This window comes from Heterodontus francisci, chromosome 43 (genome assembly GCF_036365525.1).
Source record: "Heterodontus francisci isolate sHetFra1 chromosome 43, sHetFra1.hap1, whole genome shotgun sequence".
Taxonomy (NCBI): domain Eukaryota; kingdom Metazoa; phylum Chordata; class Chondrichthyes; order Heterodontiformes; family Heterodontidae; genus Heterodontus; species Heterodontus francisci.
The window spans coordinates 26,624,601-26,745,889 of record NC_090413.1 but is presented as its reverse complement, the minus strand read 5'-3'; the positions used below and the strand labels follow the sequence as shown (position 1 = coordinate 26,745,889).

Sequence of the window (121,289 nt, the reverse complement as noted above, 5' to 3'; positions counted from 1 at the left end):
GAACATTCGAATTAGGGGCAGAAGTAGGCCATTTGACCTTCGAGCCTGCTCCGCCACGCGATAAGATCATGGCTAATCTGATTGCGGCCTCAACTCCACTTTCCTGTCTGTCTCCCATAACACTTGACTCCCTTGTCTATCAAGAATCTAACTCAGCCTTGAATAAATTCAATGACCCAGCCTCTACTGCTCTCTGGGGAGGACAATTCCACAGACTAACGACCCTTTGAGAAACAATTCCTCCTCATCTCAGTCTTAAATGGGAGATCCTTTATTTTTAAACTGTGTCCCCTAGTTCTAGTCCCTCCCATAAGGGGAAACATCCTCTCAGCATCCACCCTGTCAAGTTCCCTCAGGATCTTATATGTTTCAATAAGATCACCTCTCATTCTTCTAATCTCCAATGGATACAGACCCAACTGAAGAACATTTCTCATAAGATGACCCCTTTATCCCAGGAATCAGTCAAGTGGACCTTCTCTGCACTGCTTCGAATGCTATGGTAACTTTTCTTAAGTAAGGAGACCATAACAGTACACAGTACTCCAGATGTGGTCTCACTAAGGCCCTGTACAGCTGTAGCAAAACTTCCCTAATTTTATCTTCTGTTCCTTTTGCAATAAATGACACAATAAGTTCCATTTGCTTTCCTAATCACTTGCTGTACCTGCACACTAACTTTTTGTGATTCATGTTATTATGTGATTCATTTAGGGTGGCGCAGTGGTAAGCACCTCAGCCTCACAGCTCCAGCAACCTGGGCCCAGCTCTAGGTACTACCTGTGCGGAGTTTGCAAGTTCTCCCTGTGACCGCATGGGTTTCTGCCGGGTGCTCCGGTTTCCTCCCACAGCCAAAGACTTGCAGGTTGATAGGTAAATTGGCCATTGTAAATTGCCCCTAGTGTAGGTAGGTGGTAGGAGAATGGTGGGGATGTGGTAGGGAATATGGGATTAATGTAGGATTAGTATAAATGGGTGGTTGTTCAGCACAGACTCAGTGGGCCGAAGGGCTTGTTTCAGTGCTGTATGTCTCTATGACTCTATGTACCAGGACACCCAGATCCTTCTGAACTGCAGAGTTCTGCAGTCTCTCTCCATTTAAATAATATTCTGCTTTTTTATTCTTCCTGCCAAAGTGGACAAGTTCACATTTTCCCACATTATATTCCATCTGCCAAATTTTTGCCCACTCACTTAATCTATCTATATCCCTTTGTAGACTCTATGTCCTCTTGACAACTTACCTTCCTGCCTATCTTTGGGTCATCGATAAATTTAGCTACCTTACATTCGGTCCCTTCATTCAAGTCATTGATATAGATTGTAAATTGTTGAGGCTCCAGCACTGATCCCTCTGGCACTCCACTAGTTACAGCTTGCTAACTCGAAAATGACCCATTTATCCCTACTCTCTGCTTCCTGTTAGCTACTCAATCCTCTATCCATGCTAATATGTTATCCCCCTACACCATGAACTCTTATTTTTTGCGGTAATCTTTGATGTGGCACCTTATCAAATGCCTTTGGAAATCCAAGTACACCACATCGACAGGTTCCCCATTATCCACATTGCTTGTCACTTCCTCAATGAACTCTAATAAATTAGTCAAACACGATTTCCCTTTCACAAAACCTGACTCTGCCTGATCGCATTATGATTTTCTAAATGTCCTGCTATAACCTCTTTAATAATGGATTCTAGCATTTGCCCTATGACAGATGTTAAGCTAACTGGCCTATAGTTTTCTGCTTTCTGTCTCCCTCCTTATTTGGACAGGGGTGTTACATTTGCTATTTTCCAATCTGCTGGGATCTTTCCAGAATCTAGGGAATTTTGGAAGATGACAACTAATGCATCTGCTATCTCTGCAGCCACTTCTTTTAAGACCCTAGGATGCAGGCTATCAGGTCCTGGGGACTTGTCAGCCTTTGGCTCCAATAGTTTCGCAGTACCTTTTCCTTGGTGATTGTGATTGGTTAGGGAGAGAAACATAGCCAAATTATCTGGTCATTATCATATTGTGGGAGCTTGCTGTGTGCAAATTGGCTGCTGTGTTCCCTACATTACAGACAGTGATTACACTTCAAAGGTACTTCATTGGCTGTAAAGCACTTTGGGACGTCCTGAGATCATGAAAGGCGTTATCGAAATGCAAGTCTTTCTTTGCCTGGAAAGCGGATGTTCCCCATTTGGACAGCTTGTGAGAGCAGTAATTGTTCCATCGGGCTGATGACTGATTACCAGATTACTCAGGTCATAATCTCCGTTCCCATTTTTACAGATGGCAACTATTGGTGATGAATCTACTATTCTACATCTTCTCTAGACCCATCTTTTGTTTCTTTACTTGTCCCTTTACCATCTCCTTTTGCCTTGCATCATCATCCCTTTTGCCCTTTAATCTCTCCTGCCTTTCACCCTATCAGAGACCTTCCCTTTTTCTCTTGTCCCCTCCCCCAACTTTCCTTGCTTCTGTAGTTGCTTAAAACCTGTTGCATCTCTAACTTTTTCCAGTTGTGATGAAAGTCACACAGGCTTGAAAAGTTACCTCTGTTTCTCTCTCCACAGTTGCTGCCTGACCTGTTGAGTATTTCCAGCATTTTCTGTCTTTATTTTATAACTGATTACCTCCCTGATTTCTGCCAGCATTGATTTATCAAACAAGGAGTATGTGCAGCCAATGATAAAACCAACCCTGACTTGATTATCAGCTACAGACGGGGACAGTTACTTGGAAGGACTATTTATGGCTTTAGCATCATGTGCTTCACAAACTCCTACATCCTTCGGAAAGGATGATGAAATCACTTTCCGCAGGAACATTGATGTGTCACCCCTAATGCTCACAGCACTCTTCCTTTGTATTCTGAGACTTCTCACTCCCCACACTCTGTCCCTGCTGATAATTCTAACACCTTCCTTGCCAGTAAATTAGAAGTGACAGCTCTACATGACCAATTTATTTTCAGTTCGAGGTCTGATTTGTCTTTCCTTTGCACCAGCTCCACAGGCCTGCCTTTCTGCACAATAGGACCGGGTGCACTGGGACAGCTGACGAGGCAAATGGCTGCCCGCGAGCTGCTCGCTCTGCACAGTTTAGCAGTTGGAAGAGGGTTGTTCAGGATACTTGCCTCGAATGGAATTGGATGACCCTAATGTGTTATGAAGAATCTGGCTGGGCTGGGCAGGTTACAGCAATTGGATGGGTTAAACGAGCTGAATGTTCTGTGAGATGAGAGGAACTGAGTCCTTGTGGGGTACGATTGCATAATATTTATGTTACTGGACTAGTAATCCAGATACCTTAACTACGGATCCAGAGATATGAGTTCAAATCCAACCACAGCAGCTGGGGAATTTAAATTCAGTTAATTCAATAAAACTTGGAATAAAAAGCTAGTATCAGTAATGGTGACCATGAAACTACTGTTATGACTGACCGCTCAAGTCAAAGCCCACAATCAAAATATACGATTCTGATTGTGGTGGGAGAAACACACCGTTGATTCAGTCCCATCCCTCCACAGATCGCCTAATATATCATTTTAAACTTTCCAAATTAAAGAAAGACCCAGCAAAATTGAACCATCTATTAACCCCCGAATGAGGCTAACCAAACCAGGTGTCTTTAGATCAACAAATTAACTGTTTAATTAGAAAAACTAAATTCTGAAACACTACTAAGATATAAACAACATTTAAAATAGAAAAAACTAGTGTCCTTGCATATTTACACTCCTGCCGAGGTGAACTCTTCCAATGTGGAGTAGTCCAAGGTTGCTTGATGTCCTCACAGCCATCCGATGGGGGGGCACAAAAAAGGTTCTTCAACAGTACAACAGTCCATAGTCTAGTTCAACAATTGAATTGATGCTCTTCTTCTCCAGCGATGAATTTCAACTATTACAGTTCGGTAGTTAAAGGAATTGGTTATTTTCTTTTAAGAAATCAATCTGGTTTGACATCAGAATTCTGAGAGTATAATAAATAGGGCTTAAATAAACCAAGAGGGAGCTCTCTTTTCCTTCAGTATATGCTGGCTGACAGTTTGTGCCTGTCTCTGTTAACTGTATCTCAAAAGTCAGTTTTTTAACTAGTTTCAAATGTCAATCGGCAACAATGTATCTCTCGATCCTCAGTCTCTGAGTGGCTGTATCCTGGAGCAACAAGAATGCATTCTTTGACTCAGTCTCTGGAGCTTGTTGCCTTAAAGCAGGACTGCTCCTTTTCCAGCCTTAAAGGCACACCGCATTCTTCCCGGGAAAAAAAAACTACAAGATCATAACATCGTGAGATTGTTGTAAAAACCTATCTAATTCACTAATATCCTTCAAAGAAGGAAATTTGTGATCCTTATCTGGTCATATCATACCCACAGCAATGTGGTTGACTCTTAACTACCCTCTGAAATGGCTTAGCAAGTCACAGTATTCAAGAAGGTGGCTCACCACCACTTTCTCAAGAACAATTAGGAATGAACAATAAATGCTGGTCTTGCCCACATCCTGTGAATTAAACAAAAGAGGTATACAAACTATGATCCATGTGAGTTCATGCCCCTCACCAGCTCATGGGGAGGTCTGGCTTATGATGCACAAACAATTTTGATCTACCTGCACCCATATTTGCCCATACGAATTAGGAACAGGAGTAGGCCACTCGGCCATTTGAGCCTGCTCTGCCATTCAACAAGATCATGGTTGATCTGATTGTAACCTCAACTCCACATTCCTGTCTACCTCCAATAACTTTTCACCCCCTTGCTTATCAAGAATCTGTCTATCTCTGCCTTAAAAATATTCAAAGACTCTGCTTCCATCATTTTCTGAGGAAGAGAATTCCAAACAGTCACGACCCTCAGGGAAGAAAACTCTCCTCATCTCTGTTTTAAGTGAACGATCCCTTATTTTTAAACAGTGACCCCTAGTTCTAGATTCTCCGACAAGGGGAAGCATCTTTTCCACATCCATCCTTGTCAAGACCCCTCAGGATCTTATATGTTTCAATCAAGTCGCCTCTTACTCTTCTAAACTCCAACGGATACAAGCATAGCCTGTCCAACCTTTTCTCATAAGACAACCTGCCCATTCCAGGTGTTAGTCTAGTAAATCTTCTCTGAACTGCTTCCAATGCATTTATATCCTTCTTTAAATAAGGAGACCAATACTGTACACAGTATTCCAGATGTAGTCTCACCAATGCCCTGTATAGCTGAAGCTTAACCTCTCTACTTTTGTATTCAATTCCCCTCGCGATAAACAATAACATTCCATTAGCTTTCCTAATTACTTGATGTACCTGCATACTAATCATTTGCAATTCATGCCCTAGGATACCCAGATCCCTCTGCATCTCAGAGCTCTGCAATCTCTCACCATTTAGATAATATGCTTCTTTTTTTATTCTTCCTGCCAAAGTGGACAATTTCACATTTTCCCACATTATACTCTATTTGCCAGGTCTTTGCCCAATCACTTAGCCTATCTATATCCCTTTGTAGCCCCCTTATGTCCTCTTCACAACTTACTGTCCTACCTATTTTTGTGACATCAGCAATTTTAGCAACCATACCTTCAGTCTCTTCATCCAAGTCATTTATATAAATTGTAAAAAGTTGAAGCCCCAGCACAGATCCCTATGGCCCATTTATGCCTACTCTCTGTTTCCTGTGAGCTAGCCAATTTTCTATCCATGCCAATATGTTACCCCATACACCATGAGCTTTTATTTTCCCAATGACCTTTGATGTGGCGCCTTATCAAATGCCTTCTGGAAATCTAAGTACAGTACATCCACTGGCTCCCCTTTATCCACAACACATGTTACTACTTCAAAGAACTCCAATAAATTTGTTAAACATGTTTTCCCTTTCACAAAACCATGTTGACTCTGCTCTGTCTGTGACTCTGGAGGTTTGGAATTCACTATTCTTAGAGCTGTTAACCTTATTGATGGATAAATCCTAAATCAGAATGCCAAGATCTAGTTTCCACAAGGTGAGATATAAAATAAGACTTACAAGTAAGTTCTAAATTGGGGGAAGGCTAATTTTGATGGCATCAGACAGGAACTCTCAAAAGTTGAATGGGAGAGGCTGTTTACAGGTAAAGGGACATCTGGCAAGTGGGAGGCTTTTAAAAGTGAGATCGAGCGAGTCCCTCGAGGAGTATAGGGGATGTAGGACTACATTTAAGAAGGAAATTAGGAGAGTGGAAAGGGGCCATGAGATTTCCCTGGCAGATAAGATAAAGGAGAATCCTAAAAGATTCTATAAGTATATTAAGAGTAAAAGGGTAGCTAGGGAGAGAGTAGGTCCCCTTAGGGATCAGTGTGGTAATCTATGTGAGGAGCCACAGGAAATGGGCGAGGTCTTAAATGAATATTTCTCGTCCGTATTTACCGTGGAGAAGGTCATGGAAGCTAGTGAGTTCAAGGGAGGGAACAGCGATATCCTGGAGCATATCAACATTACAAAGGAGGAGGTGTTGGAGGTTTTGAAGCACATTAAGGTGGATAAATCCCCAGGGCCTGACCAGGTGTATCCTAGGATGCTATGGCAAGCAAGGGAGGAGATTGCTAGGGCCCTGGTAGATTTTTGTATCATCGTCAGCCACGGGTGAGGTACTGGAAGACTGGAGGATAGCTAATGTTATGCCTTTATTTAAGAAGGGCAGCAGGGATAAGCCAGGGAACTACAGGCTGGTGAGCCTTACATCAGTGGTGGGAAAGTTATTGGAAGGGATTCTGAGAGATAGGATTTATATGCATCTGGAAAGGCATGGTCTGATTAGGGATAGTCAGCATGGCTTTGTGCGTGGGAAATCATGTCTCACGAATTTAATTGAGGTTTTCGAGGAGGTGACCAAGAGGATTGACGATGGCAGGGCGATGGACGTTGTCTACATGGACTTTAGCAAGGCCTTTGACAAGGTCCTGCATGGTAGGCTGGTCCAGAAGGTTTGAACACATGGGATCCAGGGTGAGCTAGCAAATTGGATACAAAATTGGCTTGGTGATAGGAGGCAGAGGGTGGTAGTGGAGGGTTGTTTTTCAGATTGGAGGCCGGTGACCAGTGGTGTGCCGCAGAGATCGGTGCTGGGCCCTCTGTTGTTTGTCATATATATTAATGACTTGGATGTGAATGTAAGGGGCATGATTAGTAAGTTTGAAAATGACACCAAAATTGGTGATATAGTGGACAGTGAAGAAGGTTGTCTAAGGTTACAGGATATAGATCAACTGGGAAAGTGGGCAAGGGATTGGCAAATGGAATTTAATGCAGACAAGTGTGAAGTGATGCATTTTGGGAAGTTAAACCAGGGCAGGACATATACAGTGAATGGCAGGGCCCTGGGGAGTGTTCTTGAGCAGAGAGACCTTGGGGTGCAAGTACATAGTTCCCTGAAAGTGGCAACACAGGTAGTTTTAGTTTAGTTTAGAGATACAGCTCTGAAACAGGCCCTTTGGCCCACCGAGTCTGTGCCGACCATCAACCACCCATTTATACTAATCCTACACTAATCCCATATTCCTACCACATCCCCACCTGTCCCTACATTTCCCTACCACCTACCTATACTAGTGGCAATTTATAATGGCCAATTTACCTACCAACCTGCAAGTCTTTTGGCTTGTGGGAGGAAACCGGAGCACCCACCCGGAGAAAACCCACGCAGACACAGGGAGAACTTGCAAACTCCACACAGGCAGTACCCAGGATTGAACCCGGGTCGCTGGAGCTGTGAGGCTGCGGTGCTAACCACTGCGCCACTATGCCGCCCTAGGTAGACAAGGTGGTGAAGAAGGCATACGGTATGCTTGCCTTCATCGGCCGAGGCATTGAGTACAAGAGTTGGGACGTCATGTTACAGTTGTGCAAAACGTTGGTTAGGCCGCATTTGGAGTACTGTGTGCAGTTCTGGTCGCCACACTACAGGAAAGATGTGATTAAGCTAGAGAGGGTGCAGAAAAGATTGGCAAAGATGTTGCCTGATTTGGAGGGCTTGAGTTATAAAGAGAGATTGGATAGGCTGGGTCTGTTTTCCCTGGAGCGAAGGAGGCTGAGAGGGGACACGATAGAGGTATATAAAATTATGAGAGGGGTAGATAGCCAGAGTCTGTTTCCCATGGTAGGGGTGACTAAAACTAGAGGGCATAGATTTAAGGTGAGAGGGAGGAGGTTTAAAGGGGATCAAAGGGGTAAATTTTTCACCCAAAGAATAGTGGGTATCTGAAATGAACTGCCAGAGGAGGTGGTGGAGGCAGGAACAGTAGCGACATTTAAGAGGCATCTGGACAGGTACTTGAATGAGCAAGGCCTAGAGAGATATGGAATTAATGCAGGCAGGTGGGATTAGTATAGATAGGTATTATGGTCGGCATGGATGCGGTGGGCCGAAGAGCCTGTTTCTATGCTGTACGACTCTATGACTTTATTTATAGAGCGCCTGTCATGACCTTAAGACATCCCAAGGTGCTTTACATTTGTTGGGAAAATTGCAGCAAGTTTAAATGTGCTCACCATTACTAATGAGTAAATCAGATAGCAATCTGTGGCTAGGAAGAGGTACCCTGTCAATCGTCACAAGTTACAGGACGCTTTGCATCACTTTGCTGTTAGCCATGCAAAAATGGCAGCTTGCCCTCAACCTTCCTGTAAGTTTTATAAAGTTGCTACATTTGTGCGTTAATTTGCCGTTAAACACATCATAGAAAGTTCAGGCTGGAATTTAATGCTGTACATACCTTTGTAATGAGGAAATTTATGTTCCTGCAATGTGGCCCAGAAAGGGAACAACTTAAACTGTGGAATCTCACTCCTACAGGTAGTAAATTATTGTTTGAGATTTTTTAAATTAAAATTTAATTTTTTTTTTCTTAGTTTTCCTTATGGTTTTCTCTCATTTAATTCTAATCTTTCTTTTCCTTGATTTCTTTTTTTGTACCTGATTTGACTCAAATTCATCCTATTTCCTTTGCCATTGTTCCCCTGTTTCTTTTTCAATCTTAAAGTCTCATTTGTTAAGAGGATAGACTGTGATCCTATCATTTACTGAGGTCCAAGAAGCTCCATTGCCCCTGCTGCACTGTTATCAGCTCACACCTCTAGCAAGTTACAGGGCAAAAGAGTTCCTTCACTGAAAGGTAGAGGAAAAAGTTTAACTAATGGAACTAGCCACGAGATGTCCCACCAGTACAAAATCTGGTCAATGTTTACATCTAATGGTTATATCATAGTCTTGTTAAAAAATGGTATAGAAATATTGCATAATTATAGAAATATTGCATTCTCTCTTTAAATCTGTTTCTTGCTCAATCACTCTCTCCTTCAACCTGTCTCTCGCTGTCTCTATCTCTTTCAATCTCTCTCTCTCTCAATATGTTTTTTGCTGTCTCTCTTAATCTATCTCTCTTAATCTGTTTCTAGGTCTCTCTCAATCTCTCTCTCTCTCTCTCTCTCTCTCTCTCTCCCCATCTGTCTCTCTCTCTCTCTCCATCTGTTTCTTCCTCTCTCTCAATCTGTCTCTTTCTCTCTCTCAATCTGTCTCTTTCTATCCCTCAATCTATTCCTCTCTCTCAATCTGTTTTGCGCTCTCTCTCTCTTGCTCCTTCCCACCCGGCTTCCCACATGAGTGAATTTACTGAAGAAGGATTTCCCAGGCTCTCACATTTCCTATTCTCTGCTCCCATTGATCATTGCAAATGTAGAGAAGACTTGGTGTTCCACGGGAGAGCGAATGCTGAGTACTTGGGTTAGTGTTTAGCTATGTGTGTCCTTCTAATATTTCCCCCTCTTCATACTCATAGAACCATAGAAAAAGTACAGCACAGAAGGAGACCATTCAGCCCATCATGTCCGCACCAGCCAAATAAACTAGCCACCCAAACTAATCCCATCTTCCATACCTGGTCCATAGCCCTGCAGGTTACAGCACCTCAGGTACATGTCCAGGTACCTTTAAGAATTGAGGGTTTCTGCCTCCACCACTGATCCTGGCAGTGAATTCCAGACACCCACCACCCTCTGGGTGAAAGAGTTTCCCCTCATGTCCCTTCTAATCCTTCTACCAATCACCTTAAATCTGTGCCCCCTGATAACTGCCCTCCCCACCAGGGGAAACAGGTCCTTTCTCTCCTCTCTATCTTGGCCCCTCATAATGTTGTACACCTCAATCAAGTCGCCCCTCAACCTCCTCTGTTCCAAAGAAAACAACCCTAGCCTATCCAATCTTTCCTCATAGCTGCAACCTTCAAGCCCCGGCAACATTCTTGTAAATCTCCTCTGTACTCTCTCCAGAGCAATTATGTCTTTCCTGAAATGTGGTGACCAAAACTGTATGTAATATTCCAGCTGTGGCCTAACCTGCATTTTATACAGTTCCAGCATTATATCCCTGCTTTTGTACTCTATACCTCGGCCAATAAAGGAAAGCATTCCATATGCCTTCTTCACCACTCTATCTACCTGTCCTGCCACCTTCAGGGACCTGTGGACATGCACTCCAAGGTCTCTCACTTCTTCTGCCCCTCTCCATATCCTCCTGTTTATTGTATATTCCTCACTTTATTTTCCCTCCCCAAATGCAAGACCCCACACTTCTCTGGATTGAATTCCATTTGCCACTTTTCCGCCCACTCAACCAAACCATTGATATCATTCTGGAGTCCAAGGCTTTCCTCCTCACTATCAACTACACGGCCAATTTTTGAGTCATCAGCAAATTTCTCAATCAGGCCTCCCACATTTAAGTCCAAATCATTAATATATACCACAAATAGCAAGGGACCCAACACTGAGCCCTGTGGAACCCCTGTGGAAACTGCTTTCCATTCGCAAAAACATCCTTCGACTACTACCCTTTGTTTCCTGTCTGAGCCAATTCTGGATCCAACCTTCCACATTCCCCTGTATCCCATGGGCTTTCATTTTAGTGACCAGTCTGCCATGTGGGACCTCCTTAGATAATTGCAGAAGTAAAGCATGGTGTACACAACTGATCTCTTTTATTGCTGATTTCCGACTTTTGAGCTGTTTTTTTCCCTTTCCAATTGTCACCCCCACCTCCCAAGGTTCTGACTCCTGAAGAGGTACCCTACTCCGGGCATTTCCCATCTTATTACTTGCTCCCTAGCTGTGGTTGCTGCTGGTATTTACTGCCCATTCTAATTGCCCTGAGAGGTTGGTGGGCCACAACTGTTTGTCCAATTGAGTGGCTTTCTTAGCAACTTCTGAGGGTTCCAAGCATCAATGACCTCAGGATACTCCAAAGCGCTTTACAGCCAATGAAGTGCAGCCACTGTAGGAAACGAGGCAGCCAATTTGCTCACAGCAAAATCCCACAAACATCGATGTGATTGACCAGATCATAGTGATATTGATTGAGAAGTAAATACTGGCCGGAGAACTCCCATGCTCTTCTTTGAAACAGTGCCGCGGGATCTTTTACAACCACCTGAGAGGGCAGAAGGGGCCTCAGTTTAACATCTTGTCTGAAAGACGGCACCTCCGACAGTGCAGCACTCCCTCAGTACTGCATTGGGAATGTCAGCCTGGATTATGTGCTCAAATCTCTGGAGTGGGACTTAAACACCAACCTTCTGACTTGGAATGACAGTGTTCAGTGAGTTTATAAAGATCTAAAATAAAAGCAAAATACTGTGGATGCTGGAAATCTGAAATAAAAACAAGAAATGCTGGAAATACTCAGCAAGTCTGGCAGCATCTGTGGAGAGAGAAGCAGAGTTAACGTTTCAGGTCAGTGACCCTTCTTCAGAACTGGCAAATATTAGAAATGTGAAAGGTTTTAAGCAAGTAAAGCAGGGGCGGGGAAAGAGATAACAAAGGAGAAGGTGTCGATAGGGCAAGGTCACAGAATAGCTGACCAGAAGGTCATGGAGCAAAGGCAAACAATATGTTACTGGTGTGTTGAAAGACAAAGCATTAGTACAGATAGGGTGTTAACGGACTGAAAACTGAACAGCCGCAAGTACAAACATGAGAAAAACAGAGGGTAAGCAAACTGAACAAACTAAGATGAAATAAAATAACAGTTATTTTTTTCTTTTTTCTTTTCTAATATATATATTTTTTTGTGTTTATTTTATTTTATTTCATCTTAGTTTGTTCAGTTTGCTTACCCACTTTTTTCATGTTTGTGGATCTGAGCAGAGGTTGTTCAGGCCATGGAGAGTTGACGGCAGAGATTCAGGCTATGTTACAGAGAGACCATTGGGCTGTAGTTTGGCAATTACCCAGGGTGAGTGACGCTTTTCTTTTTCTGTCTGCTTGTCCATTCATGCATAACAAATATTAACAGTCCAGATCACCAATGGAGACAGCTAGTCATTCTCCATTACCGTGCACTAGATTCTAATCACGCTGCACACTAGATTTCACTTCTAAGGCTATGTTGTTCTTTTGAGAGTACCATTTTGGATGTAACACTTCAGATGCTGTTAGTGTCACTGAGAGGATAAAATCATCAGTTTAATTTTCTGCCCTTGTCTGCTGAAGCTGTTGTCGCTCACTGGTTCCACTTTCATCCCCCTGTCCCCTTCCCACACCCCCCCACCCCCAAGTCAGTTGGTAATTTTCAATGTATCAGCCCAGACAGTGCATGCCAGTAAGGCTGCTTGGCCATGGGAATAGGGTTGCCAACTCTGGCTAGACGTAGCCCCGGAGGTCTCATCACATGACCTTTCACCTCGCACTGCCCCACCCAGTCAAACAGCCTCTTATCCCTATCTCCAGTATTCTTATACATAACTATAAACAAAAGTGTTTGAAAATTTTTTGAAAAGCAAATCCCAATGATTTTTCTCCTGGGTTTTCTCTCAGCGGTCTCCTGGAGATTAATCTTCAGTCCTGGAGACTCCAGGGTAATCCTGGAGGGTTGGCAAAGAAGCCGTCAGAGCTAAACCCAATCCAACATTTGAAAATGTGCACTCTCCGCCGGGAACCATTGGGATCAGGAGTAGGAGGCCTGACTCTTGATCCCCTTCTACAGAATAAAATCACTGAATGCAACATTCTGACCATAGCACCAGCCCAGCTCAACTGCCTCACCACCAGCCAGCATGAACCCGGTGTCTATTCATCAGAACCACAGGAATATGCATTAACCTCCCACACTGTTCGATGAAGCTCAATGTAAGCTCGAGGAACAGCCCCTCACCTTTCGATTAGGCGCTTTACAACCTCAACAGTAAATTCAACAACTTCAGATTAATCGCTGCTTTCATTTATTCGCACAGCGGCTGTTGTTGATGGTTTTGCTGTTCCCGTTTACTGCTCCTCTTGTCCCATCTTTTGCTTCTTTACCTGTCCCATTACCATCCACTTTCACCTTGCACCATCATCCTTTTTGTTACTTAATCACTGCTGCCCTCCCTCCATCCTCCTACCCCGCTCAACACGCCTTCACTATTTATTCTGCCTCCATCCCCTTCTCTTTTCCATGCCTCTGCACTTGCTTACAAATAACATTGTCCAGTTCTGGTGAAAAATCATCTCCCGGCAACGTTAACTCTGTTATTCTCTCCACAGATGCTGTCTGACCCACTGGGTGCTTTCCAGTATTGTCTGTTTTTATTCCTGTTCTGTTCTCTACAGCTCAGGGCACTGTGTTAACCTACAATATTGTTTTAATACTATTGCACTGTTCTTCATCCTCCATTCGGCCCATCATGCTTTTGCCAGCTCTGTGGGAGAACTATCCAATTAGTCCCACTCCCCCTGCACTTTCTCCATAACCTTACAATTATTTCCCCTTCAAGTATTTATCCAATTCTGTTTTGAAAGCTACAATTGAATCTATTTCCATCGCCCTGTCAGGCAGCATATTCCAGATCACAACAACTCACTGCCTAATGTTATTTTCCTCATCTCACCTCTGCTTCCTTTCCAATTACCTTAAATCTGTGTCCTCTGGTGACCGACACTCCTGCCTTCACCATGGGCTTACCAGACAACCAGCTCCCAGGGTTGTGTTGAGGGTGGCTGCGTGGTCTCCTTGAGAAAGGTTAACGCATGTATTTCTCTTTCAGATGCTGACAGACCCTGCTGTGTGTTTCCACTTGTGTTTAATGTCGACATTTCTCTGAATCTTTTGACTGTTCCAGTGTTACTGTTGGTAGAAATATTGAATGATTCAGCTTTTGTGCAGCGATGTCTCATCTATCGGAGTACAAATAAAAATAGTTCTGCTGCTACCTTGCTTTCATTTTCACCTCCAGATCACCACTGCCATGACAGTGTGGTGTTGATACGAAGTCCCAACAGATTGAAGAACGCGTTCACACCTCATAATAGCACACTCATACGATCTGCTGCAGCCTGCTCCTGTTAAATCACCAGCTATTACAAACTCAAACTTCAAGAAGAACTATCACCTACACAAAATAAAAGCAAAATACTGCGGATGCTGGAAATATCACCTACACAAACCCATTCTGCAGAGGATGACTGGCAATCAAGACCTCCCTTTCAAAGGCTCTTGTCTACAAGAGCTCTTCTGACCACAATTATGTAGCACATTTAACATAATAAAACATAATAATAAGGTGCTTCACAGGAAAAAGTATCAGAAAAAAATTGGCACCTAGCCACATGAGGAAGTATTGGGACAGGTGACTTAGTAGGTTTTCAGGGAGCGCATTGAGAAAGGCAGAGAGGCGGAGAGGTTTAGGGAGGGAATTCTAGAGCTTGGGCCCAGGCAGCTGAAGGCACAGCCACCAATGGTGGAGCGATGGAAATCAGGGATGCACAAGAGGCCAGAATTGAAGGAGTGCAGATTCAAGGAGTTTTGTGTAAAGGACCTTCTCTAATGAGGCCGATTAACAATTGGGCCCACCTTGTAAAATGCAATTTAACCCATGGAACTCTGAAGAGGGAGCCTCGCATTGGTTACCCAACAGAATTGACAATGCAAATATCAATCATTTGACCAATCCTGCCCAGGTTAACTCTTTAACTGCAGTTATCTCCGATCATCCTATTTCCAAAGCCTTTCCTGTTTACAAATCCCTTTCAGTCATCATTCGTGGTAAAACATTTCATGTTCTTGTAATTCTCTGTAAAACTTCGAACCGTCCCCTGCACTCTTTTCGTGATAATCCCATGATTATGTCCCTTCATTATTGATTCACCCACAATTTTCAATCTCTCAAATCTTTTTTTATATTTTGAAAATGTCTATTGGATCACAACTTAATTTAAAAGCCCCAACTTTTAAACCATTTTTCATAACAAACTCTCTGCATTCGCCCTCACAGCTTGTCATGGCTCCCAGTTTGCTATCAGCAAATTGCAATATAGGAACAGAGGGAGGCCATTCAGCCCCTCGAGCCTGTCCCACTATTCAATTAGATCATGGCTGATCTGTATCTTAACTCCAACTACCTGCCATAACCCTGAATGCCCGAAACTAAAATCTATCAACTCCGGTTTTGAAGTTTTGAGTTGACCTGTAACTTCGACTGTGTTTTGCGGAACAGAGTTCCAGATTCCCACTCCTCTTTGAGTGACGAAGTGCTTCCTGACATCACCCCTGAACAGCCGAGCATTAATTTTAAGGTTCTGCCCCCTTGTTCTGGGCTCCCCCCCCCACCCACCACCAGAGGAAATAGTTTCTCTCTATCGACCCTATCAACTCCTTTAATTATCTTAAACACCTCAATTACGTCACCCCTTAATCTTCCATATTCAGGGGAATACAAACCCAGTCTATGCAACCTTTCTTTCTAATTGAACCCTCTTGGTCCCTGTATCATTCTGGTGAATCTATGCTGTACCCCATCCAAGGCCGGTTCATCCTTCCTAAAGTGTGTTGTCCAAAACTGAATGCAGCACTCCAGATGAGGTCTAACCATCTGCAACATATCGCACCCCCCCCCCCCACCCCCACCTTGTATTCCAGCTGCCTTGAGATAAAGGGCCTTTCATTCCTCTTGTGTGCATGTCCAGACCATTTAGATTGATGGAAAACACAAAACTTCCCACCATTGTAATATATACAGTCAGACGTGGCTTGAGCTTTCAAAGGCTAGACTTGTACAAATGGACTATTCCATGCTTTTCCCAAGTCTGAGTTACAAAAACCTGGTTGCTGGGAGAATTGAAGGCTGCTGGGAGATTCTAGGTTGCTGGGTGATGCGAGGCTGCTGGGAGGTTGGAAGTGTGGGATGTCACTTGCCAACTGCTGGCTTCTTTCGCTCACCTCGACAGGACAGAGTTAACGAGGGAGCCTCTGAAATCAGCTTAGTTCCTCCCCAATTTCTTTTATTCTGTTCAGCTGCATAAGACCTTGGCATCCATGGAAACAGTGACAAAGTGATTGTGCGAGCATCAATGGTCCTGTCACAAGGCAATTAAGAATTCCGCATTGTGCGTTGAGAGAATCTGAGGCTGAGGAGATTTATTTGTGTAAAATCATTACGCTGGAAAATGTAGCAAAGCTTTGGAGTGGGTGTTGCTGAAGATAAAAACAGTGTCCGCTGATCTGTCTTCTGTAAGGTGGATTAGGGTCTCAGATGGACAAACTCTCGTGGTAGAAACCCGGTTTAACCCCTGCACACATGGTGGGTTTTAAAGAAAAAGGGCAACTTTAGATCTTGGTGCTACATTGCTGCACTTTATCAAGGAGCGGTAAGGAAAGAAAGAACTTGCATTTCTATAGCGCCTTTCACGACCCCAGGATGTCCCAAAGCGCTTTACAGCCAATGGCGTACTTTTGAAATGTAATCACTGTTGTGACGTGGGAAACACGACAGCCAATTTGCGCACAGCAAGCTCCCACAAACAGCAATGTAACAACGACCAGATCATCTGTTTTAGTGTTGTTGGCTCTGCCCTCCCCCAGCCCTACAACCCCCCCATCTCCTCCAACTCTGGCCTCTCGTGCAACATGCCTCCAACACAGGCGGCTGCGCCTTCAGCTGCCTGGGCCCTAATTAGGCAATTCCCTGCCTAAACCTCTCCGCCTCTACCTCCTCCTCCTCCTTTGACATGCTCCTGCTTTTTTGACCAGATTTTTGGTCACCTGATATCTCTTTATGTGGCTCAGTGTCACATTTTGTCTGATAACACTGCTGTGAAGCACCTTGGGGTGTTTTATATAAATACAGGTTAATGTTATTTATGAATCAATATTGTTTAGGACACCAGGGATAACTCCCCTGCATTTCTTCCAAATAGTGTCATGGGATCTTTTCCATCCACCTGAGAGGGCAGAGGGGGTCTAGGTTTAATGCCTCATTTGAAAAACAGCACCTCTGACAGTGCAGCACTCCCTTGGTGTGACACTGGAGCTTCACTCTGGATTACGTGGTCAAGCGTCTGGAATGGGGTCTTGAACCCGGCGCCTTCTGATTCGGAGGCGAAGGCTGGTCACTTCCACGTTTTGTACATAGAATCATAGAATGGTTAAAGCGCAGAAGGAGGCCATTCGGCCTGCCTTGTCCATGCTGGCTCTCTGTAAGGGTAACTCCCTAGTCCCATTTCCCCGCCTTTTCCCTGTTAGCCCTGAAAATGTCGTTATTCTGTAGTTAAAGCAGGCCTTCAAAAATGTCTTTTAATATTTGCATTCCTTTCCCCTTTGTTAAGAGGGAAATGTAAACTTCTAAAAATGACTGTGAGTGATATTAGCAGAGGAATGTTATATCAAAGCAGACTGTGACCTGATTATTATAGAGGGGTTAACCTCTGTGCTGTAATAGTGGGTGGTGAAATGCATTAAGCTTTGAACATTCTCTCACTCATCAACAATATAAATATCTTACGGTTAGGTACCTCATCAAGCTCTGTGAAAGTGCTTTGCACGCAGATCACTGTTGGAGTGCTGCGCTGTTGTTAATCAAGTAAACAGCCTACATTAGCTTATCAAACAACTCCTGAGGTATAGGTTAAAGGTCAAAGGGCCCAGCAGCAAGACTATTGATCCATTGGAGCTGTCTATATCTTTTTTTTATATTAGGTTTCTCTTCCCAATTTGCTCTCCCCGACGACGCTGGCTCTCGCAATATCTCCACAGTAAACCGGACAGATTATAAAATATTCCCACCCTTCACCCATTCTGCTTCTATTAGCAACGTTCGGGAAGCCTCTCACTCACTGGGATTTCCACTCCCTCCTCTGTGGGGGGTGGGGGGGGAATCAGCCTGACCACAGGCTCGGAGTATCTGTAAAAAGCCCTGGTTGAGATTGAGAGCTCAGCGTGGTGGGGGAAGGGAGAGATGGCAGTGTGGGGCGGTACAAAGGGGGCGAAGCTCCAGCTCCCTGCCTGCCACAGTTCTACCCTCACTACACACCGGGAGAGTTTATAAACTGGGGAGCAAGCTGCGACACATGGGCTCTAATTCTGCTGCTGGCTTAAGGAACAACGGAAGCCCTGGGCCCCGGGCACGCTAAACACAAAGGAAAAGAAGAAAAGAAAGACAAAGACTCAACCCCTAGTCCCAAACTATTATAACATCTTCTACCTTATATCAATGATGGTTCAGTGGGTAGCACTCTGGCCTCTGAGTCAGAAGGCCGTGGGTTTAGGCCCCACTCCAGAGACCCAAGGGCAGGATCCAGGCTGACAGTCCCAGTATAGTACTGAAGAGTGCCGCACTGGCAGAGGTGCTAATTTTCAGATGAGATGTTAAACCGAAGCCCTGTCTGCCCTCCGAGGTGGTTGTAAAAGATCCCATGGCACTATTTCGAAGAAAAGCAGAGGACGGATCTCTGGTGTCCTGGTAAATATTTACCCCTCAACCAACATCACTGAAACAGATTAACTGGTCATGATCACATTGCTGGCTATGGGGTCTTGCTGTGCACATATTGGCTGTTGTGTTTCCCACATTATAACAGTGACTACACTTCAAAGGTACCTCGTTAGCTGTGAGGTGCTTTGGGACAGTCCTGCGGACGTGAAAGGAGCTATATAAATGCAAGTTCTTTATTTATTGCACACATCAGTTGAGGTAGGGCCCCTAGAATTTGTCCTCAGCACCTCTGAACAAGGAAGGGGAAAGTCAGTCGGAACCCCGGGCTCCTCACCGCCCATCCCAGGACCCCTGCTGAAAAATGGGCACTTTCTGATTGGAACGGGAGCACAAGATCAGTCTTGTCTGCGAGGCTCCCCATTGCGAATAGCTCAGTACTGGAAGGGGCGGCTGGGTGGTCTTGGAACTCTGTCCCAGCTTCATAAGGAGGGGAGGAAAAACCGGAGAACACAGAAAGGGGGTAGGGCATTCACACAGACCGAGGAAGCGGCAAATGCTTCACACACATTCAGTGACCCTCTTTCCTCTGTGTAATTACTGGAGTGTCCTTTGCCCCTCCACCTCAGATAGCAGGCTACCTGACCAGAATAGGTTGGGAAGAAGTCGCTGTTGCCATGACGATGGGGCCCAGCAGGACCTCGGGACAATCAATAGCATTAACCCTCCCCAATAGAGTGCCATCAGACACAAAGGACGACAGTGTTTAATGGCACTGGGACCTGAGCTAGTCTCCCTGGGCTGCTGCAATCTACTGGAGCCAATGAAGTTGTTCATTACCCAGTATCGGCCCAGTGAGGGTCTCTGTGATGGCCTCAAACTTTATTTTGTTAATTATCTACCGTCTGTCACCACAATTAAATCACCTCAACAAAGGGCAATGGAACATAAATAAAGCAAATTCTCACACTGACATCCAGAGATGCACTCTTTGGCAAAGATGTTTCCTAAACTGAATACAGAGTGAATTTTCTGCCTTGCTCCTCTCTCCAGCTACTTTTATTTTTGCCTCACACTCCAGCCAAGAGGGGAAGAAAATATAATACAGCTTGTGTAAACTCCTTTGTCACTATTTCCATTCCCATTCTTCCGTGAGCTGGTGCTCATGTGTTGTAGCAGAGAGTAGTTTTTCTGAGAGCAGAGGACGTTAAGGGGAGATTTTAATAGGGGTGTTCAAATAAATCATAAAGGGTTTTGATGGAGTGAATAAGCAGAAATTTGTCCACTGGCGGGAGGGTGGGTAACCAGAGGACACGGATTATTGGCAGAGGGGGATGAGGAGAATTTGGTTTATGTGGTGAGTTATTATGATCTGGAACGCGCTGTCTGAAGGGGCAGGGGAAGCAGATTCAATAGTAACTTTCAAAAGGGGAATTGGCTAAATATTTGGAAAGGGGAAAGTTCTCAGGGATATGGGGGGAAGAGCAGGGGCGCAGGAGTAATTTGATAGCTCTTTCAAAGAGCCAGCACAGGCACGATGGGCTGAGTGGCCTGCTTCTGTGTTGTGACATTCTGATTCTATGAGAGGTGTTTGCCTGGGTGACTATAGAGAGGTAAATTGTTTTGTGTTTATCTTCTTTGGCCTCCTTGTCTCGAGAGACAATGGGTAAGCGCCTGGAGGTGGTCAGTTGTTTGTGAAGCAGCGTCTGGAGTGGCTATAAAGGCCAATTCTAGAGTGACAGACTCTTCCACAGGTGCTGCAGAAAAAATTGGTTGTCGGGGCTGTTACACAGTTGGCTCTCCCCTTGCACTTCTGTCTTTTTTCCTGCCAACTACTAAGTCTCTTCGACTCGCCACAATTTAGCCCTGTCTTTATGGCTGCCCGCCAGCTCTGGCGATCGCTGGCAACTGACTCCCACGACTTGTGATCAATGTCACAGGACTTCATGTCGCGTTTGCAGACGTCTTTAAAGCGGAGACATGGACGGCCGGTGGGTCTGATACCAGTGGCGAGCTCGCTGTACAATGTGTCTTTGGAGATCCTGCCATCTTCCATGCGGCTCACATGGCCAAGCCATCTCAAGCGCTGCTGGCTCAGTAGGGTGTATATGCTGGGGATGTTGGCCGCCTCGAGGACTTCTGTGTTGGAGATACGGTCCTGCCACCTGATGCCAAGGATTCTGCGGAGGCAGCGAAGATGGAATGAATTGAGATGTCGCTCTTGGCTGACATACGTTATCCAGGCCTCCCTGCCGTAGAGCAAGGTACTGAGGACACAGGCTTGATACACTCGGACTTTTGTGTTCCGTGTCAGTGCGCCATTTTCCCACACTCTCTTGGCCAGTCTGGACATAGCAGTGGAAGCCTTTCCCATGCGCTTGTTGATTTCTGCATCGAGAGACAGGTTACTGGTGATAGTTGAGCCTAGGTAGGTGAACTCTTGAACCACTTCCAGAGCGTGGTCGCCGATATTGATGGATGGAGCATTTCTGACGTCCTGTCCCATGATGTTCGTTTTCTTGAGGCTGATGGTTAGACCAAATTCGTTGCAGGCAGCCGCAAACCTGTCGATGAGTCTCTGCAGACACTCTTCAGTGTGAGATGTTAAAGCAGCATCATCGGCAAAGAGGAGTTCCCTGATCGACACTTTCCGTACTTTGGTCTTCGTTCTTAGACGGACAAGGTTGAACAACCTGCCTCCTGATCTCGTGTGGAGGAAAATTCCTTCTTCTGAAGACTTGAACGCATGTGAGAGCAGCAGGGAGAAGAAAATCCCAAACAGTGTGGGTGCGAGAACACAGCCCTGTTTCACGCCACTCAGGATAGGAAAGGGGTCTGATGATGTGCCGCTATGCTGAATTGTGCCTTTCATATTGTCATGGAATGAGGTGATGATACTTAGTAGCTTTGGTGGACATCCGATCTTTTCTAGTGGTCTGAAGAGAACACGTCTGCTGACGAGGTCAAAGGCTTTGTTGATACTGGTGATAAATTCGACATCACCTATCAAACACCCTGTACTGAAGTTAGGATTAGCCCAGTGCATGAAGTCTAATGGGTGACAAGGAGATATTGCAAGTCAGATCTACCACTATTATAGAAATGTATATGTGTACAGACAAAATATACAGGATGTTTATACAGTCCTTGTGCATCTTTAAACTTGAATACCTTGGGATGTGCACATGCTGAAAACAAACTCCAAATGGCATTTGAAAGCATAATTCATAAAGTTTTAACACAATACAGTACACATTTCTAAGGCCAGGCTCACAAATGCAATCATTGAGCACCAACTGGAGAATATTTTCCATTCGTTGGAAAATCGGATGGAAGGATGTATCAAAAAGATGGCAGTTTGCTGAGATCTAGAAATTTGAACTGTATTGTGTTCGAACTTTATGAATTATGCTTTCATCTGTTTTTACAGTTTGCTTCTATCACATGCAGAATCAAAGTTATTAAAGTTTGAAGTTGCACTCGGACTTTATAAACATTCTGTACAGGATTAGGCAGCAAATCCTTGGACAGCACCTCCCAAACCCATGACCTCTACCACCTAGAAGGACAAGGGCAGCAGATGCATGGGAACACCACCACCTGCAAGTTCCCCTCCAAGTCACACACCATCCTGACTCGGAACTATATCGCTATCCCTTCACTGTCGCTGGGTCAAAATCTTGGAACTCCCTTCGTAACAGCACTGTGGGTGTATCTACCCTACAAGGACTGCAGCGGTTCAAACAGGCAGCTCACCACCACCTTCTTAAGGGAAATTAGGGATGGGCAACAAATGCTGGCCTTGTCAGCGATGTCCACATCCCATGAATGAATTTTTAAAAATACCTGTTTTAGTGAAGTTGATTGAGTGATAAATATTGGCCAGGATATCGGGGAGTGCTCCCCCGCTCTTCTTCGAAATAGTGCCATGGGATCTTTTACAACCACCTGAGAGGGCCGATGGGGCCTTGGATAACGTCTCCTTCAAAAGATGGCACCTCTGACAGTGCAACACTCCCTCAGTACCGCACTGAGAGTGTCAGCCTTGATTGCCTGCTCAAGTCTCAGGATTGGTGTCTCAGTAAAGCCAGGGAGGTGGTGCTTTTAATGGAATGGTGTTCTGTGAAATTTGAACAGCAGGTGATTGTTTCCATTCCAGTGAATTATTCAACTCCTGCACACTGCTATCTGATTTTAGTGGAAGTGGGTTCGTTCATTTTTTTTGGAGCAGTGATATGATTTATTCAGTGAAAGCATCTTCCATCCTCTGTATACTGGAGCACATCTAAACCTCCGCTGCTGTAACCTAACCCGCATCATCACCCTCCATGCTCGATGACCTACATTGGCTCTCGGTCTGGCAACACCTCAAGTTTAAGATTCTCATCCTTGTGTTCAAATCCCTCCATGGCCTCACCCTCCCTATCTCTATCGTCTCCTCCAGCCCTACACCCTCTGAGATCGCACACTTCTAAAAATCTGGCCACTTACTCATCCCCAATTTTCACCGCTCCACCATTGGCGGCTGTGCCTTCAGCTGCCTGGGCCCTAAGCTCTGGAATTCCCTCCCTAAATCTCTCTCTCTCTCTCTCGCTCCTCCTTTAAGTCACTCTTTAAAACCTACCTCTTTGACCAAGCATTTGCTCACCTGTCCTAATATCTCCTAATGTAGCTCAGTATCAAATCTTTAATTATGATCCTGTGAAGAGTCTTGGGACATTTTACGACATTATAGGTGCTATATAAATGCAAGTTTTATGTTCTAGATTTTAACTAGTTGTCATCTTTATCTAAAAATTTAGCTTCTCTCCCAATGGCTGAGTCAATAAATACCGAGCTGATGGAGCAATAAGACATATAGACCATGAGTGTTGCAGGTTCTGTCTCTGCTTACTGCTGTGTAACTGATCCCAGTCGGCAGCTAGTGCCAGTGCTACAATTGGCTGCCAGCGGCAATGGTGATTCTATTTTAAGACCCACTCTAGAGATTTGAGCATATAATCCAGGCTGACACTCCCCAGTGCAGTACTGAGGGAGTGCTGCACTGTCAGTGCTGCCGTCCTGAGGATGAGACGTTAAACCAAAGCTTGTGAAGTGGCTTGGGACATCTCACTGCTCTATTCAAATTGCTGTGAGGAGATGAATGGGTGGGTTCAGGTGTGATTTTTTTATTTATTTCCAAAATATACTTTATTCATAAAAATCTGCAAAAATCACATTGCCAAACAGTTTCAAACAGCACCAAAAAATACAAACATTGCAAGGGAGATCAGTTTCCTTCTATACTAACATGAGTTTCTTCTCAACCCTTCCATTTCACAATTGTCATGCCAAAAACCGTTTTACATTTACAGCAAATGAAAATATTAACGATACAGTTCGAGGGGTTTCCCATGGATCCAGCCCCTCAGTTCAGCTTGGTGGGGGGACCTTACACTGTGGTCTTTCCCCATTGAGCCTTTGCTGCGGCTGCCCCAAGCTTTAGTGCGTCCCTCAGCACGTAGTCCTGGACCTTGGAATGTGCCAGGCTGCAACTGATGTCTATTATGGTGAACTGGTTTATCAATAACTGATCATTGAGGCTGTTGCCTGCAGGACTGTATTTCAGTGAGGGAATGAACAGTGGCTGTGGTGCGGGGGTGTTGGGGGAGGTATGGGGGGGGGGGAATAATAAGGGTCAGGAGAAAAAAAACTTTTCAGACTACTGACCCCCACTCCCACCCACCCCATCCCTACTCTACTCCCCACCCCCTCCTCATCTCTCCCTCTCCCTTCCTGCTCCAGTGGGTTTATTTGATGAAACCTTTCATTGTGTTTGGGAACCATTGAATTGAGACAATCGCTCTCACACAAACCATTGTCATTGCCCCGGGTCTTTATCACACCTATTGTCTGGCTCAAACTTTGTCTCTGCTGCTTGTGTGTACAAATCCCCTCTACCCTTGTTCTTTCTTATCTCATCCTGGATTGCAGGTTGAAACCACACATTTGAAATGGAAACCAGCAGGAGCCCCTTTACATTTTAATGAATCCTTGTGTCCGTGGGCTAACGGCAATGTGTAATGTTCCAGTGTTCATTTGAAACAAAAAGAGTTTATGCGCCAAAGTCATATTGTCTCATGAAAAATTCAGCATTGCACTCACTCATAGGTCTGAGCAATGTTGCACAAATCCTTAATAAGCTAGTGTTAAATTCCTTATTGATTAATGCCTCTGGTTAATGCCTGGGCCCTACACTCTACACAGGGAATTCCCTCTCTAAACCTCTCCCCCTCGCTCTCTTCTCCTTTAAATTCACTCCTTAAAACCTACCTCTTTGACCAAGCTTTTAGTCGCCTGTCCTAATATCTCCTTGTGTGGCTCAGTGTCAAAATTTTGTCTAATAATTGCTCCTGTGAAGTGCCTTGGGGTGTTTTACTACATTAAAGTGCTACATAAATGCAGATTGTTGTTGATGTTGGTTAAAGTTCAATTTGATACAAGCACATTAAGTCTTTATATGGTTTGCAAGTTTCCTTTCCAATCTTCAATCTCTTGTACTTGCCCTGAAGCTATCTGAAGTATTGGATGTGTCTCAGTAGGTGACATTGGAAGGCAGACGGTTGTGGATTCAAGTCCCACTCCAGAGATTTGAGCACAAAATCTTGCCTGAGACTCCATTGCTGCACTCAGGGAGTGCTGCACTGTCAGAGGTGCCATCTTTCTGATGAGACGTTAAGCCAAGACCCCGTCCACTCTCTCAGGTGGAGGTAAAAGATCGCACGGCACTATCTTGAAAAAGAGCGGGGGAGGTGTCCTGGCCAATATTTATTCCTCAGTCAACAAAAACAAAAATCATCTGGTCGTTTATTGCATTGTTGTTCGTGGGAGCATGCTGTGCACAAATTGGCGACTGCATTTTCTATATTACAACAGTGACTACACTGTAAAAAGAAGTACTTCATTGGCTGTGAAGTACTTTGGGATGTTCTGCAGTTATGAAAGGTGCTATATAAATGCAAGTTTTCGCAGTGTTCAGCCCCAGGCCTATGCTCCCAGCTGACTGCTTAATCTTAGCGGAGGCTGATTGAGTTAATAACAATGAACTGTCAGAAGCAAAATGGCCCCTTGACCCCCAGATGCTCTGATTGGATTTCTACCACCTGAAAATATGATTTAATTTAGAGAACAAGGCAAAGAAAAGAATGATTCCACAAATCAATACTCGGGGGTTTCTGTGTTCTTTGACTGGGAGGGTGGGATCAGTGACCTGTCATGAACGGGTAGTCTCCGAGCCTGTGGAAAACGCATGTCTCTTGATTTGTGCTGGGTTGGCTGTGTTGGTGTAATCCAGCAATGGGAGGACAACTCATGAGCATAGAGAGATGTCAGACCTCTCCAGACAGTGGCTGGAACCAAGACAGATAAACGTCACTGAGGTTGGAACTGGGAGAGAGAGAGAGAGAGAAATCTCAAGAATTGCATAATCATCTTATCTCTTAATTATCAATGTGTTTTTATAATATATAAGTATTTTATACATGCATTCACACATCCAGTCCTATCGTTGGTCTACATCCAGGTGTGATGAAAAATGTAAGATATTGAAAGGGTAGGGCGGCACAGTGGCGCAGTGGTTAGCACCACCGCCTCACAGCTCCAGGGACCCGGGTTCGATTCTGGGTACTGCTGTGCGGAGTTTGCAAGTTCTCCCTGTGACCATGCGGGTTTTTGCCGGGTGCTCTGGTTTCCTCCCACAGCCAAAGACCTGCAGGTGATAGGTAAATTGGCCATTGTAAATTGCCCCTAGTGTCGGTAGGTGGTAGGGAATATGGGATTACTGTAGGGTTAGTATAAATGGGTGGTTGTTGGTCGGCACAGACTCAGTGGGCCGAAGGGCCTGTTTCAGTGCTGTATCTCTAAATAAATAAAATAAAGTGCCTTGCGTGGCTTCATGTTGTGTGGCTTCATGATGCCCTGAAGTGCTTTACAACCTATGCAGTACTTTATTAAAATATAATTTTTGAAATTCTGATGAAAGGTCACAGACATAAAACGTTAACTCTGCTTCTCTCTCCACAGATGCTTCCTGACCTGCTGAATATTTCCAGCACTTTCTGTATTTATTTCAGTACTTTTTCAAAGTGTAATCGCAATTGTAATGTAGGAAACGTGGCAGCCAATTTGTGCACAGCAAGCTCCCGCAAACAGAAACGTGATAATGATAATATTTCCATGATGGTAGTGGTGGATAGGATTAATGCAGGGGTTGATAGAGGTTGCGGGGTATGCAGGGGTTAATGGATACTGGGAGATGCGCAGTGTTAATGGAAAGATAGGGAAGGGGTTAATGAAGACTGTGGGCTACACAGTGTAGGTGCAGATTGTGGGACATGCAGGGGTTAATGGATACTGTGATACACACGTTGATTATTACAGACAGTGGCATGCACAGGGTTAATGGAGGCTGTGAGTGAATTCCCAGGCTGGTATGTAACTGGCGACCTTCAGGTGATGTCATGATGCTTTGTGTCTGGCTCCCTGACTATGAGATTGGATCGTGCCTTCGGGCAACATGTAAATGAGCTGTGGAGACTTGAGCTGCTTTCACACTGCGCGGGCCCACTGTTGGTCCCACCAGTCCCTCAAGTGGGGGGTGGAGTGGAAAGGTTGTCATGCAGCAAGCTGCTCCATAAACTCGGTCCTGAGTAACACCGGCTCTGGCTCAGGTCTGGGCAAGGCAACAGAGGCACCGGGTTTGATTCCTGCCCTGTGCACAGTGAACTGGGCTGGGGAGAGTGTAACCGTCTCTCTCTCTCCTCCTTCAGCTGCCTGGACCCTAAACTCTGGAATTCCCTCTCTAAACCCCTCCGCCTCTCTCTCCTCCTTTAAGACACTCCTTAAAACCTACCTTATTGACTAAGGTTTCTGTCATTTACTCTAATATCTTCTCATGTGGCTCATAGTCAAAATTTTGTTTGATAACACTCCTGTGAATGCATTACTACCTTAAAGGTGTTATATAAATACAAGTTGTTGTTGTTACTATCGCCCTAAGCAGCCGAGGTAGGGGAAATAATCCACAAGAACTCGCATTTAGACCATGCAGTTATCTGATCAGTGATATGCAGAAAATAATGATATTGGAAACCAATGCAAATGCGCAATCTTATTATCAGGGAACAATCCCCTTTAAGCAATCTCCTCTCAGGGTGAGAGCAAGCAAAAGAAGAGCAGAGATCCCAGCATAGAGGCTGGTTAATGCATCATGTCTTTTGGTCCTCTCCGGGGGAGCTGTGTGTCTGATTAGAAGGCTGTAGTTGCTGATAGACTAGGAGTTACTGAGAGTAGAGGCAGTGCCTCACTGACTGAGTCTGTTTCATCCTGAAAGAGTAGAGGGTCATTCAGCCCATTAAGCGTGTTCTGCCCCTAATTGACAACAAGACTGATCTGTATCATTACTCCATTTTACCCATCTTCGTTCCATACCCTTACCTGACAAAAATCTATCAATCTCAATTTTGACATTTTCAATTGATCTCCAGCCTCAACAGCTTTTTGGGGGACAGAGTTCCAGATTCCCACTCCTCTTTGTGTGAAGAAGTGCTTCCCGACATCACCCCTAAACGGCCAGACTCTAATTTTAAGTTTTGGACTCCCCCCCCTCCAGAGGAAATAGTTTCTCTCTATCTACCCTTTTGAAGAGCTTAAACACCTATGTCTGAAACACAGGAAACCAAAGTTATCTAGATTAAAAAAGAGGAAAGAAACCCCCAAAATGATAACAGTCTAACAGGATTACCAATGAACATTTAGTCCCTCTTTGGGTGGGCTCAGTGTTCACCACTCCGGCTTGTACCATCAAGAGAAGTTGTCGACTGTAACTTATGTTTAACAATGTTCTACATTACAACAGTGACTACACTTCCAAAGTATTTCGTTGGCTGGAAAGCGCGTTGGGGCTCCCCGAGGTCATGAAAGGTGTTGCAGAAATGTGAGTTCTTTCTTTACACCTCGGGTGGAATATTGAAAACAGGTGTTTGGTGCGACGGTAGAGAGATGAGTTCTGACTCACATATAAAACAGCACTGCCTCTGACAAAGGGACAGAGCTGTACTGTAACACAGTGTTAGTGAATGTGCTTGGAGCTAAATATGTTAACAGTGTAGCCCTTTAACAGATGGAATCTGATCTCAAGGATTTCAAGTCTAGCCCTTTTAAAAGAAAAGAAAGAGACTTGCATTTATAAAGTGCTTTTCATGACCACTGAACATCTCAAAGTGCCTTAGAACCAATGAAGTACTTTCTGAAGTGTAGTCACTGTTGTAATGTCAGAAATGCAGCAGCGTGTTTGTGCACAGCAAGCTCCCACAAACAGCCATGTGATAATGAGCAGAGAATCTGCTTTAGTGATGCTGGCTGAGGGATAAATATTGACCAAGACACTCAAGAGAACTCACGTGCTCGACCTCAAAATATTGCCATGGGACCTTTCACATCCACTCAAAAATACAGGAGCCTCAGTTTAATGTCACATCTGAAAGGCAACACTTCTGACACTCCCCCAGTGCTATAACCGGGAATGTCAGGCTGGGTGTACTCAAAGTCTCTGGAACGAGATATGAATCCACAACATTCTAACCCAGAGGCCTGAGTGCTAACAAATGAGCTACGGATGAGTTAAAACCTGATTCGCTAGTCCCAGTAGAGCAAGGCAGCTTCTGCTGAGAGCTGGAGGTGATGTATGAAACAGCTGCTTTTAAATGATTGGAAATGAATCGATGGGAAACAGCAGATGGGTAGAGTGTGTGTCATTTCTGTTGGATGGGGGGAGGTGAAGATATACTTGGCTGTTTGGGTCCAATCCCATTGGCCAACTCTAATCCAGAGTATTGTCCACATCAAAAGATTACCTCATTGGTTAAGATTTGAGGTGCAATCTGATTGGCTGTTATGGCAGCAGGTTTTGCGAGGCTGCTGATTTGTTTAGTGCTGCACACATCTCACCCTGTCTAGCAGAAAACTCTGCTTGCTACTCAGCTGTGTGTGGTGTTTCTCATTGTGTTCCCTCCCCTTTCTGTGCTATGTTTTAAGCACACAGCCTAGCTTTTGTGACACAGGGCTAGAGGCAGGTAAGTTTGTTCTTGTTTGGTGTGGTGTTAAGCTGCTTTTATCTCTCCAGGGACTGACTTGGTGGGGGGAGAAGAAAGAATGAGTAATGCTGTTGAGTGGGAGAGATTCTGACTGCAGCTACTGCAAGTGTACAGGCACTGAATTGTAAAATGTGATTTGTTTTTTATTCTAGCTTTTAAAGCTGTGTAGTTGATAGTGTACCTCAAACTGGAGTGCTGTCTCAATGCAGTGAAAATATTCCAAGTGTTTTTTTTAAAAAAAACCTCATTAAACTATAGTACCTTTTGGTATATGAGTTTTTGGGGAGTGGAGCTAAAAGATTTGTGTACTGTGCACACATCCATTTTGTGGTAACTGTTTTCTGCTGCAAGAATTCTTGCAGTTTTTATGATTGGGTTAAAATCTGCTGTTTCCTACCCAATTTAGAGGTATCCCTTGTAGATCTGGATGCCTTTTGAGTGTGTAACTGAGATAGTTCTGAAATGGATTTTCAATATTAGAAACATTTAAGTTGGACCTCTTGTGAATCTGATTTTACTTTTGAGTATTTATGTAAAAATATTTGGGAGTTTTAGTTAAGCTCTTGTAATTCCTGGTTTTGTGCTGCATTGCATTGGGAAAACTCAATTATATGGAAATTGGGGACCTGCCCACTGTTTTCCCCATATCCCATTTTGTAACTGATGCAATTGTTCAATTAAAACCTCTTTTTGGTGAGGGGTAGAGAGCCCAGTGTAGGGTGAGAGTCTTTCAGTTCTATTATTTGGTGTGTATTTGCTGCAGTTATTAGATCATGTGATTAAGTAACCTGCTATTGGATTTTTTTTCTTTGAACCAATTTCAGTTGCTTACAAAAAGCAATGAATAACATACTTTCTGGGGCTGGCACAGTTAAATCTGGAGGTTGTCTCCCAACTGCAATGATCGGTCTGGTCTGTGAAATTTAAAATGTCTAATTGGGTTTTTTATTTATTGCTAATCAGCCGTAGGTTAAGTAGAAGTGTTTTAAGAGCTTGTACTTCACTGGTTGCTGGTTTAAGAGGTTCTATTGTTAATCCCATCTGGCATTGGTACTGAAAGGCAAGGAGAGTCGGGAGTTTGTGGTATAAGTTTACTATTGAACATTATTAAGTGTGTTTTTAGTGTCTTAAAAGATTGTTACCTTTTGGGGAATATATAGGCAATCATTACAAATGAATATTGTAGACATGAATGTGACTCTGACCTCTCCAGCCCCTTTGAACAAGGGGAAACTATAAAGAATCAATGCTGCTTGTTAAGCTGAGCTGATTCTCCCAAGTGGAGGATGGTTGTAGGGTTACCAACTCTAGCCTGTACGTTTTATTACCTCATCTCCTACTGTTTTTCCCTTTTCTCTTGAATCTTATAACAAGTATTTAAGGAAATTGGATGGCAGGAGGAGGGTAAACTGTTTTTTAAGCCTCCATGATTTTACTCCTGCAAGTGCTCTAATCACTTGTTCCTTTTTTGCAACTGATTGCTTAATGCTGATGAATATAGAATTTTTTTCTCCTATCAAAGTGTAAGGACAGTGACTTTTGTCCCCCTGACTCTATTATATCTCCTCTCTTCCTTGAACCACTGGCTGTGTTGAATCTTAGTCCCTCCCAAGAGTACAATCTCTCTGAGAAGAGCCTTATCTTGGTTCTGACTTGGGGTTATCAAGAAATTTATGGAATCTATGGTTTCCCCCCCTGCCCTGCCCAAATCAGGACTGCAGAAGGATTTCTGCATGGGAAGATGGTGTGACCTGTACTGTAACCTATTTGTATCTGTAATGCAGAGTTAAATATTTAGCTTCATGTTTAAAATGTTCAAAAGTGGAGGGTTTAATCCTACTTCTAATTTTAAAAGAATTCTAGGTGGGACTCCCTTGATGCTGAAACTAATCACAAATTTAATTACCCTAGTTAAAGTCAGTGACTTCAATCTATTGGATGACTTTGTAATTTCCTTGGCCAGCACTCCCTCGTATTTTGTCCTTTTTTTTCCCCTATAGTTTTGTAAACTAGTGCTGATAAGGAAGGTACCTGGGATGAAATGAGACTTGCATTTATGTGGCACATTTCATGTCCCCAGGATTTCTGATGTGCTTTTTGAAGTATAGTCACTTTTTAAAAATAAAAACAGTGCTGGAAATACTGAGTAGGTCTGACAGCATCTGTGGAGAGTGTGTTAATGTTTCAGGTCTCTGACCTTTCATCAGAACTATTGTATGTAGGAAAGGCAGCAAGCTCTCACAAACAGTAATGTGATCATTAACAGAATCTCTCTTGTAATTGAGGATAAATATTGGCCAGGACACTGGGGATAACTCCCTTGCTATCTTGGGGGGGTTGGGGAGGTGTTGCAGAAGGAGGAAGGGAGAGGGGATCTAATATAGCCACTGGACTGAGTTTCATCTGAAACTGCCATTGGTACAGTGCTCCAAAGGACTTGCTGAAGAGATTGTTTTCTGGCACCTAGGGAGGAGAATTAACCAGATAGATTGGGGAATGACTTGCCAATCTAATGGGGCAGAAAATCCTGAAGCAGAAGAGATAACCTTCATTAGAACTGAGGGAGTCCCAAACAGATGCAAATCAAATGTAAATGGGGCTAATGAGGCAATATCAAGATCAATCAACTACCATTTTTCTAAGATTAAATACTTGGAAAATAAGGCACATGAAAGGGCAAGACATTGAGCTAAAAATCCCCATGCATAATTTTTTTCCATGCACTGGGGGCACTTTTTTGTGCACTTGCAGTATGAGTGTCTCTTCCCAAACATCACAGCCTTGGACTGTTAGTTTGCAATATCTGGCATTGAGATCTGCTACAGCAAACCAAATATTGGTTCAATGTTGGTTATTTTTGGCTGAATTGAATTACTGATTTCTGTTTAGGATTTCTAATTGTGGTTTAGAATCTCTACCAGCTGAGATCCTTTGTATTGTGTTGGTCAGTGCTGCTTTGTTCCAACTTTGCCTAAGAAAGGAAAACCTTCTGAGTAACTTTTCATTTAACAGTCTGTCAATGATAAAAATTTCTCATCCTGGTTTCCAAATCCACAGTAGCCTCACACTCCAATTCTGATCTCTTGGACTTCCCTTACATTAATCTCTCCACCACTGGCCAGGCCTTCAACCTGCAAGGCCCCACACTTTCCAGTTCCTTCTATTTCTTTCTCTAAGTTATGCTTTTAAAACCTGGCTCCTTGCCAAGTTTCTGGTCCCACCTGTCATATCTCCAATGGTGTCAAATTTTACTGGCATATCTTTGGACCTCTTACCAAGTTTGACTGGTGCCCACAGCCTCACTGGACCCTTAAGTTGATTAGAATGGCAGTAAGCTGTATTCACCTGCCCCTCGCCCTAGCTTTGGGATTCTAGCCCATTCCTGTGAAGTTGAACAGATGGTGTTTCTTCTCTAACCCACCAATAAGTTGATCAGAACCAACATTCACAAATGCAGTACAACCAAGGAGGTGGTTGTGTGTGTGCTGCATCAGTGTTTTTTTTTCCAAAATATACTTTATTCATAAAAATTACATTGTCAAACAGTTTCCAAACAGCACCAAAAAATACAAACATTGCAAGGGAGATCAGTTTCCTTCAATACTGTCATGAGTTTCTTCCCAACCCTTTCATTTCACAATTGTCATGTCAATTACAGTTTTACATTTACAGCAATTGAGAATATTAACAATACAGTTCGAGGGGTTTCCCATGGATCCAGCCCCTCAGTTCAGCTTGGTGGGGGAACCTTACACTGTGGTCTTTCCCCATTGAGCCTTTGCTGCGGCTACCTCAAGCTTTAGTGCGTCCCTCAGCACGTAGTCCTGGACCTTGGAATGTGCCAGTCTGCAACATTCGGTGGTGGACAACTCTTTGCGCTGGAAGACCAGCAAGTTTCGGGCAGACCAAAGGGCGTTTTTCACCGAATTGATAGCCCTCCAGCAGCAGTTGATGTTTGTCTCGGTGTGCGTCCCTGGGAACATCAGTGTTAAGTGTTGCTTTTGATCAGCTGGGTTGGAGATGGGAGACTGAGGCTGGAGCTTGAACTACATATCTAAACAAAGACTGTGAAGGATTAATATGGAAGAGATCCCTCCCACTGCATAAGCAATGATGTAACAGTTGCTTGAGAAGGTATAGCAGCACAAAGGATGATTACTTGTGGAGAGTGTATATAGTAACTGTAAATAGAGCTGTTAGTTAATCTAGAGTGCTCTACGACACTAATACAAACCCAGCATCGGTGAAAGCAACAGGAGAATTTGAAGATCCAGCCTTTGGAAGAAAGGTTGGGGAACAACAGAGAATAGTAAAGATAAATACTGGCTCAGTAGAGTAAGAAAGTGACTTACTGGCAGAAGCTGTAAAGAATTCTGAAGCCTCTCCGACCACACCATAGCAGCATGGGGCCCTGTGTCAGTGCTTCTAACACATCCAGCAGTCGGGTCTGAGTCTTCATGCCAGGTGACAATCCAGAATTGGTGAAAGTGAAACTGGCCATTTATTTAAATGGTGCACTGGGGGAGAAACAGGTGCAGAACACCGTCAACTCAGTGACTAGGGAGGAAAGTACAGTCAGCAGCCATTGCTCACATCGCCTGAGGAGAAAGTGTCGGAGCATGGGGAAAACCCCTGAACAGGATGTGAATGTGCCAAGCCAGCCTTAAAAAGTTTTTAAATTAAAAGGGAACACCCTCGCAAACAAAAGGAAGCAATATAGATCCAAAGTTGGGAATGCCTGAGTTTCCAGTATCAAGAAGGTCCCAATCAGATCCAAAATTAACTAGTACGGAGAAAAAGGCTCTTGAGGTTCATAATTGCTTTCCAACTTGATACAAAATCTGAAGTGGAGCAAGTGAACATGCTCCTGAATTCCATAAGATGACATTGTCTGACAAGGGATCAATGAGGTTATTAATAAGTTGAGGTACTCCAAGACTTTAAATATTTTAATCTCTATCAATAAAATCTCAAAGAGCCAAATCTGTAGACTCCTATATTAATGACCTCTTATAGATTGGCAGAAGGTTGTAAATACAGCAAATTTTAAGGCAGAGCTAATCAGAGGATAGTCACCAGCATAGCAGATGAATCCTTTTCAGGCCTGTTGCAATCCAAGGAATACCTTACATTGGAAAAGGCTATTCAAATTGTAAGACTGGCTGAAGTTCACAAACCCAATAGGAACATCCCACAGCTGTAGATGAGTCTGATGTCCATTCAAGTGGTTAAACCAAAGCCAGGGAAACTGGAACAGAAAACACAGGTGAGAAGGTGTATGATCTTGTGGAGCCAAGACAACCCACCGATGACAGCAGTGCCCAGCAAGTAGTGTGGAAAAACTGTACACTGTGGGAAGATATGCCACAGCAAAATTTTTACACTTAAAGGTGCAAAGCAGAAGACCTTCCTGCAAAGAGCAGTAAATAAAGTACAGCAGTAACCAGGAGCGTTCTTGAAAGAAGTCAGTAATCCAACCAAGATTTCTGGACAGCAGACCTCCTAAGTGAATGGACACCTCACCTAAGATTGGCAGGCTAGAGTGAAGAGACATTACCTGCAACTGACAGATATAGTTGCATGGTCCAAATGGGACTGCAAGTAAAAAGGCAAACTCCAAGCAACACTCTGCATAGAGGCAGACAACTGGTAGAGATCTTGTGTCTTACATAATTGCCACTACTTTTTTACTGAGCAGGAATGCATGCTTGGAATTGCAGTTGATTGAGAAGGTAGCTGAAATCAAGCAAGCAAAGGTAAACAATTCCAATAGTCAGCCAGTATTTATCAAGGGGTAACTATAGATTATCCATCAAAGATGCAAATTTCATAGTGACAGTCATACTTGCAACGCAGTGTAAAGTTGGCCAGCAACTGCACAAGCTGCAAGAAATACAAGCGCAGAAGTATGTTTTCATTGTACAATATTGTACACATGGGTGTCCAGGAGGGAGAACAATGAAGACATTGAGTATAGGAAATACTTTACCATAATTAGCAACTGATTTAGTTACAGCAGAATTGTTCCTACTTCAATGAGATCTGACATCTTAAATCGATTTTTACACAAAGGTCATTTGGGTATAACAAAGTGCAGAGCAAGGGCACCATCTTTAGTATGGTAGCCTGGGATATCTAAGGATATGGAGACAATGATCAACTGTCACATGAATGATAGAGGCCAGAACAGTACAAACCACTTGACTACGCAATCCCCAACTAGACCTTGGCAAAGGCTAGGCATGAATTTACTCATGTTTTGGGAAGTTGTAATCACTGACTTCTATCCACCTGGATAGGCAAATCATTATATTCTACAACCACTAAGGTAGTTTATTGTAATCCTTAAAGACATCTTCATGTGGAATTCCAGAGAAATATCAGACAATGGATCACAGTTTGTGAACTAATTTACCCAGTTTGCCTTAAAGATGGGCTTTTGTATCTTACCAGCTCACCAAGATACCCACAGTCCTAGGCTAGGCAGAACAAGATGAGAAACAATCTTTCAAGAAAAATGAAGATCTTGTCTCTCTATCCTTTTCAGATATCCCAGGCTACCATACTAAAGATGGTGCCCTCGCTCTCAGGTTATACCCAAATGACTTTTGTGTAAAATCAATTTAAGATGTCAGATCTCAATGAAGATCTTATCTCCCAGTTTATCTGCACAGAAGTGGTGTTGAATGATCACCTGAATTACCAATGGGAAGTTAAGAGCACAGTTTGCAGTATTGTCTCAACAATTAATGCTAGGATTGAAGACTCCAGACTACAAGAGTTCAAAAGAGAACTCATACAGAACAAAACAACCCTGAATTGCAGTAGATGGGTTAGGTTCTCAATCAATGACCAAAAAGTTGAGATATGCCCTGGAATGAGAAGGTAGAGTAATCAATGAACATGAGGACTATTAGCGATTGTATGTGATGCAAATGAATGAAGGAACTGATGATGGAATCAAGAATATCATTCCTATTCTGCACAAGCAGCAGCCAATAATCCATTTGCAGATGAAAATGAACAAACCCAAACTGAACAGAACACTATAACCCGTAGAAGTGCAAAACCAAGTCAGCAACCAAGACTTCCTACCAAGACCACTGACCGTTCCAGACAGATTACAACTAGATAAGGAAGAGTTGTCAAATCTCTGATGAAACCATCTGTAAAGTCAGACTTGATGGGCTGGTGGGGGAAGAATAGTGAAGTCAAATGTATGTACATTTGACAATGTTTAAAGACTTGGAGATGTAGTATAAGGATGTGAAGGGTTAATATTGAAGACGGAGACCCCTCCTACTGAGCAATGATGTAACAGTCCCATGAGGCTTGAAGGTGTAGAAGCTAGCATCCTTCATGCCTCTAGAGAGTATATATTGACTCTCTAATGGACTCCAGTAAAAATTAACTCCTAGAAAACCCTACAATGCCACTGATGCAAATCCAATCACGAACTTTGTGCATCTCTTGCACAGGTTCAGATATAAAGACTCAGTAACTGCTTCCTGTCTGCAGTTGATTGGTGTATTGAGCCAGTCGTTCAGCAAGATTCATTAGAATCCTTTTCCTTTAGGCTCGGTACATACTCAAAACTAGGTGTCTGCCTAATCTGTTGTATTGAGCTACATGAGGTGGGAGTACTGTCTAAGGAAGGTTAAATATTGAATTTTAGATGGCATGAGCTTTGGTCTCTAGTGAAATGAATTCATTGAGGGTGGAGTGTAATGGATGTTCTGAAGGAGCCTGGGTTGGTACTTAATCTCCATCTTGAACTGTTTAATGAGTATCTGTTATAATTCCCTAATATCTGGCCTACATTGTCCACTAAACCAGATCCAAGACTGGGAAAGCAATCTCTATCTTTTACAAAGACAGTTTCCAATGTTGTAGCTTTTTGGGGTGGCTGCAGAGAAAGCTGCATACACAAAAGCAGTCTTTCGAGTTGGTGCCCCTCTAAATTGCATTGCTTCTATTTCTGAGCATAGAGCAACCTGCCTAAACCAAGGATAATGTAGTGGTTGTTGGGGTGAGGGGGTTGTGTACATAACTCTTTAGCTAAATGTGAATAGTTAACTAGCTTTCAACCCTGAAGCAATGATCAGTGTCTTTGTGAACTGATGGTTTAATGAGCTGGCAGAATAGTCTTGAAGCTAGAACAGCTCCTTCCCATTTAATACTGTAAACGCTTTAGTTGTCTCTCAATGAATGGATTAGTCTGTAGGACATGACATAATTTCATTTTATCTGAAGTCAACATCTGAATGTTTGCTTCCTGATTAATGCCTTGTGTACAGTCTAATAACTGACCCCAGGCTGAGGCTACTGTTCTCTGCAGTGCTATGATGCATTGAGATGGGTTTTTTTTTTGCTGTGGGTTTAAAGTTTGCCTTTAATTTGATCACTCAGTGACACAGTCCAGATTTTTGGATGTTTTGGGGAAGGAGGAATGCCAGAATATTCTTGTCAATAGGTTTTTTTCCCCCCACTGCTACTGGTTGCAAAATGTCAACTTAAGGGAGGATTTGGAATGAAAACACAACACTGCTGGAAATACTTTAAGTTAAGCAGCTTCTCTACTTCTGTGTAGAGAGAAAGTTGTTCAGGTGGATGACCTTTTGTCATTGGAAGAGATTTAAAGTTTATAAGCAGTTTACTGAATCTAGGAGAGAGAACAGTTGCTGCCCTGTGTTCCCAGCATCCTGTTTTTTCACATTTCCAGTATTGCTTTTGTTCTTATAGCCTAAATTTGGCAGCAGAAAACTGACAATGGCCACTTAAGAATTGTTCACATTTTTTCCAGTATGAAGTTTCTTTCCTCTTGGAATCTCTCTACCATTTGGTTTAGTAGAGAAGTGAGGGAAGGTCTAGAACTATCGCAGAAATTAATGAAATCAGATGACTGAATTTTCAAAAAGCTGACACTGCTTGGCTGCAATTCTATTGTCATTCCCCCCCTTCCCGCCCTGCCATGGTTGAAGCCTGTCATCACCTCCCTGTTGGACTGGTCCATAAGGATGAGGCAGGATTATGGAAACAAATCTTCGCCAAGTTCAGCACCTTCAAATTGAAGGGGAAAAAATCCTTAACTTTTCCAAATCTCAAATTTAAAAAAAAAAATTCTAGGACACTGCTGGGAGCAACCCAGGAGAAAGAAAAACCATTAGAAATGGCTTGCTTCTAACTTAAGATCATGTTATGGGTATTGGACATGGTGTGGGGAGAGGCTGTTTGACTATCAAGAATCATCCAATCAGATAATGAGTCCATTCACTTTCCAATTGGTCACCAGGTTGGTCATGTTGAGCAACCAATGGTGAGTGTGGGGGGCAGGTCACATGGACTATCTAGGACTATGTCCAATCAGAGTTGGTAACCCTGTTCTTGATTAACAAAATTCAGTTGTGTACATAAAGGCTAGTTCATTCTACAACGATCACATGAAATTGTACGAAACGTTGATGTATTTCAACTTGGCATTGTGTGCTTTGGATTGATGCCAGGCCACTGTTCTGACCTGGAACAAGGACTAGGAACTGAGGTCAGTGACTCCCTTTGTCCCTTTTTTAATGTAGAAAAATGCTTATCTTGGATTCCAACTCTTAGCACATTGGTCTTGAAGGGGCACAGAAATAAGTTCTGTTTTAAAAATGTAGAAGTTTTGAGTGGGACATGAATTCAGGTGTTAGTAGCATGTGGTCTGTGCTAGGAATGCAAAGAGCTGATCGGGGTTGGTGGGGGCGTGGGGAGAGGCAGTGAGATAACCAGAGCTGGTTTGATGTGACTGGCATAGTGGCCTGATTTTTAAAAAATCTGTTTTAACTACAGTTAATAGAAGCCTTGCAATTCTCAATGTATATTAGATTGTCTGACCTCATCCTAATTTCTACAGCAGTGTAGTTGAGCATTCCCATGTCTGGATTAGTTATTAATTAGCATGAATCAGATGAATTAGCCCTTCCAGTAATTTGTGGTTCAAAAACTGGCTTCTTCAGGCCTGTGTTCTATTAAAAATCAGTTGCTGTCTGTTCCATATGAATACAAACTGTTCCTGAGCCCGAAGTCTAATTGGATTTCAAAGGGACATGATGAATGCTGGGATATATTCTGCCATATCTCTGCAGGGACTCGTGATAGTGCCATCAAATTACTTGTGAATTAAGGGCATCGCCTCAATTTTCTCATTGCCCAGTTTTCATTGCTCTACCATTTAGCCATGCCTTCAGCTGCCTAGGCCCAAAAATTGGAATTCCCTCCTACCAAGACTTTTTAACAAACCTACCTCTTTGGTCACTGTCCTGAAATTTCCTTGTGTGGCTCAATGCTGCATTTTTGTTAACTTCCAAGGAGGGTTAACTTTAAAAGTGCTGTTGTAATGACCGACAATGCAGTTAATGCATTCAGTGTACATTACTTCAAATTTCAATTGGTTTTTAAATATTGCAAGTGTTCATTATGGGAGCAGAATTTTTCATAGTGTACATGGCACACAAATCAAATGTTAGCATTGTCAAAATTTAACTGGCCCCAGTACAGGTTGGATGAGTTTGAAAATGCATTGGCCCAGACCAGTCTTGCAGTGACGAATATTTTGGACTTGCAATGTAGAATTTTTTTATTTTTTATTTCCAAAATATACTTTATAAAAATCTGTATTTAAAAAATACATTCCCAAACAGTTTAAAATAGCATCAAGTCAAAAAAATACAAACATTGCAAGGCAGATCAGTTTCCTTCAATACAATCATGAGTTTCTTCACAACCCTTCCATTTCACTATTGTCATGCCAATTACAGTTTTACATTTACAGCAAATGAAAATTTTTCCCGATACAGTTCGAGGGGTTTCCCATGGATCCAGCCCCTCCGTTCAGCTTGGTGGGGGGACCTTACACTGTGGTCTTTCCCCATTGAGCCTTTGCTGCGGCTGCCCCAAGCTTTAGTGCGTCCCTCAGCACGTAGTCCTGGACCTTGGAATGTGCCAGTCTGCAACATTCGGTGGTGGACAACTCTTTTCACTGGAAGACCAGCAAGTTTCGGGCAGACCAAAGAACGTCTTTCACTGAATTGATAGTCCTCCAGCAGCAGTTGATGTTTGTCTCGGTGTGCGTCCCTGGGAACAGCCCGTAGAGCACAGACTCCTGTGTTACAGAGCTGCTTGGGATGAACCTCGACAAAAACCACTGCATCTCTTTCCACACCTGCTTTGCAAAGACACATTCCAGAAGGAGGTGGGCGACCGTCTCTTCCCCACCACAGCCAACGCGGGGGCATTGTGCGGAGGGGGCGAGACTTCGGGCGTGCATGAAGGATCTGACTGGGAGGGCCCTTCTCACCACCAGCCAAGCTACATCTTGGTGCTTGTTTGAAAATTCCGGTGATGAGGCATTCTGCCAAATGACTTTGACGGTCTGCTCGGCGAACCATCCGACAGGATCCACCGTCTCCTTTTCCTGTAGGCCCTTGAGGACATTCCGTGCAGACCACTGCCTGATGGATCGGTGGTCAAAGGTATTTTCCTGCAGAAACTGCTCCACGAAGTTCTCTCCTGTGTCCTGGCCAATAATTTATTGTACATGGCACACAAATCAAATGTTTCTTCTGAATTCCTATTGAATCTATTGCTTACTAACTTGCATTTGACTCATTTTTGGATTTCCCCCCACATGTGGAAAATCAACGTGTCCGGTCACCCTTCTCAAAGAAATGAGCCGTGTCTGCTGAGTCTTTTCCTGATCAAGTTGCAGCTCTACAGAAAGTCGTCCATTTTTTTTTTTGTTTTCTGTCCTCTGCCTCTCTCCAACCCTCAAAATATTGCTACTAATCTTGGAGTGACCCAACTCCCAGGTGGCAGCAAAAGATCCCATGACAATATTAGGAGCAGGGGAGTTCTCTCCTGTGTCCTGGCCAATAATTTATTGTGGGACCTTGCTGTCTGCTGCATTTCTCTTGGTGACTAGACCTCAAAGTATTTAGTTAGTTGTAAAGCACTTTAGGACATTCTGAGGTTGTGATCGTCTTCGTCTTATTTCTGCACTCAAAGTCCTGCTGACAGTAATGGGGTTTAAACCTGAGCAGCATTCCTCAGACTCCTGCATTCTGGGCTGTCAGCTGCATTTGATGGAAGGTTTGAGTACTTGCAGCAAGCAACCAATCATGCTCTGTCTGATGCAATGGCAGGCTAGTGTGCTGGTCTACCAATCTGTTCAGACTCCTGCTGCCTGGCTCCATTTGTAACTTCTGCTATTGGACGTGGAGATCGCCATCCAAATGGTTACAGCACAGGAGGCCATTTGGCCTGTTAAGTCTATGCTGGCTCTGAGTAACTCGACTAATCCCGATCTTTTTCCTGTAGCCCTGAAGTTTCTCTGTGCTTATCCAATTCCCTGTTTGAAAGCCATAATTTTGAATCTGCCTCAATCTGACCTTAGTAGTACATTCCAGATCCAAACCACTCACTGTTAATTTTTTAGTTTTTGGTTCATTTTGCTATTCATAAATCAGTGTCCTGATTCTTAATCCTTCTGCCAATGGGAACAGTTTGTCTACTGTCCAGACATTCTCTTCCTCTTCTCCCCCCCCACCCCCCACCTTTTTCTCTAAGGAAAACAACCCCAGCTTCTTGATTCTGTTTACCTGAAGTCTCTCATTCCCAGGACCATTCTCCATTAGCTCTTGTCTGCACCCTCTTCCTAAAGCCCTCACATCCTTCCTAAACTGGTGTCCAGACCTGGATACAATACTCCAGTTGAGGCTGAGCTAGTGATTTTTTAAATATAAATTATCATAACTTCCTTTTTGGGTTTGTACGCTATGCCTCTTTATAAAGACCAGGATCCCACATGCCTTAACCTTTCTCGACCTGCCTTGCCACATTCAACAATTTTTGTGCATGCACCCTTGGATCCCTCTGCTCTTGCACTCCCTTTATTGTAGCCTTGAATTTATATTTCCCCTCCTTGTTCCTATTAAAATATATCACTTCATAAATTTTCAGCTGCTTTGCATCCACCCATTCCACCAGCCTGTCTGTCCTCTCGAAGTCTAATTATTCAGTGAACAATACTTCCACCCAAGTCTAGTCATTAATATAGATGAAGTGGCTGTACTGATACCTGGGGAACTAAACTGTATACCTCCTAGTCTTGGGGGGGAAAAAACAACTGTTCATGACTGTCACTCGGCCAATTTCATATCCATGCTGCCATTGTCTTTTTTATTCCATTGATTTTAACTTTGGTGACTAGCCTGTTATGTGGCATTTTATCAAATGCTTTTTGGAAGTCCATGTACACCACATTAACAGCATTGCCCCTCATCAACCTGCTTGTTACCTCATTAACTTGCATATTTTTGAACAGTTTACCCTTGCTTTCCTTAATCAACATTTGTCCAAGTGACCTAATTTTCTCCTGGATTCTCCTTTCTAAGAACCTTTTTTCCACCAGATGTCTCAGACTATATTCTTGCACCTTTTTTTTTTCTTTTTTTGAACACACTACATTTGCAATTCTCTAGTCCTCTGGCACCACCCCTGAGCTAAAAGGGTTAGAAGGTTACCAGCAACTCCACCCTTAACTTCCCTCCCATCCTGAGATGCATCTCATCTGGTCCTGGTGACCTATCAACTTTTTAAGTACAACCAGCCTTTCTAATACCATGTCTTTATCATGGTCTTTGGCTGGAGTCTTTTTTTTTTGTCTGACAATTTGTGGTCTTAAAAGCAATTGAGTGATCACTTTGAACATCTCACTCTAATTGTGTCACTCACCTCTGCCTTCAAGGAACTGTGCCTTTCGATTTGGGCACTTTACAACCTTCTGGGTTCAACACCAACTTAAACAACTTCTGATCATAACCACTGCTCTTTTTTTCAGGCAGCAGGTGCTGGTAATGGTTCTGTTTACTTAATCGCTCCTGCCTTCCACCCTATCTCGGACTTTTTTTTCTTCCCCATCCCCCTTTGTCTGTACTTGGTCAGCCTTCTGCTTAAATACAGTTTAAGGATCAAGAGATTGTTTCAAATTTTTTTTGTCTATAAATGACCACAACAAAAACGGTTTGCTTGGACATTTGTTGTGCACAAAAAGCTTTGTTTTTGCCCAAGTTCAGTCACTGCATTTTACAGTAATTCACTGAAGCACGTGGGAATGTTTTGAGGTATGATGAGGTGCTTGTATAAATGGTCAGAAATTCAGTTGCAAATTGGAGCAGGTCATTCCAGGCTGTGTAATTTAAAAGTATTAGTTTTGGTTATATCTACTTGCTAAGGCCTCCTATTCAGACTAAAACTGTTTGCCACTTATCTGGAGTCCATTTACAGCCCATCTGTGACCCATTTTGCACCAGGCTCATCTGTCCTCGATAAGCTTGTTCCGAATGGCAGATTGGGATAACTGAGCTCAGATCAGGACCTCTGGCAAAATGCCACAGGTCTATAACACAATAGCACATTGCAGAATGTCTCCTTGCCAAATGGCAGTTTGTGCGCAATTTCTCTTGCCCCCTTCTACCACAACAATTCCACACCTACCGAACTGTTTCATGTGACCTCTTTTTTTTTTTTTTCTGACTGCCCACCGCCAACTCCATAACCAGCTTTAACGTCAGGAGCACTTAATTAGAAAACAATTCCATATATCTTTCTAAGGTGGCTCTAGAATTTTGTTTCAAGGTGACCATGACTATTTAGGATCTTTGCCACCCTGTAAAACAGGCTTTATTTTAGGTTTTCATCCTTTTTTTTTTTTCTTTTTCCCCCTCAATGAGACACCAATGCTGTGATTCATTTCAATGTGAATGACTTTCCATTTTGAAATTGGTTCTGTGCTGCTCATTAGGCAAGCCAGGAATCTCAGTGGAAATATCTAGTTACTGTGGTGTCTGTTTTGCTAGATGCTGTTTATGTAATTAATGTGGTTATACTGCAGTAGTTACATTGTCACTAGAATGTTTGAAATACAATGTTTGGTGTATGAAATACGTCTCCTTCAAACTGTCAAAATACCCAGTAGTTCATTTTAGGATTTCCCTTCCAAAACAGAAGTTGTCCAGCCAGCTTTGAGCTGTAATGCTAGGTTAAAGTACTGGTGATTACAGCCTGTCGCTGTAGGAATCTATTTGACTGAATATTTGCACATTGTTTATGTGCAGTTGAACCAAAGCACACTGAGCTTCAGTGCCAAATAATAAATTCCTGCTTCAGTTGCAGCAAAAGATTCACAATGTTACGTTTCAGGAACAGACCATTCCCGGGAGGTTATCTGTCTGAACTCTCGTTTAGGCAATGTTGCCCGTAATGTTAAGTATGTATTTTTCTTGCATGTAACAGGTGGCTGTTTTTAAATTAACCTTGTCCTGATCTTCAGGGTCAGTAATAATAGTGGGCTGAAACAGATGGACAATTAGTGTGGTCGCTGCAGGTTGTGCAGTGAGGTAGGATTCCTGTATCACTGCATTAGAATCGTAAATTACTTTCCCCATCCTCCAGTTTAGTCCTTAATGCAGGACACGGCTGTTAACAACATCTATCTGCTGTTCTGGTACGGTCTCCTTGCCAGGCCAGAGAACTCTCCCTGAACAAATCTTTATTACAACTTACATGGCACCTTTAACATGGAATGTCCTAAGGTGCTTTTTGCAATTGCTATCTCCTACTGAAAAGTAGGTTTTGAGCAGTGTTTTTAAAGGGGAGGGATATGGGAAGGAATTCCAAAGCTTGGTGTTGGCAGCTGAAGGCATAGCCCCCAATGGTGGAGTGAGGAGGTTGGAGATAGGGAGGTGGTGAGGCTGTGGAGGAATTTGAAAACCAGCATTGTTTAACTAGGAGCTAACATAGGTCAGTGAGCATGGGGGTGATGGGACTTGGTGTGAGTTAGGACATGGGCAGCATTCTCAATGAAACTGTTTGTTTTCCTTTCAGCTTCGAGTACTTACCCACAACTGAAGTGTTGTGTGGACGATAAATCCACTTGGATTTAACCAGGATTGAGTTTAAAGTGCATGTCATCTCTCTCTAACAGCCTGCCAGTGTAAAAACTACCTGGTCAAAAGTCTCCAGATTGAGACACCACACAGGGACATGTTGAGAGTTTTGGAAGGGTCTGTCCATGACACTCAATTGGCATAGATTACATAAAATGTACAGCAACAGGCCATTCAGCCCAACTGGTCTATACTGGTACTTGTGCCCCACACAAGTCTCCACCCTATCTAATGCAATAAAAGTTGCTGGAGTTTGTGAACTAGTCTCCAACTTCACAACCACTGGTCAGGCTAGTAATCCCCCCCGCCCCCCCTCTCTAAATTTGCAAAGCCCGGGGATGCAGTAAATGACAGCTTAATTTGGTTAAATGTATAAAGAAATCTGTATGTTGTAGAACATACATTTAAGAACTGGGAATCCAGCTGTCTCCTAACCATCTCCAATTTTGGTTTAAAGGAGGAAGACATGGTAGCGAAGCAATTCCAGAGACTACCTGGGAAGAGATTAGGATGCAGTATTGGTTGAACTGTACTTTTCCTACAATTAAATGTTGGGTACACTGAACCCATTGCCTTCAGTCTCTGTCACAAACTTTTACTGAACCACCAATTTCCATTTCTCTCCCTGACCATTGAGGTGAAACAAGACTTTTTGTGACCTCCAGCTCCCTATTGGACCCTGAACTGTGCTTCTGACCCCATATCCTCACCAAGACTACTTCTACCTCCCTAATACCTAGTGTCTCCACCCCTGTTTCAGCCCATTGTTTGCTGAAACCCTTATCCGTGCCGTCTTTACTTGCAGACTCAACTATTCCAATACTTCCTTGGTCACTTGGGTGGCCTCCCATCTTCACCCTCTAAACTTGAGCTCATTCAAAGCTCAGCTCCCTCTATCCTAACTTTCAATTCACAAAGCACTGTGCAAAAGCGATACAGCCTCCATTCACTTGATGGTCTGAGCATTGACTGGTAAGTGTGACGATTCAGTGAATGAAATAGTTTTATTGGAAAACACCCTTTCAAACCTGGTGTCTGGGGGACGGCATTGAGCAGTGGAAGAGTGGGGATGAGCCAGGAAAAGTGGTAACCTACTAATGAATGAAGACTGTTTTTGAATAAGAAGCATATTGACATTAAGGTATATTTACACTTTTCTGCAGAAGGTGTTGCTCTTACATTCACTAGATGGATTTAGCATCAATATAATTTGTCTGAACCAAATGAATCACTATTTAGTTGTTGACTGTGCCTTGCTGTGATTTAAAATCTTACACAAAGTTTGTACCCAAGTTTCTCCACCTATTGTAGCCAGTCGAATGACAACTAAATGTGTCATTGCCATTTGTGGGCTCCCGCTAGGGACTACTTTGAAAACTGGGGTTGTACAGTTTATAAACCTACCTATGGCATTGGTGAGCTTTCTTCACTTAGCAGTGCAGTCAGTGTTCTAGACCAGGCTCAATCATTGCAATCTCTCCAGCTTTAAGAACATAAAAACATAAGAAATAGGAGCAGGAGTAGGCCATTCAGTCCCTCAAGCCTGCCCCGCCATTCAATAAGATCATGGCTGATCTGTCCCAGTCCTCAACTTCTTTTGGGCCTGCTCTGCCTAACCCTCGACTCCCCAAGATTTCAAAAATCTATCTACTGCCTCCTTTAAATACATTTAGTGACCTAGCCTCCACAACTGAGGCCGAGAATTCCAGAGATTCACCACCCTCCTGAGAAGAAATTCCTTTGCATCTCAGTTTAAATCTCTGCCCCCTTTATTCTGTAATTGTCCCCCAGTTTGAGATTCCCCCACTAGTGGAAACATTTTAATATCTACCCTGTCAAGCCCCCTTAAAATTGTGATTCGATAAAATCACCCCTCATTCATCTGAACTCCAATGAATTAAGGCCTAAACTGTTTAGCTGTTCTTGATAAGACAGCCCCTTCATCCCAGGAATCAGCCTAGTGAACCTTTTCTGAACTGCTTCAGATGAACTGCTAGTATATCTTTCCTTAAATATGGGGACCAAAACTGTACACAGTACTCCAGGTGTGGCCTCACCAACACCCTGTAACAGGACTTCCTTATTTTTAAACTCTAACCCCCTAGTAGTAATAAAGGCCAAAATTCCATTTGCCTTCCTAGTTACTTGCTGTCCCTGCATGCTGACTAACTTTGTTTCATGCACAAGAACACCCAGATCCCTCTACTGCAGTGTTTTGTAGTCTTTCTCCATCTAAATAATCTGTCTTTTTATTCTTCCTACCGAAGTGGATGACCTCACACTTTCCCCACATTGAAACACCATCTGCCAAATTTTTGCCCACTCACTTTAACCTATCGATATCCCTTTGCAGATTAAAACATAGAAAATAGGAGTAGGCCATTCGGCCCTTCGAGCCTGCTCTGCCATTCATTATGATCATGGCTGATCATCCAACTCAGTAACCTGTTCCCACTTTCGCCCCATACCCTTTGATCCCTTTAGACCCTTGAGCTATATCAACTCCTCTTTTGAAAACATACAATGTTTTGACCAACTGCTTCCTGTGGTAGTGAATTCCACAGGTTCACCACTCTCTAGGTGAAGAAATTTCTTCTCATCTTAGTCCTGAAGGATTTACCCCGTATCCTTAGACTATGACCCCTGGTTCTGGACTCTCCCACCATTGGGAACATCCTTCCTGCATCTACCCTGTTAGAATTTTATAGGTTTCTATGAGATCGCCCCTCACTCTCCTGAATTCCAGCGAATGTAATCCTATTTCTCATACGTCAGACCCGCTATCCCAGGAATCAGTCTGGTAAACCTTTGCTGCACTCCCTCTATAGCAAAAACATCCTTCCTCAGATAAGGAGACCAAAACTGTGCACAACAGAACAAAGAACAGTACAGCACAAGAACAGGCCATTCGGCCCTCCAAGCCTGCACCGATCTTGATGCCTGCCGAAACTAGAACCTTCTGCACTTCCGGGGACCGTATCCCTCTATTCCCATCCTCTTCATATGTTTGTCAAGATGCCTCTTAAATGTCGCTATCGTATCTGCTTCCACCACTTCCCCCGGCAGCAAGTTCCAGGCACTCACCACCCTCTGTGTAAAGAACTTGCCTCGCACATCCCCTCTAAACTTTGCCCCCCTCACCTTAAACCTATGTCCCCTAGTAACTGACTCTTCCACCCTGGGAAAAAGCTTCTGACTATCCACTCTGTCCATGCCGCTCATAACTTTGTAAACCTCTATCATGTCGCCCCTCCACCTCTGTCATTTCAGTGAAAATAATCAGTTTATCCAGCCTCTCCTCATAGCTAATACCCTCCAGACCAGGCAACATCCTGGTAAACCTCTTCTGTACCCTCTCCAAAGCCTCCACATCCTTCTGGTAGTGTGGCGACCAGAATTGCACGCAATATTCTAAGTGTGGCCTAACTAAGGTTCTGTACAGCTGCAGCATGACTTGCCAATTTTTATACTCTATGCCCTGACCGATGAAGGCAAGCATGCCGTATGCCTTCTTGACTACCTTATCTACCTGCGTTGCCACTTTCAGAGACCTGTGGACCTGTACGCCCAGATCTCTCTGCCTGTCAATACTCCTAAGGGTTCTGCCATTTACTGTATACTTCCCACCTGCATTAGACCTTCCAAAATGCATTACCTCACATTTGTCCGGATTAAACTCCATCTGCCATTTCTCTGCCCATGTCTCCAACCGATCTATATCCTGCTGTATCCTGACAATCCTCATCACTATCTGCAACTCCACCAACCTTTGTCGTCTGCAAACTTGCTAATCAAACCAGCTACATTTCCCTCAATCATTTACATATACTACAAACAGCAAAGATCCCAGCACTGATCCCTGCGGAACACCACTAGTCACATCCCTCCATTCAGAAAAGCACCCTTCCACTGCTACCCTCTGTCTTCTATGACCGAGCCAGTTCTGTATCCATCTTGCCAGCTCACCTCTGATCCTGTGACTTCACCTTTTGTACCAGTCTGCCATGAGGGACCTTGTCAAAGGCTTTACTGAAGTCCATGTAGACAACATCCACTGCCTTCATCCAGGTGTGGCCTCACCAAGGCCCTGTATTACTGCAGCAAGACATCCCTGCTCCTGTACTCAACCTCTCGCTGTGAAGGCCAACATACCATTTGCCTTTGTCTTCATCACAACATGCCTTCCCACTATTTTTGTATCAGAAAATTTGGATACACTACACTCTGTCCCTTCCTCTAAGTCATTAACGCAGATAGTAGATAGCTGAGGCCCTAGGACCGATCCTTGTGGCACCCCACCAGTTATGGCTTTCCAACCTGAAAAAGACCCATTGATCCTGACACTGCCTTCTGTGTGTTAGCCAATCCTCAATCCATGCCAACACATTACCCCCAATACCCTGAACTCCTATTTTGTGCAATAACCTTTTATGTGGCACCTTATCGAACACCTTCTGAAAATCCAAATACACAACATCTACTGTTCCCCTTTATCCACTCTGCTTGTTATATCCTCAAACAACTCTAGCAAATTTGTCAAACATGATTTCCCTTTCATGAAACCATGTTGACTGTTTGATTGCATTGTTTTTCGAAATGTCCTGCTATTTCTTCCTTAATGGACTCGAGCATTTTCCCAATGACTGATAAGCTAACTGGTCTATAGTTTCCTGCTTTCTGTCTCCCTCCTCTTTATTGTTAAGGGGCATCACATTAGCAGTTTTCCAATCCACTGGTACCCTACTGGAATCCAGTGAGTTTTGATATAATATTTGATTATTTGATATGACCAATGCCTCTGCAGCCACTTCTTTTAAAAACCTTTTGATGCAGGCCATCAGGTCCTGGTGACTTGTCTGCCTTTAGTCCCATCAGTTTGTCCAGCAGCTTTTTCCCTTGTGATTGTTAAAGTTCCTCCCTCCCATTTACACCTTGTTCATCCATTATTTTTGGGATGTTTATAGTGTCCTCCACTGTGAAGACAGATGCAAAATATTAGTTTAAATTATCTGCCATTTCCCTGTTCCCCGTTATTAATTCCCCATTCTCATTCTCTAATGGCCCCACACTTTACTCTCTTCCTTTTTAACATACCCATAGAAGCTCTTAATGTATGTTTATATTTCTTGCCAATTTACACAATCAATTTTCTCCCTCTTAGTTTTTCAGTCATCTGGTTTCTTTAAAAACTTCCCAATCCATGGCCTACCACTTGTTTTTGCCGCATTGTATGCCTTTGCTTTTGATTTGACACACTCCTTAACTACTTTTTGTTATCCATGGGTGGTTCATCGTTCTCTTAGAATGCTTCCTTCTGACTGGAATAAATGTTATGAAATATCTGCTTAAAAGTCTGCCACTGCTCATCTACTGACTTCCTCTGTAGTCTATTTTCCCAGCCTGCTTTAGACAACTCTTTCTTCATACCTCTGTAATTGCCCTTGTTTAAGATGAAGACACTACCTTACCTGTACCATAAGTCTTCCTGACTTGATTCTTGTGCATTTCCTTGATTGCTTGCTGCCTCTTTCTTTCCACCTGCAAGTTGGCTTTCAGCTGCCTTCACCTACTTATTGGAAATCTCCAAACTTTTCTTCCTCCTTCTCCCACCTCCCCAACTCTAATTCTTAATCCCATCCCCTAACTACTTCTCCCTGGTTTATGTGCTCCAATTTCTCAATTTTTCCATCGTGTAACATACTTAAGAATCCTATAGAAGTGCAAGTTGTTGAGTGCCAATATCTAGATCATCTATTCAGACCAGAGGAGAGCCAGCAGGGATTGAGCAAGGTCTGATCCATCTATACACGAGGGTAAATGGAAGATCTTTTGAAGACTGGACCACAGGGCAATAATTGCCTGGTTTTTTTTTTTGTGGCTGATTCTCCTTTTAATGTGCAAGTAGAACTGGTTGGTGTAAAGGCAGCATCTGTTCAAGGGAATTTATATGCGAGTCAGGTGCATGGGTTGAGTCAATAAAGCTGTTTTGATGTGTAGCAAGTATAAAATGCTGGCAGGTGTCTTAGAGCAGAATTGGTAATGTTTGCAGTAGAAAATGGTTGGATTTAACCTAAAATCATAGATTTTTATTAACGTTTTTAAAAACCATCTCCCTTTCTCTATATAACACTGCATTTAGAGCTCTATTTTTATTGTAAATTGTTGGAAAGCTGCTCCATTTTCCACTTGTTTAATCCAGGAGCACAAGGTGCCATCTGTAAGACTACTACATCATTCCCTGGCTTTGTCTTTTATTTATTTAGAGATACAGCACTGAAACAGGCCCTTCGGCCCACCAAGTCTGTGCCGACCAACAATCACCCATTTATACTAACCCTACAGTAATCCCATATTCCCTACCACCTACCTACACTAGGGGCAATTTACAACAGCCAATTTACCTATCACCTGCAAGTCTTTGGGCAAGTCTTTGGTGGTGGGAGGAAACCGGAGCACCCAGCGAAAACCCATGCGGTCACAGGGAGAACTTGCAAACTCCGCACAGGCAGTACCCAGAATCGAACCCGGGTCCCTGGAGCTGTGAGGCTGCGGTGCTAACCACTGCGCCACTGTGCCGCCCTGCTAGGAATATCATACCTGTTTAGAAGTGACCCCTGCAGCTCCTGATCAGAGCCAGATACACTTTTTGAGCACCATGCAAACCGATCGCAATTAATATTTTGCCTGTTCTGGGTATAGCCCTGTCTGAAAGTGCCTTGTATATTTTAAGGGGCACCTGGTATCCAGTTTAGATGTATGGGGTCCTCACTATTGGGTTTTGTTCAAGTTGCGTTCTCTTCCCTACCAGGTTGTACATACAATGAGGGTGATGGGTGCAAATTTCCTCCCTTTATCAGCTGCTTTTGAGATGGGGGTGGAGGGTTTTAATGAGCTATCCCACTTTATCATCTACCCCTTTTGTTTTCCTGCTGCTAGATGATCCCAATCTTTTTTGACTGGAAGAACCAGTGCTTGGGGCTAACATGGTGGCACTCACCCTGATTAACCTGGAATCTCCAGGAATTGGAAGATTTGAACTTGCTCACTACTGCGAGCAACCTGGGGGAAGGATGAAGAGAAAATTGGGGCATTTATAAAAAAAAAAGTTACTTTTTCCTTTTAACTCTTCGATAAAATTACTGGAAGCGGGTAGAAGATCAGTTAATCATCCACTTGGGTAACTAAGTCTCTTCCCAGTTAGTGTGGGAAGATGAGGCACTGTGACAATTGTCAGGCAACCAATGGCAGAGATGAAGGTAGTCATGTGATGAAACCTCCAGGAATACATCCAACCAGAGTTGGCAACTCTGTAACCCAGGAAACCTGGCCTGATGCCTTTTGAGATTCAGTGACTGTCAAACATCATCTGCTGTTAACAATATAGAATTTGTTTCGCCTCTAGCCAGTCTACAAGGACTGGAGCAAGCAACATGATCCAAAGCAGGTGGAGAGAATCAAAGCTAAACTGAATTGCTCTGTGTAACTATAAGCAAACTGATTTGTGTTGGGTTCTCTTAATGCAATTTTCTTGTCAGATTGTGTATTAAAGATCATCTGCCTTGAGCTTTTTCACCAGTTTACACCAACTCTCTCCAGCCAGAATCAAATCTTTTTTTAAAGAAAAAAAACTGCAATGATTGCTTTTGAATTTCATCTTTGGTTTATTTTTGCCCTGACCGACTTTATTTTGTGTTGAACTAAAATTTTCTTCTTTCTTAAACAGCATTGCTTTCTGGACCTGAAGCCTGTCTGATAGTAACATTGCTTCTGCTCTCATCCACTAAACATCATGGAGTCTGAGGGATTTGATGAAACATCAGTGACTGTGGATGTTTCCAACAAAACGACAAAAGAGGACAACACAGCAGCTGTTGAAGGGTCGATGAGCAAGCAAAAGAATGGAGGCCCTGTCAAGGCCAAACAGAGCCTGAAACCCACCACTGGAAGCCAAGGCAAGGCCAAGGTGGGGATCACTGGTAGACAACCAATTTCCACTAGACCAGCCTCTGCACTACAAAGCAAAGTTGGTGGTGGCAGTAGAAAGAACAATGTGCAAGAGCAAAAAGCCTCGACACCCAAAACTCTACCAGGCTCCAGCGCATCTCCTGCCAAAATAATGAAGAAAATGGCTGCCAACGACAAGGCTGTTAAAGAAAATGTGAATGGAGCGTGTGGTGCAAGTGGAAATGGTAATCGGTTCCCACAAGCAGAGAAGAGTAGGGGGCCAACCAAGGTGTTGCCCACCAGCAGAGCTCTTCCCAAAGGGAAAAATCCAGCTCTGCTCAGGCCCAGTTCCACAGGTTTGTCTACTCCACTTGAAACTTTCTTTGGATTTTATATGGTAATGAATGGGGAGGTGAAGTTCCACTTGCCTTGTACTGATCCACATTTTCCCTGAGGTCCAGCATTTTCATTTGAGGGCACTCTGTTAACCTGAAAAATTGGTGTATAAGAATGCAGTCTGTATCTTTCCACTTATCTAGCTGGGGAGATACACACAACACGCGAACTCAATCCCCTCAAGTTTGAGATGTAATTTCAATTTGCCCAATAGATTGGAATGGTGTCTGGTTTTCTAATAGCTGTATTCACATGTACCCTGGGTTGGCTTTCAATGCATTTTGCATGGCCTGTGTAACTTCTAGAGTCACTGCCCATGACTGGCACAAAAAATTTGAGCCTGAAACATTGCCAATTTGCAAGTAATCTGGACAGTTCTAGGAGATCAATCTGTTGCATTTTGATTTGAGTGAGCATCTGTTAAGTCTTCCATCCCTAGTTGAATTGGAAGCCAGGTCCTATGAGACAGGACCGCAATAAGTTTGTTTTGTCACTTTTTTCACCTAGTGCAGTCAACTAAGGGAGTTTACAAAATGGGAAAGGCTTCATTTTGTTATCTTCCCCCATAATTGGCTTGTTGTAGAAATGTTAAATTACACTAGTTCCAAGCTATTCTGGTAAGTCACCAATTCTTTTTTTTTTAAAAAAATCTCACTTGCAACTTGCCTCTAGGAACAAAGACTAAATTACTTAACATATTTGCCATTCATTGATCACATCTCTCCTTCCTACAACATAATTCTGCAGAAGGCAGATCTAATTTACACCAGCATTTATACAAGGAGAGGAGTGGCAGAGGCAGTTGGACAGATTGGTGACTAGCTCCTCACTTAAGTAGAGGAGGCACATGAAGGAGATGGTGTAAAGCAGCCTCTGTTTATCTTTGCTCTTTAACTGCACCTTATTTCTGTTCCACTTATTTAAAACAATTGCTGAATTTCTCTAACTTTCTATGGCCTAACTTTCAGTTTGTGAATGAAATGGGTACAAGACAAACTAATCTTTCAAAAAAAAAACACCCAACACCCTTCAGTTTGATCAAGCCCAACTTCATAAACTTGCAGGCCAGTTTTAACCATGCTGGATGAGGAAAGTAGAGGTAGTGTTATCACTGGGTCTGCTCTTTACTCCTGTCCACAGACAATTTAACACATTGCTTCAGGAGGTAGGTGAGGATCATTAAGATGCAAAAGTTGGAATCTTATGACTTGCAAATGGAGCCCCAAAGTGATTTTTTTTAAACTAGCAAGCAGGCCAGAAGGCAGGTGATCATCAAGGCCCCACAAGGAAGCCTTGAACCTCTCCAAAACACAGCTGCCCTTAGTGCTGGGAACTGGTTCCTGTGGTTCAGTGCCTTCTGCCTGAAATATGCTTTAGCCAGCCTGGTACTGAATCCCACGAGGATGAGACTGGATGCTCCTCTGGGTGGTGATGGAGCCCAGGTGTTAAACTGGCCAGTGTCATGTGTTTCTTTGTTATCTGAAGCAACACAATGAGGTACATGGATTCCAGTTCCTCAAAGATATCTAGAAGGCTTATTAACAGCTAAACTAGTATACACAATACAGAGCAAACTAGATACAGAACCTTGGTCCAGGGTATTGCTGTGAAGTGACTCTGGCTTCTTGTCACATGACTATATCCTGTTACTTCACTCTAGTACACTGAGTTCTTAAAGGGACATCACTCTTAAAGCGATCATACAACAGCCAGGGCCACACTCCAGCACACCAGTATAAACATGGTGTTCACCCTCCTGACTCCCATGCTCCTAAATAGCAAGGCTGCAGGTAGTAACATTCTTGTGTTTGTAACCCTGCAGCCTTCACTCTCCCTAGATGAACCTAACCCGTGTCTTGGATAGAAACGTTGCTGCTTAACTGCTACATATCCTCTGCTAACTTGTCCTTGAACCTAATTTGGCAAGCCTTTAATTAGGATGAGCTCTTCAATATTTCCCGCACAATCACCTCTGAATCCTTTCCTAATTGTACTGTACAACTCCTTTTTTCCTGTTATGGATAATTGCTCAGGTGAAGTTCCCTCAGTGAAGTTATAAATGGTCCTTTCTGCATGTTTCAGCATGATTACAATTACTATTCTAACCCTGATCTTGGTTAATACTGTTCTGAAATTGGCTTAATCTTTTTTGTTTTGAGAAAAGTGTCCTTTTCAATGGCAATTGATATCCTTCAAAGGTACAGGCACTGCAGTTCTATATAAAACGTTGGTTGCTGAATTCTTCAGTAAATTCTTTTAAGCAGAGGCTCCACTTGCAATTTTATGGCAGGAGGCTGCCTTTTGAGCAGCTGATGGCACGACATGTGGTGGGGTAGAGTTAACATACGGCTCCACATCATGAGACCATCAGACTGACTTGACAGCTGCAGCCAATGGAATTGCTAAGTAATGCTGGGAGCAATGCCTAAAATTGTAAACCATTTGTGTGAAATGTCCTTTTACAAAATGGTGGGAGTTGTGCCATTAACACTAGAGGATGTTTTGGATATCCTTGACCTATATTTGCTAAACATATCCTGTGGGGAAGGAGGACACCAAGCAGTGTTTCAACATCTGCAAGCTACATTTATAGAAAACCTGCATTTACACTCTGCTTTTACAACCTTAACATCCCAAAGCCCCTTACAGCCAATGAGGTATTTTTTGAACAATAGCCGCAGTCGTGTAAAACATAACCAATTTGTGCACAGCAAGCTCCTATAGGGCTCGAGTTTAACAATTCTGACAATTTTTATCACTCCCTCAGTGCTTCATTGGTGACCTAGATTTGGGCTCCAGCTTCTGAAGTGGGGCTTGAAGAAGCCTTTGACCTGAGGTAGGAGTCTACACTGAGCCACAGCTGACGGTCACTTCCAATCCATGATCCGCTCCCTTTTATTAAATATCAAACTATCTGACCCCTCTCCTGAACTGCATTCTAACAATTTATCAGTTTTACACTCACTATTTAATGAGATGTTGGCTAGATGAAGTGCTGTTTGTGACCAGCACTAAAACTGTCCATACTTGCCCTTTCTTGTCCCCCCACCCCATTTGAATATATTTTGGATTGTATTCCCTAGTTTTTTGTCAAGTCATGCTTCATCCAAGAGCATCAAGTTACTTGGATGAGTTTGATCTTCCTTGACATGTTTGTGTTTGGATAGTCTAGAGTTTAAGAATGCCCTTCCTTTTCCAACCCAGGGCCCATATTACTGATTCAGATTGAGGAGGTCTTGAGGCTAAAATCCTATCTGAATATTAGTGATGGATAAACCTGGGGTAGTGATGGTCTTTGACTATTGCTACTTTAATCACTGCCATAATCACTCTTTATATAAACTAGTGAACTTTCAATTGGAACACCTAATTGAAGCCAGCAGCACCAAAACTGGAATGATGCAGGTTGAAGTGTTAATGGTATCTCCACATGGACAATCTGCTCTTAACTTTAGGATGGCTCACTCAAAATATTTCACAGGAGTGTGCATAGAATATGAAAGAGGAAGGAGTAGCTTGTGTTGTGGCTGAGGTGTTTTGAACTTAATTTCTGGCTTGAGTAATCAACACCTTCTCCCTATCTCCCAGAAAATAAAGGGGGAGATCATTCTAGGGATTAAACTCCTTGATGCACCTCCTGAACTTGCCCCTATAATCAGCTTCCTAATTTTACATCTCAAATGCCAGAGTGTAAAACTATAGAAGGGTGACTCTATTAAATGAATCCCACAATACAACATGTGTGAAGACATCTCTTTCCCCCACTTCCTGCTAAAGCAGATCCTGAAGCTTATAAACCACAGTCACTTGTGGCAACTAATGGTCTTTCCTATAGGAAATGTGAGCTGTTCAGCCCATTAGTTCACTCAGCCGAATGGATTGTTAAATTTCACTTTCTGGATGTGGTCATCACTGGCAGGACCTAGTAACTGGTTAAAGTGGCATTGAGGATGTCTTTTTCCCTTAATGGAAATGATGTGCAGTGAGGAGATCTCCAATAAAAACTAATTGTGTTAAAAGTATGTGGAGTGGAAAATTCTATACTGTAGTCTATAGAAATATAAAGTTGCATTTGAGTGAGCATTCATGAGTACCTTCAGAATGAGGTATGTAAAATGAGTCATGTCCTAATTACATTTTATATATCACTTACAAAATGAACTTGGTTTGGCTTTAATGTGGTGATTGGAGGGTGAGGGAGGCAGAACAGGGGAGGTTTACAATTTGTCCATAAAGCTTTATGATGGAACAACTGTGCAGCAGGCACTGACAGCTGAGACCAGAAGCACAATTAGATTAGCAAGAACTGACTGTACTTTGTGATTGAACACATGTTATAGCAGGGTCAGCATGTTGAGTCATTGGCTCAGCAACATTGTGGAAGATGAGACTTTCTAAAATATATAATTGGTAGTCTTACACCTGATTTCTTTTGTAGTCTTTATAAACTAACTGGCAGGGATTAAATTTTGACCACCTTTTTTCTACAAACAAATGGGACTGTCCCTGAACACTTGCAATAAGATTTTTTGAATAATTTTTTTTTAAGGTTGCCAGCCAGAGTTTGACATGTTCCTGGAAGTTTCTAATGGCTGTCTCCAACCACCCTTCCCCCACACCTGCCAAACAGTGCCCTGCTTTCCCACAGCCAAGGTGAACACTTTGTTGCCAACTGGATAATTCTTAACTGGCCAAATAGCCTTTTTTCCATGTCTAATATTTTTATAACTAAATTGACAAGAATGAACAATTAATCCATGACTTTTCTTCCATTTTGCTGAAGAGTCCAGGAGATTGATCAATTCCTGGAGTCTCCAGGGCATTCCTGGAGAGTTAAAAACCCACAGTTTGTACCCAGTTATAATTCAGACTTTAATCTAGAGCAAGGACTATCTGTGTTTAGCTCTCCACCTTGCTCTATATGCCACTCCTCTCCAGTATTGACCTAATGGAGGGGTGAAATCTTGAAGTGTGGTATGGTATGTTCAGTGTTTGAGTTGGCTCTCCCCCACTTCAAGTGATTTTAATGGCTTGTTCCAAATTTTTCCACCACTCTCTCCTATACTAACTAGGTGAAAGGATAAAAAAATGTTGCAAAGAGCTTTGGGGGAGGGGTGTGTAACTCTAGAATCTGAGTTGCTCTGGAGCTACCAACACAAACCACACCACACAGTGGGACTATAAGGGTACTTTGAACAAGGTTTTCCTATTTGTACAAGTTCTAGAATCTGGGCTGGTCGTCTGGTATTTAGATGTTTAAATCTAGAGTTCTGGAATCTGACTCTGCAACAAAACTGTCATGATTTCTAGATTGAAAGCCAGTTTTATTAAAGTACTATAAAGCTGTTGGATTGCCATTAAATAAAAACACAAATGGGACAATCGACATTGAAGGGTTGGGCACAGTGGCTTATCCTTCAATTTTCCTATCAGTGGGTGAGTGCCTTATTCCATTTACTGGAATGCTAAAGCTTGCTGACCACAACACTGCTCACCAACTGTCACCAAATACTTTGCATACCAATTTTGCCTGTACTTAAATTGCTGAAAGCCATTTGTGGATGACCAGTTAATGACAATTTGGCACCATGCATGGCTGTGGAAGTTCAGTTGGCATGCAGGTTGAGTTTTTTTTTAAATGAAGGTCAAATGCTGAACTAATTTCCCCAATGCAACTCTATTTTAGTGATCAAAATTAATACATTGGGGCTACTACCTTGCATATTTCATTCATTCCTCCCTCCCCAGGACATTGCCCAAATCTTGCAATAATTTTCTGGTGGCTTTTTTCCCTTTCATACTTGTATCACAAGTTGACACTTACCACTGGTTGTTTGATTAGTCCCCATTCATGACCTTTCCAACTTGTTATTGGAGTACTGTCATATTGATCCACCATTAATTACTTTGCACAAACTGGAAACCAACATAAAACTCAAATTAATTCATCGCTATCTGTACAAGGATGATGCAGTATACAATGCTAGGTTTTCTCCACACCCAACCCTTTTAATTCTCTGACTTCCAAACAAAATAACCATATCTTGGAATGAAGACTGAAGACAGGAAAATAAATAAAATGCTTCAATAGAGAACTTTTTACATTCTACATCTTCCTCTTCAAGATTGTCTTAGTTTCTTTGAGAATCTCCTTGCCCTGTGCATTCCTGCCCGAACAATGTCTGTTTTAATGTGTGTGTCTCTCACAGGGCAGCGCAGTGGTTAGCACCGCAGCCTCACAGCTCCAGTGACCTAGGTTCAGTTCTGGGTACTGCCTGTGCGGAGTTTACAAGTTCTCCATGTGACCCGTGTGGGTTTCTGTCGGGTGCTCCGGTTTCCTCCCACAGCCAAAGACTTGCAGGTTGATGAGTAAATTGGCCATTGTAAATTGCCCCTAGTGTAGGTAGGTGGTAGGAGGGTGGGGATGGGATTAATGTAGGGTTAGTATAAATGGGTGGTTGATGGTCAGACTCAGTGGGCCAAAGGGTCTGTATCTGACTCTATGCTACTGAAGTTTTATGTGTTTTAAATCTTTTAATAGATTTTGTGAATATTGGCCTTTTATTTCTGTAAAGAGCTTCAATTAAGTTGTAATTTCTTTGTTCAAGACTTAACATTTGACTTTCCCTCATGATGCATAATAGACTGAATACCCAGAGTTAGAATCTATCTTGCTTTAAACTTCGGTTTTATAAATGTCTCAAATTTCACTCTTGTATAAATGGTACAAGAGGTTAAATAAACCACTTGACTTGCAGACAGTAACTCTTGGCTATCTTCTAATTAAGTATTTTAAATAGTTTGGAAGAATTCTTGGCACCAGCAATTGACTACATGGAATGAACATTTGGAAAAACACTGGATGGATCAAATTGAGAATGCATGGTAGCCATTGAAGTTTTGTCTTGCATTTAAGATGATATCTTTAACCAGATTGACTCTAACCAAGGATAATGCTTTCAAAATGGGAGTCAGTTAATGCACCGTTTAATTCTCTCAGCAGCTTCCAAGAAACCAGCTGCTGTCGGAACAGCGAAATTGCCTGCTGCAAAGCCAGAGAAGCCCCTGCAGAACAAATCCAGCAGGTAATGAGTAAACAGATGTGCCTTGGATGTGATACTAGAACAGTCCCTTCAATATAATAAAAGCAAAATACTGTGGCTGTTGGAAATCTGAAATAAAAACAAGAAATGCTGGAACCACTCAGCAGGTCTGGCAGCATCTGTGGAAAGAGAAGCAGAGTTAACGTTTCGGATCAGTGACCCTTCATCGGAACTGTCCCTTCAGTATGTTGGGTTTAGTATGGTAGTGGGGATTTAAATTTAGTTGGGGGGAGAAGAGAAACCAATCTTGCAATGTTTGGGAACACAACCCGAACTTCAAGTTATATCAAGGCTAATGTGTACCTCGGCTCCATTTACCTTCGCTCCATGTCCCTTGATGCCTTTGCCCAACAAAAGACGACTGTATCCTTTTTCCACTGATGCTACTCACTTCTGAATGCTGAATGAGAATCTGAGATCCTGGGCAAATCAGGTTTACACGTTGTGGGGAATTTTAGTCCCTAATGCACCAATTAAACAGTCCTTACACCTCTGCCCCCACTCCCTATCCTGTGCACCAGATTTGGGGTGGGGTGCAGGATGTGTGGAACTTTGTCGCCAAAGGTGGCCTGTCATCTTGGGTAATTGACTCCTGGTATCCAGTCTCGTCTTTCAACATCTGCCCAGATAACTTCCCTTCCTGTCACGAGCTTCAAACCTCCATCTGCCAGCTGTGTATTTGCAGCTGCAGCTCAGCCAAAGATTCATTCACGGCTGAAACAGCTGATCCTAATCGGACCTGTACATTCTGCCAGAATGTACAACTCCTGAGCCACAGTTAGAATTATTTCTCCTTCATGGAGACCAAATTATTACTGGTAACCTGTTAAACTAACAAACTTTCTCGCCTACAGGAAATCGACTTCCTAATGAATTGTTTAACTGACATTGGGACTTGGGAAGTGAACAATGTTTTATATCTGGGCAAAAATGAGTCCTGTACCCCTAGCGCTGGGATAGTAACTAAGCTGTCTGCTTCCTTTCCTGGTAACTGTCTCTAATATTCCCCCTTTTTAGCAAAATTAGTCTATTTTGGGGAATGAGGGGTGGTGTAGAAAGAAACTTGGCAAAAGCATGAAGTACCTGAGCCAGGAATCTGTTTCCATCTTGAGGATATTTTAGCCTGTAGTTTCTCCAAACAATTGCAAGTTCAGTTTCTAATACACTGACCTGGGTATACATTGGGACTAAACAGCCAGATTGTCTTAACATTGAGAAATTTGGAATCTAAATTGTTTAATTTGCTGTTTGCGGTCATCAGGAAAAAGCTGTTCAGTGAGTGGTGTGGGTTGGAATGCATAAATGTAACTATTTGAAGAGTAATGGACATTAAAATGTGGCACCAAAGAGCTTTGTCATTCCCTGCTTAATGGGTGCAGAATTAACTGATATGGGGTGCGGGGGGCGGGGGGGGGGGCGGAGAAACTGCCTGTGTGGAGTTTGCAAGTTCTCCCTGTGTCTGCGTGGGTTTTCTCCGGGTGCTCTGGTTTCCTCCCACAAGCCAAAAGACTTGCAGGTTGATAGGTAAATTGGCCATTATAAATTGTCACTAGTATAGGTAGGTGGTAGGGAAATATAAGAACAGGTGGGGATGTTTGGTAGGAATATGGAATTAGTGTAGGATTAGTATAAGTGGGTGGTTGATGTTCGGCACAGACTCGGTGGGCCGAAGGGCCTGTTTCAGTGCTGTATCTCTAATCTAATCTAAAAACAGTGTTAGTTTTCAGTTTGTTATTACTGTCTCTAAGCAAGATGCACCAAAGCAGCACACTTGAGATTAGCTATTTTTAACAAATGTTCTAAGTTGTGACCTGATAATGTCGGACATTTGTGGACCTCCAGAATCTGAATTTAACACTACCTTGGAGTAGGGTTGCCAACTCTGAACATATTCCTGGAGGTGTCATGTGATTTGCCTCCAATCACCTGCCATTAATCACCTGATAGAGCCATTTCCACAGCCAATTGGAAGGCAAACTGTTTCCCAATTGATGGTCAAGAATTATCTAAAGGGGGCAAATGGCCTTTTTTTAACCACTTGCCCAATTTTCATAAACCAGGTGCTCAAGGAAAAGCAAAACAACTTTTCCCATTGCTGTGAGCAGCCCGGGGGAAAAAGTCTAATGTCCAGGAGTTTCCTCAGGCTATCTATTAAGTGGGAAAATGCCCATTAAAATCATAGCTGAAAAGTAACCTAACTTATTCTGAGTTGGATGCAGAAATTTTGAATCTTATGGTCACTAGCTTAACATTCCAATGTTCTATCTGACAAGTTCAAGAATTCGGTGTGATAAGTGAGCTCCCCAAAGACAATGGGGGATGGTCCAATGCCCGTCAATTTGAGTGTTGATGGTTGAGTGACCCTCTAACCTTTTTGTTGCATGTCAAATAAATAACATTTAAAAATCAAATACTCAATGGACAGGTCCATCTCTTCAGATAAGTTTAATGTTTGGATACATCCAACCCAATCAACTCCGAGTTTTCTGTTGAGAGTTGTAATTAAGCAGGGTAGTGAAAGAGGGACAAGTCTCTCCTATTCTAAACCAGGCTCTTAAATACCAGAGTCGGATTTGTGGTTTATTAAAATTGGGAACAATAATGGGTAATGTGGGCTCCTGTACCCTACATGGCATAGCCTGAGACTTCCTGAACTGTCTGGTTCCTGGCTGCCACTCCCCTCTTCAAAATGCCACTCCCCTCTTCAAAATTGCTGTCTTAATGTTTTCATATGAACCATCTCGATTGGCCATACAGATGCCCAGAAATTCAACCTGTCTGCAGACTGCTGAGAATTTTCTTCTGACCTTGTCAATTGGTGACCTAACATTCCTGTTACTGTTGACTGGTCACCACCTTTTATTGAAGTGTGCAGAGACTTAGTAGTTGGCAGGAAAAAAGACAGAGGCGCAAGGGGAGAGCCAACTGTGCAACAGCCCCAACAAACAAATTTCTCTGCAGCACCTGTGGAAGAGCCTGTCACTCCAGAATTGGCCTTTATAGCCACTCCAGGCGCTGCTTCACAAACCACTGACCACCTCCAGGCGCGTATCCATTGTCTCTCGAGATAAGGAGGCCCAAAAGACAGAAGAAGAAGAATCTGCTGGCCTCTGGGAGGCTTGGGAAGCACTGAGCCATTCCCTGCTGTGAAGTGAGAGCAGGTGGTGCAAGGAGACAGCAAGAACAGAACAACCCTCTCTCCAGGATCGGTGTATCTGATCCAATATCATTCAAAGTAAATGTTACAGAAACTCTACAAACTTGTGTAGAACTATGTTAATGCAGAAAGATTTGATAATGTCTGAATATGGCTGTGAATTACCAACTGCACCCGTGCCAACCATTTAGTGAAATGTTAACCTTTTAGGATTGTAGGTAATGCCTTCTCCAAAGTTGTCTGACATTTTTAAATATCCTTGAGTTAGAAGTACTGACTTTAATATCCAGCTTAATCAATATTGGACCCAAATGTAAATCTGCAGCTTGAATAGAGGGACTCTCTGCACTCAACTCTTGGTTTGTTCCAATGCCTATTGGAGGTGAGGCCAGTGTGTGTCTACAAAAAGCTGTTTGTTTTCCATCAGATTGTTACAGCTTGCTGATGTCATGTGCAATGGAAACTAGCCTCCCTGTAACGGCTTGTAATTATCTTCAGTGTTTTTTTTTTGTGACTGAAGTCCATAATGTATGGAATACCAGTTGGAATGTGATGATGTGGGGGAACAGTAAATCTATCCAGATAAATAGAAAGGAGAATGAATAGTGGGCCTTCAAGTTGTACTGAAGGATACATTTTTTTTTAGTTGTCATCTGCCTGAAAGGGAGGGGGGGGTGCGGTGGAAAATTCAGTTGTCTGTTTTCAAGAGACTTTGATAACCTTACAAATGTTTCCACTTCAAGTATATGTGGAAAGGAGTGGGGTCAAATTGGACAGCTTTCAAAGAACAGGCTTGATGGGCTGAATGGCCTCTTTGTAAAAGAAGCAGCCTTGAGAAACATGCTGCATTGTGAGGCAAGTTTCAATACTGCCTAAAGAGTTGTGTTGCTGCTGGGGCACTTTTAACACCAACAGTTAGATCAGTAGCAATACTGTTTTGGGGGGAGGTGGTGCGCATTGGGGGGGTTTGGTGAAAGCTGTATCTTCAAGTCCAGCAGTTTTAAATGAAGGTTAGATAACAGCCTGGGCTACCAGGACCCCTCGCAGGGAGGCATATTTGAGTATTGGGGCAAGGTTACCAACTCCTAGTTGTATTCTGTAGGTTTCCTCATGGCCTTTTTTAAAAAAAAACAATTTCAATTTTTGTGTTCAAAGAAAACACTTTTATTCCCTGAGGGATTTTCCTCCCAGTTGCATCCAAGAGATTAACCTTTTAATTCCTGGAGATTTGGCAACACTAATTTTGAAGGGGTTGGGTGAAACACCCCTGACCATGTGGTGCAGTGGTTAGCACTGCAGCCTCTAGCGACCTGGGTTCAGTTCTGGGTACCGCCTGTGCGGAGCTTGCAAGTTCTCCCTGTGACTGGGTTTCTGCCGGGTGCTCCGGTTTCCTCCCACAGCCAAATACTTGCAGGTTGGTGGGTAAATTGGCCATTGTAAATTGCCCCTAGTGTAGGTAGGTGGTAGAATTGTGGGGATGTGGTAAGGAATATGGGATTAATATAAATGGGTGGTTGATCGGCACAGACTCGGTGGGCCGAAGGGCCTGTTTCAGTGCTGTATCTCTAAATAAAATAAAAATAAAATCTGTAAATCTGATGAACCATTCTAGGCTCTGGATTCTGCATCTCGAGCAGTCACAGCTACAATAATGAGCAGAGAAGGGAAATGGCACCATCTGCAGGCCCCAATGTGAAATGGCAGCAGGGGACTCTGCTCAACAGTTTAAAGCCATGTATATACATGGCAGGGGTCCAGTTGGCCAGGTCATCCCTGGCTCTGCGAATAGGATGCCTGAGGATGATGCAGGCTTTCTGGTGCGGTTTAAATGGGGAAAATGTTAAGGCAACTGAAGAGTAACTCTCCTGATGGCCAAATGGGCTGCAAACTTCAGGAGGATCTCAAACTCTTGTTTAGCCTCAGCAGATTCTGGAGTTCTCCTGAAGGAAGATGGATTGGGTTGCTACATCCTGACGATTTAACATGAAGTTGTAATAGATGCTCTTCAGTTTAGCAAAAGGCTTCTAATTGTTTGACTTTCCTATATTAGTTTCCAGAACGGCATTCAAGAAAGGCTCCTACTTGCAGGGTACGTGGTGCATTAGTTGGGTCCCAAGTTAGTGGTCAACTCTTAATCATTACTAATTTAGCTAGTTAGTGTATTGTCCATCACTCTACCTCCCACGCAAGGTTTACTCATGAGGGTTAAAACTCCAAGTGTACTGTTGGGTACTGCCTTGCTTTCTGCATTTAAGGTCCCCATTTTATTCTTAGTAACTCATGACAACACTTGCTCTCTGTGCACATCTCAACACTTGGTTTGATCATCAGTGGATTACCCTGGACAGCCAAGTTTATGTTGGATGCCTCATCTTCCTCCAACTTTGGGAGTGTCACCAGGCAATTGTTGCTCAAACAATTGTCAGGAGGCAAGGGGGGGAAAGGTCATACAGGCTGCTTTGGCCTGCATGCAAATAGGAAGACTCTACTTTGCTGGTAGACGAGTGATTTTTTTTTTTTTTTTTTATCCCCCCCCCCCCCCCTCTTTTAGATTACTGATTCCATATCCACTGAAATTGGTAGGCCAGCACTAGCTTAGCTACCAATACCTTGTGCTGCTAGAACTACATAGGAACATAAATAGGAGCAGGCCGTTCAGTTGCTGATCTACCTCAATGCCATTTTCCTGCACTAACCCCATATCCTTTGATGCCTTTATGTAGATCTATCTACCTGTCTTGAACAGACTCAATGACTGAACCTCCACAGCCCTTTTGGTAGACAATTCCACAGATTCACCAGCCTCTGAGTGAAGCAATTCTGCCTCGTCAATCTTAAATGGCCTGTCCCTTTATTCTGAGACTCTGTCCCCTGTTTCTAGAGTCCCAGCCAGGGGAAACATCCTTACTGCATCTGCCCTGTCGAGCTCTAAGAATTTTGTATGCTTCAATGAGATCACTTGTCACTTCTAAATGCTAGAGAATACAGGACCAGTCTCTTCAATCTCTCCTCATAGGACAATCCTGCTATCCCAGGAATCAGTCTGGTGAATCTTCATTGCACTCCCTCTGTAGCTAGTATATCCTCCCTTTTGGTAAGGAAACCAAAACTCTACACAATACTCCAGGTGTGCTCTCACCAAGGCTCTATACAATTGCATCAATTTACTCCTGTACTTAAATCCTCTTGAAAAGACCAATAAGTGCTAACTTCACTATAGTAATTCATGTTGGCTTGTTCTGAGTTTGGGCAGTTTTTGCCTGGTCCAGGCAGAATGTGTTTGCAGCCTGGCTCCCTCTGCAAAGCAAAATAGTTGAAGGATGCATTGTCTTTTGTAACTCCCATTTACTTTTTTTTTTCTTTCAAAAGACCAGATACCATGACTTCAAGCCATTCCACTCCAAATGCAGGAGCCAGTGTGAAAAAGCAGCCAGCACCTAGAACTACTATTGAACGACCACCTCGAGCTCAACCTGGTGTCCCATCAATGGGAGTCCAACCGGGAAAACTCTCTGCAGCCTCGAGCAAGAAAGGTGGGAAAACTAGACTCAAGTCTTCTACAAATTGTTTGAGACTTTAGCAATTAATTTACTTTTGTGGATCCTGAAGTTGAAATTTTTCTGCCTTTGATCATATTCAGGGCCAGTTCGTATGCTATTGATAAAAGCCTGGGAACGGGTTGTTCAGCTTGGCTTTTGGAAGTTGTCGGACTCCTACCTCCAGGCCAGTTGACGCTTGTAGATTTGATGATTAATGATCTGAGTTTCTCCTCCCCTGCTGTCAATTTAGCTATGTGACACTAGTTGAAGTTTGTCATAATGGGACAGGAGGCCATTTGAATCCTTGCCAGTTCTTAGTAGAACAAGCCAATCCTCCCTGGCTCTATCCCTGTAGCCCTGCAAGTTTATTTTTCAAGTGCCTATCCAATTTCCATTTGAAATCATTCATTATCTCCACTTCCACCACCCTCATAAGCAGTGTTCTCCAGGTCATTACCACTTTCTTTTAAAGAAAAGTTCGTCCTTGCATTTTCCCTCCCCACCCCCTCTTGCCCAAAACTTTCAATTCAATGTGTCCCCTTGTCCTTTTATTCCATCAGCTAATGGGAAACCTTCTCTTCGTCTACCTTAATCTAAGCCTGACATAATCTTGTATACCTCTATCAAATCTCTCCTTGATCTCCTTGTGCTCGAAGGAGAACATCGCCTCCACCCCCCCCCCCCCCCCCCCCCCCCGGGGGCATAAATTTAAAATTCGTGCAATGTCAGGAAGTGTTTCTCCATACAAAAGGGAGTGAAAATTTGAACTCTTCAGCCCTTTTTCAATACAATACCTTGCTATGTCCTAGATAAATTGCCAGCCAACTAAACTCAATGTAAGAAGCTGTGTTTAATTTGGTTTATTTTCCCTCTCTTCCAGACTTGACTCCAAGTAGTTCACAGTCAAAGTATTCCAGTTTTGAACTGAACAGGGCTGCCAATACGGTGAAGTCAACCAAACCAAAGCCAATGAAGTATTCTGAAGCTAAACCTGCAGACCAGAAGAATTTGAATGCAAGGTTAAAGAACCAAGTGACCAAAGTGTCTGTCAAACCCACACCAAAAGTGCAGCCAGGCACCTCTACTTCCAAGGCTTCAGTAGGCACTGTTCACCAGCAATCAACTCAAGCTTCTAAAAGAAATGTTGAGAAGCAAACCCTGCCACGTAAGAGGTTGTCAACTTCTTCCAGGAAATCTCTCTCAGAAAATGATATTGGGAAAACTAGGGCTGAACAGATTCCACTTCAAGCTGAACCAGTGAAGTCTGCTGAAGCACAGACCATAGTGAAAAAGGAACCTCTGACTTTGAATACAGCATTGTCCAATGAGGATGTGGTGGCTATGAATCCCCAAGGTTATCTAACAATTGAAAAAGTGCCATCTCAACAGGGAGTGGAGATAGTCCCTTGCCTTGGCAACACTGAAGTGAAGAACTCTACTTCATTTGAAGAGAAGGTGGAGAATAAAGAGGTGGAAGCAAATGCTTGCATGGGAGAACCTGAAGCGGCAGAAAGTGGAGGAAACATGGGTTCTGTTAAAACATCTGGTCAATTAGCTGAAGAAAATAAGGGGGTCCTGAATTATGGCCAAATGTTGGAAGTTGGCTTGTGTTCAAACTACAGTGGAATTGATGAGGGAAAAGATGCAAGAGTTATTGATAGAAATGAGTACTATGCAGCAAAGGTAATAAAAGTGGATTTAAACCAAATTGAAGCGGAACAGAATATGAATGAAAAAGTTGCTGGTATTGATGGAAAGATGTACTTGAACAGTGAAAGTCTGGAAGTGCAAGACTTGCAGAGCCAATATGTACTTCATGAATCTACTTCAAGCTCTGAAGAGAAAGAGTCTCTAAATCCTGCCATGGATGGGTCACAGGTGGATAATGTATCTGCAACCAAAGGTGGCAATGTTGTCCCTGTATCAATGTTGGATCTGGTAGATCCTAAAGAGCCTACCTTGGGAAGTTCTCTTGAAGATGAGAGTTCTCCTGAGACAAATAGCAACGTATCTAATGTAGAGAAAGTTAAGCTCACCATGTATGAGTATTCTGAAGAGGCAGATACTGAAGAATCTCCTACTGAGGTTTGCCCAGAAACACTTCAAAGTAGAGACCTTGTCTTTGAACCTCACAACCTACTCGTGGAGACCATGCAAATATCTTCCAAGACAGAATGTCCTGTTGGAAACCAGTCATCTGGAGAGAAGCTTGGAATCTCACCCGAAGATTCACGTGAAGATCCGGGCGTGTCCAAGTCAAGTACACTTAGTGGTCCTGATTTGGCAGGGAAAAGCAGTAGTACCACTAGCACTCCTGAAGAACTGAAGGACTATGATAGTAGTTCGGGAGTAGAGTCAAAATCTGATGAGAAACTAGAATTTGCAGATCTTGGCATTCGTCAGACTGATGAACTGAGACCACTGGATGATCTCTTGGATCAAGATTTAGGGATTCACTTGGAAAGGGGTGATGAAGAACCAGAGACACTTGCAGCAGATGATCTGCATGGTGATCCTCCAACAGAGTCTGTTGTGTCTTCAGAGGAGGATGATCACTTCGAGGCTGATCATGAAAGTGTGACTGGAGAACATATCCAATGTGGATTAGAGGGGATTGACAACCCAGTATTTGAGGACAAAACTGAATCAAATTCTGAAGTGCTGTCCCTTGCTTCATGTTCTCCCCATTTCAAACCCTTAACTCTACATGCTGTGGATGAGGGAGAAGAACTTGCAACAGCGGAGACCCTTCCATGCCTTGGACGTGGTCGTGCTACTTCTGACTCCCTTGCTGCTCAACATTGTGTGCTGTCAGGTACGGGATCTTTACAGGAAGATCCCACTAGTGAGCAGATTGCAAGCCAAGAAAAACTTACTGCCATGATTGGCCAGCATTCCTTTGGACCCAATGCAAGCCTTTCCATTCAGAACCACTGTTTTCCTCAAAATGAGTGCTTGAAAGATGTTGCTGTAGTGACTGTTGCGGACCATGAGGGGGACCTGGCAGAAGATAGCTCGGAGTCTAATCAACCAAAGTCATGCAATGTAGAGGAAATTGTTGCAAGTTATCCAATAGACTGCCTTGATGGGGACTTGACTAATGTCCAGAAGCTGAACAGTCCTACCACTGATCCAAATGGCGGTCACGTGCAGCAGTACTGCTCTAGTGAAAAGAATGATAGCATATTGACAGGTAATGTATAGAGCTTGGCTAAAATACTAATTGTTTAAAAGTAAGCACACCAAGTCTTGAGGGTGAAGTCCAAGTGCAATAGATGTTAATAGTGGATACATGAGCCTATGGCTTGGACTGTGGAGCAAAACTATCCTGCACTGATATAGATTGCATGCCTATGAATTTTTTTACCCAATTCAGTAACTTTTTTTTTTGTATCTGTGCTGCTAGATTCTTAATGAACTTGCAGAAAGCAACTAGAATATGTAAATCCTCTTTTTTTTTTTTGGTTTGACATTTGACTAATAAAGTTGTGTGGAATGTTTTGGAACTGCCCATATCATACAAGGTTTTCTTTTAGATCACTATAGTACCTTGCAGTAGGATGCTGGGTAGGTGCAATTTTGTGTCTTCAGCCCCCTTTTTCACCCCCCCTTTCCAAGTCAACCCCAACATATTTCTGTGTGGAATTGAAGGAAGTGGCTGAAATGACGATTAGCGTTTCTCTAAATGTGTAACACTAGCTGCTGATATGAGCTGTCACTTATAATAAATCTTGGATTTGAACTGATTTGAGATCTGGCCCTTTTTTGTGAATTTAGTGTGGATAAAATGCAGCCTTTCAAAGAGCAATGGACAATGCGTTTTGTAACATAACCCTTTTTTTAAAAAAAAAACAAGTATTGCTTTTTCTTATAGCTGTCCTTGGGAAAGCTACTGCTGCAGCACATTGGTGCTTTTCATCATTTTTTAAACACTGGGCAGGATTTGACACTAGGGCATTTTTATCCTTTGTTTCTCTTTTTTTTTTAAATTGCAGGAATTGATCAGGTGGGTGGTCCTAAGTTTACATGGAATTGGCATCAAAGTACAGCAGTGTTCTTCTGGAATATTCTGGATTGGGGCTTATGGGGTACTGGGTAGTGTGGTTTGCATTTGTGGTCTGCATGCTGAGTTCCTAGTTGGGAACAGCCAAGTGCTTTTCTTTCCTTCCACATAATCTCTCTAGATTACCACATTGCAATATTGACCAGCTGAGGGTTTTAAGAGGTAGTTAGCAGTCTCTGCAGCTAGTGTGGCAGTAATACACTTACCAGGTCAAATGAAATACTCTGCTGTTATGTCTACAAATTACTATTGTAATGGAGGTGGTCTGTTTAACGGTCCATCTGGGATAGATCTGTCTTGTCTAATGTCTGTCCTGCACCAAATGTCACATCTCGCTATTGACCTGGAGCCTGGACTTTTTAAAAGCAAATCACCTGTTAATGTTTTGCAGCAGTGACTATCAACCGCAGAACATTCATGACACTGCTACATTGACACTGTTAGATTGGAAACTGTCAGCAAGCAAAGCCACTGGCAGTTAATGGGTTGAGAAATGAACATGCAGGAGTGTCCAAATTTCAGCCCATAAGCTCTGGCCATCCAACCCAGACAAATGTTCTATTTTCACTTGTATTTGTAGCTTGTCCCATTTCATTGTCTGCTTGGGGCTGTGTCGCATGTCTTATTACTGCGTACATCCTAAACTGAACAAAGATAAAATGGATGTGAATTAATGGGACTATTGAAGCTTAAAATATGGCCTGCAAGGCTTGTCGGTGTATACTTAACTGACTCCTGAAGACACGCAATGGATACTCTTGGTGTTCCCATTTTAATTAAGTTGGCAGTTTGTCTGCCAACTTATCACTTGAAACAACCGAAATTGAAAAATATATAGATGAAATTTTACCTGCAGTTTCAAATCACTTTCCCTTTTGTGCCCTTGTTTAGTTTGGGCCTGCTCTAAATTGATAGACAAGTGTTTCTGGGGAAAATGAAAATCATTAGAAACATACTTGTGCTCAAACTATCTTGTGTTCACATTTACTCTGCAAACAATTCCATCCAGTATTAGTTGTAGATATGCATGCAAAAATGGGGTTTTTGCTTCTTGAACTTTTTTCCAAATCTTCAAGTGCTGTCAACTGTTGCAGGCATCTTGAGTGAGGGCGATAAAACACTACAGACACATGCTTGTGTACCCTGGATGACACCGCTGCTACCTCCTATCCTTTCAACCATCTATGAAGTAGAAACAGCAGAGGAGACTAGGTTGGAAGATGACTTTGAAAAAGGGGAACTGCAGAAACCAGACTGGCAATGTCTTGAACTCATTGAAGATCCCAGCAACAAGGTCTTGACTCTACAGATTGAACCAGTGGAAGTGGTGCAGCAATTGATCAACCAGACATTGCTACTTTCTGGAGATGGGGTCAAATTGCAAAGCAAGGTAATGGTTGACAAAGCAGAGCTGAGTAAATGGACAGATCTTATATCGCCACTAGATGACTCCACAGCCAGTATCACATCTGTAACCAGCTTTTCACCTGAAGATATCTCCTCTTCACAAGGGGAATGGACAGTGGTAGAGTTAGAGACTCATCATTAAAGCACATGGCTTGCACACTCTTGCCTGAAATGGCAGTTGGATCAGGTGGCCAATTAAATATTGAAGTCCGAGTTGGGATGCCACACTTTCTAGTGGCTTTTGCACAGATTTGCAAACTTTAAGATGGCCATACTGTCAATGATGAGCCTTTTAAAGACTGAGGTGTGAAGATATTTCTATTCCTCCCCAATATGTTGTCATAACTTCAACTTCCAGGTTCAAGATCAGATAACAACAAATTTGCTTCCTTGCATTTTTTAAAAAAGTCTGATCTGTTTGAATGCATTCAAGTAGCTTAAGAGCTGTTCACAATCCAAAAGTTTTTATCTGGATACTTAATCTGACAAGAACTTTGTATATTCCCTGAAATTTGAAGTGTTCTATACTTGTCTGCCTCTTGTGCCAGTTTGGCCAGGTTTTATTTTAGAAACTGGCCAGAGTTTACCTATGAACAGATTTTTCAAAGCTGCCCTCTTGCAACTTCTGCTCAGTGTCCCATTTTGGGTGGTCTGTTTGATCTGAATCTTGAGTTGGGGGGTGTATAATCATTTGAATGCTGGTTTAAAAACAGTTTTTACAGAATCTGACCAATGATTTTATTTTTTGAACAAGGTCCAAGTTGACATGGCGATCCAAGCCTGTGTACATAATTAGTTAATAGCATCTAGCTATTTGAAAGTTTTGGCTTCTAGCTGTGCACCTAGCTTAAAAGGGGAGCAGAGAGCTCTAGTTACTTCAAGGTGGAATTGTATCTGCTTTGGTTACAAGTGCAAACTTCAACTTTGAATAGGTTGGTGCTGTGTTTTTTTTTACATGCGAACATTTTGGAAGCCATAACATTGACTTGTGTATAAATCTCCTTGATTAGTCTAGTGAGGTGTCCACAAATAAAGATGTTTGCCTGGAGAAATATTCCACAGGTGTTTTGGTGCACATCTCCAACTTGACGTGGAAGTTTTTTTTCTTCAAGGAGATGCCACTGGATAAGCAAGTAAATTTTAAAGTGTCCTTTGTAGTGAATTATACAAATATGCAGGGAACCTGTTTATAAATCAACCTTTTACATAGCCTTGCACTTGCAAGTAAGAATGCTGCAGGTAAATCTCATCTAAACTGTCAAAATTTCCATTGTCCTTGACTAGTCTACAGCTGCTTAACTATATAGATTGACTTGTTACTAGTAAACTACTGCAGAATGTCCCTTACCTGCAGATGCTGGCTTGTGCACACCAGTCATTCTATTTTAAATCTGAATAAGTGTTAGGATGGGCCATATGTTGAACAGGTAACTCCAAATTGGACATTAACATGTCTATCACTCCCAATTTGTGCCTGCAATGAGCTTATCAATGACTACCAGATATGGTAAACCTATTTCTTTAAATGGTATTTCACTTGAAAGTATGCTGGAGTTCAATGTACTCAAACTGCACACTATATAGGCATTTCCCAAAATTAGCTGTTGCTCTACTAATATTTTAACTCTGGATCTGGAGTACACGTCGTCTCCTGTATCCATAAACCGGTTAATCAGATGAAAGTGTTCTTCGCTGTTCTGAGGCAGTGTAGTACATAATCCAACATGCATCCGTTAAATAAATTCATGGTGATCCACTGTCATGTTATTGGAGGTAACTAGGGCTGAGCACTAAAGGTTGGCTTTCCCAGTGTTTTTTTGGTCCATATCCTGATTTTTGCCAATTTGCTGTCACTAAATATCCAGGCTTTCGCATTCTCTTCCTTGGCTTGCATATTAAGATTCTATTTACTGGTTTAAATCCATATTCAGTATTGAAAGAGAACAAAGTGCTGGAAATACTCTGGGTCTGGCAGCATCTGCAGAGAAGCAGAGTTAACGTTTTGGGTCCATGACCTTTCATCAGAACTGGCAAAGGTTAGAAAAGAATTTTAGATTTTGAGCAAGTGGGGGGAGAGAACTGGGAAGGTGTTTGATAGGGCAGAGGGAGATTAAATAAAGCTGTCCTGAGGCAAAGTGTGTGTCAATGCTTGTGGTGAAAGAGCATTAGTCCAGAGAGTGTTAACAATGGAATAATCAGCTCTGACTATGAAAAACAGATACATGGTTAAAAAATAAAATTTTAAAGGCCAGTCATGCTTTGAAGTTAGTGAATTCACTATGTTCAGTCCGGCAGGCTGTAGTGTGCCTAATCGGTAAATGAGATGCTGTTCCTCGAGCTTGTATTGATCACTGGAACACTGCAGCAATCCCAGGACAGAGATGTGAGCATGCTGCAGGGTGTTGAAATGGCCAGCAACCAGAAGCTGGGGGGTCATACTTTTGGACTGAGTGGAGGTGTTCCACAAAGTGGTCACCCAATCTGCATTTGGTCTCCCTAGTTTAGAGACGACCACATTGTGAATAACGAATACAGTATACGACATTGAAAGTACAAGTAAATCACTGCTTCACCTGAAAGTGTTTTGAAGCCTTGGATAGTGAGGAGAGGAGGTAAAAGGGCAGTATTACACCACCTGTGATTTGCATGGGAAGGGGACGAGGTGTTTTTGTGAGGGGGGCGGAAATAGAGTGGACCAGGGTGTCGTAGAGGGAACGATCCCTTCGAAATGCTGATGGGAGGGGAAGATGTGTCTAGCATCATGCTGGAGGTGGTGGAAATGGCAGAGGATGGTCCTCTGGATGTGGAGGCTGGTGGGGTGGAAAGTGAGGACAAGAGGAAACCTGTCCTGGGAGGGTAGAGATGTGGGAAATAGGCTGGACACAGTTGAGGGCCCTGTTAACCACAGTGGGAAGAATCCTCTGTTAAGGAAAAAGGAAGACATATGGGAGGTGCTGTTGTGGAAGGTTGCATCATCAGAGCAGATGTGTTGGCAACAGAGAAACTAGGAGAATGGAATGGAATCCTTACAGGAGGCAGGGTGTGAAGAAGTGTAGTCGAGGTAGCTGTGGGAGCTGGTAGGCTGAAATTGAATATTAGTGGACAGAATATCCCCAGAGATGGAGACTGAAGTCAAAGAAGGGAAGTGTTGGAAATAGACCATGTAAAGATGAGAAGGCTGGAAATTGGAAGCAAAATTGATTGTTTCCTGCCCTGAACTGGAAAACTAGTCATCAATGTACCAGAAATATTTGGAGGGGGCCTGAGTAGGACTGGAACAAGGAATGTTCAACTTATCCCACAAAAAGACAAGTATAACTAGGATGTGTGCGGGTACCCATAGCAACACCTCTCACTTGAAGGAAGTGAGTGGAGTTGAAGTCTTCAATGAGGACAAGTTCAGTCAGGTGGAGGAGGGTGGTGGTGGATGGGGACTAGTTGGGCCTCTCCAAGGAAGAAGTGGAGAAACCACAAACTGTCCTGGTTGTGGATGGAGGTATAGAGGGATTGGACGTCCATAGTGAAGGAGGTGGTTAGGGCCAGGAAACTGGAAATTGTCAAAATGACATAGGGTGTTGAGTCACAGATGTAGGTGGGGAGAGACTGGACTAGCCGAGAAAAGATAGTCAAGATAGTCAAGATAAGTTCGGAAGGCCAGTAACCGGTTGAAACAACGGTTCTGCCAGGACAGTCCTATTTGTGGATTTTGGTAAGTAGGTAGAAGCGGGCTGTCTGGGGTTACGGGACTGAGGTTGGAAGCTGTAGAGGGAAGATCTCTGGAGGAGATGTCAGCAGACAGTAGCTTGATGTTCGGTGGTGGGGTCATCCTCTGGGGAGGTAGGAAGAAGTGACTGAGTTGGTGCACAGCCTCTGCACGGTAGAGGTCGGTATGCCAGATAACAGCACCACCCTTGTCTGCAGATTTGGAAACATGCTTTAAGTGTGATGCCATTTAATGAAGTGAACTGGGGTTTTCACTCTAAAATGTTCCTACTAACTGCTTGGGCTGAAGAAATTAACTATATTCTTGACCATTATGTATTCAATTGGGTAATCACAAGAATTTCCATGGGACACTGTGTACTGGGCTGGTGTAGACTGTCTGAGTGTACATGACTACATGAAGATGACACACTAACCTAAATGTCATTTTTTTGCTGCTGGGTTGATTTTTTTTTCTATAACACTGAAGCAGATTTAGTTTTAAATTTCTGGCAGATGTTTCAATGTCCCATCTGACTACGTAAAGATCATATCTGCTATTTTGCCAGAAATGTGGAAAAGCTGTACAGAAATGTGTTGCTGTATAAGTTATCAAGATTAAGGCTGTACAATGCTTAACTAACTTAATTCTGGAGATGGATTTGTTTACATTAGATAGCCAGTTAATTTGAATTTAACTTTATTTGACTGCTGAATGGGTTTTTGTGTGAAAAAAAAAGTGTATTGCTAATTTCAGACACTCAATTCTAAACATGGAATCCTGTTGCCTGTTTAAGACCTGAAGCAGACAGGATATATCTGATGGAACTGTTAAACCATTTTATGGCCACAACAAATTCTGCTATAGCTGGCAGCAACAGATTTTAAGGTCAAAGAATTTGACACTTTTTCACTTGATAAGCCAGCACAGTTGAGATTGTGCTGAATTAATGTCTTTGCATGAGTGATTCTAAGCTTTTTTTTTTCAAGTCTCTGAATCAAATGCTGAGTTTCATAGACTAATGAAAATCAGTCAGCAACATACCTAATATAAAGGCTTGGCTGATGTAAAGAACCCAAACTTCATTTGTGCTTTTAGTATATCCATAGCTTTTTCATCTCCTGGTAAGAGTGAGAAAGTGCTACTAATTGTTTGCTCACCAGCCACACCAAACAATACTGCATACTAATTCTCTACAGTCCACTACTATACTTTCCTGCCTCCCAGTTGAAGGCAGCACTTGGAAAGATGGGTGCTGGATGACATGACTGACTCATTTTTGCCCAAAAGTTGAAAAAGGAAAGGCAAAGGCCATTTTGTTGTGGCTGATCAGTATCTTAACTCATCTAACCATCTTGGTTCTATATCCCATAACATCCCTGTCTAATACCAACCTCCCCCTCAGTTCTGACTTTTCCAATTGTCTCCTAGTTGCTACCAAGTTATTTTGAGTGTTAAATTTCTAATGCCCTTTTATATGATGCTTTTAAAGTGGTATATTATCAATTCTCCCCCCCACCCCCCCCCCCCCCCCCACACCTTGTTGAACTGGCATGGAACCTGCAGATAAAGGAACTGTTAACCAAGACCATATTAACATGTAATTCTTTTGGTTTATAATAATGTTTCTGGGTACAATAGTTTGGCTAAATGTCTCTGCCATCAACATTCTAGTAATGTCTGGTTAGTAATGGGTATAAGGGTCGTGTGTATGGAAGTGATTTCCACATGTCCTGGATGCTCAGAGTAGGAACCACAGATGTAGTTTACAATTTCTACAAACTTGTCAAATCCCAAACAAGTTTATCCTATTCACTTGCAGCAGAATTTCATCCTTCAATTAATAAACTACCAGTTGCTATAGTGGAATCATTGAATTTTGTCACAAACCAACTATAAATTTACAAAATGATTACACAAACAGTACATTCAGCTTATTTTTCTAAGCTCCAATTCATCCTCCTGGCCAGAGGAGAGTTTAGGTATTGCATGTTCAAATAACAGGGGTTATGATCCACACTATAGAGGAAATCTGTTGGCAGCTACCCAGTCTTTTGCACAAATTTTGCCTTCAATAGCTGGCTATAAATGGTTGAGCCCAAACTCTTATTATTTTCATATCCTGTTCAACTATTAAACTGAACTTGCACCCTAGTCCAAACTTTCCTCTTTTCCCAATCCCCTACTCTTGCCTCTTGTTACCCCTGCAACCTTTATCTCTATCATGATGCTGGAAATCCCTAACAATATTAGGTTTTCTTTCAGCCACAGCAGTCCTTGAGCTGAAGCTATTGCTACTTTCTCGAGTGCAACAAGGGTTAAATTATTCACCATCTCGATTGAGCACCACCCCCCCCCCCCCCCCCCACAAACTTAAATTCTAGCTTAGCATCTCCCTCAAATGGCTAAAAAGCCTAGACACATAGTGCTTAGTTTCTTTGCACCAACTTTCCAAAATAAAAAGTGCAAAGAACAGCAGTTGTCCACTGAAACTTTGTAGATCTCAGCCTATTCTTGCATGTTGGAGCTCACATGCTACCTTTTCCTTCGTGTGGAAAGCTACCTCCACATAAGTACAAAGTCCAGCATGTACTCGTACGCCTTGGCAAAAAAGTTGATCAGCGTGCAATACATAGAACTTAAAGCTGATGTAAAAGTTATTGTTCAAACACCCAGAAAGTGAGAATTTTTAAAAGAAATTAAGTCATTGCAAAGAACCGCTTAACTTTAGTGTGAAAAGACTTCATTCCACTTTTAATTAGCCTTTTGTGCTGATCTGTTTCTATCCTTTACAAATGACGTGGGGCTTCCCTTGCATGATTTTGTGAAGGTGTAATGAAAATAAAAAAAAATTGTCAAAAAACTGTGTTGTCAAATTATTCCTAATCAGTTTGACTTTGCTCTTAAAGCCCCACCAGTAAGCCTCACATGTTTTCAAAAAAACCGAATATGAATGGGCTGATGCCAGCATCAATTTACTTCTGGTCACTTGCTAATTTTTGCACATTACTCTGGCTGAAGTGCACAATGCCAGGTTACCTTTTAATTCAATGTACCGGGCTACCTGTGTGAGCTGCCTCTGCCCATAACCTGCCACTTGTGCCTGGAGTTAAATCCTTATCCATTCTGAGGAATTTTACAAAATGTTAAGCTAGTAGTGGAGAACATCATGCCCTCAAAAAATGCTGAACTTAGTTATAACGTTTCTATGGTAAGACAAGTCTCTGTACGCACGTTCTACCCTTGCTGCTGCAGCTCAGGCATATTATGAGTTTTCAGGATACTTTGCTTTTACTCCAACACATCGATCACGAGTAATACTCTGATCAGTCGTCAGCTTCTGAAAGAACTACCACTCCCTCTGCACCATAATAGGCTATGAATTTAAAAGCCCATTTGCAAACACTTCCCCACCAAGCAGAAATATTACCACTTTTAATACATCAATTTCTCTACGCAATAAATTGGTCAGAATAAACAGTTTAATTCTTTGAAATGTGACCTTGTGAAAAAGTGCATAAACACAACTCTGCTCTGTTGTGGAAGTTGGTATGAGGGTGCGTCAAGATAAATGGGTGTCCTGTATTCCACTGCCACTCACTGAGTCAACAGCTGTTCCTAGGAAATCGGCTGTGGATATATTTGGACTGGAACCTCTACTGCGAGAACGGGTCAAGTTGTAAAGGTCTCTGAATTTAGCCCAGCTGAAACTACCTGACCAGTAGGTGCAGGGAGTTCTGGATGACTCTGGACCTCCAGGTAAGAGAACTGTTTTGACTTTGCGAAGCAGGTCCCTGAGAGATCAGCTGATCTCTGACTCAGCAGAATGTCCACCAGGAGATCTGTAGCAGCAATCTGTGTTGGTTCCTCAAAGCCAATGGTGATGAGGAGCTCATAATCACCACGGGGCTGCTTGTAAAGAAACCTAAAATATAGAAATGAGTGATTTAGAGAACATGCTGGGGTCCTGTAGGAGAAACCAATTCCATATAGGAATAAGCTAGCCTGACAGCAAAGGGTGAAAGACTTGCTCTATTATGGACTAAAGTTTTCCCATCAGATATAGCACCAGAGGCCCATGTGATTTTTTTTAAATAAAGATAAAATCAAACTATTAAACTTAACAAAAAGTACCACCTGTTTTAAAAGGGACATGACCAATTTAAAAAAACCCAAACAAAAACAAAGGAAACTACTAACTTAAATATTTTCTGCATCCACCACAGATGGTCTTAAGCCTACCAGCAGACACCATATGCTCCCCCTCCAGGGCCACCCAGGACCAGAATCAGGGAAGAGAAGCGGGCAGCCAGAGGGACCACCTCCTTTACCCCAATGAGCCACATCCAACTTGGCCCTGTGGATGGCCACCTTGGTCAGGTCCAGGAGCAGACCCACGAGGTCCTCTGACCTGCCCTTCCCCATCCCTCTTAGGCAGTCAAAGATCACGTGCATGGGACTGAAGTGCAGCCAGAGGTTGAGTAGCAGCCCCTGCGGCTCCCATTGTGGGATCAGTAATTTAAGTTGCCATTTGCAGTTTTGAACAATTCTTGCAAGCTATTACTTTATTGGTACAGTTCTGAATTCTTCCTTCTCGTCCTTCACCCAGCACAAGCACAGCCCTAAAAGACAATTCAGTTCTACAAAGCAACTCACGTTAAATATCCAGGTGTGCTTTCCTTTATTTTTGGGCAGGGGAGAAGAGAAGTGAAGGGAAAGCTGCAGATGGATAAAATGTGTGTTAAAATGCAATGTCTAGGGTAGATCACTGCAATATGTGATTCAGAAACAAGGTTTGTTAATCTGCTATATGTCAATGCCCCTCTCTTTCCTCTTCCCCTCTATCTTGTATCTAGCTCTAGCTGGAGCACACACACAAAATTATATCTCCTTAACTTTGCTGATTTCCTCTCTGGCATTAGTGCCAGTCAAGCTGTGTAAAGGCCATGAGGTATGTATGGAAGTGATTTAAGGTTTCAGTGATAGAAAAGTACACTTAGCTGAGAATATGATGGCTGTAGAGGGTTTATTTTGGAGTGTCTCCAGGCCCTGTACTTATAGCATTACCTTATCCAATAAAGATCTATGTCATAGAGATACAGCACCGAAACGGGCCCTTCGGCCCACCGAGTCTGCGCCGACCATCAACCACCCATTTATACTAATCCTACATTAATCCCATTATTTCCCTCTCACATCCCCACCTTCCCTCAATTCTCCTACCACCTACCTACAAGCTACGACCATATTTCCATTGGTATAACCACGTAACCAAAGTGCCTTATACCACCACTTTGGGAACTGATATTTGATTAAAGAAATGTTCTTTTGTAGGAAGTCAGAGAGCATGTCTGATGAATGGGATTGGACATGGCAAATATCTTCGCTATCTGGTGTGCCCCTGCTGAAAAGTACAAGTTCAAGATAGATGCATTTAGCAGAAGATAATCATGAGGGTGAAAGGATATGTTGATGGGGTGAGATGGAGGAGGTGGGTGTAGCATAAACACCAGCATAGGCCAGTTGAGCTGAATGGCTTGTTTCTGTGCTGTACGTTCTATGTAAATCTATGCAGTATAAAGCTCAATATTGGCAGCAGTTACCAGCAAAGGAGATCTGGCTCCCCTGGAGCTGGTTCTACCTGAATCCAGCGACCAATAGACCACAGGCGCCTGCTTTTAGCAGTGGCAGTTGTACTTTTGGAGCCAGCCTGGCTGTTTTCCATCACTTGACTTGCCTCCTTGAAGCACAGGAAGTAACTGTACAACAATAGAATGGGACAGTAAAGAAGCAATTCTGAAGGACAGAAGAAGCTATGTAGAAAAATGCAACCAACATTGGCAATACAACTCCCGGTGATACAACTCAACCAGCAATACTTAGACCAGGTAAACTATCGTGCAGACCCCCATCTGCCAAGAATGAGGCATATTAATTTTATCATATGAACATTGATTTTAAACTAAAATAAAAGCAAAATACTGCAGATGCTGGAAATCTGAAATAAAAACAAGAAATGCTGGAAATACTCAGCAGATCTGGCACCATCTGTGGAGAGATTTCTACACAGATGCTGCCAGACATATTGATTTTAAACTATTGCTGGAGTGAAGAAAGGACTTGTTAAAAAAATCACCAGACACTTGGGCGGAAGGACATTTGCATACTAACAGACAGTGCTTGTGGAGACAAAGGACTATTCCCTAGTCCACTTAACCCACAATGGACTTTGATCAGCAGACATTGAAGGTGAGGCAGCTCACATTCCAGGATGACTGCTAAGATGGCAGAATCCACAAACAGAAGTGGCCAAACCAGCTAGTCACAAGCCATTGGACCCACAGAAGACATGTAACCTTCAAGATAGAAAAAACTCTGACGTCGAAACAAGTTCAAGTGTGCACTGGGCCCCAACGAATTTGCAAATCTGACCAGCAACCAGAGGACAGTAAAACATAAACCCATCTATTGCCTCAAACTTTTCCCCTTTATTGTTTTCTACTTTTCTGTCTCTATCTGCGTGTGTGTTTATCACGTATGCATGCTAGCGTGGTCATGTCACATATTTGTAGTCGGTAACCAGATTAGAGTTTAAGATTAATAAACTTCCACCTTTCCTGTTGAAAATCGAAGAAAACCTGTGTGAACTGATTTCTTTGTCTTACATTTGGAAAGCGGTGAACAGGGATTCACTAAGGGGGAGCTTAAACACCATGTTTTTAAAAATTAAACCCTGTACTGTTAAACCAGGCAAAGGCTGAAAGGGAACCCCTAGACCCTGTCTCACCTGGTCATAACAATATAAATCCATATAATAACAGGTAAAATAGCATTCATGGTTAGAATTGTATAGCACAGGGGAAGGTTGTTTGGCTACCGTGGAATCATAGAATGGTTATAGCACAGGAGGTCATTCGGCCTGTCAAGTCCGTGCTAGTTCTCTGCAAGAGCAATTTTGCTATTCCCACTCCACCTCCTGTTCCCTGTAGCCCTGCAAATTTTTTTCTCTTCAGGTGCTTATCCAATTCCCTTTTCAAATCCACGATTGAATCTGCCTCCACCACCCTTTCGGGCAGTGCATTTCAGATTGTAACAACTTGCTGGGTCAAAAAGCTTTTCCTCATGTCGCCTTTGGTTCTTTTAGCCAATCACTTTTTAAATCAGTGTCCTCTGGTTCTCGGCCCTTCTGCCAACTGGAACAGTTTCTCCCTATCTACTCTCTCCAGACCCCTCATAATATTGAACACCTATCAAATTTCCTCTCAACCTTCTCTTTAAGGAGAACAGCCCAGCTTCTCCAATCTATCCACGTAACTGAAGTCCCTCATCCCTGGAACCATTCTCGTCATTCTTTTCTGCACTCTCTTTAAAGCCTTCACACCCTTTTACCCTGTATATCTATACTTACTATTCTGTACAGGGCTTTGCCGCATCCCCAAAGGAAGTTCCTTCGCTGATATCTACATTCCACCGGATTTTCTTGAATAGCAGGGTTGGCTCCTTTGCGGCTGTGTATGGTACGGGCATACAGTACCGGAAGATGGAAACACGAAACCAGTGGCCGAGGCGGAACTCTCCTCTGTAGAAGTAACAGATACTGGAACACCAGGATTAAAGAAAGGAGAGAGATCGAGTGTAGCAGGGGGAAATCATTACGATTCTCTGATTTATTTGTACATCTCACCTCCCAGGCTCCAGGAAAAAAAGTAGTGTTTACGGTCTCTACCCATTCCAGTTTGACAAAGGTTTCTCCCCAGTATTGTGTCTAATTCTGGGCCCTACACTTTAGAAAGAATGTCAAAGCCTTGGAGAGGAGAATTACTAGAACGGTACCAGGGATGAGGAACTTCGGTTATGTGGAGAGACTAGAGAAGCTGGGGTTGTTCTATTCGGATCAGAGGAAGTTAATAGAGGAATTCAAAATGGCAAAGTGTTTTTGATAGAGTAAGGAGAAACTGTACACAGCTAGTTGTTGTGATCTGGAATGTGCTGCCTGAATGGGTGGTGGAAACAGATTCAGTAGGACCTTTCAAAAGGGAGTTGGTCCTATGAGGCCTTGTTCAAATGGTCTTTCTTCATCTTTGAGTCAAGACAACAGGACATTTGAGAAGGGGGTGGCAACACTTCCAAGCCTGATCACATCCTCATTGGACTTTTATTTGCAATACAGTTTAGGTCATTTTCCCTTTGCAAGCTTAGGAAGTGCCGACACTAACCAGAGCCTGGAACCATCCTGGTCTGTGGGGCTCAGTACCAGACTAGGCAGACCAGCTCAGTCCAGAGCCAGATCACTAATGAACCAGACCGTCTGGTCTCCTTGAGCTAGTTGGCAGTTTGAGACGACTAAGTTTATACAGTCTGATACTTTCTTGGATTGCGATTTCATTTCCTATTGGACAGCGATGGTGACGGGGCAGGGTCCCCATTACCTGCAGGGGTCCGTCTCCTCCAGCGAGATGAAGCCGAAGGATGCGTACATTAGGACCAGCTGCTCGAGACTGGAGGCCAGCTGCTGGGAGAACTGCAAAAGCTGGGAAAACATAGCAAAGATCAGATGGGCACAGAGAACACAAGAGCAACAATACACACTGGGAGGACGGCTGCCAGCTCAAATAGCACCAGAAATAAAACGGCGTAGAGGTTTGCGTTTGCCTGGTTTGTCTCAAAGCCTATGCCAACTTCCTTGATAAGCAAAGTTACTGACAAAAAAAATAGGCTGCAGGCCAGGGAAAGCCTGGCGTCCCCAGAATATACACAGGATTCTCACAGATAAAAGCGGAAGCTAAGAAAGGGGAGGTGCTAATCATTCACAGGTTCCACCAGTCCAATTGAACCCTGGTGCAGAACTTCAACACTGATTTTAATTTTACACCTGAAGTTTGTTTCCTCAAATACACTTAGTATAAAATTCTTGTCCTCGTTTTCAAATCCCTCCATGGCCAACCCCTCCCTATCTTTGTAATATCCTCCAGCCCCATAACCCTCCAAGATCTCTGCCCTCCTCTACTTCTGGCTCTTGAGTATCCCCCAATTTCATTACTTCATCATTGGCTGCCATACCTTCAGCTGCCTGGCCCCTACGCTCTGCAATTCCCTCCCTAAACCTCTCCACCTCTCTCTCTTGACCTTAAAAGCGACCACTTTGATCAAGCTTTTGGTCACCTATCCTAATATCTCCTTCTGTAGCTCAGTGTCAAACTTTGACAATGCTCCTGTGAAGCGCCTTGGGTTGTTTTACTATGTTAAAGGCGCTACATAAATACAATTAGTTGTTGTTCTCCTCACCCAGCATCAGTACATGCAAACACACTTCCAACAGGAGCCACTGTATAGTAATGAAGATCCTGCCAATTTTCAGGTACACTTATAGCATCTTATTGCTGTCCCAGATACCAGACTGGAAACTGAATCCTGAAACTTCCAAGAGAAAGACCTTGCATTTATATAATGTCTCTCGTGACCTCAGGATGTCCTGAAGTGCTGTCTAGCCAATGAAGTACTTTTGAAATGTTGTCCCTGTTGTAATGTAGGAAACATGGCAGCCAATTTGTGCACAGCAAGCTCCCACAAACAGCAATGTGACGATGACCAGATAATCTGTTTTAGTGATGTTGATTGAGGGGTAAATATTGACCAGGACACCGGGGAAAACTCCCCTGCTCTTCTTCGATCTTTTATGCCAATGTGAGAGGGCAGACGGGGCCTTGATTAAACAATTCATCCAGGAGACGGCAACTCCAGTAGTGTAACACTCCCTCAGGACTGCCACCGGGAGTGTCTGCCTGGATTATGTTGCGCTGCTAAAACTTTCCTGCAAATAGAGTGGGCAGGACCAGCTCTGGAACCTTTGTCAAAGCGCTTTTCAATCTTATTCCTAAAGCATTACCCGTTTCTGGATATATTCAGGAAGAGGCTTCCTGTCGGAATGGATGCTGCGTGCCGTGGACTCCAGGTAGGCAAAGTATGGCTGGCAGGTTTTCACAAAGATCGGGACGGCCCTGGCAAACTCCTCATTGTGGATTCGGTCTCTGCTGCAGGGAGGGAAGCAAACTGAAGAGCATCAAGTGGCAGACACCTGAGATGTTGTTTGACCTGTAACAATAGTGGCCCAGAAATGTGCTGGAGTGGGCATGTCACAGAGTGCCCCGTTAGACTTTCGGATCGAGCAAGAAACAGATGAACGAGGGAGAAGAAAATAGTGTGAATTAGCGCCAAATCAGGTTCAGAAAAAGAAATAAAGAGACAAAGAAAAATTGGATTAAGAGGGAGAGAGAAAATAGGGATAGAAGGAAAAGTAAGAAAATGTTTTTAAAATCTCTAACAACAATTTTTATATCAGTAGGAATGAGGCTCCACAGTTTAAACTGTTCCTTTTCTGGGCAGGAGAGATTGAGTAGCATGGCAGGAACATAAATCTCATCTTTGGGGCAGCACAGTGGTGCAGTGGTTAGCACCGCAGCCTCACAGCTCCAGTGACCCGGGTTCAGTTCTGGGTACTGCCTGTGCGGAGTTTGCAAGTTCTCCCTATGTCTGTGTGGGTTTCTGCCGGGTGCTCTGGTTTCCTCCCACAGCCAAAGACTTTCAGGTTGATGGGTAAATTGGCCATTGTAAATTGCCCCTAGTGTAGGTAGGTGGTAGGAGAATGGTGGGGATGTGGTAGGGAATATGGGATTAATGTAGGATTAGTATAAATGGGTTGTTGTTGGTTAGCACAGACTCGGTGGACCGAAGGGCCTGTTTCAGTGCTGTATCTTTCTATGACTAAGAAAGGTACTTTTACTGTTAAATTCCAGCCCTAACTTTCTGTGATGAGTTTAACGGACAATTAATGCATAAATGCAGCAATTTCGTAAAACTCACAGGGCGGTTGAAGATGAGCTGCCATTTTCATGAGGCTAATGGCGGAGAGACATAAATCATCCAGCAACCTGTGGTGATTCACAATTCATTGGTACCTCTCCCTTCCCTCATCACAGATTGCTGCATGATTTACTCATTGCGAGCATCTTTAAACTGGCCGTGATTTTGTCAGCAAAATCTAGGCCAACTATCAGATGCCATCATAGTTCCAACCATAAACTACTCCTGCCCTTTCAGCCATATAATCTCCTGCAAGAGGCAAAAAAACATCCATTGCTCATGGACTCAGCTGCAGAAGGATAAAGCCAGCTAGACGAAGAATTGGGCAGAAAGAAATTATAGGAAAAAAGAATAGGATGAGACTTTACCTCTGTGAGAAAGAGTATAAATGGAAGTGAGCTGGGCCAATACCTGTAGACCAGGTGTGTCTGGAACTCCTCTGCCTTCTTCAGCAGGTATTGAAGCTGCTGTTCTATTGGTTGAAGCTTCTCTTCCATTAGTGTGATGTCATACTGAGGTACCTCATCCTCCAGCCCACGTGGCTGCTCCTCCTTCCCCTGGTGCAGCGGCGGGAATGTGTCGCTGCTCGGGATTTGTGCAGCAGAAGCCTGTGCCGCCTGGATGGTTGACGAGCTGGAGTAGGCCAAGGCAGGGAGAAAGACTTGGTTGTCCTTCCTCTGTTTTTCTTGCCCCATCAACTGGTGCAATTCTGTCTCTGACCAGTGGGACCCTTGTGCTTCCATGTTGCCCACCTCCATTGAGCAGGAGCACTTTGGCTTATCTCTCCTCTTATACGCCACCACATCATGTCCATTGATAACATTTTCCTCCATTCTGTAAGTAATGAAGAAACCCTGAATATTAATTATTCCTTGGCCAGCCTGGCTTCCTATGCAACAACAAACTCTATCCAAGTTGGCATTATGCTGCCAACCAAGTTGCCTCATCAGACTTCAAGCAGCTAAGTAAAGAGTATAGGATTGGAAACTAAATCTCCTGCTCTCCCACTCAGCTATGGAATTTTATAGGGCATCAGGAAGGAGGGGGGAAACAAGCTGACAATAATAAAGATTATAACTACTAATTTTTGAAAGTATTCCCCAACTATTTTATTTCCCCTTATTTTTACAGAGCCACACACTGAGATTCTCAGTATCTGCAGTTCTCTAATACTAATTTTAGACACTGAGTATTTTCCCCTCTGTTGTCATACTAAGCCGCAGAGATCAGGGCCGAACATGCTCAAGCTCCAGTCTGTCTTTAGTTAGCCGATGTTAGTTGAAGGGCTACAATTGACTTCGGTTGCCTAGTCTCATGCTAGGCCCCCACCTGCCAAGAATGAGGCACATTAATTTTGTCATGAACACTGATTTTAAACTGTTACTTGTTAAACAGATCAGCCGTGGCTGGAAAAGACATTCGCATATTAACAGACGGTGATTGGAAGGACAAAGGACCATTCTCTGACACATTCAACCCACAATGGACCTTGATCACGAGGTATTGTGTGTAAGAGGAGCATTTCAGGGACTGCTAAGGTGATACAATCCAAGACATGGTCAGACCAGTTAGTCACATGACTAATCTGCTGGGCAACCTGGGTTTTTCTGAATTGTACAAATAGTTTGAACTCAGAGACTGTTTGTTTGCTGCTGGACTGAGAAGATCTCTCCTGTCTGCTCCCATCTGTTTCTCACAAGCCTCTGAATCCACTGAAGACACTTGAACCCCAAGAGAGAAAAGCCTCCTACAGCAACAAGGTTTAACAAGATGACTGGGCCCCAATGAAAAGCAAGATCTACCTACAATCAAGGACTCTACAGTGAGCTCGAAGAATCGTAATAACAACTCTTCAGATGTTGCCTCAAACTTTTCCACTTTATTTTCCTTCTGCTCTTTCCTGTCTCTATTTGCATGTGTGTATCACGTATGCATGATAGCATGGGTGCGTCGTGTATCCGTAGGCGTCAACCGAATTAGAGTTTAAGTTCAAGTTTAATAAATTTCAACTTTTCTTCTTTAAACCTAAGAAAGCCTGTTTGTGCTGGTTTCTTTGCCTTATAATTGGAAAGCGGTGAACAAGGATTCACCAAGGGGGAGCTAAAAACACGGTGTGTTTAAAATTAAACCCTGTTACGGTAAGACCAGGTGAAGGCTGAGAGGGATCCCTAGACCCTTTTCTCACCTGGTCATAACACCTAGGCTAGGGAAAGGAAAAATTAGCCGGGTTCTAATTGGGATTGAGTCACCCGAGCGGCTATTTCTAATATGAAGTTAGACGGTGAACGTGAGCAGGATATTTGAGTGTATTGTCAAAAGATAATTGGCCAAAGAACCAGAGGGGAGATGAGGGATTTTTTTTTAATGCAGAGAATTGTTGTGATCCGGAATGTTGTGAATCTGCCTGAAAGGGCGGTAGAAGCAAATTCAATTGTAACTTTCAAAACTGAATTGGCAAAATACTTGAAAAGGAAACATTTGCAGGGCTGTGGGGAAAGAACAGTGGGAGTGGGATTAATTGGATAGCTCTTTCACAGAGCTGGTACAGGCATGATGGGCCGAATGGCCTCCTGTTATGCTGTACGATTCTATGAACTATTCATGGGACTTCACTATTGGGTTCAAACACGTTTCAGTCACTCAATACCAATGAGATGCCAGGAACCCTGGCAGATTTTTCCTTTCCCTAGCCTAGGCAACGGAGGTCAATTGTAGCCCGACATTGGTTAATTAAAGACAGACCGGAACTTGAGCATGTCCGACCCTGATCTCTACAGCTTTGTACTACAACACAGGGGGGAAATAGTCAGCATCTAAAATCTGTCGCAATATTTGTGAAGTTCATTTCCAAATGAGGGATAAAGGAATGAAGGAGCAAATACAGAGTGTGCATAAATTTATGAATAAATGGAGGGGGATTTAATTCGGAAACCAGCACCCAATAACTGCATGTTAGGAAGACAAGGTGGAATATTCCAAGGCAATATTGGAGGGGTGGGGGGGAAATCACAACAACATTGTTGCTAGGAATATGTACAGAACTTAAGAACTGGCTGTATTGAACAGACTACACCTGTATATATCCAGCTGGTCCAGTTTCCCAGTCAGCCTGCCAGTCACTCCAGTTGAAATGAAGGGATGCAGAGCCAGCTATTTGGGATCCAGTATATAAATAATTTGGGATGTCAAGTGTGATGAATGAAGCGTGCTTGGGAGGAACAGGTGACTTTGGACCTACGCTTCCCAAAGCTCTCCACCAACTGGGAGGTTTTCCCTCGCTTCCGTGTCTGGGTCTGTTGTTGACACACTGATAGAGATTGATCACTGTGATTAGTCAATAACTCCATTATCGTTGCATCATATGACGACCAGGATGGTAGAAGGTGAACTTGGACCTTGGTCTTTCCTCACCCAGCAATTCCTACGTTCCTGTGATATTGAAATAAAATTAAATTTTTGCAATGGTATTATTAAAAAAAAAAGTTTCAATAAAGTGGCTCAGAGAAGTTGTCCAGTAACAATGTCTGGTTTCTTAATTCCAAGCAAGGTGAGGGGGCTCATTTAATCTACATTAGAAAAGTAGAGCCTTAAATTAATGGAGAAATAATAGAAAAAAAATAAAAACTGAAGGAAAGAAGAAAATTTAGAAAGCAGCCTAAATTTAGGGAATACTAAACTATATGAAATGAACAAGCTATCAACAAAGTAAAAACAGAGAATGCTGCAAGCAGATCACACATCCTTTAGAATCTGAAAGAGAAAATAAAAATCGATGTTTTAGATACAGAACCTTCTTCAGAACTTAGAACCCACGTGAAAGATTAAACTAATTTTCCCTATCAATTTCTGCGGTGTATTTTCAACATTTCCTGTGTGTTTTTTATTACAAATTAACAGTTTCTCTTTGTAATTTATCTTCTTGGGAGCAATACGCCCTTAATTTCTGTTAAAAATTGATTTTAAAAAGTATCAAGACTTAGAAAACTTTATGACATGAGGAAATAATTGAGAAAAAGTAAACTTTCAATTGTGGTATCGCCAATTTTTTTAAAAAAGCACGAACAATCTTAAAAACAGAGCATTAAAGCTGTGACAAAAATGTTTTGATGACTGTAACTTCTTAAAAACAGAGGAAAGAAAGATTAATATTTTAAATTTCTGCAAAAGCAACCTTTTTCTTTTTAGATAATGCTTGAGTATGTGTAAAGTTTATTTTGCTCACTTGTCCCAAGCTGTTGCTTCAGCCTCTTCCTTGCGGCTCCTGTTCAAATATCAACACAGGGCGCGCTCCCGCGCAGCCTGGCGGACACGCGCCCCAGGAGGGTTTCAATTCAGAAAAGGCGCGCGTTACCAGGGGAACGGTGCACGCGCGCGAATCAGAACTGCCCCTCCCCCCCCCCCCCCCCCAGAGAACAGAGTCTGGGATTTTATTATCAATACATTGGGAATGGAATTGGGATTTTATATTAGATTGGGAATGGAATTTTATATTAGATTGGGAATGGAATTTTATATTAGATTGGGAATGGGATTTTATATTAGGTTGGGAATGGGATTTTATATTAGATTGGGATTTTATATTAGGTTGGGATTGGGATTTTATATTAGATTGGGAATGGGATTTTATATTAGGTTGGGATTTTATATTAGATTGGAATTGGGATTTTATGTTCGATTGGGAATGGAATTTTATATTAGATTGGGATTGGGATTTTATATTAGGTTGGGAATGGAATATTATATTAGGTTGGGAATGGGATTTTATATTAGATTGGGAATGGGATTTTATATTAGGTTGGGATTTTATATTAGATTGAGATTGGGATTTTATATTAGATTGGGAATGGGATTTTATATTAGATTGGGATTGGGACTTGATATTAGATTGGGAATGAGATTAGATGATGGTGAGATTTGGGTGGGAATTAGGTTAGAGATTTTGATATTAGGCAAGGATGAGATGGAGTTGGACAATTTTTATATTTAAAATACCTCAAATCCAGTATTTCATGGTTGAAGTGGAATATAAATGAAGGCCTAATGGGAAGACCAGCAAGCATCAGACTATATGAGACAATATCTGCAGCAAGCACTGCCAGGTCAAAAACAACTTTTATTTATGAAACGTGTACCAAAATGTCCCAAACTACTTTACAGGACACTAATCAAACACAATTTGACGCAGCCATATAAAGAGATGTTAGGACAGGTGATCAAAACCTTAGTCAAAGAAGTAGGTTTTAAGGAGCATCTTAGAGGTAGAGAGGGAGAGATGTTTAGGGAGGGAACTGGGAATTCCAGTATTTAGCCCCAGGCGGCTGAAATCACAGCTGGAAATATTGGAACAATGGAAATTGGGAATGCATAAGAGGTCAAAATTGAAGGAGCGCAGCGATTTCAGAGAGTTGTAGGGCTGGAGGAGGTTACAGAGCAAGGGAGGCGAGAGGCCAGGGACAGATTTGAACACAAGGATCAAGCCTCATTGCTTTCAGTTACTGTTCAGGATGCTGGACAAGAGCTGAGTGAATGGGACAGCATCAAGTATTTAAACATAATTTCTGGAAACACAGAAAAAATGGAACAAACTCTCCCAGAAGGAAGTAGATTGGGTCACTGCAGTAGAGAGTGTAGGGAAAGATGCAGTTGGGTGGTGTTAGGCTTCCTGGTACCAGCTATTAAAGAGCTCTCTATATTAGTAGAGGGAAGTGATTTATAAAATAAATATATAATTGTACTCGTAAAGGACTCCATTTACTTTGGTCAGTTTTTTGTTAAAATACATCATCATCAGATCTACATTGACATTTTTGATGAGTAAATACCCAGGTCCAAATATTCCATTGGCTTCATTTACTGGGTAGATTTGAGATTTGTCAAACTTGCCCACAGATGTGCCCTGACCCTGTCCCAAATCCTGGGCTCTTGGCTGGATTCTCATATTGTGAGTTGGCATCAATGCAATTTCCCTGCACTGTCTGAACATGAGAAGGGTCACTTGACCCACTTACAAATGCCATATTAAGTAGCCTTGAAGTTTGAAATAAAGACAGAAAATGCTGAGAATACTCAGCAGGTCTGGGAGCATCTGTGGAGAGAGGAACAGAGTTAACATTTTAGGTCGATGACCCTTCATCAGCCTTGAAGTTTATTGGACTGCATAATAAATATGTTCTGAAAAAGGAATTTTTAAATTCTTAAAGATTGATAGGATGAGTTGAAGAATGGTGGGAGGAGGCTCTCATGGAACATTAGCACCAGTGTAGGGCCAGTTTCTGGGCTGTAAATTCTGTGTAAGTCGGTGACTTGTCCTGTGATCTCCCTTCCCTGGTTTGGTGTCAGTGAAAACTATAGCAACCTGAGATTGCCAATTTAGAGTACAAAATAAAGCTGTATGTGGAATATAGAAGCTCGTTCTTGTACATAGCTGTAATAATTTAATTTCATTAACACTCGAAGAAATTAGATGTTTGGATGTTGGTAGTATCAGTCCTGGCTTGTTCTAACCTCATTCTCAAATTATGACCAGTCAGATTAATCCCATGTGAGCCGCATGGAAGATGGCAGGATCCCCAAAGACACATTGTACAGCGAGCTCGCCACTGGTATCAGACCCATCGGCCGTCCATGTCTCCGCTTTAAAGACATCTGCAAACACGACATGAATTCCTGTGACATTGATCACAAGTTGTGGGAGTCAGTTGCCAGCGTTCGCCAGAGCTGGCAGACAGCCATAAAGGCGGGGCTAAAGTGTGGCGAGTCGAAGAGACTTAGAAGTTGGCAGGAAAAAAGACAGAGGCGCAGGGGAGAGCCAACTGTGTAACAGCCCCGACAAACAAATTTTTCTGCAGCACCTGTGGAAGAGCCTGTCACTCCAGAATTGGCCTTTATAGCCACTCCAGGCGCTGCTCCACACACCACTGACCACCTCCAGGTGCTTACCCATTGTCTCTCGAGATAAGGAGGCCAAAGAAAGAAGTAGTATGTAGTTGTAGTATTCTGGCACTTTGAGGCTATTTTATCAGTGACATATAAAGTACTTCTTATTTTAATGAAAATTGCCTTTAAACTATGAAGTGTGAGCTCTCTATTTGAGATTAGCATGCACAGAATCATAGAATGATTACAGCACAGAAGGAGGCCATTCAGCCCATCATGTCTATGCTGGCTTTCTGCAACAGCAATTCAGCTAGTCCCACTCCCCTGCCTTTTCTCCGCAGCCCTGTAATTATCCTATTCCCTTCTGAAAGCCTCGATTGAATTTGCCTCCAACACATGCTCCGGCAGTACTTTCCAGATCTTAACCATATGCTGCATAAATAAGTTTTCCCTCATGCCGCCTCTGGTTCTTTTGCCATTCATGGGGGAGGTGGTGGCATAGTGGTATTATCACTGGACTAGTAACCCAGAGACCAAGGGTATTTCTAAAAACCCATCTAGTTCACTAATGTCCTTTCGGGAAGGAAATCTGCTGTCCTTACCTGGTCTGGCCTACATGTGACTCCAGACCCACAGCAATGTGGTTAACTCTTACATGCCCTCTGAAATGGCCCAGCAAGCCACTCAGTTGTACCTAACCGCTACGAAGTCAATAAAAAGGAATGAAACTGGATGGACCACCCGGCATCGATCTAGGCACCAGAAACGACAACGGCAAACCCAGCCCTGTCGACCCTGCAAAGCACTCCTTACTAACATCTGGGGGCTTGTGCCAAAGTTGGGAGAGCTGTCCCACAGACTAGTCAAGCAACAGCCTGACATAGTCATACTCACGGAATCATACCTTACAGACAATGTCCCAGACACTGCAATCACTATCCCTGGGTATGTCCTGTCACACCGGCAGGACAGACCCAGCAGAGGTGGCGGCACAGTGGTCTACAGTAGGGAGGGAGTTGCCCTGGGAGTCCTCAACATCGACTCCAGACCCCATGAAGTCTCATGGCACCAGGTCAAACATGGGCAAGGTAACCTCCTACTGATTTCCACCTACCGCCCTCCCTCAGCTGATGAGTCAGTACTCCTCCATTTTGAACACCACTTGGAGGAAGCGCTGAGGGTGGCAAGGGCACAAAATGTACTCTGGGTGGGGGACTTCAATGTCCATCACCAAGAGTGGCTCGGTAGCACCACTACTGACCGAGCTGGCCGAGTACTAAAGGACATAGCTACTAGACTGGGTCTGTGGCAGGTGGTGGGGGAACCAACACGAGGGAAAAACATACTTGACCTTGTCCTCACCAATCTGCCTGCCGCAGATGCTTCTGTCCATGACTGTATTGGTAGGAGTGACCACCGCACAGTACTTGTGGAGACGAAGTCCCACCTTCACCTTGAGGATAACGTGCTAAATGGGATAGATTTCGAACAGATCTAGTGATGCAAAACTGGGCATCCATGAGGCACTGTGGGCCATCAGCAGCAGCAGAATTGTACTCAACCACAATCTGTAACCTCATGGCCCGGCATATCCCCCACTCTACCATTACCATCAAGCCAGGAGACCAACCCTGGTTCAATGAAAAGTGCAGGAGGGCATGCCAGGAGCAGCACCAGGCATACCTCAAAATGAGGTGTCAACCTGGTGAAGCTACAACCCAGGACTACTTGCATGCCAAACTGCATAAGCAGCATGCAATAGACAGAGCTAAGCAATCCCATAACCATCAAATCAGATCTAAGCTCTGCAGTCCTGCCACATCCAGTCATGAATGATGGTGGACAATTAAACAACTAACTGGAGGAGGTGGCTCCACAAATATCCCCATCCTCAACGATGGGGGAGCCCAGCACATCAGTGCAAAAGATAAGGTAGAAGCATTTGCAACAATCTTCAGCCAGAAGTCCCGAGTTGATGATCCATCTCGGCCCCCTCCTGAAGTCCCCAGCATTACAGATGCCAGACCTCAGCCAATTCGATTCGCTCCGCGTGATATCAAGAAACAACTGAAGGCATTGGATAATGCAAAGGCTATGGGTCCTGACAATATTCCGGCAATAGTACTGAAGACCTGTGCTCCAGAACTTGCCGCACCCCTAGCCAAGCTGTTCCAGTATAACTATGACACTGGCATCTACCCTGCAATGTGGAAAGTTGCTCAGGTATGTCTTGTACACAGAAAACAGGACAAGTCCAACCCGGCCAATTACCACCCCATCAGTCGACTCTTAATCATCAGTAAAGTGATGGAAGGTGTCATCAACAGTGCCATCAAGCAGCACTTGCTTAGCAATAACCTGCTCAGTGACGCTCAGTTTGGGTTCCACCAGGGCCACTCAGCTCCTGACCTCATTACAGCCTTGGTTCAAACATAGACAAAAGAGCTGAACTCAAGAGGTGAGGTGAGAGTGACTGCCCTTGACATCAAGGCAGCATTTGACCGAGTATGGCATCAAGGAGCCCTAGCAAAACTGGAGTCAATGGGAATCAGGGGGAAAACCCTCTGCTGGTTGGAGTCATACCTAGTGAAAAGGAAGATAGTTGTTGGTGGTCAATCATCTCAGCTCCAGGACATCATTGCAGGAGTTCCTCAGGGTAGTGTCCTAGGCCCAACCATCTTCAGCTGCTTCATCAATGACCTTCCTTCAATCATAAGGTCAGAAGTGGGGATGTTCGCTGATGATTGAACAATGTTCAGCACCATTCACGACTCCTCACATACTGAAGCAGTCTGGGTAAAAATGTAACAAGACCTGGACAATATCCAGGTTTGGGCTGCTAAGTGGCAAGTAACATTCCCAAGCCACACAAGTGCCAGGCAATGACCATCTCCAACAAGAGAGAATCTAATCAACTCCCTTTGACATTCAATGGCATTACCATCGCTGAATCCCCCACTATCAACATCCTAGGGGCTACCATTGACCAGAAACTGAACTGGAGTAGCCATATAAATACCGTGGCTACAAGAGTAGGTCAGAGGCTAGGAATCCTGCGGTGAGTAACTCACCTCCTGACTCCCCACCTGTCCACCATCTACAAGGCACAAATCAGGAATGTGATGGAATACTCTCCACTTGCCTGGTGGGTGCAGCTCCAACAACACTCAAGAAGCTCGACGCCATCCAGGACAAAGCAGCCCGCTTGATTGGCACCCCATCTACAAACATTCACTCCCTCCACGACTGACGCACAGTGGCAGCAGTGTGTACCATCTACAAGATGCACTGCAGCAATGCACCAAGGCTCCTTAGACAGCACCTTCCAAACCCATGACCTCTACCACCTCGAAGGACAAGAGCAGCAGATGCGTGGGAACATCACCACCTGCAAGTTCCCATTTAAGTCACACACCATCCTGACTTGGAACGATATCACCGTTCCTTCACTGTCGCTGGGTCAAAATCCTGGAACTCCCTTCCTAACAGCACTGTGGGTGTACCTACCTCACAAGGACTGCAGCAGTTCAAGAAGGCAGCTCACCACCACCTTCTCAAGGGCAATTAGGGATGGGCAATAAATGCTGGTCTGGCCAGCGATGCCCACATCCCATGAATGAAAAAAAAAAATTCACCTTCAATGTAGAACAACAGAAAGACTTCCATTTTAATATTGCCATTCCTGCCCTCAAGACATCCCAAAGGGCTTCACACCCAATTAGTCACTTTTGAGGTGTCATCACAGGCAGCTAATTTGTGCAGCAAGATCCCACAAATAACAATGAGATAAATGACAAGTTATTCTTGTATTTTCAGAAGTCTGAGCAACCACCAATATGAAACATTCATTTTCTCAGATTGTCAAACATGCTACAATAGAACATAGTTCAACTCTGAGAGTGTTTCTTCTGAGGATTGCTTCTGAATCAGCATGATACAAGTCTAAACCTCTACCAGAATCCCGCAGTTTTTCTTGAATAACAGGTTTCCTGCACAAGTACTTTGCTGCTCAGTATATCCCTAACATGCCCATGCCCATAATTTCTGATTTCAATATCAATCTTTAGTACTTTTTGTTCTTAGGAAGAAAATGTAATCTCTCTTAAAACGCCCATAAAACATGCCTAGTGGTAAAAGGTCTGGTAACCCATACACACCAATTGTCTATTTTTAAGGTAACTGTTGGTGTTTCAACCTGACAATCAGCTTTCAGGTGTGTGTGTGTGTGTGTGTGTGTGTGTGTGTGTGTGTGTGTGTGTGTGTGTGTGTGTGTGTGTGTGTGTGTGTGTGTGTGTGTGTGTGTGTGTGTGTGTGTGTGTGTGTGTGTGTGTGTGTGTGTGTGTGTACTAGTGGACAGTGATCCATGTGTACGAGTGTGTGAAGCATCCATTAGATTCCAGATATCATCCACCAGATATCACACCTCCAAATTTCACACTTTACTATATAGGCAGGGAAATCTTTAATGCAGGTAAAGCAAGCAAATGGTCTTTATTACAAAGAGCTTGGAGTACGAGAATAAAGAGGTCTTGTTACAATTGTACAGGACTTTGGTGAGACCACACCTGTGTGCAGTTTTGGTCTCCATATTTAAGGAAGGATATACTTGCCTTGGAGGCGATACAGGGAAGGTTCACTAGATTGGTCCCTGAGATGAGAGGATTGTCCGAAGATGAGAGGCTGAGTAGATTGGATCTGGAGTTTAGAGGTGATCTCATTGAAACATACAAGATTCAGAAGGGGCTTTACAGGGTAGATTCTGAAAGGGTGTTTTCCCCTGGCTGGGGAATCTAGAACATGGGGACACAGTCTCAAGATAAGGGGCCTATCTTTTAGGACTGAGATGAGGAGAAATTTCTTCACTCAAAGGGTTGTGAATCTTTGCAATTCTCGACCCCAGAGGGTTGTGGATGCTCTAAGGTTGAATATATTTAAGGCTGGGATAGACAGATTTTTGGTCTCTCAGAGAATCAAGGGATATGGGAAGTGGGCAGGAAAGTGTAGCTGAAGCCCAAGATCAACCATGATCGTATTGAATGGCAGAGCAGGCTCGATGGGCCATATAGTCAACTCCTGCTCCTATTTCTTATGCTCTTATTAACCTGGAGCCTGACATGTACAAGCAGGTAAACTGCCTGCAGAGTAACCTTTACAATTATCTGGATCTACAATTATCTAGATTTGCTTATTAGTAGGGGTGACCCTAAAGGATCAAATGACAATAGTGAATCAATATCAATACACTTTGGGCAGTGTAGCGGGACACCCAATCGTCAGAGATTTAAAAATAAATAAACTGGGCTTGATAGAAATTCTGAAATAAAAATACAAACTGATAGAAATGCACTGCAAGTAGGGGTGGGTTGGGGGTGCAGTTAGTGGGAGAAGCAGATTTGAAAGGAACACAACCTAAAAGATTGTCCTTTTAGATGCTGACCCATTTTGTATTTCCAGAAAGTTCTGTTTCCATATTTCATATTACTGACAGACCTGCTGTGCATTTCCAAAATTTCCCTGTCCAGATAAAAGCAGCTCTGGAATGTTTAATGCTGAGTTATTGGTAATGAAATCATGCAATCATACAGTGCAGGAGGCCATTTGGCCCATTGCGTCCGTGCCGGTTTTTTGAAAGAGCTGTCCAATTGTTCCCACTTCCTTACCTTTTGCTAATATCTCCGCAACCTGCTCTTTTTCACGTATTTCTCTAATTCCTTTTGAAAGTTACTATTGAATCTGCTTCCACCACCCTTTCAGGGGGCGCATTCCAGATCACAACAACTCACTGTGTTAAAAAATCTACTCATCTCCCCCCCCGGTTCTTTTGCCAATTACCTTAAATTTGTGTCCTCTGGTTACTGACCCCCCATGCCACTGGAAACAGTATCTCCTTACTTGCTCTATCAAACCCCTTGATAATTTTGAACACCATTATCAAATTGCCCTTCCTTGTGTGACTGCTCCTGGGCCTGGCCAAGGTGGCCATCCACATGTCCCGGGTATCGCATGCTTGAGGGGGTCACTTGACCTGACTGCCCACCTCTCTTCCACAACTATACCCATGCCCAGGTGTCCCTGGAGAGGAAGCATGGGGTGTCTGCAGGTATACCCTCGAGGCATCGTGTGAGAGGTGGGCACTGTGGGGACCACAGTACAAAAAGGACAGCAACAACAACATCTCTGTCAGGAGCATAGGAACAGGTGGAGGCCACTGAGCCCCTCAAACCTGTTCCAGCATTCAATGAGATCATGGCTCAACTCCATAAATCCATCTATCCTGCCTATACCCCACCCATATCCCGTAATATCTTTGGTTAACAAAAATTTAGCACATTTAAAATTAACAATTGATTTAGGATCAATTGCCATTTGCAAAAGAGAGTTCCAAACTTCTAACACCCTTTGCTAATTTCACTTCTGAAAGGTTGAGCTTTATTTTATAGACTCTGCCCCCTAGTTCTAGACTCCCCAACTAGTGAAAATAGTTTCTCTCTATCTACCCTATCTATTCCCCTTAATATCTTGAAAACTTTGATCAAACCATCCTATAACCTTCTAAATTCCAGGGAACACAACCCTAGTTTGTAAAATCTCCCTTCGTAATTTAGCTCTTGGAGTGCAGGTAAATCTACACAGTGCACTTGCTTTCATGTGATAAATATCCTTTGCTTCTCCTTCTCATTTGGAAGCTGTATTGTTGCTGCCCTTGTGCCAATCTCTTCATGGATGACACTTGGCAATTCTAAAGAGGCGGCTGAATCCGTTGCTAGGCGACGGGATGTGACGCCCCGCCCCTTGGTGGGAGGAGTTTGTAGGGGGGGCGGGTGAAGGGGAAGTGACGAGGGATGGAATGTTCCTGAAAGTTCGAGCAATTTGTTCTAAGTGTTGCGGAGGGACGGTGAGAGAGTGTGGGCCTGGTGAGTGATATTAAAGCTGATTTTGGTGGGGGATGATGAGGATACATTGTATCCTGGAGAAGGGAGGGAAACCCCTATTCGATACACTGGCGGGGCTTTATTGTATCCTTTTTATCAATGATGATTTGGATACATTGTTTTTCTTGCTATTGTATCAATGGTGGGTGCAGTGAGGTGGGTTTAAGGTGTTTTATTATGTGCAGGAGAGGTGAGTCTTCCTGCCTGCGTATTATTGTGCCACTGGCTCTGTATTGATAAAACTGTCTCCCTCCCCTCTATTGTGACAGGCAGCTTGTGGTAGGAGGAGCACTGGGTGTCCGGAGAGGGGTGTGTGTGTGAGTGAGTGTGAGGAGGGGGTTTGTTTCCAAAATATAATTCTTTGAAAAAGGGTGGAGGGAGGCTTCCAAGAGTAGAAAGGAGCCCAATGAGTGGAAGGTGAGTCCTGAGGCACTTTCAGCTCAACCTCCAGTTCAGCATTGAGAAAAGCAAGCAGTTTTTTTTTTCCAGCTCTCTCTTTCTCTCCAATTCCGGCAACAAACCAGAGCACTTTGCTCTGACATCTCGGGTTCAGGGGTCTCCAACCTGGGAACACACACTCCTCCTCTCACTCCCTTCCTCACCAGGTACTGACTGATCAGCTGCAAGAGTTGTATGCCCCCCAAAAAAACAAGGGGGAAAAAAAGAAACTGGCCAGCTTGTTTGAACAAGAAATTGATTCAAGACTCAAGCCTATGATTTCAGTTTTGTGGGGTGAAGGTTAAACTGTTGTGATTTTCATTGGGTCCAGCCTTCTCCATCTCACCAACAACAGAAGGTTGCAGTAGTGCTTCCTGCTAAGTACTGTCTCTCCACTCCCATTGCAGTTTTGTATTGGTGTATTAGTAATATGCAAGTAACATTAAGGCTGAGCTGTACTTTCTTTCAGAAAGAGGGGAATGTGAGGTCTACAGCCTAGACAGGGCAATGGAGCAGAATGAAGGTATGTGAATAGTCAGATTGAAGAGGGCAGGAAGAGCCAATGATCCTCAGGTGATGAAGAATATTAGTGTCAATGCTGTGGGCAGGTCTGGATTGGAGAGTCTCAGAACCAATGGAGGGATGGGCACAGAAAGAAAGAAGAAAAGAAAGACTTGCATTGATATAGTGCTTTTCATGACCAGCCAATGAAGTGTAGTCACTGTAGGAAATGTGGACAGCTGATTTGTGCACAGCAAGCTCCCACAAACAGCATGTGATGACCAGATTTTTAAAAAATATTATAGAATGATTATGGCACAGAAGTTGATTGAGAGCGAGATATTGGCCAGGACACTGGGGGAAAAACCCCCCTGTTCTTTCCCGTAATAGTGGCATGGATTGTTTACATTCCCAGGGTCTTGCTCAAAAGACAGAGCTGGGAAGTGATAAGTTGAACCAGATGATGTAAATTTGAAGCAGAAAAGGAAATCTTTACCCAACAGTGAATAAATGCCTGGAATAATTTGCTCGATTTGGGCAGTCGAGGTAAAGGTACTTGTGATGCTGAAAATATAGGTAGATAATTACAATTGGAGAGTTGGGGTAGTAGCTGAAAGTCGATGGGGTGAATGGTCCTTATTCTCGCCCTGACTTTCCTTCCATTCTTGTATTTTCAGAAGTCTGAGAGTGCAGCTCTGCAGTTGAACTGTTCCCGTTTGTACATTGAACACTTTTGGATCATACCAACCCATTTCCCTATTCAGCTGAAAATATTTATTATTCATTATTTCTGATGCTTTGACAACAGCATCTTGCATTTATATAGTACTGTTAACTTGGTTAAAAAGTCCCAATTCCCATAACAGGAGCATTATCAAACAAAATTTGACACTGAGCCACATGAGCTATTAGGACAGGTGACCAAAAGCTTGGACAATGTGGTGGGTTTTAAGGAGAGACTTAAAGGAGGAGGGAGAGGTGGAAAGGTTTAAGGAGGGAATTCCAGAGCTTGGGGCCCAGGCAGCTGAAGGCATAGCTGCCAATGGAGGCACAAAGGAAATTGGGGATGTGTAGGAGGTCAGAACTTGAGATCTTCTGGCCTCTATAAATTAATGACTCATTGGCACGGCCAAGGTTTTTTTCAAACATTTTTCACAAGATGTGGGCATCACTGGCAAGGCCAGCATTTATTGCCCATCCTTAATTGCCCTTGAGAAGGTGGTGTTGAGCTACTGCCTTGAACTGCTGCAGTTCATGTTTTGAAAGCATTCCCACATTGTTGTTCAGAAGGGAGTTCCAGGGTTTTGATCCAGTGACGGTGAAGGAATGGTGGTATAGTTCCAAGTCAGGGTGGTGGGTGACTTGGAGGGGAGCTTTCAGGTGTTCGTGTTCCCATGCACCTGCTGCCCTTGTCCTCCTCAGCAGTAGAGGTTGCGGGTCTGGAAGGTGCTGTCGAAGGAGCCTTGGCGAGTTGCTGTGCTGCATCTTGTGGATGGTACACACTGCTGCCACTGTGTCGGTGGTGGAGGGAGTGAATGTTTAAGGTGGTAAATGGGGTACCTTGTCCTGGATGATGTTGAGCTTCTTGTGTTGTGATCAGTCAATGGCTGCAAGTTTGAAATTTTGTTAAACAATTAAAATGTTGTCAAACTTTCAGCTAGCTCTTGTATGGAGGTGAGGGCTATTGTGTAATCAGCCTGTTGATGCAGCTAAAATTAGCACAAATTAATTCCCCTTTCTGTGATGCATGCACTATTCTTTTCACAGGAGTCTCTTTGCAATGTGAAATAAGCAGACAGGACTGCCCTTTCTTTTGGTTTGAAGGGTAGTTAAATGCTGTAGCTAAGTCTATATCTGCACCTGATGGGGTGACACACAATATACTTCCCCTGGCTGTGGAGGTGCTCTGAAAGGAGGAGCATTCAATTGTGGGTAATTGAGAGATCCCTGTACTTAGTCTGACAGGGTGAGTTTTATCTTTCGCCTTGTACATACAATATATTTGGGAATAGTTTTCAAGTATTCTATGTGGGTGTTTCCTGCAAATATTGGCACACACCGTCCATAACCTCTGGATGGCCGTCAACTACACAAAGGAAGAAAAAGTGCTGTAGTTGCCGAAACTATTAGTTAACAGCAACAACATGTTTAAAAAGTCATCAACTGTTGAAATTACCAAGAACCTATTGAGATCCCCACATAGCCTGTAGGGTTTGGAAAGCTTTTGATTTTAGATTACCTGATGCAGCTCTCAGCATATGCAGATAATGTGATTTACCTGCACCCCACCCCCCCCAAAAAAAACTATTTTAATGGCGAGATTCTTTTTTGGGGGGGGGGGGGGGGGGCGGGGAATGGGGGTGAGGTGAGAGAGAGTGGAATTGCAGTGGAAATTTTGATTACTAAGCTCCCTAGACAGAGATCCAAGTCCAGCTGGTGACCAGATTCATTATCAAGGATCGGATAGTAAATTGTATTGAACACCAGAGAGTTAAATATTCTTTGGACTACAAAACCCAGACATTGTAAAAATCAGATAAAAGTAGTCAAGTTGTATTTTAGTTGGTGTAAGCAAAACTAAACTTTGACCCAAGAAAACTGTTGTAGATACAAGAGAGGTTGCAACATGGTCTTAGGCCGTTCAGCCCAACCAGTCCATGTTGGACTTTATCCTGCCCTGGGAACACACAATTCCTATGACATTTACCCACCATGCTTCCGTATCCCTTTACCCTTTAACCTCTCTTCCTCCATCCACCTATCCAACCCAATGTTGACATAGAATTTCCTGAATAACATTTGCGCGCACACTGGCCAAAATATCCCCTGCCCCTTAACCGCCTTCCCCTGATTCTTGAATTCCCATGTGTAACACCAAGGAGATTGGCTTGTATTTCTAGTTGATGAAAAAAAATTAATGTCTGTCCATGCTTCCTGTTGAATTTTTAATCGCTGTTTCGTGTTAACCTTTTGCCGCCTTCTGCATTCCTCTGTCCACATTTATAACGCGTTTTCCTGAACATGGTGACTGGGTTCCCACAAATTGCATTCTGTATTTTTCCCTGCTTTAATCGAAATTTTCAGGCCTAAAATAAGCTTTTTAAAGAATTTTAAATCTTAAATTATAAATCTCATCAAGCTATTGTGAAATATATACATAGAATTTTCTTTTAATTGAAGATTTCCACTTCTCAGCCTGGATGACTGTAAGACTGTATGATTTCAGGTTGATATTTTGACTGCTGAGATTGGGGTTGTACAGTCTGAGCACGTGCAGTGTAATTCCCCAAGATGCTATGGTATGGGTCAGTTGTATGAAACAATATTTGACTTCAGGGGATAATGCTTTCTGCCCAGTGGTTTTCCTTCAGATAATTTTAATGAACACGAGGGCCAGGGTGGGGATGAGGACGTCTCTAGTTGTGACACTGCTGCCGTTATCAGGGTGGGGGTAGGCTTGATAAACCAACCATTCCTGCCCTTCATTTTCATATGTGCATAAATTTCAAAAGGCTAACTGAGGTAGATTTCATTTGTATTCCTCTCTGAGAGGTGGGGGTGTACGTGAGGGAAGAGCATAGGCAGACAGTGTCTTTCCTCATTCTAATTCGATTTTATTTTAAGTTTAATTTTGAAAGCAAACGATTTCTGGGGGAAATATTAGAGAAGGTGAGAGGAACAGGGAAATTGGTTTAAGGTGTGAAATTGAGGCCTCAAGGCACCTGTCGTTGGAGAGCAGCTGACTTTGAGTAAGTAGTGACGAGTGACAAGTGGATCTCTCTCCCGTTGCTCACAAGGAAAAATTCAAAAGAAAAACTGAGGGTTCTACAAAAACTGTTGTAAAATTGAAGTCCAGTTGTTCACCTTTCTTTTACACTTCTCTATTCTGATACTGAATTTGCTGGAAGGAAGGTCAAAGGGAGAGTTTACTGTCTGTACAAAGTGCTTCTCACAGCTGTCTTGCCTAAACAAAAACAAGCACAACAGTCTCTTGCCTTATCTGAAAGATTATTTCTGTTTTTAGACCAATGGAGGCCTGCCTTTCAGATTTGAGATCCCTTCTTAGCCTATAAGCATCCTGCACTAGTTCAATGAGGTACAAAAAGAAACTTGTACCTTCCCTATTTGTTGATTCAGTGATATAATCCTGAGTCCGGTTCTATTTGAAAGACGGTTGTAAGTGTTTGCCATTGGGTGTTCTGGAGGTATATGAATGAGGAGATTGTACCTGGACTGTTTGGATCTGAAGTGGACAACATAAGAATTAAATATAGGCATTGATATAGCACCTTGTATGTCCTCGAGCTGTCCCAAAAAAGTGCCAGGGTTGTTAATTTTCTCGAAGTGTGGTCTGTGTTTTGTCAGCTTCTGCAGATGCCAGTCTGTGCACAGTAAGCTCCCACAACCAGCAATCCGATCAGTGTCCAAGTTAATTCAAATTTTGTTTTAATGGTGTTGGTTGAGGGACTACTTCAGATTCTTTTAAATTCACCTGGACTGATTCAAAAAAATTATTATTTTTATTTGTTCATGGGATGTGGGAATTGCTGGCTACGCCACCATTTTATTGCCCTTGAGAAGGTGGTGGTGAGCAGACTTCTTGAACTGCTACAGTCCATGTGGGGTAGGTACACTCACAGTGCTGTTAGGAAAGAAGTTCCAGGATTTTGACCCAGCGACAGTGAAGGAACGGCGATATAGTTCCAAGTCAGGATGGTGTGTGACCTTGGAGGGGAACTTGCAGGTGGTGGTGTTCCCATGCATCTGCTGCCCTTGTCCCACCATTGGTAGAGGTTGTCGGTTTGGAAGGTGCTATCTAAGGAGCTTTGGTGCATTGCTGCAGTGCATCTTTGGTACACATTGCTACCACTGTGCGTCTGTGGTGGAGGGAATGATTATTTGTAGATGGGGTGCCAATCAAGCAGGCTGCTTGGTCCTGGATGGCGTCGAGCTTCTTGAGTGTTGTTGGAACTGCACCCATCCAGGCAACTGGAGAGTATTCCATCACACTCCTGACTTGTGCCTTGTAGATGGTGGACAGGTTTTGGGAAGTCGGGAGGTAAGTTACTCGCTGCAGGATTCCTAGCCTCTGACTTGCCTTTGTAGCCACGGTATTTATATGGCTACTCCAGTTGAGTTTCTGGTCAATGTTAATCCCCAGGATGTTGATAGTGGGGGATTCAACAATCTTAATGCCGTTGAATGTCAAGGGGAGATGGTTAGATTCTCTCTTGTTGGAGATGGTCATTGCCTGGCACTTGTGTGGTGTGCATGTTACTTGCCACTTATCAGCCCAAGGTTGGATATTGTCCAGGTCTTGCTGTATTTCTACAATGACTGCTTCGGTATCTGAGGAGTCGCAAATGGTGCTAAACATTGTGCGATCATCAGCGAACATCCCCACTTCTGACAATGCTGGGCATAAAATTAAACTAAGTGTTGGTGCACATGTGACGGAGGCAGTTATCCTGTAGGCTTGCAGAGTGAAAATAAAGTTCATGTTATTGCCTGACCGAGAGGAAGAGTCAATATTTCTGGAATGCTGTAAGAGAGTAAGATTATTGGTCAGGCAAAAGTGTTCTGTGTGACTGTATTTTTAATCTATCCTGAACTCGGTGGGTGGAGAGAAACTGTGGTAATAGAAACAAAAGATGTAGAGAGGAACTGGAAAAGGTGCAAGAAAAACTTACATGAACATACAATCACGGAGCAGGAGTAGGCCACTCGGCCCTTTGAGCCTGCTACACCATTCAATAAGTTCATGGCTGAAAAGACACCAGAACGGAGCTGTTATTGCTATTAGGAAAGATTGAGCAAGCTGGAGCTCTTTTCTTTACAAAAGCTGAGGTGAGACCTAATAAAGTCTTTAGAATAATGAAGGGGTTTGATATATTTCCATTTGTAGGGGAGTCCTAAATAATATAGTTACTGATAAATCCAGTAAGGAATTCAGACGAAACTGCTTTTCCACAGGGTGGTGAGTGTGAAACTTGCTACCACATGGAGTAGTTGAGGTGAATAGCATTGATGCATTTAAGCGGATGCTAAGTTAAGTACATGAGGGAGAAAGGGTGAGATGAGGTAGGGTGGGAGGAGGCTCAAGTGGATCTTAAACATAAGAATGGAGCTTCCCAATAGCTTGTTGAGTAAATATATCAGCTGGGGGTGGCACAGACCCAGGCGGATTGAAGTTCCCAGGTTAGCTGATCTTAACCAGGGTACTGCAGTTCACCTCAGAGAGCCAGGTCTGGGAAGCAGAACAAACAGCCAGGCTTCTCCTAGTCTGAGTGACTCCATCTCAAAAGTATGTGTGTATGGCTATCGGACAAGAATGAGATCAAGTTTGAGAGATTCATCCTGTTCTGGTCCCTGTCTGAGATTGCAGTTCGTCACGTGAAAAAATAAGAGACTTGCATTTCTGTAGCACCTTGCAGGACCCCAAGATGTCCCAAAGCACTTTCCAGTAAAATTAAACATTTTTGACCTGTAGTCAGTTATAAATTAGGAAATGTGGCAGTCAATTTGCATACAGCAATCTCCCATAAACAGCGATATGATTTTCACTAAATCATCCGGTTTTTTTTTTTAGTGATGTTGATCGAGGGATAAATATTGGCCAGAAGTAGTCCCCTGCTGTTCTTCAAAATAGCGACTGAGATCTTCTACACTTACCTGAGAGGGAAGATAAGCTCTTGGTTTAACGTCTCATTGGAAAGACAGCATCCCCGTCAGTACCTCAGTGCTGCACTGGAGCCTCAGCCTAGATCACAGGCTCAAGTCTGGGAAGTGGGGCTTGAACCCGTGACCTAGTAACTCAGATGGGAGTGCTACCCACAGAGCCACAGTTGAGACCTACCTAACAACACTCAGTCTAGGCTTGCGTGTGAAGAGAATGCTACATTGACCAGGGTGCAAGTGGGTGATTAGTGGAAAAATACCTCATTGTCTTTGGCTGCCTTGGTGGAGGAGAGAAGTGAATGGTATATTCCTGTAGTGCTGAGAGTGAGCTTTGAATGCTCAACCAATTTCATGTGATCTCTTTTTCCTACCTTTTTATAGGTATAAAATGGGGAAGGATTATTATAAAATCCTGGGCATTAATAAAGGAACAGCAGAAGAAGATATCAAGAAAGCATATAGGAAACTAGCCCTTAAATACCATCCTGACAAAAACAAATCTCCAGATGCAGAGGATAAGTTCAAGGAAATTGCTGAGGCATATGATGTACTGAGCGACCCCAAGAAACGGGAAATCTACGACCAATTTGGAGAGGAAGGTAAGAAAGGAAAATGGAGATTTAATCTGAAATCTCATTGTCTGTACCAGGTATCAACGTGCTTTGTGAAATATCACACTTGTATGATTCTGAAAAAGCTGGAGTGCTCAAACCATGAGCAATATGCAAATTGGGACATCTGGTGACTTTACCCAGACCTGTTTGTGCGTCTGTTATTTTAATACCTAATTTGTCTGTCCTGAATTTGTAGTTGGAGATTTGAGGTGAGGGAGGAGGGATTTACCTATTACCTTTGGCGGGGGAGGCTGGTTTTAGTGTTATTGCCTCATTGATGGATGGATCCTAAATCAGTTGGTATCAGTGGCACATTACTGGGAATGTGGATTTATAGTCCATGCCTATTGACACATGAGAACAAAAAGCTTGGAAGCTTTAAAGTGTACCCGTCACCAATGCTAGACCTGCACTTCACCCCATTGTTAGACAGCTTAAATACTCTACATGTAACCCCTATTTGGAAGGACAGAATCTGGGTTTATTCCAAAACAAGATAGAGAGGCACTGGATAAGGTACAAAGAAGATTCATAAGGATGATATCAGAACTAAGAGGTTGTACTTATCAGTAATAGAAGAACAGGCTGGTGCTCTCTCCACTAGGAAAGAGAAGGCTAAAGGGTTGACATGATAGAGGACAATAAAGGGTTTGATAGGGTAGATGTAGAGAAGGTGTTTCTACTTGGGAGACCAAAACTAGGGGCCATAAATATAAGATAGTCACTAAGAAATCCATTGGGGAATTCAAGAGAAACATCTTTACCCAGAGAGTGGTGAGAATGTGGAGCTCGCTACCACAGGGAGTAGTTGGTGAATAGTATAGATGCATTTAAGGAGAAGCTAGATAAACACATGAGGGCGAAAGGAATAGAAGGATATTTATTTTATTTTAGAGATACAGGCCCTTCGACTCACCGAGTCTGTGCCAACAAACAACCACCCGTTTTATACTAATCCTACATTAATCCCATATTCCTACCACATCCCCACCATTCTCCTACCACCTACCTACACTAGGGGCAATTTACAATGGCCAATTACCTATCAACCTGCAAGTCTTTGGCTGTGGGAGGAAACCGGAGCACCCGACGGAAACCCACGCGGTCACAGGGAGAACTTGCAAACTCTGCACAGGCAGTACCCAGAACCGAACCCAGGTCGCTGGAGCTATGAGGCTGCGGTGCTAACCACTGCGCCACTGTGCTGCCCATATCTTGATAGGGTGAGTTGAGGAGGGGTGGGAGGAGGCTCGTGTGGATCATAAACGACGTCAGGGACCAGTTGGGTTGAATGGCCTGTTCCTGTGCTGTAGACGTTGCATAAATCAATCTAGTTTGAGTGGTCATGATATGAGAATTTCCTACCCCAGTGTAATGCTGTACTGCATATTGAAGGTACCAACTAAGATGAACTCCTTTTTGATTCTTTAAAAAAAATCTTGGTACTTTACTATGCTCTGTGCTCCTATTGTAAAGAAGAATTTACTGGGTATTACAGACTATCCTGGAGTTAATATTGTTTGACATTTGAGTGCTTAACACCGTTTGCAGACATTAACTCACACAAAATAAAGAGGTTCACAATGAAAGAAATTGCCATAAGCTTTTAAAGAAAGGAAGACTTGCATTTCTCTTTGTATTTTTTTTTAACAACCTCAGGATGTCTCAAAGTACAGTCAATGAAGTACTTTTTTTTTGAAGTGTAGTCACTGTTGGAATGTAGGAACATTGTAGCCAAATTGCACACAGCAAGCTCCCACAAACAGAAATGTGATCATGAACAGATCATCAGTTTTAGGGATGTTGGTTGAGGGATAAATATTGGCCGGGACATGGGGAGAATTTCCATGCTCCTCTTTAAAATAGCATTATGGAATCTTTTACGTCCACCTGACAGGCCGGGCAGGGTTTAACGTCTCATCCAAAAAAAAAAGGCACAATAGACACTGCAGTGTTCCCTCAGTACTGCACTGGGAGTGTCGGCCTAGATTTTGAGTCTCTAGAATGGGACTTGTACCTACAACCTTCTTAATGTGTGATAGAGTGGTTCTCCTTCACACAAAGTAGATAACACTTAGAATGGACTGCCAGATAGAGTAGTGGAGCTGTAAAACTAAAACTATTAGATGCTGCAGTGGAGGGGAGGAATAGCACTGTTGGGGTATCTATTTCTGGATGAGTAATTGAAGATGGGCAAAATATCTTTCCTCATTCACAATTATCTTGTGGCTTCCAGTTATAGTCCCTCTTCTGATTAGGGAGGATATGTTCTGTCCCCATTCTGGATTGAAGCCACCCCTTTCTTGGGATATTGTGAGGAAGCCAGCATGGAAACTAACTGCGGTAATTGTGCTGTCTTAGCAACAGGAATGAGCTGTTAGATATTTCCATCTCGAACTTTGCTACGGCTTTCAAAATAATGGATGTGTACGTTTTTATTAAGTTTAGTACCACTGAAGAATTGCATCCATACACTTTGTAACCCAAAATAGTGATAAAAGGCTTTATTTGTCACTTTTAATTGCTACTTTTGAGTTTGTTAGACATTGTATGTTGACAGAGCTGGCTGAAGATAGTGATTCACTGCAGAGCTGAATTAAAATGCAAACCAAGTGGCAAATAAACAGAAATCCTCTGGGTCAATGAACAGACGTAACTTTCTTCTTGGGGCTGAATTCAGTAATAAAGCATTTACTCTGGTAAAAGCAGGTTACCAGCTATACTTGAGTAAAAGTCTTCTAATAAAGGACTGGGCTTAAATCTTCTCGTCCCGAACAATTGGAGTGAAATGTTTCTCACTGTATCCTAACTTGCACAAAGTTTTGCTCACCCATCATCCCTGTGCTTGCTGGTCCTGGTCCAACACAAGTGGATTTTAAAATTCTCATCCTTCTGTTCTTATCCCTCTATGGCCTCACCCTTCCCTATCGCTGTAATCTGCTCCAGCCCTCCAACCCCCTGTGTTCCTCCAATTCTGACATCTCGTACATCCCCGATATTTTTCATGGCTCCACCGTTGGCAGCTGTGCATTCAGCTACAATTGGCTGTAAAGCACTTCAGGATGTCCTGAGGGTGTGAAAGGTGCTATATAAATGCAAGTTCTTTCTTTGACTCTCTTCCCAGTGCTAGAATGGCTGAAACCAATAGCAGAGCTCTTAATGTTGCCCTGGCTGAGATTGGCTAACTTAGCACTGACCTGAAATCAAACCTGTAACTTTCCTGCTCTCTGACCTTCTAGCTCCACAAGCATTGTATTGACCCACTCGGCTACCAGAGTTATCCACCAGCTTTATCCGCATGAGCCTCTCTCTGAATGATCATTGTTGGATGCTGATGAATCCATTTTGTCCTGTACTGGTCAGCACTTGGGAACAAAAAGAAAATGATTTCCGGGAAGGTTCTAGTTGATATCAGCTGAATGTGTGAATAATTTCCATCCTGCTACAGTAATATTGTTATCGTAACTCGTATCGCTTGGATGTGAAGTCTTGTTTCACTCGAGCTCCCTCCTTTCATAAGTCAAAGCATGTGAAACTACCAAGAAGTCGTCTGTACGTTCAGTGTGTATTGCACCTGACATGGGACAACATTCATCTCGAGTCTGCATGCTAATAGCAGCCACTTGGGAACATGGGAGCAATATGAGGCCATTCAGCCCCCAGTCCCTCAAGCCTGTTCTGTCATTCAATTAGCTTGTGGCTGATCTATATCTTGACTTCATTTACCTGCCTTGGTTTCATATTCCTAACAAAAGTCTATCGATCAGTTTTTTTTTTTCAGTTGACCCACCCCGGCAGCCTCAATAGCTTTCTGTGGGCGGAGAGAGTTCCAGATTTCCACTACCCTTTGTGTGAAGAAGTGCTTCCTGACATCACCCCTGAGCAGCCCAGCTTCCATTTTACGATCTTCCAAGGACTCTTGTGTTCCTCCAGTTCTGGCCACTTGCACATCCCTGATTACCTTCACTGCTAAGTTGCGCCTTAAACCAAGCTTTTCGTCACCCACCCTGATATCTCCTGTGAGCCAGGATTAATATTCACTTCCTGTGAAATGCCTTGGGATGTTTCCCTTCATTAAAGACTCTAAATAAATAAATGCTGTTTCTTTGGGAAGTAACGGTTGAACCCCATATTTTATCTGACAATTTAACAACTTTGCATTTCCCTTCCCTGCCCCCTCACGGAGCCTGCAGTTGGACATTCAGTATTGAAACTTGATCTCTCCCGTGTGCTCTTGTTGGTCTTGTCGGGATCAGCGAATTCACCGTTTTGGTAGCTGAAAAATATCACTGTTAATTCTCATTGTTTTTCCAAACTAATCCCATTGTTTTCCCCCTCTCTCTCAGGGTTAAAAGGTGGTGGATCTGCTGGTCCCAATGGCACCAACTTCCAGTACACATTCCATGGAGATCCACACGCTGTGTTTGCCGAATTTTTTGGCGGGAGGAATCCATTCGATATGTTCTTTGGACAAAGAAATGGCGAGGAAGACATGGAGATCGACGATGATCCCCTGAGCTCTTTCAGTGGATTTAGCATGGGCGGCATGGGAGGTATGGGCAACATGGGAGGTATGGGCAACATGGGTGGTGTGTCTGGGTTTCACCGACCGCGGGGGTCTGCCAAAAAGCAGGACCCTCCCGTCACTCATGAGCTGAAAGTTTCCCTGGAAGAAATTTTTATCGGCTGCACCAAGAAGATGAAGATCCGGCGGAAGCGGCTGAACCCCGACCGGCGTACGTCGAGACAGGAGGACACCATCCTCACCATCGAAATCAAGAAGGGTTGGAAAGAAGGTACGAAGATCACCTTCCCCAAGGAAGGGGATGAAACTGCCAACAACATTCCAGCAGATATCATTTTCGTCCTAAAGGACAAGCCACATCCAATCTTTAAGCGGAGTGGGTCCGATATCATCTACCAAGCAAAGATCAGCCTCCGAGAGGCAAGTGCTCATTTGATTTGTTTAAGTGGTGTAGATGTGAAGGCTGTGGAGAGAGTGCAGAAGAGTTTTACTACAATGGTTCCAGGAATGAAAGGTTATCTGTTCTGTGGCGAAACTAGAGAAGCTGGGATTGCTCTCTTTAGAGTAGAGAAGGTTAAGGGTATTTTAAGAGGTTTTCAAAACTTACCACTTTTGGTAGGGTAAGAAATGAGAAGCTGTTTACGCTGGAGGTAACCAAAGGATACATTTAAAATTGGTAAAATAAACAGATAGGGAGATAAGAATTTTTTTGATGAAACATGAAAGGAGGAAATTTCAAGGGGTGGCGCAGTGGTTAGCACCGCAGCCTCACAGCTCCAGCGACCCGGGTTCGATTCTGGGTACTGCCTGTGTGGAGTTTGCAAGTTCTCCCTGTGACCGCGTGTGTTTCCGCTGGGTGCTCCGGTTTCCTCCCACGGCCAAAGACTTGCAGGTTGATGGGTAAATTGGCCATTGTAAATTGCCCCTAGTGTAGGTAGGTGGGAGGAGAATGGTGGGGATATGGTAGGGAATTTGGGATTCATGTCAGATTAGTATAAATGGGTGGTTGTTGGTCGGCACAGACTCGGTGGGCCGAAGGGCCTGTTTCAGTGCTGTATTGCTCTATGACTCTATGTTGTGATCTGGAATGCACTGCCTGAAAGGGGGGTGGAAGCAGATTCCATAGTAACATTCAAGAGGGAATTGGATCTCTACTTAAAAAGGTCACAATTTCTTGGGCGGTGGGCAGGGTGAGGGAGGAGGCTTAGTGGGACTAATTGGATGCTAGCACATACACGATGGGCCGAATGGTGGCCTCCTGTGCTGTATTCTATGATTTTTATTTTAAAATGACATTTTAGTCATTTTATCTGCGCTCCTCCAATTCTGGCCTCTTATGCATCCCTGATTTTTATCGCTCAACCATTGGTGGCCACGCCTTTAGTTGCCTTGGCTCTAAGCTCTGGAATTCCCTCCCTAAATCTCTCTGCTTCTCCACCTCACCCTCCCTTTTAAGATGTTTCTTAAAATATATCTTTTGATCGAGCTTTTGGTCACCTGTTCTAATATCACCTTGGGTAAACTCTCAAATGTTTGTCTGAACATGCTCCAGTGAAGCACTTTAGGATGTCTTACTCCGTTGGCTGAGTTATATAAATGCAAGTTGTTGAGGCTATTCCTACATGCTTCTGTGATGGCAGCTAGGTCTACTAACACATCTGTTCCTTTTGCTACCTAGGCATTATGCGGTTGCACATTATCTATACCGACATTGGATAAGAAAACCCATATGATGGCATTCAAGGATGTCATTCAGGCAGGCTCACAGAGAAGGATATCAGCTGAAGGATTGCCACTGCCAAAGCAACCAGACCGCCGTGGTGATTTGGTAATCGAGTTTCACGTGCGTTTTCCAGAATCTCTATCAAACGCAACAAAGGAAAAACTCAAGGAACTCCTGCCACTGTAACTGTTATGGAAATCTTGGGAGTCCAGTGATTGTGTGGGTGGGGAAAGGAAAGAAATTGTATTGTAGTGGACTGTAACTGCTAGGCTGTGGTCTTAAAGTAGCCACCCCAACTTGGACACTTACTATTGAGCAAGTTGCTTAATGGGCTTTTTAAAAAATATATATTCCAGTCTTTACATAATTGGGAACTGTTGGTATACAGACTACCTTCAGAACACTGCAGCACCAACTGTTCAACCCTGTATGCTCTGTTGTTCAGTGTAAATAATGCACCCATTTGTAACCAAAAATAATATGCGATGCATAAATAGTATTGGCCATTCTATTCAAATATTGTCTGTCTGTAATGTGGCTCATTACCTCTTTGTTAAAACAATAAATCATTTTTCTTCATTTTCTCAATATTGTACTGATTTTGCAGACCTGTACCAAAGCTCTGAATCAAAAATGGGTTTACCTTTTGGGAGGGTGGGGAAACTCTTGGACACGCTGGCAAGCCCAACATTTATTGCTCATCTCTATTTGCTCTCGAGAAGGTGGTTGTGAACTGCTTTCTTGAATCGCTGCAGTCAGTGTAGTGAATGTGCTCCCACAGTGCTGTTAGGGAGGAAGTTTCAGGATTTTGGAGCCAGCAACCAAGAAGGAACAGTGATATATTTCCAAGTCAAGATGGTGTGTAACTTGGAGTTGGTGTTCCTATGCACTTGCTGCCCTTGTCCTTCTAAGGGGTGGAGGCTGTGGGTTTGGGACGTGATGTCGAAGGAGACTTGGCGAGTTGCTGCAGTGCATCTTGTAAATGGTATGCACTGCAGGCATGGTGTGTCACTGTTGGAGGAAGTGGGAACTTTTTGAGTGGTGGTGAAGCTGCATCCATCCAAGCAAGTGGAGAGTATTCCTTCACTCCTGATTTGTAGGTAGTGGAAAGATTATGAAATGTTTGAGTTACCCACTACAGAATACCCAGCTTCTGACCTCAAGATATAAGCTACATTAAAGGTGTTATACAAATGCTAGATGTTTTTGTTTCTTTACAATGCAAAGAATGCTACAATTTCTTGGTTTTCATTAAGGTTTTTTTCTAACGAAAGGAAGAATTGAAGGGAAACATGGCTGCCAATTTATAAGTAGCAAGATCTCAAAAATAGATATGAGGCAAATGACCAGATAATTTGTTTTAAGGGGTGGTGAGGGAAGAGGTATTTTGAGAGATTTGTTGACCAGGACAACTGCTCCACTCTCCTGTGTGTAGCATCATGTGATCTTGCATATCCAACTGAAAGTCTCTCACAACATACGTGCCCAAGGAAGCTTAGCAGGAGGTCCACTATTATCATCTCTTGGCAACTCTGGATAGACGACAAAATCAATGTAACTGGAAATAACTACTTTAAAAGTTATGTTTCTCTAACCTCTTGTTCATCCTGAACTATTTGTGCTAGCAGAAGTTGACTCAATGTTTTTTCTGCACAAGTTCACATCTGGCAGTAGTGGTGTTAAGAGGGATTCATGTAACCAGTACAATTCTGTGTACTTTGTCAGAACAAGGGGATCCTGTCATGCATCCCATGTGTTCATGGCCTTTTTTAAAAATAGTGATAATTTCTTCCAATGTAGAAGAGAGAGACTGTACATCCTTCCATTCTACCACGTGTACTAATCGAATCCTTCTAATTCCTTCCTTATCTATTTTAATAAATTTTAAGAGTAGATTCTAAACACGAACTACAGCCGCTTTATTTTGTGTTGTCTGTTTTTTTTTTAGAGATACAGCACTGAAACAGGCCCTTCGGCCCACCGAGTCTGTGCCGACCATCAACCACCCATTTACACTAATCCTACACTAATTCCATATTCCTACCACATCCCCACCTGTTCCTATATTTCCCTACCACCTACCTATACTAGGGCAATTTATAATGGCCAATTAACCTATCACCCTGCAAGTCTTTGGCATGTGGGAGGAAACTGGAGCACCCGGAGGAAACCCACGCAGACACAGGGAGAACTTGCAAACTCCACACAGGCAGTACCCAGATTTGAACCCGGGTCGCTGGAGCTGTGAGGCTGCGGTGCTAACCACTGTGCCGCCCTGTTGACTGAACGTTATCCAGGAATTGTAATGTTTGACAGACAAGACTGCATTGATACTCTATTATATGAACCTCCTTGAAATAAGCTGCTCTGTTCAATGCCAGCAGTCGAATGTTAGTGTTTTCAGATCTGTCTGCGGACACTTGCCTTGTTTAAAGTGGGGGCAAGTTGGAAAAAGATCATCTATACAAAATGAACTACTGTATAGTGGGCACTTTAATGCAGTGTAACAGGCAGAATTCAGGTGGTGCATTTTATTCTGTAAGCTCGCCCCTAAATATGCTTTAGAAGTTTTTTTTTTAATGAAAAAGCTTTTAATTCCTTCTATGAGCCGATACAAAGGTAGGCTGATATCCAGCCTAACATCTGAAACAAATGGCCCACAGAAACTTCAGATATATCCCTGTATCGTTGGTCTCTCTCAGACTGCCCGAACAGTGTGATGAACAGGATTACAATCAGTGCATAATCAACAGAACAAGTGGGGAAAGTTGGAAGAAATATTTTTCAAAGTTGGTTTATTGAATAGTGGAATGCTTCACCAATAGTAGCTATCGAGCAGAGACTTGGAATTAAAGTACATAAAAGTTTATGTTCAGTCATCGACATGGTGTGTTTCAAGGTCTGTTTCTTCCTGTGCCAGTGAGGGCTGAGAAAAGAAAAAGTAACTGGGAGAGTCTAAGAGGAATGCCACATAAAGCCAAAAGAAAGGCGAATACTACCTTTGAGGGATAGAATCATAAAATTGCATAGCACAAGAGATGGCCCATCATGTCTGCCACCTCTGAGCTACCCAATTAGTTCCACACAGGCATGCAAATTTTTCTTTCAAGTATTTATCCAATTCCACTTAGAAAGTTACGATTGAATCTGCTTCCATCACCCTTTTCAGAGATTTGAAGGGTGATTTCCATTACAGGGTTGTGGCGATGACACACACAGTTTGCTCTTGGCTGCACTCCTCGATGTAAATTGGCTGACATTCAGCGAACCAACAGCATTGCTTTCTTCTAATGCACCACCTAGTTGAGCCTGCCTGTTCATGTAAAGTAAATGTGGGGAACTAGTTTAGTACATTTATGTTACATAGAATGTGCATTGCAGAAACAGACCATTTGGCCCAACTAGTGCATGGTGGTGTTTAGGCTCCACATAAGTTTCCACCCTACTTCATTTCACCTTATCAACATATCCTATTCCTTTCTCCCTCATGTTTATCCACCACCTCCTTCACTTCAGCTACTCTCTGTGACAACAAGTTCCACATTCTTACCACTCTCTGGGTGAAGGAAGTTTGTCCTTAATGAATTTATTAGTCACCATTTTACATTTATGGCCCCTAGTTTTGGATGACAAGGAGATCAGCAGTGCTATTCAAAGAACAGTACAGCACAGGAACAGGCCATTTGGCCCTCCAAGCCTGCGCCGGTCTTGATGCCTGCCTAAACTAAAACCTTCTGCACTTCCGGGGTCCGTATCCCTCTATTCCCATCCTATTCATGTATTTGTCAAGATGCCTCTTAAACGTCTCTATGGTACCTGCTTCCACCACCTCCCCCGGCAACAAGTTCCAGGCACTCACCACCTGCCGCTTATAACTTTGTAAACCTCTATCATGTCGCCCCTCTACCTCCGTCGTTCCAATGAAAACAATCTGAGTTTATCCAACCTCTCCTCATAGCTAATGCCCTCCAGACCAGGCAACGTCCTGGTAAATAAAAGCAAAATACTGCGAATGCTGGAAATCTGAAACAAAAACAAGAAATGCTGGAACCACTCAGCAGGTCTGGCAGCATCTGTGAAAAGAGAAGCAGAGTTAACGTTTCGGGTCAGTGACCCTTCTTCGGAACATCCTGGTAAACCTCTTCTGTACCCTCTCCAAAGCCTCCACGTCCTTCTGGTAGTGTGGCGACCAGTTCAGTTTGACAAATATTTAAAAGCAACATCCGCCAGACAGCCATTTAATTTTACTTTGAGAAATAAGTGAATTGGTGTGGCAATAATCTCCTGCTGACTTACAAAAGCAATGAGTTAGCATCAAGGAATGGCAGAGAATATAATACACATTATTGTGGTTAGTCAGCAATAAAATGATAACCTTTTAACAAAACGTAATGGCTGAACTCAGTATAAATTATCTATGCTGACAGGGCACTATGAAGAAAGTCAGATGTATGAGAATACCGAAACTCCCTGTACTTTCACGTGAAGTATTGTGTATAATGCATTCTATAGAATGGAATTTGCTGGAAAGTGAGAATGACTCACTCAGATGTTGGGTGTGTAGCACTTGTTTGTTACAATGGATCAGATCCCTCACCTCTGGCAATGACCCTGTCTTTTACTTTAAAAAAACCCCCAAAAATTTGCATTCATATAGTGCCTTTCACAAACTTGGGTCATCCCAAGACACTTAGAGCTAATGAAGTACTTTTGATGTTTAATCACGGTTGCAGGAAACGCAGCAGCTGATATTTCGCACAGCAAGCTCCCACAAACATTCATGTAAATGTGGGCAGATTATTTGTTTTTAAGGTATTGGTTGAGGAGTAAATATTGGGCAGGGCACTGGAGAGAACACACTCTTCTTTGAAATTGTGCTGTGGGATCTTTTACGACCCCCTAAGAGAGTGTCCCAGCTGAAAGACAGCCTCAGACAGCACCTTCCAAACCCGCGACCTCTACCAACTAGAAGGACAAGGGCAGCAAATACATGGGAACACCACCACCTG

The 121,289-nt window shown here is 43.2% G+C and overlaps 3 protein-coding genes across 8 annotated transcripts; 2 read left to right on the top strand and 1 right to left on the bottom strand.

Annotated features, from left to right (window-relative positions):
• The first annotated feature begins 29,728 nt into the window (after window positions 1-29,728).
• Window positions 29,729-76,828, top strand: LOC137355748 (BTB/POZ domain-containing protein 8-like). Of its 5 annotated transcripts, none has more exons than XM_068021232.1 (6): window positions 29,729-29,817; window positions 53,545-54,121; window positions 61,165-61,246; window positions 67,791-67,954; window positions 68,841-71,153; window positions 73,118-76,828. In XM_068021232.1, exons 2-6 carry the CDS (start codon window positions 53,611-53,613, stop codon window positions 73,570-73,572), a joined length of 3,525 nt encoding a protein of 1,174 aa, XP_067877333.1. In that variant the 5' UTR covers window positions 29,729-29,817; window positions 53,545-53,610; the 3' UTR covers window positions 73,573-76,828. The 5 variants fall into 5 exon arrangements, with proteins under 5 accessions (XP_067877333.1, XP_067877331.1, XP_067877332.1 ...); XM_068021230.1 differs by having other exon boundaries at window positions 61,162-61,246; XM_068021231.1 differs by lacking the exon at window positions 29,729-29,817 and adding an exon at window positions 29,942-29,962 and having other exon boundaries at window positions 61,162-61,246.
• A 3,837-nt stretch (window positions 76,829-80,665) lies between these two features.
• On the bottom strand, window positions 80,666-92,261 carry c43h19orf67 (chromosome 43 C19orf67 homolog). The gene is made up of 7 exons (XM_068020823.1): window positions 92,216-92,261; window positions 88,405-88,827; window positions 87,020-87,164; window positions 85,563-85,663; window positions 84,542-84,712; window positions 82,737-82,892; window positions 80,666-81,058 (listed from the first exon to the last, which is right to left on the bottom strand). The coding sequence occupies exons 2-7, from the start codon at window positions 88,824-88,826 to the stop codon at window positions 80,806-80,808; spliced, it is 1,248 nt and encodes a 415-aa protein (XP_067876924.1). The 5' UTR covers window position 88,827; window positions 92,216-92,261; the 3' UTR covers window positions 80,666-80,805.
• A 9,416-nt stretch (window positions 92,262-101,677) lies between these two features.
• On the top strand, window positions 101,678-116,864 carry LOC137355747 (dnaJ homolog subfamily B member 1-like). Of its 2 annotated transcripts, XM_068021229.1 has the most exons (5): window positions 101,706-101,783; window positions 102,709-102,762; window positions 109,800-110,017; window positions 114,379-114,977; window positions 116,236-116,864. In XM_068021229.1, exons 3-5 carry the CDS (start codon window positions 109,807-109,809, stop codon window positions 116,464-116,466), a joined length of 1,041 nt encoding a protein of 346 aa, XP_067877330.1. In that variant the 5' UTR covers window positions 101,706-101,783; window positions 102,709-102,762; window positions 109,800-109,806; the 3' UTR covers window positions 116,467-116,864. The 2 variants fall into 2 exon arrangements, with proteins under 2 accessions (XP_067877329.1, XP_067877330.1); XM_068021228.1 differs by lacking the exon at window positions 102,709-102,762 and having other exon boundaries at window positions 101,678-101,783.
• Window positions 116,865-121,289: the final 4,425 nt, after the last annotated feature.

Bases quoted from the DNA above. Each gene is read 5' to 3' on its own strand.
- LOC137355747 (XM_068021228.1), top strand. From the start codon at position 109,807: ATGGGGAAGGATTATTATAAAATCCTGGGCATTAATAAAGGAACAGCA. The intron at 110,018-114,378 runs GTAAGAAAGGAA...CCTCTCTCTCAG, and splicing joins CGACCAATTTGGAGAGGAAG to GGTTAAAAGGTGGTGGATCT. The intron at 114,978-116,235 runs GCAAGTGCTCAT...TTTGCTACCTAG, and splicing joins CAAAGATCAGCCTCCGAGAG to GCATTATGCGGTTGCACATT.
- c43h19orf67 (XM_068020823.1), bottom strand. From the start codon at position 88,826: ATGGAGGAAAATGTTATCAATGGACATGATGTGGTGGCGTATAAGAGG. The intron at 87,165-88,404 runs GTATTGGCCCAG...CCCTCCCTGCAG, and splicing joins CAGACACACCTGGTCTACAG to CAGAGACCGAATCCACAATG. The intron at 82,893-84,541 runs GTAAGTATAGAT...ATTGTTGTACAG, and splicing joins GCAAAGCCCTGTACAGAATA to TTACTTCCTGTGCTTCAAGG.
- LOC137355748 (XM_068021230.1), top strand. From the start codon at position 53,611: ATGGAGTCTGAGGGATTTGATGAAACATCAGTGACTGTGGATGTTTCC. The intron at 61,247-67,790 runs GTAATGAGTAAA...TTCTTTCAAAAG, and splicing joins CTGCAGAACAAATCCAGCAG to ACCAGATACCATGACTTCAA. The intron at 67,955-68,840 runs GTGGGAAAACTA...CCTCTCTTCCAG, and splicing joins TGCAGCCTCGAGCAAGAAAG to ACTTGACTCCAAGTAGTTCA.